The following is a 116,606-nucleotide window of genomic DNA, read 5'->3' as shown; positions in this document are numbered from 1 at the left end:
CACAGCCACTGTAAGCACAGATATCTCTATTCAGTTCTACAGTGAAACATCAGATGTTCTGTTGAGGTCTGAGGTCCAGTTCTGTACTCACCAGAAATTGCTTCCTTGGCCTCTGGTCCCAGAATGTAACAGGACCACATGCAGCACCACTCTTTTCTCTGTCTGAAAGGTGGGATGGGTACATTCCAGGTCAGCTATTTCTGCTTACCCTTGTAGAACAAAGCTGTTACCACAGTGGGTGAGCTGAAAGGAGGAAAGTTTCTTCTCCTTACAGCTCATTTTGATTGAGTGGATGGAATTAAGTATAAAAACTGAGGCATGCAAATACCCATACAGTTCCTGTGCAGCAAGCAGTTACCTCAGTGTGGGCAAGATGGCTTAGATGGTTCTGTGCCAACACCAGGCCCACCACTCCTCTCTCCCTCCTTCCTGATGAACCATTTCTCTGGAATGGGTAATTACAAATTATGGTATGAAAGGTTTAGAAATTTTAAGTTTATATGCAGTTTTATAATATAAGCTTGTGGATGTTTTAAGAGCTGTTTGGGTTTCTTCATGAAAGAACAATTCCACTGCACACACAGCAACATTTCCAGGATCTGAAAGCAAATCTGAAAGCCAGAAAATCTATGTACTTTCCATCTGCACTATTTTTAATCTATTACCCTTAATTCCTATCCAAGCCCTTTATGAGTGCCCAGAAAAAAAACATTTTCCAGTGTAATCAGTGGGGCTTAAAATCCCTGGAAAGCTGCTCATAGGTGAAAAGCCAACTTTTTTCGTTCTTTCTTTTTTTGCTGGCATACATTTTTTCTGCATTAGTTTGTCGTTGAAGGTTAACTTCTTCCTATATACATATTTAATAAGGAAAGGAATAAAGAAGTGGTATGTAAAGGTACAAACCTACAGATCTTTGTGCATTTTCCACAGGCGTAGGAAATAGGACTTCATAACCAACACTGATTACAGCACCACGTCTGCAGTTCACCTTCTGTTTTAATTACTGAACTTTATTGCAATTCTATAAGTGCTTCTTTACATAAATCACACACAAGGCCCCGGTTTTGGTACTCCATAAAAACAAGTGACAGGTTGCACAAAATGGTTATTACAGACACACACAGTCATCTTAAAGCCAGTGCAGTATAGAACAGTACTAAAACCATACCTGTTTGGAAGATTAAATATATATACATTTATTTAAAGCCAAAATCATGGAAGTGGGATACATCAGCGATTAAATATAAGAGTATATCGTCTATAGCAGCTTCGTAAAATAATCAACTACTCTCTAGTTAACTAGCAGCAACGTTGTCTAATGACCGTTAGACAGTTTGTTTCAATCAGTAGATGTTTTGTTCCACTATCCATGCAGACTGTAGATGTCTCTGATCATCACATTAGCAAGAACAAAATGGTTTCTACTTGAAGCTTTACTGACATTTGTAAGAGAAATTACAATACTGCAACTTCACCAGAAAGTCACGTGTTAACTGTTACCTTCATATTCCAGAGAACAAAATAGGCTGCACACTTCATTAACATTTTTTTCCTCCAATGCAGACCGTAAGTGGATGGAAATTCCCAGGAGGTCTGTCTAATCCTGGTGAAGATATTGGTAAGTTCAACAATAACGGGCCGGAATCAATGGAACTACAAAGACGTTAACATTGAAATACATAATGACCCAACATCGCTCCTGTGACTACTCACTTCTTTGTAATCAAGGCTAATGGATTAAGTGACACAATCCTGTGACATGAACCTTAATAGGGTAAGATCATAATTAAGGGCAGGGAAGCTTTCCAACATCTGCACTTTTTACGAGTTCTCTTAAATAAGTACTTGAAGCCAGAGCTTTTGTAGGTTCGTTGGGTATGTTGCCGTAAGAGTAAGAAGCACAGAGGAATTAAATAATCAGCAAACAGCAAAAAGTAAAACTGAAATAGCAAATCCTCAGCTCACACTGCAATCCAGAGCAGGGAGCTTGGTGACATACTGAGCAAAAATCTAAAGTTTCCAGCTTTCAATATTTATGTGCAAAACAGCAATAAATACACTTCCTTCCTTCCATCCTCATCCATTGATTTGCTTACACTAAGAGCTCTTTGCACAGGACCAGCGTAAGTGCAGTTCCTGACACTTGGGCCCACCTACTTTGAATCAGAGACATAAGGCACTTCTGCATTAAAAACAATGCTGGTTTGAGGACAGCCATCATTACTACCCACCATAGCACAGGTGATGCTGAACACAGCTGCTGCGCTTATGATCAAAGGTGAATGAGTAAGGGTATGTACAAAGAGCTAGATAAAAGATTGTGCTTTTCTCCTTGTATTTTGCCTCTTGAAACTACAATCTATAGACTAGTTAATTCTTAAATTATACTGCAGTTATTAGGTAGGTCTTGGTTTCAAAAGGTAAACTCACTCACAGTTGTTCAGCCCCCGCATCTGTCTTCAGATAGGAATATATTCTAGTAAGTGAAGTTTGACAGAAGCACTGCCCAGAGCAATGCAGGAGCTCTACAAACAGTACTGCTATCTTAAATCTGGTTCATACCTTAGAAATCTCTCCGTATTATCTTAGCAGTGGCCCTGTAGCAATGTGTGGAAAGCTTGTATTCCAATTCATCGTTTCAACACATGGAAAAAATGGACTTGTAGTTTTCATAACTCTGGAATCACATTTCAACTGCATCACCAAACAGAGCAATGGAGATCAACATTCTTTGCTCAACACTGCAAATACGTTCAACACAATGGAATGGCTTCATGCTTTCAAAAGACCCCCAACACCGTGTTTGTTGCCCAGCCAGACACCTGTGCACTTAGAGTGAAGGAGAGGGGATCTGGGCCAAGAGATACCGGAGGAGCTTTTGTAGTGAGGGAAGAGAGTAACTGGAAAGAGAGATAGCTTCGCTAGGGCAATTCTGAGTACCAGCAGCCATCCCTCAAATAACAGGTGAGATAATGGATGGAGCCTGGATGAAGATATTAAAAAGGACCAGGAAGAAACAAATCACTCAGAGCTCCCCACCTACCTCTGCTTGACAGTAACACAACAAACACCATGATTCTGTGCATCACATTTCAGTATTATGAAAGAGATAAATTAGTAAAGCATACAATAAAAGGTTTAATTTTTACTTTTACCATCGCATATATGAAATCTTACAAAGTCGCAGTCACCCAAGAGTCCACATTTTAAACACTGTTAACAACGCTTGAAAATCCTGTGATTATCTGAAGCAACAAAGTATATGAGTGTTGCCTTTAATGAGCATAAACTGATCTGCACAGGTAATCTGAACAGCTTCATAATGGAGACTAAGCCAAGTGCACAGGTTTTTCTATTTGCGTATTTCTGAGATTCAGCCCTTACTGCTTCTAATGGTTTCGCTGTCATATTTAAAATACATACATTTAATTAAAATGGAAACAGGAAAGGGCACTCAATCTAAAAGAAAAGTTCAAAGCTTAAATGAAATCCCTGCTCTGTTTTTCTTACCATAGCCTGCCTCAGCATTCTGCCCCATCTCAGTTGTCTACTTTCTTTGACCAGTTCTGTGTAATACATTATTTGCCTAATACTAAAAATCACTTGCCCTAGGGAGTTTGCTTTGCAACCAGTGTTTTAAACTAGCGGACTGCAAGGGCCACCCTGGGCTGCGTACAGTGCAGTCTCCCTAGGAGTCAGTAATGCTAAATGAGTATCTTTCCCCATAGGCGGTTGCCTTGTAATTAATACTGCAGTGAAAGTTACAAACAGAAATGTCCTGCAGGCGCTCGGTATTAACAGGTTTCCTATCCCACAAAGGCCTCTATATATTTGATGTTAACTTTATGCAGAACGCTCCACTGCCAAGATAGAAGACAAGTGTCAAAACTACAACCTGTACTATGGAAAGTTTCTTTCATCTCTTTGTAGTGTATGCAAAAGAATGGTAATTCGCAAACAGGTTTTGCACTTTGAAAAGCTTGCTAAGCAGAAGAGAAGATGCTTTTTGTTAGAAATGTTCTGTGATCAAAAGGTTTAAAGAGTGCTCAGCTATTCTTGTGTGTATTGAAAGAATCGCTCTCTTTGCCTAGGAGACACGGCAGTTCGAGAGGTTTTTGAAGAGACTGGCATCAAGTCAGAGTTCAAGTCCATCCTAAGCATAAGACAGCAACACAAACACCCCGGAGCCTTTGGGAAGTCAGACATGTACGTCATCTGTCGCCTGCAGCCCTCCTCCTTCACCATCAACTTCTGCCAGCAGGAGTGCTTGCGGTGTGAGTGGATGGACCTCGATGAGCTTGCCAGGACAAAACATGCTACTCCCATCACGAGCAATGTAGCTAAGCTGTTACTTTATGGATACCAGGAAGGGTTTGATAAAATTGACATAACCATGAGAGAGTTTCCAGCTGTTTACACAGGCCTCTTCTACAAACTATACCACAGGGAGCTGCCTGAATCCTACAGAAACATTACATGATAGCAACAGATTTCACATTATTATATTCATAATTTACTATTTTTATTGTAGGAGTTACTTAGACCATATTAAAATTATTCACGGACTTCTTATTTGGGGGAAGAAAAAAAAAATATCAGTATTTATCCTCTAATAAGCTACAGATATATAAATTATTTTAAATGGCAAGTTTTCCTGTTAGCGTGCATCAGATTAAGTTTCCCTTTACTCTGTAAAGTGAATATAAAGTAAATAAAATAGCTCTATAGAAAACTCTAGCAGGAAATAGAAGCGTTATTGATCCTGAAAATAGATTCTCTATGTAATTTTAGCTCCACACACACAGGCACAATAGGTTTACAGAGCACTATGAAGACAGGAAGAAACATTCATGTTTTAATCTTTCTGCAAAAAGTAGCTGATATCAGCAAATAACTGCTTCTATTCTTACTAGTTTGGTGAGGAGTAGGAAACTGCCTCTTAAAGTGTAGTGTGGCATGTGTTCAGAACCCGCCATGCAAATCAGCTTTTAGCAGACATTGGAAGGAAAAGGATAGCTTTCTGTCCAGGTCCAGTTTTTGGTCCAGGCTTGTACTGTCCAGTTCTTTTCAGTGCCACGTACCAATCAGAGTACTTCCGTGACCGGTAAGTGTTATAGTTATTAGATTCCAAGCGCTCAAAAAAGAAACATTCTTCTGTTGCACATTTCTATAAAAGAAAAAGAAAGGGATTATTGGTACTTCACATTGATACCACAACCCATCGGTTGGTCTGATTTCACGGGACTAACTTCTCATGACAGTAACTCAGCAGTACATTCAGTTTTAAGAAATCTGTATGAAATGTTTCACACTTAAAGAAAAATACAATTGCTGTTAACGTATTGTTTAAAACACTTATAAAAATTATTTTTACCTATGATTCATTAATTGTCTTTAATAAAGACAAGGCAGATTCTATTATGTTTTTGCTATGTAATTCTTTCTTCCTGCCTGCAGTTTAGTCAGGTGTAAGAAGAGCCGTGTTGACTGACAGATCCCAGCTCCCAGGTTGAACACATTCATATTCACTCTATTTTCCTACACTCGCAAGAGAGAAGATGCTCAGCTGCATTGAGCCCCTCAAAAGGTTGAACCTGCTTTAAACCAACAGTGTGACGGAGCTCCTTCCGCACATCTCTGCACTTGGTGGAAACCAACACTCCCCAAGGGCAACAACACTGAAGAGAATGTATCTTAATTTTCCCATGGTACCATTCATATCAGTGAGACCATTTAAGAAAAGTTCTTGCAATAGATGATACCCAATTCACAAGTTTCCTTGGATGCCTTTTATCCCCCAGTGGAGATAAAACCTGGCTAATGTAACTGTCTGGTACTTACAGCTCTTGACAGTCAAAAGAAAGTAGGCAAGTTTATTCTCTGTTTAACTGCAGTTGTCCTCATACCATATTCACATGAAGAAAAATAAAGAGATCATCCCTGTCAATCAATGATCTTGTTCCAATAGCACAAACATGCCAAATTTGCCTGCAGAACCTACACTTCAAGCAAGAAAAATACCCTCAATTAAAAGAGATGGATGAAGTTCACCGCTGCAATTAACTTACTGGGAGAGGGAGAGCATGGTTATACACAGTTACCCTGAAAAGGAGTTTGGGATGGCTGGGAGAAGAAAGAAACATGCAAAAACTTGGAGAGAAAACAGGAGATGTGAGGAAATTTCCTGTATGAGCAAGCAATTCTCAGCTACAGTCTTCTGGTAATATTCATGAATAGATGAAGAATCCAAACTAAGCTATTCCAGACTAAAAAAGTTGAGCTTGAAAGAACCAGACTTCACAGAGAACAGACAGAAATGCACACAAGAGGAGTTCACTCCTTACACATGCCCAGTTTCTGCAGCTACAAGCAATTAAGGCATTCAAATGCAGTCTATAATAAAGCAATCCATCTCCAAACATATGTCTTCAAGTATTGGCAATGAAAAATATAGCTCCTCCACTTCAACCATTTTCAGATAGGACTTTTGGCTTCTAAGGGAAAGAACTTGGAAGAAGAATACCCATCGTTAATTTCTCATTTTTATAAATGACAAATGTTTTTATATTTAAAACTGCATTAACCAAATGAATTTTCATGAGATTTACATTTTAAATAATCATTCTGAAGAATGTTATATTGTAATGCCTTTCAGCACAGCAGTGGGAGAACAGATGCATTAACCATCTCAGGCCCCAGTGATTTGAGTCTGAAATGGATTACAGGCAGCCTTAAGAGGACACAAAGACAACGCAAGAAAGAGCAGCATTTGGGAACAGCACAAAACTTGCAGCCCAATGTAGGTAAGTGCAGTACAGCTGCCCAAAGTGGAAACTGAAGCCTTGTGCTGGGCTGAGCCTCAGCTGCTACCAGCATGGGAAACCACAGTGAACCAAAGTGGGCACCAACAGTCTGGATACAAGTGAAAGGCAGCTTGGCACAAAGGCAACACAATCACAATTCAAATAAGCACATTCCTCCTATTAGGCTTCCTCATATTTTTCAGGTTTACGAAGAAAAATAGATTAATACTCCCCAGACAAACACATATTTATGCAGCTTGTGGATGTTATAAAAAATAATCACAGACTGGGAATAAAGCAACAAAAAATAAGATAATCTATTTCTTAAGTTGATTACTTGATTAAGATTACTTCGGTGCCACGTGGTTTGCTCTGGGCACCGAAATCCTCATTTTTGCACATAGCTTACCTGGCAAATATTCTCGTGCCACAATTCTGATCCCTGACACTAAAGGGAAAAACATCCCCTCGGTCTGGCAGATCCTGCCTGATCACAGCTAAACCACATCATCGTGACTCTACTGACAATTAATTTGTTGTGAAACAGGAAAATCAGTCAAAAATTTAGTTCTCCCTTTCACAGGAAATTTTGAGACGTTTCTTCATAAAATGAAATAACCAGAAACATTTGATGCCATAAAGTGAAACCACTTTAGTGTCATTAAATGAAACTAGAAAGACAAAATAAAGCACAGTAGCCATATCAGATGTGAAACATTTTGATTTTGCCATTAAAAATCTGACGGAGTTCTGAAAAAATATTCCTGAAAAGACATTCTTGGTTAAAAGAGCAATTTCCAAGGAAGGCATTAGATCAGCTGTATCCATCTCCAGCCATCTCCTCCACTGACCAGACCAGTAAGCATCACCACACTCCCACAACAACAGGATCTGTTGGCAAACAGAGGGCACACAGCAGCTTAATGGAAAGCCACATCTAGATTTCAAGACAGGAATGCAACCCACCATGCAAAGCACCCCTATAAGAAGGAAGATGCTGGCTAAGCAAGAAATCACCTAGCAAAACTCAAACTAGGCACAAAGACACAAAGAACCCAACTGGAAGAAAGGCAGGGCTGAATGATGGCTTTCAAACAGATTTGTGACGCTGATGGTATATTTATTCAACATTACAAATAGACACTTGACACTGGAAAGTAACGAGAAAGAATAAAGAAGACCGACATTAAAAAGCATTTACATAAGACCAGCACACCTAGCCGATGTCACAAGGGGTTACAAGGCCTTAAAATGTTTCACACATTAAAAATCTGGCTCGCTCAACAAAGCAAGAGGCAAGCACCGATAGAAGTGCCTGCAATTACAAAAGAGCCAAACATATCCATAGATAAACTATGTAAAGTGATGCTCAACTTAGTGTGCATCTGTGCAATACCAAAGAGATCCTTAATGGTGGTATCTCAAAAAACCAGGTCCTGAAAGATGGGCATGCTGCTAGCTGTTGAATCACTTGGCAACGTACCGATGCCTGTGAACAAAACTGAACAGGGAAGGAACTTGGGCTTAGGCTGGTTTACTGGTGACTAAGAAGGTGATCAGACAAGGAAAAAATACAAAAAACAAAAATAGAGGAAATAGCCTGCAGTTTCACCACAGAAATTTGTGAAGGCCTCGTAATGTTGAGGGGTTTAATGTTCTTCCTGGGAACAAATCTATCTTTCAAATGCTGTCGTAATTGGAAAGTATGCTACTCAAAACTAGCAGTGGAAAAGCACAGAATACCGGAATAGAGAATCAAACAGCTGCTTAGAAATTAAAGCTCGACTGTATTTTTAAAGGAATACCCAAAGATCTCAGCAGATACAAATTCACGTGCACTGATGAGATCACTTCAGCACAAACATTTCCAGAACGCGCTCTTACAAAGCTGCTCAAACAACCCTCCCCAAACTGAAAAAGAAATGCTGGCAGTTACGCACAGTTCCACAGCCATGTTTGCAGGCAGAAAAGAGCAGAGGCGCAACTGGCCACTAGCTCACAGAAATCCTCATGGAAAACAGGGCTTGTGCTTCAGAGAGCAATCGCAGAACTGCAGAAATGGTCATTAGATGTGAAACATGGGCTGGATGAAGAACAAAACCTACTTAGAGCAAAGAGTTTTCTCCTATGAATAGCAAACCTGAAGGGTTGCAGGGAGCAACGTTTGCAGCAGACGCGATTCAAGTAACAGCTGTTTCCAAAACCACCGTGCATAGCTGCAACAGAGGCTCATCCTACAAAGAAGGACACAATCAAGAGCCACTGTGCAACAGGAGGCTGGAAATCCCAAATACAAACACAGCCAACTGCTCGTCATTTTACAACTGATGCCAAATGTTTACTTTGACCATTCCCTGCTGCTTAGGCTAAGGAGGGCAATTTGAACAGGAAGCAGAACACCAGCACGCCAGTACCACAGGAAATTCCCAATTATCCTTAATACAAGAATAGCACAGCGGACTACTATTCACATTTTCTTCAACTGATCTGTCAAAACATCCAAATAAATAACACTGTAACTTGAAACGGGTTATTTAACTATATTCCCAGGCATAAACAAAACCTGTTTGGAGAAGCAAGAGATGGCGCGCTGCGTGGCTGAGACACACACACAAAGCTGTTGAAATGTTCTGTTTGCCTTTGGACTGATTTCACTTCAGCAGGGACTGCACCGACAAGTGACTTCTATAGCACTTCTTCTGGGCCTTTCACTAGCTGCCATTCAGCTGGGGTTAGGAATTCACTTTATCATTAACATCTGCTCCCAGTGGTGTTAGCTGGGATACAGAATCCAAATATGACTATTTTTAAGACACCAAAAGCATCAGAGCTATTACAAAACTGAAACTCCAGTGGGATGCTCCATGGCGGTATTTCACTGGACATAACCTTTAAAGATCATCTGAATTCAAAGTTATGGACAAGAGACTAGTTTTTTTTCTTGCATAGGCTGCTCAGAGAGCTACGGAGGTTCCACCTCTGGAGGTGCTCAAGACCAGGCTGAATGGGGCCCTGGGCAGCCTGAGCTGGTGGGGGGCAACCAGCCCACAGCAGGGGGTTGGGACTGAGTGGACTTTGAGGCCCCGTGCAACCCAACCCATTCTGTGATCCTACAGTTTACAGCCTCTATTTAAGATTTAGGCCTTGGAGATTCTGCTAAACAGACTGGCTGCAAAACACAATTAAAAATCAATATGATAGCAATAAAAAAATAATAGAGTTTAAATATAAATTAGTGCTAATAAACTAGTTTTAATAAACTTTTATTTTTTAATTCTATCATAACATTGGAAAAAAATGTTTTTCTTGCCAACTCACCAGCTTGGAATTGTATGTACTAAGAAAACCTTGATTCCCTACGAAAAGGAGAATGAGAAAGCAATACACACAGGCTACTGCCAAAAACATCAAAGTTTTGTACAAGCTGGCTTTACCTTCTACTTTAAAAGGGTCTTTACCATCACTTATGTGAAAGGAAGCTTGAGAGGAAAAAATTACTCTGGAGGAAAAAAAGGGAGAACGTTTATTCTTTGTTTGTTCACATCGTTTCCTTCCCCACACATTCAGTCTGACTTCTCCCCCTTAGACAGTGCCAGTCCAGTTAAATTCTTCAGCATGCACTGCTGCTTGTATGTAAGCACAGAAATCTCTCTTAATTGACACAAGTTTTTCTGAGCTAATTTCTCCCCGATACATCGCACAGACTGAAAAGAGAACCTAGCAATAAGATACAGAGAGATGCATTAAGAAATGCTGCTTACCAGTGCCAGCAATCTGCCATCCTCCTTCATAGCCAGAAAGCGGTTTGCACTTACACCTTTGATTGATACCACTCCTCTTTCTTCTGCTTGAAGCTGCAGTTTGACTGTGAACAACAGGACAAAGTTATTATGAAAATGGCAACAATAAGGTACGTTATTCTCCTATACACATTTTACATGGAAGCAATTCAAAACAATATGAAGTATACAACTCCTGAAGCGATACTTCATGGCCCTGTCAGCTGCTTACAGATGGGAACTTGTTAATGTTCTTAGAGAGCTCTCTCTTAATGCTTATAGAACAGCAGCAGAGAGACTGTATGGTTAGGCTGCCAATGCTTGAAGGTGTGAGTATTGTTCTCTGGTTAAGGCTCAGGACTATGCAGCACTGTGCCTCTATGGGAGCTGCTAAACACCCCACAGGTTCACAGCACTGATGCACTTACGATGTGACCTCCAGCAATAAGCAAACAGGAAGAATGGCAAAAGTAGGCGACTGTAGCAAAGACACGAGAGATGGTGCTGTACAAATTAGGAACACGAAAGTGGATGCAATCCATTGAAAGAAACAATACCAAAGAACACCAGCAACCCTCTAAACAGTCATGATTTCTTGAAAGCCTGTAGGAACACAGGCACAGCATTTGCCTACTGATGACGAAACAGAACTAAGTCTGAACTGAGTTTTCTGGTACAAGTGAAACCCAGCAGTTCAGATTAACACAGAAACATTTTCCTCTTTACCTGCAGCTTGCCTCAAGATGTGAAGATAAGCATTTTTCTTTCCTTTTTCTTTCACAGTTCCTCACATCACCGCATTCAGAACGACAATTCGAGCCTTAAGTGGTTAAAATTACTGACGGTGGCCCAGGAAGTTTGCATATACACTGCATTTCTATCCAACTCCAACAAGAGTACCTGCGACACGCTAACTTACAGCCCAGAGCTCTCAGCCATTAGTACATAGGACTGAGAATCTTCTCAATGTCTCGGGTTATTGAGGTTCGAAAGAAATCTTAACACTGTGTTGGAACTTCCCTTCTGGAGAACTAGCAGAAGGTGAAACAGCAACATGCACGTTGTCCTAAGCCTCACCAGAGGTACTTTTCAATCCCAACCATTTCAAAACATCTCCCTCTGAAGATTCAACTCTGACTATTTAAAATGTCATTTGGAAAAGGTCCACACAGGTACAACAATCACTCTGGACTGCTCACAGCTCCACATGTGGTGCTCTCTCCCTCTCCCCTTGCCTTCAAAAAAAACCTAAGCCTTTCCTCGTGGCTCTGCTCCATGGAGGTCTCACCTGAGCAATACAGTTTTATCTGATCTCTGCTAAAAAACGAACACAACCATCTCAGTAACAGTTCCCCAAATCCCTACTTGCCCTCTGTTCTGGACGGCCACTCCTGCCAGACAAAACTGGACCTGCAAAGCCCCTTGGCGCACAGAAGCAATCCCAGATTTTCCTGTGCAGTGCTGTGCTTTCGCTCACAGGGATATTTAAGAGAACAGTATTTCCATGGCAGAAAGCAAGAGCATTGCAACACAGCCATCCACAAAATAAGGAAAGCAGAGGAATAGCTTCTGCCCTTCCTGAGGTACTTGGAGAAAGAACACTTCTGCCAAAGAATTGCAGCAGCTAAAGAAAGAACAACCAGTGTGTTGCAGGCTGCTATGGGTTACGTGCCCATCAGGTGTTAGAGTGAAGGACGTGACTCATCTGGTGCAAGATTTATTGGCGTTTCCAAAAACCAACTGGACTGAAACTCTGTTTTCATCCCAGAAATTACTTTGGGAATTAGAGGGGGAAAAAAAGAAAGAAAAAAACAACAAAACCCAAAACATTTTGCATTAGAAAATGCAATAGAGAGAGATCTAACTGTGACAAAGCCCAGAAAGAGGAAAGACAGCTACACTTGGAAGTACCCAGCAATGGACTTGCATCAGTTGGGGTTTGCTGCTGAGAACCAGCACCCCCAACTCATGTCTTATATTGTAGGACAGCTATTGCAGCTTGGTGCGGTGAGTCTGACAGGCAATTCCTTTACGCAAGCCTCATGCGCCCCTCTGCTCTCATTAAGTGTTATCGGCTCTTCTATTTAAAAATATATTAGAACTATAAAGCTTGACCCTCTAGCCCACAGAATAAATGTCTGAAGCAACAGTGAGGTTTGCAGTGGAAGCATCTCCCAGGATTCTGAGGGTGGCTCATTCGACCTTTTGTTTTGGGGAGAAGATTTTGGAGTCCAAATGGAAAATCTCTTGTTTTACTTCTGCTTTTCTGAAGGAAAGGACTCAAAACATTCTAATAGTGAGAATGCCAGGAACATGAAACCTTTGGGAAAGCTGTCACAAACTCTTCTTCAAGCATTCCATCGGATTTTATACATGTACCTGCAGACACTGGGTTTACAATGACTCCTCTAATTTTCATACAGATGTGAAGCCAAATTAATACAAATCCTACACTATAAAGAATAAGTGGGTTGTTATGGATTATGTGCCTGTTGCCATTTCACACAAATAAAAACAAACATCAATAACCAAGACCTTTCCAATCACTAATAGCCCAAGACTTCCAAAGAACAGAGAATGCTCAGCTTTGATAAAAAGACAGCCAAAACGCTGAATTTCACCCCAGAATCCAGTACCCAAAACACAGCCCTCCCTGCATTAGGCCAACATTGATCTGAGAGCAGCTTCGAGCAGGCTCCATGTAACACCCCGCCTTTGGGAGAAGCTGGAGAGCAGGGAAGTGCTCTGTACAGGGACTGGGGTGAAAGGGACTTGTGAGGTGTGCCCAAACACACTTAATAAGGAACAGCTGTGTCAACCATCTGAAAATCAAGGTGATGGGGTTTAGCTGAACAGAACTTCATGTCGATCCATATCTTTTGTGGCCCTTCAGTCACCAACAGGAACTGCTGAAACATGAGCCATCGTTTTAGATGCATTCGTAACATTTGTTTGTAGTGTACTTGAACCTCAAAACCATGAAAACCTTTGGACATGACGGTGGATAATCATGAGACGTGACAGTATTCGCCCCACGCCTTAAAACCGCTTTCACCAGCTGTTTCCCCTTGACAAAACGTAGGTCATTTAGTCAAGAAGTTTGTAACCCAAGGAAGAAGCACAGAACACCATCTAACAGCTAATTGTGAACCCAGGGGCCAAAAGGGTGTGTTTTCCCAGTTATTTCCGCAGTCCTTTGGGAGGGCTCCTCCAGCACAACACAATGTACGTACACGCTCCGCTATTCGCGTTCACTGCACACCCTTTAGTTTGTGGTGAATGCCACAAACGAGGTTTGGTGGCAACAAAGGACTCGGCACACTGAGCAAATGTCTTTGGCTGAGTCACCGCAAGGTTATAAAATACACAGCACTCCCATCCCAGTTGTAACCTACATGACCTTTATTACAAAGAAATATTCACTACTGCTAATATGACTTCCTTTTGCATTTCTCCCTAATAAAGTGAAACATGATCACCTTCCATTTGTCTACCGAGTCAGAAGAAATGAAGTGAAAGATGGAGAAATTTCTTCTCATACCACAATAGAAACTGTCAGGAAGAGGGATAAAGTGGTATCTTCATGTAGATATAAAAAGGGATTATAAGAGATGAATGGAAGAAAGATAAAGTTAAGACAGTGAACTATAATTAGGAGATTAATTTGAGGCCATCTTCTGCAGCAGCCTTCTCATACTTAAAGACAGGATTACAGAAGTATCCTAAAATAAAGCCCTCCTTGTTCCTGTGCTTTGCATGATCACAAAACTTGTACCTGGACAAAGGAATTGGTTCACAAACCACAAAATATGGCTGCAACACCATGGCCCGTTATACTACAGCGATGACTTCCCAGCAGGAAAGAGTGCTGGCCCAGGAGCTGCAGCACTAGATATAGAAAGGTGACATTCTCAAACACAATTAAATTAATAATAAATATTTACTGCCCTTGGGACAGAATGTATCCAACAAATTTTTATACCAGAAAGTTGCTATGATTTTGTTGAGTTTCCTTTGTTGTTGTTTTTAATAATAAATACATGCTTTTGTTTATTTGTTTAGGGGAAAAAACACAACACAAAATACCCGGCTCAAGAGCAAGAAGCACTGAAAGTGTTCCAGGCAGAGGGAAAAGAAACATGATATAAAAAGGCACATGACAGTAATAAAAATATATATATATTATTATTAAAATTTACAAATCTGTTTGTCATCTTCTTGAACTGCAAAGTGCTTTCAAAGAGGACTACATCCAAATTCTTTCCTCAGCTGCTAATTGAGAGCAGCACATCCAACCTCCAGAGTGTGGGAATTCTACATCTTATTGGCAGCTAAGCTGAGAGAGCTCAGGTCCACATGCTGATGCACACAGCACTGACTGCAGCACCGTGCTCCTGCCCTGCAGTCAGCAGAGCCCTGCAGGCACTCACGGCACCGCTGGCCTGTTGCACAACAGTCTGCAGCTACACCACTGACATGACCATCCCTCTTACACAGGATACACGGCTAGGGCAGATCTACAGGTCAAACTAGCCAGCGTGTTTGAGAAAGAATGATAAATGGGCATTTATTTCACCATTAGGAAAGGCTCGTCTAAGAATGAAAGCTGAAAAGTGATATTCAATAGCACTGTGGCTGGCAAGGTTTCCATCAGATCTGTAACCAACTGCATCTTTCCCACGCTTTCCTTGAGAGCTTGGAGAAGCATTTCCAACTCAGTTTTGCGTACTCCAGTAGAGGAAAGAATTTTACGGCCAAGTAGCACAATGCAGACAGAGCAGACGCCTGCAAACGTGGAGGACGCAGAAACTCTGTATGTTTTCCAGAAGGTCTTCTGTTGACATGAATGCCAGAACTGAAGAGTTACATGCACAGAGAAAACTCCAAGGTCCTCTAACAGCTCTCCTAATCCAGCAAAGGCTTCATACGGGCCCAGACCAAAAAACGCTACGCTGACTTAAATCATCCCAAATGGTTTTATCGTTCTGCATCATAGAGGGTTCAGCCAAAAACCTCCTAGAAAATGGGCTTATTTAGAAGATCTTGGCAAAATCTAGAAATCTAATGTTTTAGAATGGGAGAGCTAAAGGTTTTGCCTGGGGCAGCAGCTGTGCGCGAGGGCACGCACTGCAATTGCACTCACTCACTGCAGCCATGCCAGAGTATCACAAAGGAGGAGGGAAAGCAAGGATCAGAGTGGGGAAAAAAGGTGGCAAAAACACATGAAGAAAAAAAAAAGGAGGGACTTAAAGAGCAAGCTGCAATGGAGAAGGAGCAGAGTATGCTATACCCGAAATCACTGTGCTGCAGTTCAGGGAAGTGGGATTTGAGATGTATAAGCCATGTGGAGAAGCATCTTTTTCCTACTCCTGCACAAGGAAGTGGGAAACTTACTTACTACGTCTGAAATCCTGAAGTATGTATATGCTGTGAGCTCTCGATTTTGGGTACTCTTGCACAGCAAAGGAAGGAGGGATAAAGGCTTAAACTACACTTGCACTATCGCTGACTTAGTGAAAATCACTACAAGCGGATCTCAGTACAGACACAGCCACGCTCTCATGGGATTCAGGTCAGGTGAGCCCCTGCCTACCCCAGCTCAGGGCCCGTCACCCTACGGAGAAAAGCCCACCACCCAATCTCATTGCAGTCAGCCACCCAAGCTAAACCTAAGCTCGCAAGGGCTCACCAACGTGCCCTGCAGCCATACCCGTTGCTGCTGTAAGGCAGACCACTGTCCCCACGCCATGCACATGTGTTTCAGCTCCGCAGTGTTTTCTTTCTGCACTGAAATGTTGCTTCCAGTGCTGAAGCAGGTGATCCAGATGTCTGCTGCCAGTGCACACAGCTCTGCATTTTCATGCTTCTCTCACTCTCTCTCTCACACACACACTCTTAAGACAGTGGCTCTTTTCATGACTGCTGTAACACCCTCATTAAATCCCTGCAGGAATGTGATGAGAAATACATTTTACCATGAGGAATCCCGGCCTCCAAGCACTGACCAATTCCAAGAGATTATATGCATGTTGTGAACATCTCAACAGCAAATGCAGAATGCTCGGACACAGCAAAAAACAGAGCAGCTTACAGTCCCTGGAAAAAGAGAAGGAACTTGATACTGCTTCAGGCCGTTTGCACTAATACACAGCTGCTTTATTGGAACTGGAAAGGTCATCAGCCACGCACCTTGGTTTACAAGAAGGGAGAGTTTCTGTACCCCTGAAAGCCCCAGGCTGCACGTCCCTGGATCAATGACTGTGTTACTGCAGTCTCTGCTACGGAAAAGAGAAATCCAAGCCAAAGGCTCAGGGCCCATCTCCAACATATTTGCAGAGGCCCTGTAAGGAAAACCCTTCCACAAGGCCCCCGAATGACACTGCTGCAGAGCTGCTGCGCCAGCTCCACGTTGGTCATCCTCTGCAGTTCCATGCCTGCAGAAAATAGCAGGGCAGCAACACTCCACAGCCTTGCTGCTACGGAGGCAGAACAAATCAGAAATGTGAAGTTCAGGAAAAAAATAATAATAATTAAAAAAAAATAAAATAAAATAAAAAAGGAGGGAAATAACAGTTGCTGTTTTGCTAAACATAACACCCTCCAAGTTCCCACTCCTGCACGCTGTGTAGCTGGAGCTGACAATTCCTTCATGCTTGGGGCAACTCCTATTCCCAGCCAGGTGTCCAGCAGGACACAGTTGGCTCCACTTGTTCCACACACCGAACGTCCCAGACCTGGGTGCTGGCTCAGAGACAGACGTGCACGCACACACGCACACTAACACCTCCACTATGGCATTTCCAGAGAACTGCCCTGTGCGTCAGGGATCCAGACCCCATTGAGCCAGCAATGCCTACCAAACCAGATCTCTAGCAATCAGAAACACCCTGGGCTGTGTTTCTCCCACATGTTGCACATTTATGCCCTCTGCTAACTGACAGACTTTGCACCCAAGGTACCTCCAGTCCTGAGACTGCAAACGGGAAACACCACTTTGCTTGCTTTCTGCACGTCCATTGAAAACAACAGTGCCATCAGCAGAACTGCTAAAGTACACGCTGCCCAAACCCCAGGACAAAAAGCAGCAAGCAGGCCCCAGCAGAAGAGGTGGTCATTTCATAAACAAAAACCACTGAACAGCAGCAACAACAACAAAAATAATGAAGCAAAGTGCCACACTAAGAAACAGTGAGTCACGCACCCATACAAAGGCACATTTCTTTGCTTTTGCATGACAGCATTCTAAGTGTGTCTTTTTCCTTTTTGCCAGCCAGAGGCATAAAACCGCTTGCAGACAGACCTAAGGTCTTTAAAATGTAAACATCCACAACTAAAATACACACTTCTGGAATACAAACACTTTGAAAAGTTCCTGCTGCACTTAAAACGCAGCACGAAGCACTGAGCAGAGTAACAAGAAGTACCAGCTGACGAAGCCAGCCTCACCGCCACTCACTGGCTTCAGGGGCTTTAGTCAAAGTACAAGAAACACTGGATGTAATAAATACATTTCCCTATTTAGCTTCTCCTTCTGTTATAAATTATATCTTAACTCCAGTTCCTACAAACATCCAACTCCACCTAATGAACACCTATCAACTCAGCAGTCCTCCTCAGGAAACATCCATTGCTGACTGCAGAGCATCCTCAGATGCTCCCCATACGCTGGATGGCACAGAAGTCATTTGAGAATAACATAACGCACACTGTTCTCTAGCTACAGCCAGGCTCTGCCCTCCTTGCCTCTGTACCCGCATGTAAGATGCACACAGCAGCAGTTCTCCACTGCACTTCTCCAATGCAAGCAGTTTGCACAGACTGCACCGGCAAACTTCAGTGAGTGCTTTGAAAGTTAAAAGCACAGCAGCTTCCGTGTTCTCTGACAACACACAGCCGGGGTACTTCATGCTGCTGAGTCAAGTTACAGAGCGATTGCTCGGCATTACATGAGGAAATGAAGTGTCAGACACTGCAAATACACCTTCCTATACAACATTCCTAAATCCCTGCTTGCACGCAGCCCCCTGATCACTGCAGGGGAACCAACTGCATCGCTTTGTCAGGAGGTAAGAACCAGGCAGGAAAATTCACCAGTTTTACAAAGGATCTTAATTCATTACTGAGTACCAGAGACAAAGCCCAGCCTCTAAGTGCCAGTAGCTTCACCCAACAACTTGATCTACAACAGTACTTGAGGGCTTCATTAACAAAACCATATGCACATACACACATGGATTCTCAGACGTGCCGTGCACGATCTGCTTTACTGAGAGTAAAGTAATCCTTCACATTTCTTCCAACTGCTTTCACATATTATTCACAACAGTAAGCAGTAAAAAATAACCGCTTCCTGTTCTTCGGCTTTAAAACAAAGCTGCTGCAGCAATCCAACCATAACATAATGCCACTGCCTGATAGCAGAAGGCACATTTGGAACTTGCAGAATTTAGGCTCTTTACATTTATTGCACGTTCCCTGGTATCTTTACAGCTATGCAGTTTCTCGCATGCAGCAAAATGAACACGCACAAAAGCAGGAACAACCTGAGACAAGGCAAAGAGCACTCCTCTAAAGACAAAGAAGGTAGAACATGTTACATTGAAAAGGTATTTTTCAGCACAGTAACTACAGGAGAGTATGGTGCTGTAGGAATGTTGGAGCACTTGGAGAACAGTCAGATAAAAGGACAGGCCAGCACCACAGCGGTGTGAGATTGCCAGCCCACAGGATGGCTGTGGAGTCTGCAGGTGAAAAGGAACAGCTGGAGAGCCTGAAATACAGTGGTAAAGGGGAACTGTGGCATGCAGGGTGCTAGGAGGACATGGAAGGAGGAAGAAATAACAAAGTGCTGCTGAGTAGAACTGACTGCTCGGGATCTTGCCAAAAGGTGAGACAGTGACCATGGCAGCTTTGCACTTCTCAAATTTTCAGTACCAACGAGACGACAGCTGATCAGAATCAGTTACCAGGTCTTTAATAAATATCGATGCAAAGGCAATTTAAAGCAGCCAGAATCCGTACGCACACACACAGCATTTCACTGGTGCCAGTTTACTGCAAGGACAACGCAAGGTCAACATTAAGCCCGGAGACTTACTTCATCTTCCGTCTAATTTATCCCCTTCCATCAGGCCACGTATCCACCCTGCACTGACATTTAAATAACGCACCCACAGGGGAGCAGCGCAGGCTGTGTGCATTAAGGCCAACGAAGGACAGCAGCTGTCAATCACTGCCAACTCAAAACAACAGCCAACTGGAATCATCACTAACAGCCCGACTTTGCTTGAATGCAGCCTTGGTCCCAAATAGGCTGACTGTGAGGAGGCAGACGGCACACACCATAGGGCTCAGCCTACGCTGGGGAGCCAATAACCGGGGTCTGCAGGGCCACATGGAAAGGGATCAGGCCATCATCATTTCTCTGTCTTCCAACTGCATTTTCTTCTTGGCTCAGACCTTAATACATATTACAAACAATACTGACCCATGTTATTAGAGTTTAATCACTGAAATGCAGTCTTGCTTACTCTTCCATTTCAAGTAATAACACCTTACAATTGCTTGCACTAACTCGAACACAGATGGTTAAATGCTCTGGAAGAAATTTCTTCTTGAAGCTGAAAAGCAAACAAAATTTGGACCGCAGTAAATTAAAACTGGAAATGCAGGACAGTTTTGTATTTTTCTGCAGCTTTTAAGAATCCTGCATTTCCAAAGACACGAGCACTGTGGGCCTTTCTCCCTCAGTTTTCCTGTATAAGCTACATTAGTATCAGTAAAACATCTGTAAAACCATCAAGTGAATCTTTCACATCTGCATACTCAAGAGACAAGGCCAGATGGACATTTAGCTGTTCATCTCAGTTACTTCACCAAAGCTAGAGAAATCTAATGAGCAAAATCCCTCTACTACTTCCCCTTCACCAGAAGCTGCTCTGCCCAACAAGTCTGTGCAGCAGGATACCCTAAAAGACCAGCAAACAGAGATGCCAGCCCTTCTCCATAAATACTCCACATAGCCTGCATTCACTGCTTTTCCACGCTAAAATACACATTCCTGTCTATTTCCATCTCTCTTGCCATAGGTATCAACAGCACTCAGGGAAGTATTGCACAAAACTACTCTCCGGGTGCAATCATCTGCTTCCAGAGTCAGAGCCAGTCTTCCCCAGAGCTGCTGGACCATGCTAACACTCACTGTAATATAGTACTAAAATTACTATTCTAAGCTGTAATAAACTATAGGTGACAACTGCATGGACTGCATCAGAAGTGTTCCACGGTAGTTTGTGTAAGATGACCTACCCCCAGCTACATAGATACCATCTCAGTTATTTATCCTCTCCAAACCATCCATCAACCAGGATACTGTACCTTGTCCTGCACTGTAACAGGTGAGATGGTTCAGGTCATGGCAAAAGATGGGTTGTGACATCAAACCACCAGCAGCTGGTGAAACAGGAATGTTCCTCCCTAGCCCACACTCCTGGCTGCACACTACCATCACCTCTCACACCAGCTCTGGCACTTTCTGTGACGTCTTGGGGAACTGATTCAATGCAATAAATCAAACAGAAACTATCGCAGAGGAAGGGAGTGAGAGAACAAACACATTTCTGCCAATTCAGCAAAAGAAACTATCTGGCCCTTTGGTGAACTCGGGGCTAGAAGTAATTCCAACTACAGCACAGCTGAAACTGGGTGGGGGGAAAGAGTAGAAGAGACCACCCCTTTTAGAAGCAGAGACTTGTTAGGTCAGCTGAAGCATCTAGCCAAAGGATTTTGGTCAGTCAGCACAGCAGGTGATGTTCAAATACAACACTGAAGAAGTATAAATAAATAAATGAAAGAAATGAAGGGCAAATTTGTGTAGACCCAATAGACTTGAATACTTATTCCCCAATGTCTAGAAACACCAAAAAATGATACTGCCTGCCAAAAATAACACCAGTGCTGGTCCCACCAGGAACAACAGTTGTTTCCCCAGAAGAGGGATACCAAGCACAAGCTGAGCTGCTGTGCCACCTAATTCCAGAGTCTGATGGATTTTGCCAGTACGCTTCAAAGTTGTAAGGATATCCTTTATCAGGACAAGACAATCACAATCACAGAAATACACCACCTGCAGAATAACAACAGAACAACTAATAAAACACATGGGTGCAGAAATGTTTCCAGATGGACACTGAGCAGGCTGGGGATCAGACTGGGTCACCTTGAGAGAAGGAATACCGTATACAATATTTCAGAGCCATGAGCATCAGTATTTCGCAGTGTACACATTCCAGTTGGAATCCTAGTGACTACTGTTTTATGAGATCCACTGAAGTCTCATCACAACCGGCAAGCTACAAGCTCCACAGTACGAGATCATTACTTGACATCATAACTACAAATGACTACAGAGTCTACCTCCCAGTTTGCCCTTTCTCCTTTGAATCACTCAAGAAATGTGGTTTCAAGCTTTAAAAGTCAAATATGAGTGATAATCTATATACAGGATCACTCAACCAGAAGTGTACCGTGGTAGTTTGTGTAAGACGACCTCCACCCAACTTTGTAGACATCATCTCATTTACACTCTCGGACAAGCATATCAGTGTCCAGTCAAATTCTGACCCTACCCTGAGGAAACAAAACAAATACATAAGATAATAATCCTGAAATGGCATCAGCACTCCAGACAGTCACCCTTTAAATATTTTTATGGAGAAGCCAGGAGGCAGAAGAAGCAGATGGGAACTCTGGTTTACCCATATATTACCACAAAATGCATTTTTGAAAGTGACAAATAATGAGAGCTGCTTCAATCTGAAATGCATGGTCTCGAAAGGATATTACTGAAGTTATTTGTTTTGAAACAGAATTTAAATGTAACCTCATTTCAGACTTTTGGGCTTCAAAAGTCATGCCATAAGCCTTTCAAATATCACTTAGTAAGGATACCCAATTCAGAGATCATGTGCAAGTATCCTTTTTCAGGAATAGGAACGAGCATTCTCAGGAAATCTTTTGTTTCTTTTTGAATTGAATTATACTAAGGTTACCCAGTCCATACTGGTTCTAGTAGGTAACTACACTAAGTATAAAGCCGCTGACAGTCAAAAAGCTCCACTGTTTCCAGGGTCACGCATCAGTAGCATAAGTGATCACCTCCCTCGTACTTTGAAACAAGAGATGATGGCCAGTGATCTGAGAAAGAATGTTAAAAAATTGTGATAATTAGAATATGAACTCAGTCTTCTTTTGGATAAACCATAAGTTATGGATGAAGGCATTGCTTCAGTTCTAACTGCTTAAACAAACGAGGAAACAACAGAAAATATTTTTCTAGGGAATAAAAAGGAAGAAAAAAGAGAACAAATTTTAGCTCAGGGAAAAGAAGCCCAGCAAATAAACTCTCTTTTTACGAGTTTCACTTTAACACATTAACAACTTTAAAAGCACAGAAGCCACTGGATAATTACACTTTTAAACTGTTTGCCATGTGTAATAAACTGAGGGAGATGAGTAGCTTACAGAAAAAAGATGTCCATGAAAAGATTAGGATTTAATTAATTAGTCTCTTGAGCTGGATTTTAAAAGATAACTAAATAGAATTCATGCCCAAACCTGCAGGTCCCTGTCGTTCAGAAAATACAGCAGGTGTGCGTATTCTGTGGACACTGAGAAAGAGATGAGGGTATTATTCTGGGCTTTCCCTGTGACTGCTAATTCAACTGCCCAAGCCAGAGCTTCACCCCCACACCTGACCACTCAGCAGTCTGTGCCCTTCGCACTGCTCTTGCTCTTGTTACGGAATGGAAGATAAACTTGAACATCTTCTTAAATCTTTTGCAATATACGCCAAGCACGTATTAAGGGGGGAGGGGAAAGTGGGGAGAAAGGGGGGAATAAAGGAGAGAAATAGAGGAAAAAACCCACAGCGTTTAATTTAATTAACTGCAATTTAGGTTATTTGTCTATCCAAAGAAATTGTATATATAAAAAAACAAACAAACACACATTACTAAAAAGTTTAAAAGCATTTTAAACTTATCTCTACCACAAGATAAACTTTTTCTCATGACCAGCTGCAGTTTCCAAGCATTTATTAGGAGCTGCCAGATCTGATTTGCTTGATGAGCGATTCTGGAATACGTGGCTCCATTTTATCAAGCTGAAAAATATCCAGAAGTCTTCATCACATCTTCACCAAACATTAGACTTGTGTAGCTGAAGGGTTTTACTGAAAGACTTAATCTACCTACCTAAGGGGATTTCACAAGAATCCGCATTTCTGTGACTATCTCCATGATTTGGCCATATGCAGCCAAAATACTAAATATTATCTGTATTTGCCGTTCAGCTCTGTTGGACATGAGTTGGGCTTCCTTTTTTTTGCTGTGAAAATGAATATTTAAGTACCATATAAGCACTCCCGATCTGTAAAGCCCATTAAAACAGTGATGGGCTAAATCCTGCCCTCTAGTGTACCTGCAGATGGCTGTGCTCTGATAACCTTCCACTCCTCAACCAGCCTCATCCACACCACGCAGAAAGCAGATGGGAGATGGGACAATTCACATCTCGCATTTGCCTCCCTCCACCTTCAGGGAGCCCCCCTTGCTCAGTCACACAGCTCTGGGGCAGGTAAGATGCACTAAAATCAGAGTATGAAGATTAGCATGCACGATAACAGAACAGAGAATAGCCATCTCTTAGCAGCACGCTTGTCCCAGTGTGCCCAGTTAACATAAGCAGTCTGCCTCTCACTTGATTACTTTACCTCATGGGACCATACAGGAAACATGGTAGTACTTTTGTGACAAAGTAAGCCAAGGACATAAAAGAGGCACATTCTCAGCATTTGGGTTTTTTTGTTGTTTGTTTTTGTCTTTTTGTATGTGGGCTACGGTACTCCATTCCTTAAATCGAGCTGCGTATGGGAAGAATTTCTGTAATGATCGTGTTGCAAAGAATCAGCATTTGACAAAACAGTCAAGGTCTGCGCAGTAGATCAAAGGTAATGCCAAATGTGCCCGTTTCCAGAGAGACTTCAGTAGAAGCAATAAATTCTGACATTCTGTGCCAGATTTCCTCTAAACAAATAGATAAATAAATAATCAATCTCTCACTTACTGCTAGGATTTGGAACAGGATGCCCTGTTAACAGTTCTGGCCACATCAGTGGGAGACCGAAATGGGAGAGGAGATGATCTGAGTCCTAAATAACTTACACACCCAGTTACATAAAACTAAGCATCGGGTACTGAACTGTTACACTGAAACGCTTCTTGATGTTCACCGAAACCTTTGTTTCTGACAATCACATCTAGCTGTCTTCCATTACCACGAGATTTTTACCTTCTTGACAAACCTGGTCAGCTCTAAAGTCAGAATACACTTAAACACACTCCTTTAAAAACTTCTAGAGTGTAATCGTTGAGTTTCATTTGCATCATGTGTAATATCTAAGAAGTGCTTATGGAAGGAACTTTCTTAAGAAGAAATGTTCCTGGACCAGCATTACCCTACTTTACATTTCCTTCAGATACTTCTGGAAAGGCAGCCAGTTACTGAGCAAAAAGAAGGTATTTCAGACATCTGCGGGGTTGATGGAGCTCACACTATTGACTCCCTTCCGAGTGCCAGACTGGAGCCTCATCACTTCATTAACAAGCGGACAAAAACAGCTCTGGATCCCCTCAGATGCCTTGTTTTATGCTCATGATGAAATAAGGCAGCTTAAAAAATTATGGAAATATACAAATGCCAACCATTCCTCAGTGAGGGAAGCTGAAGGGAAAACAGCTATGCTATTGGATATTCTCTAAAACGTATGGATACACGTTCCTTTTCCATTCCCCTTGCTTTTCTCTTTCACCAGCACTGTAGTCTCTTTGAGACAAACACCTCCCGAGAGCTTCTGAAAGCCCTTCCAAAAAAGACTGGGTTCTTGGTACTTTTCCCACAACATAAACCAAAAGTTGTTGATCAACAACAAGACGTGGTTTTTTGTTTTGCTTTGAGCAACAAAACTCTAAGAAAGCCTCTTCTGTTGTTTGTCTGAAATGTACCTCATGGAGGGGGAAAAAAACAAACCTCAACAGCAATCCCTAGGGTGTGTCCAAAGGGGCACTTTGCTGATGTCAATGCACGCACGCATTATGTGGCAATATCGGCCATTTCAGATGTATTGTCCAGCTTTTTCGCTACATGAATCATAAGGGTCCGCTCCTCCAGCACACAGGGCATGAACTTCCATTCCTTCATTTCACTGACGACACAATTATGAATAAACCATAGTGAATGGGATGAGTGTGAAACAATCAAAACGCCTGACACCGAGACATAAACCAGACTGTATACTTCTAACAAGCTGTCATTAGTACTCAAGGCAGAACAGAGGAGGCAAAAGAAGGACACAGATAATGGAAATGTGTTCATAGCATAAGCATTAGACTTTGGTCCGAAACATAGAGAGAGAGGCATTCACCTTCTAAAATACAAACTTCCTTCAAAAGTGAAAATGAGGATGTGCTAATCAGATGCTATTCTGTATAATCAGAATTGGAAGATAATCCCGAGTTGGAAGGGACCCATGAGGATCATCAGGTCCAACTCCTGGTTCCACACAGGACCAACCAAAAAAAACTGATTCATAAGAATAGCAGCTCCCACAGCAACCTCTCCTAATTGTCCTATAGTTAGTTTTCTAACCCAAATTCTCTGCAGTCATTATATTTGTTTTTTCATAACTATCTTACAAAACCTTTTATTTAATCCATTAAAAACCGTCAGTGCTTGAGGTGTGCATTTTCTTCGTTAATTTTTGAAGTCTTTTCACACAGTCCAGGATTTATGGCACTTCTTTGCCAGCCGTCACGCCAACGTGACCTGCCAGGCATACCACAGGATTTCAGAGGGACTTCCCTCGAGCAGCACTCACCAGGTCAGAGTTTAACACTGCGCATAGCTGCGCTGACTGACGTATTTACAATGAAGATGGCAGAGATGTGACCCACGTAATGTCTCAGCAAAACGCCTCGCTGACGCTTTGAGCGCTGACTTCTCCCTTTTCTCTGCTTCTGAGAACTGAGTGCTTCCAGGAAAAAGAAAAAAAGAAGAAAAAAAAAAAAAAAAAGGAGCTGTCTGATATCAAGGAGAGGAGGAGGGAGTGAGACTCAGAGCGAGTGCACAGCCTGACACCAGGGGAAGAGGGAGCAGCCTACAGAGGGTGGGCTCACCCCATATCTGCCCTCATCCCAGCCCATCAGCTGTACCTAGAAAGGAAAACAGCCTTCCAAGGGAAGGGTACAGAATGGAATCGGTACAGCAGTATCAATGCTGGAAAGATTTTCACCTGTAATTCACCAGTAGGAAAGCAGCATTCATCAGTTCTACTATCAGTAAGGCATAACAGGAAAAGAAAGCACATATTAGAAAGAGACAAGAACGCAGAACTAGAATTACTGTGGCAGAACATTAAGTAATAAAAAAAGAAGGGACAGCAAAGGCAAGCCCTACCATGAACAAGAAGGGCAGCATTCAGGGCAGCCCAGCCCAGCGAGCACAGAGCAGCATACAGGCTCACAGCTCTTTTCAGCACACAAAGCTGAAGTGCTGTATGAGGTGAGGACCAAAGAGCAGCATCCAAGACCTGGCTTCAGTATCCAATACATCCGAGTTGTCATCTCCCTCCGTGTCACATTTCCAGTAAATCCCCAGAGCTACTTCTAGGCATAAGATGACCTGTTTTATGAACCAATTATACTTATTTCCTGTAAGAATTTCCACATTTCCCAAACACAAAAGGCTAAAGAAAGCTGAATGTATTACTGTACTCGTTCCAGCACAGACCTGATGCAAACCTCTGGCTGGTAGGTGGTAAACCAGCACCACACTTTAGGCACAGACCTTTGAGAAGTCCAGGCCCAATGATTGACCCTGTTGTTCTGGCAGCAAATGTATTTTGTTACTACTCATGCAAACATTGAGTACATTTCCCTTTAAAACAGCATCTTCACTCCATCTGATGCCGAACGTTTCTACCAAAGGATCATGAAGTTGCACACCCTCAGAGTGAAATCCAACCTGGCAACACTGTTATCTGTGAACACTCTGTTGCAGTGCTTCTTTGGAATTCTAAGAGGAGGTTTTTCTGCAGAGGGTGAACATCCTAAACTGGAACAGAGCAAGAAGACTGAGAACTTTTTGTCACTTCTGCGTGCCCACACACCACTCTGGTCTCTATCATAGTATCATCATAGTATCATAGTATCGTGCGAGTTGGAAGGGACCTTAGAGATCATCGAGTCCAACTCCCAGGTTTCGAGCCCCCTATCACTAACACCATGGTCCCACCTGTGCAACTGTCACACAGAGGGCAGCTTGGAGCCAGGCAAAGGATCACAGTAACACATTTCACCTGTTTGCTGCTCTGCAGGTGGGGCACTGCCTGCTCAGGGTGCTCAGACCGTCAATCTGACAGCTAACCAGCAAATCCTTGTACCTGCTGCAAAGGAAACAGGCATTTCACAGACCTGATACCACATAAACAGGACCTGAGGGCTGACATGGAGCACTGGCCTTCGGAGCAGCCCCAGCACTGCCAGCAGCCTGCCCTGCTCGTTCAGGGTCTCCTCGGGACATGGCACAGGGGACAGGCAGCTGCTGAGGAACCACAGGATGCAGCTGCACCTTGTGTGCCCATATCACATTCAATCATGAATCACACTGTTCGTGGTTTTCAACCAGTGATACACTCTGATCAATATAAGCCCTGTTTATTTTAACGTTTACAGCTCTGTTCCTTACTACTCTAATAAGAGAATAAGAATACCTTTATTTGTGAGAACGTGCACCAGAAAAACACCAGCTTCCTGCTACCTATGGACAGCTGGCCCCCAAAGCCAGGAGCTAAGTGCCACTGCACCCACTTGAGGGCCACGCAAACTAGTTTTGACACTTCTGGGCGCGTAGGCAAACCGCGTGCACCTGGCGAGCCCTGGGGCACAGCGGGACGAAGGCGGGGAGGCTGGGAACAGCCGACCCGGGACACGGCAGCGGTGTCCGTGCAGCTCCGGGCACCGACCGACGCGCGGCACGGTCAGGGACCGGCCGGGTCACTCACTGTGCGGATCGCTCTTCTCGCGGACGCCGTCCACCCTGCCGTCGGGGTTGATGCGCAGGAAGAAGCCGCCGTTCTTGCAGTAGAGCCGCTTGGGGTCCTTGAAGTGCCCGGGAGGAAAGGCGCCGCCGCCCCCGTCGTCGGGCAGCGCCGGCAGCGTGGTGATGCTCCCCGCCGCCCCCGCCGCCATGCGCCGGGCCCCGGCGGCTCCCCGCCGTCCCGGGCCCCCGCCGGCCGCCGTCGCCAGCCCCGTGCGGGCTCGCCCCCTGCCGCGGCCGTCCAGCCTCGCCTCGGCCTGGCCCCCGCTCGGTTCCCGGCCCCTCGCGGCGCGGCCCGGGAGCTGCGCAACGCCGCTGCCGGCCGCCGGGATGGAGGCAGGAGGGCGGCGGGTAGAACGCGGCAGCTGCGGGCTCCCCGCGGCACCGGGCTGCCCCCGCCCCCGCCCGCCCCGCTCCACTCCGCGCCCGGGGGCCGGCCCGGGGGCGGGAGCCGCTGGCTGCCGGGGCACCGGGCGGGGGCACGGGGGTGGCGGAGCCGCTTCGGCAGTAGCGGGATGATGGGGCGAGGGAGAGAGGGCGGGCTGCGGGTCGGGCGGCGTTTCCCTTGGCTTTTAAGGGAGAATTAAATGGGAGAGAGTTGCGCGGCCGCTGTATTAAACTGCTTAAGAGCGAGATAATAAAACTTGCATGGCGCTGTTCGAATCCGCACGGTGACCACTATTTCACCACTGAGACAAACTCGCTCCGCTCCATTCAGTGGCAAACTGAGCACCTGTTACCTCCAAAAGCAACACAAGAAAGCCGGAGGGGCCCTCTGGCAGCCCCACCGCTGTATCTAACCCCAATATGCACGTCCTTTACCGTCCCACACCTCCCAGTTCGGGGGGCAGACACCTCTGCACGCACCTGCTCGGCACAGAGGCCGTTTCTGCAACGGCCAGCAGCAGCGCACCCACACCTGTGCCCGGGGAAGCTGGGAGAGCTTTCCTGGTTCCAAGGCAGCACAGCAGCCCTGGTCCTATCCCAACCCATACAGCAGCACTGGTCTTTGAGTTCTGCAGAGCCAACATACTGCAGCCCACACTCGGACATGAACACAAAAGCAATACACATTGTCCAGCCTACACTATTTATGATACTATTTAGCTAGCCGAGAGTAGTTTTGCTGATGGTCAGTGCTCCCCCAGCTCTCGCAAGCCGTAAGCTGCACAGCCACTTCTGATGCTCTGATTCTGATTTCTCTGAAATCTGAATGCTATCACAGAACCCAAGAGTTTTACAGCCTCAGCCAATGGCAGAGGTGCTCCTGGTTTCCCCTTGCTATTCTTTTGCAGCAGAAGCTGCATTCAAGACTGTTAATTTTTTTTGTCAACACAATGTAGACTCTTCCGATGTCCTCTCTTTTCTCACAAAGGGGAAGTATTCACACAGGTGAAGGGAAAGTGGGAAAAAGTATCATTCTTAAACTTACAAGAAGCTTTAACAAAATATACAACACAACCACTTTTCCAAAGAGTGAACATTCATGGATGTGCTTACCCATGGCTGATACTCTCTCATCAGGCTGTACACGCTCCCACAGCACTCCACCATCAGCGCTGAGGGATGGCACAGGTTGGGCAGGAGGGAACTCTCAGCTGGCTGGAAGCCTGGATGCATGTTTTACAAGAGAGAGCCCTGATATATTCCAGATGCATCTGTAAAGAAGAATGGTAGAGACCAACTCAGCAGTGCTAGGATGGCTTACCATTAATCAGCTCAAATCCCCTGCCAAGTGATCCTTTTAACAACTTGTGCAGCTCTAAGTGACTACCACTACAATGTATGGGGCTTAAGAGCTCTTGAGAAGCTTGGTACTGGGACTTAATGCTGTGTGACCTCAAAATAGACAACAGAGCTAAATGGAAAGTCATGTTCTCTCAGGTATTTGTGCTCACCTCAAGATCTGTCCCACTACTCTTTCTCTTTTTAATATAAATATTGTTTCATTTCTTATCTTCAAATAGAGAACGGGCCAGGTTTTACTTTCTCCACACTGTTTTCTCCTGCGCTCCAACCTCGTACTATGGTCATTAATATTCCTCTTAACATTGACTAAAACAATTTTGGCAGAGGTATTTTCCTTTCTTGTGGCCTTGACCACATTATCCCCACCACCACCCTTCCTTGGCTCAGATCTGGTGCACAATTACACCCGTACAGCAATTTCCCCTCCACCCAAGCCATTAATTATCCCTGTTTTCAACCCCCTTTACTCACATTCTCATGGCTGGCTTAAAACATAGCCCACGTTAGAATGCCTTGAACCCTACCTTCCTTCTACTTAAAAAGCAAATCTTAAAGCCCTACCCTCTACCTGTTCCACTTATCTAAATTGTCTACCGTTTTTGTGCTTGTCTTGCATTGTTTAGTACACAGCTAGATTTTTAACTGCATACCTCTTAGAGAGAAAAACCTGCTTTGTCCAGCACTGCTCTCATAAACGTGGGTCATAGTGAATGTGAGGTGCCCTTAACGCACATCCAAACATGGCTTTTATTCCGTATTATAATGCTTGAATTTTCAGGAGACTCTCAGTGGCATCGCTCTCAGAACACCTAAAACCAAAACAAACAACAAAACAAAAGAAATTAAATGATATATTTAGCCTGGTCACTAGAAAGGAAAAACAAAAACGAAAACTTGAAAAATGCAAGGCTAATTTTTGACAAAATCCCCACCTGCTTTATTCTTCTATTTTTTAATTCTGAATCCAATGGGCAAGACTGAGGTCTACGCCTTTGCCAGACTTCCCAGCAGATACTACCACAAATCCTGCTGTACCACAACCCCAAGAAATTTCAGCCCCCTTTCTACACCCTTCAGTCTGCTGGGACTGTGTCTGCACGTTGTGTTGGTCACACAGATCAAAAGGCTGCAGATGACTTTTGAGAAGTGTGTTAAATTAACCTGAGAAAGATCTGATTGACCATAAAATTAAACCAAACAACAAAAAAGCTCTCACTTTTATAAGGAAAATTAAAACTACTGGAAAGTAACGGGACACGTGGACACCTCAGCTCAACTACCTTTCCACCATTTAGACATACCAGCACTTGGCTTGCATCAGCAGAGCAGCAGGAAATGCCTCCAAGTATTAGAGATCTATTACTGCTTAACTTTAAATATGCTTCTTTCCTTCAACATCTGAATATGAGTTTAAGAATTCAGTAGGAATTTATCCCCCATAACGCTCAATTCCTTCCACATCCACAGCTGATATTTCTACTGTGAGTCTAAATGTACATTCTCAGGAGCTTATCCAAATGCTTCATCTGCTTTGTATGACGGAAGCACGCAACTGCAGATCCCCTTCTAACAGACTGAATTTGTCTTCTAGGTGTTCGTTGCAATAAAATGCAGCCTCACTTTTTGCTCTCATACTATTTTTAAGCGCAGTTTATTTCAAAAAGTTCCTGTATTTTAAGTATTAATTTGTATTATTAATTGCCTGAGAAAGTCCTCTTGCACAGATATATTTTTTCCATGCAACTTAAGCTCAGCTTTTCACTTACGTTTCTGATGACTTTATGACACTATTCAGTAATATCTGTTCTTAAACAGAGGCTTATTTTTTCCTTCTTCATCTTTTTTTCCCTCCCTGGTACAAATGAATTCATATCTCCTCCCTGATAGAAACCTCTTACGGTCTCCGTTCCATTTCAGAAGAATACTTTTGTCCTGTAAAGCACAAGGGGACACTTGCTATGCCTTTCTAAAAGGAAATTTTCCAAATATACACTTAGTTCAAATACAACCACATATGGCCAAAGCTTTGTTTTGGGTTGTCTTTACAGACAGTTGGTGTTGGAAATATAGCAGGCCAAGATGGCTGAAGATAAGAGGACTAACAAACCGATGAGGCTTAAATTGGAAGTAAATCAAGTTTGTTGTGGTTCAGAATGATTGCACTTGGAAAAAGAACTAGACTGTCTAGAAGCAGTGATAGCTGTTGCAGATGTAAGAATAAAGTAGCAACCTCAAGCAAGAAATAATGTTCTAGAACGAAATATTATGGAGGTTAGAGTTCAGAATCAGCAAAATTACTATTCTCCCTCTAGTGTATATGCAATGCACCTAGGATCTCTGTACCCATGTTACATATAGTAATACAAATAAGTCAGCAAAATTATTCCAGAAAGAAAAAGTGAGTAAAATCAATAAATCAATTTAAAGTCAAGATTGAGAATATGCAAGGAAAAAAAAAAGTATAATTTTTAAAAGCACTCTGAAATTGAACTTGGTTAACACAAAGAATATGAGTTCACATTGGATTTCAAGGAAACTCACATTCATTAAGGTAAGAAACTCCTTAGTAGGGGCAATCCTAAATGCACTTTTTTCTCACAGCACTACATTACAACCTTATATCATTGTTTAGACATTCATCGCTGCTGATCTCATGTCACTGGAAAGTCAGGGACTGGAAGGTCTCTGGTCCAACTGTACTTCCTATCTCCACTATAGCGGTGGCTGAGCTGCCCCAGCACCAGCTCTAAATCAAGGCAGTTTAATGTTAATTTGGTAGCTCTGCCATTTGTCCCAAAGCAGCTGTCTCTGCTTATTTCACAGACATGTTAGTTTCATTCTATCACTACAACACAGAATAGTTCTTTTTGCACTGAAGTGCCTGGAGGCACACAAGAGATTATAAGGAGATCTCCCCGCACAGCAAGGGGAAAATCAGCACTTGTTAGGCAGGCACAGAAATACAGCCACCATCTGCATTATTTTCTTTGGTTTAGGCATTTAAGAAGCCCATCTGAACAGAACACACAAACATTTAAGAAGCATACCTTCATACAAACACAGAATAGTTGAATTTGGAAAGGACCTCTGCAGATCCTCTGGTCCAACCACCCTGCTCAATCAAGGCCACTTGTAGATACAAGTTGCAACAATTCTACTTGCAACAGTTCTAAATATTTTCAGTGTAAAGACTTTCACAACTGAAACTACTCTGGGAAAACACACCAACCTCAGAGCGTTACACAGCCTAACAAGCCATCAGGAAATAGTAGAGGATCTACAGTTGATTCTGTTTCCCCTTGTAACTTATTCTCTTGTCTCACAAGATTCCTAAGATTCAAAACTTCCATATGGGCTAATTCTGCGGCAAGTCAATTCATGCAAAGGACTGCATATATAAAAATATAGCTGTAGGTAGGGCACATGCTCTTCCTGTTCGCTAGAATTTTGTAGTAGAAGGTCAGACTGACTTCAGGAGGAATAGAGAAGAAGGACTATTCCCAAGGAACAGGAGTTACTGCATTATGCAGCTTTTGTCATTTTGCGTTTAAGAGCGAGGAGAGATGAGATCAGTGAGATGTTACAAAATAAACAGTGTTATTCTACTATATCATGGATTTATTTTCTACCACTTGCTCAACTGAAACCTTGTTCTGCGTTACCTCTGTAGAACACATTAGCTGGCAGGTTGAAAACATCTAGAACAAAGAAAACAAAACCCCAAATCTCTCTCTTGGTAACAATCTGTATTCACTGATAGTATTCCAGGAGGCATGTCACAACAACTCTCCAGTTTGTTTTCTCTTTGTTTCAGGGCTGTTTCCATGGATCCCCAAACCTAGGCCCCTCTGCAGGGCTTCCAGAGCACAACGCCACACAGCAGCAGGTCACAGATCAAGCATCACATGCAGAACACAAACAGAATTCCAGTAGTATAGTCAACACGTTAAATCTATTGCAAATATAGTTCAGGATAATAGCACACCAGTATTTGGGGAAAGACAGACAAACCCTGGAACACTATTAGAAGTGCAAAGATATCAGGCAGTCTCATTCTGCATTAGCTTTTAGTTCTAGCGAGGGAGAAATATCCCAAACAAGTTTGAGAAACCACTCAATGCTGGGATGGATGTGATTATTACTATTCCACCACACCCCAATTCACCCATCCACACAATGGCTATCTTAGGTGAGAAGCTTTTTGGAACTCTTCCTTTCATCAGCTATACAATCATTCCTCATGCCTGTAAGTTTAACATTATCATATATGAACCTACACCTCTCCCAGTATCTGAAGTCACAAGTACTGTAAGTGCAACTTAAGCCAACTGGCTCTTGTGAAACCTTGTTTGTTTCTTGGAGAGAAGCTCAGAGCATTTCTTTGTGGCTGTTTAAAACACTGTAATCTTCTGTCCACAGGCCAAAACAGAATTTGTTTCCTGCCAAAAATAAATGACTTTCCTAATACTGTTCAGGCTATTACCTCAAACCTGGCTCACAATAGTTAACTTCCAGCCATCTGGGAGGTTAAATTGCTCCGTGATGTGTCCATTTCTTTGCAGAGGCAATATGAATTACATGAGAATCATATTTAGCCCATGTTCATTTCTCCCTGATGCCTGAATTAGCCCTCTTGTTACACTAATCAAACGCAACACTCGATGGAAATATTGTGAAAATGTGGCCATCTTTGAGAACAAACCGAACAGCAAAAAGAGCCTCTATGTTGCACATACGTCCTATCCTAGTGATATTAAATTGATGTGAAAATGGACTGTGCTTCTTCACCTCTAACAGAGCTTCCATGTAAAGATGTTGCTGTTTAGAGACAAGAAAGCAGACCATCTGCAAAGTGACAGAAGAAGAACCTGCTATACATTACTAGTTTTATGTTGTTTTGCTATGAAGAAGCTGCATTTCCTGACCAAAGAACCACCAGCGAATGATGAAGAGGAATTTTACTCCAACTTTACTGTGGCTGGCCAGCTACCAACCTTGTCTTGTTCAAATGCCAACTGTGTCATTCTGGTCATTTCACAGTTAAGATGGTATTTGGGAAAATTCTTCAGGTCCCTGTAACACCTCAAAAATACGCAAGAAAAGATAGCCTTGCCTTAAAAAGAAAGCTGAAGGTGCAAACTCCAAGCAAGAGAGACAGAAAGGTGAAAAGTAGGAGTCACAGGTGACATTACCATTCTAAATCTTTTCTGTGACGCCTGGTCTGTTAGTGTTTTAATCTGCCTTAACCTACAACTCACACTCTACTGACACCCAAAGTTAGTTATCAGCTTATAATGCAGAGGTAGCTGGGCTCACTAGCTTTGCCACAGGCCACAGTTATGTGACATCAAAAGTAAAGGGTCTTCTCCCACTGTACTGAGCAACAGTAGTAGGGGTCAACATATGCATGCCAGCAGTGTATTTCACAGTCTTACAACAGCAGCCAAATGGAAAAGCTCTGTAATCCTCTGGAGACCCAGGAATAAAAACTAGGAAGACACTGAAATAGGCACAGACTTGTCTTCCTTTCTTTTCTCTGATCCACCCTCCACCTCCAGCCTGTCTCATCTCCTCATCCTTTGTCCCCACCCTGTTCCTTTCCCATCCTCTGCTTTCAGTCGCAGGTTTCTAGCCTGTTTCTAAATCTTTCCTCAGCAGCTCATGCCAAGCTCTGTCTTCTGGGCTACTTTTCCTTTGCATCTCACTGTGGCTCCTAGCCATCTGCTCCATAGCAAGGTTTCCTTTCCCAATTTCTTCTTAATTCCCACTCCTGTTCTTGAAGTTCAAAGCCTGTGTTCTCATTCTCCAGCCAATCCTTGTAATTCTGTAGCCAGAGTTTTTCCCCTCCTTTATCTTAACAATGTTCCTCCTCCTGATAGTTCCCAACTCCCTATATTTCACTCTCCCTGCAAGTTGGAAGCCCCCAGTCCCATCTGATTGGGCATCACTATCACCTGCCTAGGTAGTACACTTATTGTTTACAACAGTTTTTACAGCTATAAAATAGGGCTAACGTTACTGATCTAACTCAGAAGGTAGCACGGACAGTTCACAGCAGGCTCTGGTGGGAGCCCTGCTCCTCAGGCCACCCTGCTGCACTTCTCTCTCAGCTCAAACCAGCCCTGGGGACCAAACACCACTCCAAACCATGTCACTTTGGGTCCCGCTGTCCTCAGAATGTGAAAGTAGGGTTCAGAGAAAAAAGGAGGCTGGTTGGCCACCTTCCTTTCAGCTATTTCCCAGCCCTTCAATACAGAAGTTCTAATTGAAGCCATTCTGAAGCATCTGGACCAGTTTAAGAATTACATATTTAAAAAAAGTCAGTCACAAGGCTTCCTCTCACAAGGCTTCCTCTAAGACTCTGAAACAAGGAGAAGCTTTCAAATGTGCATGAACCCCAGTCCGACAAAAGAGGTAGCAAAACTGACATCATTTTAAAGCACATACACCTCTTACTTCTAAACCCTTCCTTTTTCAAGAAGATACTCCTGCATAGAATTCTCAGCAACTGCAGCCAGTGTTGATGATTCCTTTAATTGTGTTATACATTTTTCATGTCAGTTTCTCCTAATATGAAGTTTGGCTTCTCTTTTACTAATTTCTTATCCATTGTTGCATTTCATACTGTTGATGTTGGAATACAAACAAACAGGACACTCACCTCCGAGGTATTAGTCTCTTCTTATGACATCAGTGTGTAGGCTGTGTAAAAATCAAGGCATCTGTTAGTCACTCGCACCATCTGTGTGGGCCTGTAGAAAGGAAGATGTAATCTCTCATACGGTTTTATACAAAACAGCAACAATCCATATTCAGCTGTGCAGATTAAATGGATCCCTGGAGGAGCTTCAGCCTGCCAGAGCGTGTGCTTGTGGGTGTCAGTTGTTGGGGGTCAACTCTTCAAAACACAGTGATGAAAAACTTCTTGTTTGTCCAGAAAATAAATTTGAGGGTGGTGGCGGTCAGTCACAGACTACAGTTTGTTAGCCAAACCATGCTGGCATTAAGTAGCACTTAAAAATTTCAGGGCCAAAATCCTTTCTCAGTTCTACTGACGTAAGAAAATTTGTTCTGGGATGATCTGAATACAAGAGAGGAGAAAGTGATGATATCATTCCTTTTAGGTTTTGTCTTCCTGGGCCTATCTGAAGCTACCACCATGCAGTTCCTCACAGCAGGGAAGGCAGAGTCTACTGTGCAAAGGGAAAGTTAGCAGGTCTACGTAAGTCTCACTGAATAGCAAGCAGAGGGAAGACAAGAAATGCACAGGACATACCCCCAGGCTACCTCACCTGTTTGTCTGGAATTTAAGATGACATTCTTTTTTGACTCACACACTTCAAATAGCACCTCTGGAAGCCTATAAGGCATTATTAGTCACTGAACAACGCTTCTCCTTTCTTCTTTATATATTGCAAGCTACTTTTATGGACATTTTTTCTTTTATAACATAAAAAACTTTGATATTTATTTTCAGATTAAGAATATAGTTTATTAGTACACAAACTTGTTTCTCTGTTAGTGTTTTTATATTAGTGGCCTGTTCCAAGACACTTGACAATCTCTGCTTTGTGTCTTTGTCATCACCCTGCATGTTCAAGTACAGCTTGAACATACACACACACACACACACACACACACACACATATATATATATATTTGGTCTTGTCAGGTCACAATTCAGAAACTTTAGATCAAGATTCTCCAAAATCCCATACTTCTTCCCACCACTTCAGCTGCTTTCTTTCCAGAGAACAGCACTGTAAGATAGAATTGTACAAGTGCTTCAAAACATCCTGAAGATTTCTTCTGCAAGGAGTTTTGCAGGGGAACAGTCCCAAAGTCAGGGATGTTACAAGAACCATCTCCACAGTCCCGGTAAACTCACCAGGGACACAGATGAACATAAATAGTCTTTCCAGCTGTGGCTGCAGAATGCAGAACACAACAGAGAAGCAGAGAACCATGATCTTTAAGAAACAAAAGATTCTGCAATTTCCAGACAAGAGGAATGCAGTTTGTCTTCTTACCCCAAGAGTCACCAGTAAGGCAGGAGTCAGGTTTCTACAGTGTTAGAGACAGTAAAAAAAACACAAGAGGAACCTGCTGAATACAGCCCAAGAGCATTTTGTTACTAAAGCCAGAAAAGAACCCTTTTTTTGTGTGCTTTATTTTGTTTTTTTCTGTAGGCACTAAAGTCAACCTCATTTCTTATTTTGCTGCATCTAACAGCAGATGCCCTTGTTACCTGGTTTCTAGAATAGTCCTCCCAGCTCCATGAAGGCAAACAGATGAGACAGTTAAAAGAAACATAAAAAAAAACCTCTCAGGAGCTAAATACAGCAGAGAGGGAAAACATATATGGGAAGAAGTGGAATATAAGGAATATATAAGGAATGTGTTGCTGCCAATGAGCCTATAGCCACTAAAAGGCTCAATATAACGTCAGATTCATCATTTTTTAATCAGAAAATTAAGTTAGGTTACAGAGGTTAGTCTAATAAAATCTGTGATCACATTAAACTAACAGTTCAACTGGTATTTTGAACTAATTTGATTCCGTGTTTAAAGCCATGGGTAAACTGGATCTATTCAGGAGCACTATTTGAAGCCTTTTTTCAGTCTTACAAGACAGCTATAATTAAATTCACTACATTGGAGTGGTTAGTTTGATGACAAAACTCTTTAAGCAAAATCTTATCTGTTATTCTTTCTTAAACTTTTATGTTCAACACCCTGAGCATTACTTTCAAAGCTGCTTTCCTTTTTGCTCGGTTTTTTAACATTCCATTCCTAGACAACAACTTCCATGGTCCTCAAGTTAAGCATCTAAAACTAGAGCGCTGAGACACACCACAGTCCAGGTCCTTTTAAAGATCTACTCACTCTTTCAGTTCTTCTGAACTCTACCAATTCATCATGGAAGCAACTGGTTTTAAGACATTTCTGTCAGTTCTTACCAGTTCTTAGACCTGACCCTATCCATCACATATGTGTAACAGCTTGGTCCTAGGACAGCAAAGAGAACTGGATAATTGATCTCTAAGGTCCCTTCCAACTCGCACGATACTATGATACTGTGATACTATGATACTGTGATAATTATAGGAAAGAAGCACTGATGAAATTATTTCCATATAAGAAAGCAATTGAACTTAGCAGATAGATGTAATTTTTCAGAAGAATAAAAAAAGAGGCCCCTAAAATGTCACAAAGTTGTGAGAAAGTGCTCCATTGCTGCCACATGTCCAAATCACGATGTCCTTGTAAAGGTATAGGTACAAAAGCTGTATTATTGTGCCACATGTGAGGTGGTGACAAAGATTAGTAGTTTTGATTGGTAAAATTAATAAAGCAGGCTACCATCATTCATATATGCATCCAGCAAAATAGATCAGTCTTTTTAGGTCAACTTTATGTAAGGCTTATATATATACACACATATATCATGATGTTTGGATTAGTAACATGTGGGATAATTAGAAACACAATTGTATTACCACTCAGAGACAAGGCTTTTTTTCCAGTATGGTTACACACAAGAAAGGCAAATCATGCATTGAGATGAAAAGACTGGAACAAACTGTATGCAATTAACTTAGCTGACTATATGGAATTGGTCAGAGTTCAAATGAGTATAAACAAAGAAACTACATTTGCTTACCTCATGTCTGAATTTGATCTATTGGCTTGAGCATATAAAAAGCAATAGTACTGGGAGCAATTTGGCTGTAATCCCTGCTCCACTGTAGTTAACTTGACTGCTGTTGATTTGAAGTCTGCAGAAGATCAAGCTAGGAACAGTCAAGAATTTCCTCACTTTTAAAAGCATTATCTCCAATTAGAGATCTAATTCATGAGAAGAGAAAAATATCCACTCTTTATAGACACTGTACCTGTTATTGGCCCTTCTGCAGATACAGCCACCTTTAGCATGGGAGAAGTAGCATGCTATGGGTTAAAGATGTAGCCATAACAACTTTCCTTCAATCTCCCTTTGATGCATTATTACCTTGCTAATTATCAGTTCCCAAGGGTTAGGGAAAGAAGACATTTTTTATTCCAGGGATTATGGCTAAAGCTCACAGAAAGCATAAACAAGCAAAAGCCTTTTGGTACACCCAATTTCCTCCCTCAGACAGACAGGCATCATTCTTTCAGATGAGACATAACCCATCAATCCACAAAACAAAACAAAATCTAAAAGGCAACAACAATTAGTTCACTGCAAATGTTAGCCAATTTATGTAATATCCTTTTACTCAGCATTTTGTATTCACTTCAGGGTGAAAAATCTCAAACTGTCACTAGGGAATTTAAAGTAGGGGAAGTCAGTTGGACTCATAGTCCTTCTCCAGTCATGGCTACTGTTGGCTGCTTGATAGTCTACATTACATCAGGGTTACTTCACTACCAGCAAATAAGGAGGCAGCAATGCAATCAGTGTTAACATGCTTTAATTGTTATTAACAGCAGCTGTCATTTTAAGTTGACTAAGCACAAAAGCTCTGTGCTTCTGCTGTTGACATTATTCCATGAGGTACACAGAAGAGTCAACCCCAGAACCCAGTTTGCCCACAGCATCATTTTACACATGGCAAAGGGCCAGAAAGCTCAGACTGAATAATAACAGTACTATGACTTGCTGCTTTAATGCACCTAGGAAATAAAGGAAGAGCTGAGTGTATGGAGATGATCACGGTGAACATAAATAATACCACTTCTTCCCCAGAGAGCATTTTAGTAAAGAAATACGTTGATGGTACACTTGCATCACCTCAAAACAGGACTAAGAACACTGAACAAGCCTGTTCAGTGAAGAAATAGAACCTTTGTACCTACAACATGACGCTCTTCTACTACATATATATAGTAGAATATATATATTTAAATACTTTTTTCAGAGCTCAATTCCTCGGTTCCTTCCAGGAAAGCCAGCAGCAGCCAGCTATTATGAATGCTGCACCTTTTTTTAAATACGACTAAAAGTGGAAGAAAATAGAAGAAATTTCAGTTAACTGGCTTAAAACTGGAAACAAAATATGATATAAACAAAGCTTATAAGGAACACCAGACATCAGAATTCTGAAATTAAATCATATTTTTCATGGCATTAAAATAAGAAAAAGACTGAAGTTCCAAAATAAAACACAGACATTCACAATGTAATACTTGTTACTTCTACAATGATGTCATAAGAGAAAACGTATGCAGCAAGCACAAAAACTCAAATTACTATGTATCCTTCTACAGAAATCATTTACCGCAGACACCCTTATTGATTTAGAACATCCATAGAAAGTTCAATTCATTAGTCCTCCTTTAAAAGCCATTGGTTTATGCTCCTATTTGAGGCCCCTAATTCAGTTTTCCTTACTCAAAAGTTCTTAGTAATTTACTATATGTTCAAGATTATATATACAGTGGACATTTTAAAAAATCCCTTAGAAAGTTCCAAAACTGTTTTAATGTTTGGATGTTCATAAAGGATCTGGCCTACAGGAAGAAAGTTTATTGCCGATAGTATTATCATAGTCATCTGCAATTATAATGAGTATCTATGGTTTTGATGAAGGAGAAACATAGCATATGGCTCTAACCTAAAAAAGAGTGGGTAATACTTCTCTCTAAAAGCCAGAGGTGTGTGTAGAAAATAAAATTAAGAAAATACAAATCTGGTTTCCCATAGAAGAAAATGTTCTGCAATAACCTTACACATAATGTCAGCATCCGTTTCATTTATTTACAAGATTTGAGATCTTTTCATGGCTTTTCTTTTTCAGTAACTAAAGTTTCCATCTGTTGCTCTTGCTCCTCGTGGAAATACAGCAGTAAATGATCATAAAAATTGTTATGAAAAGCAGTATATACCATTTTTCAGAACAGAAGGCATATTTCTATATGTCATAACCATAGAATATAATGACATGCCATCATGCAGTGTCTCTAAAAATACTGAGAACTCCAGAACTGCAGTAAATTCCCCTGAATTCTGCAAAAGTCTCCTTTGACTGAAATATGGAGCCAATAAGGAGCCAATGCCTGGGGAAATGGACCCTCCAAGAACTAGCAGACACCACAGACCTTCAAGTACATAGTGGAATGGCTGCTGATTTCTAAAATTGAAGTTAATGTGTTCCTCTGCCACAAATAAGTGGAGGTCTGGTGGATTTCTGTTTTGCTTTCGACTCAGAATTTGTTTTATTTAGGGATGTTTAATTTATAATTGTATCATGATGGCTGAATGCTCAGTTGTGTTATGGCCCCCTGCCCAGAGAACCTAATTGTTGCAACTACTAATTTTTCCATGTTTCACAGATGGTTTGTATTTGCGTTTTGCTTTGTTTCCCCTCCACACACCCCCACCCCCATTCCTTCAAATATTAACTGTAAGATTTAAAAATGAAAACAGAAGTTTTAGGCTTTAAGGGGTTACTTACCTCCACAGTTTATTGTGGAACTGAGCTGCTTCAGATTAATAAAATTCATTAAATACAGTTCTAAATATTAGCAGCTTGTAAGGTCTTCAGAATTAGACCAGACATAACAAATATCAGGTGTTGTAATTGCAGTGTCTGCAAACCTTCTCATAAGAAATAGCCATTTAATGTTAGCCTGCTATAGCGCAGAGGAAATTTTCTGCCTCAAAGGTACCTGTAAGGCAATAAGTAGAATTATCCTCTAAATTTCAGAGACCCGCTTCAAGGAATGGGGTGTGGGCTTGCTGGTTAACAACAGATAGACTGCTGGAAAACTAGAAAGACAGGAACAGTGATCTTCTCCCTGAATAGGAAGAGCTAGCAAACATCCTTCCCCAGAGTAGTTCTTTCTGAGATTGCCCAGTCTCAAGGCAGTTCTCTGTATGGTATCCTGACATTCCCACAGACAATCCATTGGCTTGAAAAAAAGCCCCAAAAATCCAATGGTTCCCACAGGTGTCCCAAGTACCACCAGTAGTCACCAGCAGTCCACCTCTGGCAATAATATATATATATATATATAATTATGCTAATGTAAGACAAAAATACACACATTAAAAAACAAACAAACAAAAAAAACCAAACACCCAAGCAACATTAAAAAAAAAGAACAAAAACATAACGATCTATATCCTGAATTGTACGTTACTTCACATAAAAAATGGAGTTAATGTGTATGTGTTAAGTGAATCTTCTTCTATAAGACTGATTAAAAATTGCAAGTAGCCCAAGTTCTTCACAGAAGCAAATACTGAGATCTTGATCTGAAATATCTCACATTTGAGCATGTTCTGGGATTTGGCCTGAAGTCCTTCATTTTCCTGCCGATCTCAAGTATGAATCACAGTGGAGTTCATTTTCTGATCTCTTGCAGACATTCTCACAAGACTTTGTTATAAGCAGAATATAAAGGGGATTTTATGAAAATTACTTAGAAGAATTTCTGGAATCAGCACGTCCAAACAGATTTAAGAGGCTAAATGAGATCACGAGGCCATCATCTTTATGTGAGCCCCTTCTTTCCACACACATTTTGGAAGCCTGGGAAGAATTTTCTCTTGCCTAGATTTTGAATACAGAAAACCACTCCTGTGGAGACAACCTTTGCTGTAGAAGATATGCTTTGTTTGACTGTCTTGTCATTAAGGAACATGATATTATTATCTAATAAAAGACGGTGACACTGTAAGGCAATCCAAGAATAAATCCTATACCACTTGTGATTCCTTCACAGTAAGTTAAATTTTAGCAGGACTTTTGCTATTGTTCTCAATGGACTGTGACAAGAAACTCCATGATTCCAAGCCAAATAAAAATGAGTAAATAAGTGCCTTGGAGCCACAAAGAATCCTTCTTAGGCTGCTGGCAACAGCACAGCTTACAAAATTAGCCTCTGTTTGTGACGTTCAAACACATGGGTGTCACCCAGGTGGAACAGATGACACATTAAACAACAGTCAGTCTCTGACTCTCTCATTGACCCCCCAAAAAATGACAAGGCCAGGTTGGATGGAGCCCTGGTCAGCCTGGTCTAGTGGGTGGTAGCCCTGTCCATGGCAAGGGATTGGAGCTGGATGACCTTCAAGGTCCCCTCCAACCTAAGCCGCTCTATGATTCTATATTTACGGAAGAAATTACTATCATTTGCTATGCAGATTATGCAAGTCATCCTACATCCATTTAGAGATGAGCAGAGAACAGACTGTGATACAGGGGTTTTAACTGCAATCATTTACCCAGTGGGGATTATGGAAAGGTAAACTGGTGGCAAAGCTCCCACACAAAATAAAGTAATTCTGATCTGTCTGAAAAGCAGATGTCTTGTTGCATAGACGAGAGGAGGTAAGATTCTAACAGGTGCCATTAAAAACAATAAAAACAACATAAATCACAATGAAGACATGAAGTGTGGTGAAAGAAAAGAAACAGGCCACAGTTACATCAGAAGCTCTACTGTACTTTAAGAAAAGAAATCAACAAACCAATGCACATGGGCTTAAGGGAAGTAGATTTAGAATGGCTACATGCTTGTGGGAGGGTGCTCCTGTTTTACAGAGGGTCCCACAGTTCTGAGATGGACATACAGCATGAGATTATCAGGCCATATTTCCAATTACTAATGGAACAGCACAGAATACTTTGCTGAATGAAGTCTCCTACTGGGTCAGACCCTGGCCTTTAAGGCTGTTCTGGGGAATTAAGCCATCCCAGTATGTTGACAGCTTGGCTCCTGGGGATGAAAAATCACACACACAAACTGATCCCAACACTGACGGTATTAGGAGACAATCTGCTGTACAGTACATACAAGTCTTAAAGGATATGTGGAATTATAAACAAGGCTGAATCAGCTCAGTTAGAACCAGATTTAAACCCAATGAAATTCCTGAGATGTCAAGCCAGGTAACTTCAAGTCTATTTTTTCCCCTCAAGAAATTTGCTTCTTGTTTTCTTTTGTTTTTAAGATAAAAGTATTCGGTAAAGCAGGTAGGTTTCCATCTATTCAGGATCCTTGCTGAAAGCAATGGGTTTGTAAACAAGGGAAGCAAAACATGGTATGAATTCATCGTAGAGGAAGCATAATTAAGAACACGTTATTTTTACAGCCCACAGTAAAAACCTTCAACAGCTAGAAACATTTGCTGTTTTCCAAAGCTTGAGTATTTCAAAAAGACTGTTTTCCATCCAGTATCACAAGAAGGAAGTAACCGAAACCAAAATAATGTCTCACGGATTTTATTTTACGTATGAATCAACTAGTCTAAAAAAAATACTACCTTCTTTAACTGGAAGCATGGGAGAGTTCAAGGATACAGTATGTATTTTTAAAGAAAAGCCTAATACACATGTTTGGAAAGGAAAGGGACAAGACTTAGCTCCTGGCAGTATTTGCAGACATCCACAGACATTTTGAATAGAGGTATTCTTCTGGGGGCTTTCACCTTGTCTGAAGGTTTTGTACTTATTCCAGGTCTTACGCTGTTTATTACATTTTTAAAAGTCAAGTTATTCTTTCCTACTGCACTGCAAACTAGAACATGACTCCTGCTAATTCTGGGGACTCGAGCAAACAGAGAAAAGGAGCCAGACGCAGATGAAAGCATAATTCTAAAAAAGTAATTTATGTTTTCATTTGGAAAGGAATAAAAAAGAAAGAACAAAAACAGACAGAAGGGGGTAAGGATCTTCCTCAAACTTGAAGCAAAAGAGTCAACTAAAGCCAGTTAATTTTCTTCTTGCAATACTAAAAGCGTTGCCATCTGAAATGCCTGACCCAGCACCGCATCACATCAGCGGCACAGAAACATGCAAAGGGCAGCTATCTATGTTTTTGTCACACCACAATTAAAAAACAGAGATCCAACTCTGAAGATCCATACTAAAGCCATAAATAAAGAGATCTTATGTAAAGTAAGTGATCACGGATTATAGGGAATTCTTCCAAGGAGATATTGGGAAAAATAAAATAAAATCAGTGAAACTTGGGAAAAAAAAAACCCAACCCCAAAAGGACCAAATAACCCACAAACACTGCAGTCTCAGTTCATTTCCATATGATTTAAAAAGACGACATTCATTCCACCCTGCCAGTATGCCAATTTGTATGTAGAGGAATCATTTGCTCAGCCGAGTTTGCACTGTATGTTATATGACTACTGGTAGCTCTCCTTGGCACTCAGTAACCACAGTGGTTTAATCTTCACGCTATATCCCAAAAAAGAGCTACTGTGTTCCTTGTCGGGGTTTATTACTACCCTCCAACAATTATTTTGTCCTAGATATAAAACTTACAGAAACCAAATATGTGTGAATTCTGCATGGCCAAACAGCGCAGTTGGCTTTTAGACAAATTCCATCAGCTTTATCAGGATTGAAAAGTCATCAACAAAATATCTTTCAAAGTGAAAAAGACAATCTTCAATGGCATTTAAACTTCATTAATTACTGTATCAATTCTGGCTTATATTCATTATCCAGGGCCTCATTCTGTTAGGCAGTATATGAGAAGAACTAAGTTTCTTCTCTACAGAAGTCTGCAGTCTTAGGGATAAGAGCTGAACACAACTGCCTCCAAAGCTGATCTCTCTAAGTGACCCTGCAGTAGATGTGCTTTCACCACTAAGGATGCTGAGCTCTTACTCCGCATTAAATTCTTCAGTGGAAAGAATGGTTTGACCTACTGCATCTCTGAAGCTTTTTTTCCCCTCCAAGTCATCATTAAGTATTCAATTTCTATTGCTATTAGAGCTTACTAGAGGTTCATCACAGAAAGAGTTCGTGCAGCCCCTGATTTTACACTTCTTTCCAATAACAATCAAAAAGTTGCCCTTTTCCAGCATTCACAGGAATGGAAAAAGAAAATCATTATTTTAAATTATCTGTTTCTTAGGGGCTGAGCATTCCCAAAGCAACAGAAACTTTACCGATGTTCTTGATGAAAGAGGGATTGGTTCCCGTATTACTTTACAACCAAAGCATTATTCCCCTTTCCCCTTCAGCCTCCTGAGAATAACAGCAGCACAAGAACAGCTCATCACACAAGCACATCAGCAAAAGCATCTGTTAATTCTCATACAAGAAGTGAATTGGTGGTACAGGCTCATAGCAACAAATAAAACAGAAAGAAAACAGATTAACTGGCCTTTCAAAGGAAAATCCAATTAATAACAAGTCCTATTTTATATTGTTAACTGAGGTAGATGGGCATGAACATTTGAAAGAATAGAACGTTACACACAGCTACTTATGCACTTATGCTCGCCATGACTTGCCTCTCTTCTAGTCAAGAATGTGTGTGTCTACATTAATTTCCACTTAGGATGTAAGTAAATTAATCCACCTAGTTGTAGGGGAAGATAATAAAATCCTTCCTTACTTATTGCCCCCATACACCAAACAAGTGGCTTACAGTAAGTTACTTGGAGCATGTCTCCTGGCCTTGAAGCTCCTTTTTCACTGGTCTTAGGAATGGTTATGAGAATAAAGTGGAAAGCAGAAGGTCCTCTTAAAACTCTGTTTGAAAACAGCCCCTGGAATCCATCACTGGAGCTGAAATTTAAGAAGGATTCTTGTATTAGCCACAGGAACTTCATGTATACTAATTAGTGATCTGATACTTGGCAATTCTGTGGAGTTTATTTATACCAAAGCTTTGAAATGTCAAATACTTTCATAAAGGCTAGAATAATTGCCTTAACCAGGATCAATTTTTTTAATTAACTGCCTAGTATTTTAGATAAACAGAGATAAATTTGGTATCCAGTCAAATTCTCTTACAGTCATCTGAATCTGAGTTTCCTGGCTTCTGGCAACCATCAACTTACCACCACAGTTAAATGGCTCCAGAAAATAAGTATCCTCAAGCAGGTTGAATAACGTTCCTGGAATGGCTTTTTAAACAGTGCTTACATGAACTAAGAGATAAAGGACAGCAAGAAGGGGAGTACTGACTACCCCTGAACACTGACCACCCCTAGAGCAAGGTGTACTTGAGAAACTGCAGTGATACATGAGAAGCAGTTTTCCAGTTAACTAAATCTCTCTAGTAAACGTACTTACATTGGTACAAGAGAACTAGTCTCATTTTTCTTACAGTCGGAAATCAGTGACATTATACAGATATGGAGTTATTCAGTAAAATAATATTTGCATGGTATACGTGTATCATACATATATCTTCTACAGCTCTTCTGGAGTTATTTTAGCTCTCCAGTACTAACAAAATAGATGTTTTGTTTTAAAGTTTAAACAGTGATAGCAGTGACTCAGATTATACCTTGGAAATAAATCAGTTCAGACAACTGTTATGTGTTATTTTTAGTCATCTCTCCAAATCCACAACATTGGTGAAATATTTGGTCTCACAGCACAGCAGACAAAAGCTGCTAGTAACTCAACTCCAGCCTACTGATTTGAACTGAAATTGGTCACTACTTCTAAACAAAAACTTCACGGTATCTTTTTTAGTCTTGCAATGATGAAAAAAATAATCCTATTGTTTGGACTGAGTCTCAAAGAAAAGAATTCCTTTCCATCCAAACAGATTTTTACTCTTGTTTCGAATCTCTGTGAGGCAGGAAAACCAAGTGTAGGCTTTCCCTACTTGCTTCCCCTCCTTCCCACATGCTCTTTCACCATCTGTGTATGATCACGGGGCAGCCTTTCCCTTCCAACCTGCTGAAAAGCATGCCTGAATTCCTCCCAAACATGTCTTCTGTCCTTGTGTCCCCTGAAACAGCTATAAAGTAACCCTAGAGACTTGGAAATCTATGCCTTAGCAATGTTTCTTACCTGACTCTACTTGGAAGCCCTCTTTTTACAGTATATTACATTTAGTAAGCAGGATAGAGCCACCATGTAATCTTGTAGCAGACATTTTAAAATTCAGATGTATATTTATCAACAATTTGTGTATATTTCCCACTCTGAAGGATGCTATGCTTATTATGCAGACATCAGAAAGCTAGCAGTCCAGTTTCCTTTTAACTAAGCATTTAAAAGAATCATCCTCCCAAAAAGTGTAGCTGTGAGTACAGTAGCCTTAAACTCACTGATGCAATGTCTCCATACAGCAGAACAACTTCATGGTCTAGCTACATGCCTCTATTGAAAACAACATCCCAGGTACCTTTCCCATTATAGAAGAGATCGTGGCCACCAGTGAAAACCTATCAGCAGTTTTCTCATGTCTCCAGTGGAGTGAGCTGGCTCACTGTAGCTACAGTTGCATGACGTCTATTCCAAGTCCCACTTGTTGAGTGACACAGAAACTTGTGGCTTCCAGGGACTGTGCTGGTTAACATTTGGCTGGATTAAACATACTACAAAGCCACTCCCCAAGGGCCTCCCTTAGTGGAGGGAGAAATTGGAGAACTACTTTTTCCCATTCATTCTGGGAAGACCCTCTTTCCTGAACTGCCACTGTGGCTCCCTGAACTGTGTGTGACAGGGAGGACACTGTCACTTCCTCCAGCTACAAACTACCACAGCTACATCTGCCCAGAGGTCTGCACATCTGCTCCCCACTTCAGCAACTGCTCTGAAGACTGCTGCCTCTGTTCTGCAGGATTTCAGCCTGTTGATCAAAGCACTGACAAGTTCACTAATCACATTCCTACATGGCCATGCCAAGCCACCAAGCTATTACATAACATCCTCTCAACTGCTCAGGATGTTCCTCATCACATCCTCTGGGAGCTCAGTGCCTTGAGCTCAAATGTGTTAAAGTAAGGAGATGGTGAGCAATGTGGTCAACACTTGGCTCATGAAGATCACACACCAGTTAGTGAGGCTGCAGGAAGCTTCACTGTGACTGGTGTTCACGCTGGCAATGTCTTCGAACAGCAAAAACTTGAAACTCCCTTCTAAGAAAAATTAGCTTCTAAGAGGCTACCAAAGTACTCAACATTGTAGACACTTGACCTTAAAGTTCACTGACATTCCTCTGCTAAATCTTGAAATGCACCCTGAATACCCGGGGAGGGAGTACTTACAGAAGTGCAGTTGTGCCTCAGGCATTGTTTCCTCTGATGACACACTACCACCATCCCTGAGCTATCAGCAAGTATTTGCCAGAGATTCCCAGTCCTGTGCTCTCAAGGCTTACTGTAATGCACATAACATAGTTCCAGCTCTGCTTGGCACTGTGCAATGCACAGCCCAGCATTTGCATAGCTTGCACACACAGCCACAGATGCTAATTCCTACTTTCAAAATGGAAACAGGAGCAGAAATAACAAGGCTTTCAGGAACATAATGCAACAAACAGAATCACACCACTACCAACACTGTGGATGTTTACAAATTCTAAAGAAATGGGCATTACTAATGGAATAAACAGACAGAAAGCCAAAATAGATAGAATAGTGTTCTTTCATTCCTCCACCGTTTAGAATCAAAGCCAGTCTTTAGTTTGTCCATGCCTCAGCTTTTCTCCCTCTCCCTACTACAGCACAGAAATCACTGCTGCAGACATTGGTTCCTGGAGCAATGTAATCTGCAAAGAGAAAGCCCACTTGGAGGGCAGATGCAGTCACACCAGATTAACACACTGTCTGGAAAGAAAATGCTCTGCTCCTGCATCGTTGCAATAACTAGCTGGTTAATGCAGCAACCATGGCAGCAAGTGACAGAATTAAGTCTGAGATTTTTTACATTCTAAATTTGTGTCATACCAACTGCTCTAACTATACTTGTATGGAACTGAGCTCTGACGGCTTCTGGACTCTCTCCATTTAAAGCATCCAAAGCAGCACAGTGGCAGAACCAGGCACCCAACAAGGACAGAGCTCCAGCAGAGTCATGGGCTGCCTACTTCTTGAGACAATCCCTGCTCTAAAACCTCTTCTGTCTTTCGGTATCCCCAGCACATCAAATGTAGAAGCTTAGCTCTTCCATCACACCATACTCCATACAAACAACCTTTGTACATGGCCGAGGAACATCTGCCAAGGGAAAAGCTGAAATTGCCAGCAGCAGTTGCTGGCATAATTCCCCACACTAGGTCCAGTCATGACAGACACATGCGTGGGACCAATTGCATGTTGCAGCAGCAAGATTTTAGAGATTTGCTGCTGAGGAATCCACACATATATCAGAATTCATGCTGCAGAAGGAGGACGCCTTGAAGACAGCACACCTTTATCTTCAGCGCAAATCAAAGAGACAAATCTAAGCAATACACTATAAAGCGAATTTTTTAAACTTCCCATTTTGTTGGCCTGTAGAAAAGCAACTGTTAAATAATCAAGATATTACGTATGAGAGCTTTTCAGAAAACCTCTGCTTTGCAGAACTTAAATACACCATTAAGTACTTTTAAATAGTCTGATTGGAAAAATGACATCATTGGATTTTCTCCACACTTGGTGCGTCAGCTCACAGTGCCTTACAGCCTTATAAATAGACACTTGGACCACTTCAACACAATTCATGTATAAAATTTTTCCATAATCCACTTAACTCTATTATACAAGTGAAGTGCAATTGGATCTTTTCTTGGAAACAGGGATTATGCAACACTAATACAGGAGGCTCAAGAAAAACAGTAAAGCCAAACATGAGCTACAAACATCTGCAAAGAAGCAGAGTTTGTCTCTATTTATACATTGGGTTTCCCTTTCTTTTTTCCCCTGGTATCTTCTAGCTCCTTTAACCTTTTGATCTCTCATAGAATGGCCTGGGTTGAAAAGGACCACAATGATCATTCAGTTTCAACCCCCTGCTATGTGCAGGGTTGCCAACCACCAGAACAGGCTGCCCAGAGCCACATCCAGCCTGGCCTTGAATGCTCCAGGGATGGGGCATCCACAACCTCCTTGGGCAACTTGTTCTAGTGCGTCACCACCCTCTGAGTAAAGACCTTCCTCCTAATATCTAACCCAAATCCCCCTTGTGTCAGTTTAAAACCATTCCCCCTTGTCCTATCACTATCCACCCTCGAAAACAGCCATGTTTATACACTCCCTTCAAGAACTGGAAGATTACAATGAGGTCTCCCCAGAGCCTTCTCTTCCCCAAGCTAAACAATCCCAGTTCCCTCCAACTTTCTTCATAGGAGCCCTCAGATCATCTTAGTGGCCCTTCTCTGGGCCCGTTCCAAGAGTTCCTCGTCTTTCTTGTGCTGGTTTTCAAACTGGTTTCTCTGATGCCTTAAGACGTGTGACCTAGCACTTACAAGGGCTGACTGACTAATAATTAAAATATAATTGCAGTATGATCACAACTTTAAAATAGATCTGTTTGGTGCTAAGAACTTTTCCTTCTAACTTGTATATTATTGATGAGATTTTACCAAAACCCACTGATCAACCCAACTCCATCAGAACTGGAGGTACTGGGGCACTACCAAAGACCGCAGGGATTCGACACAGCTGATGGCTCCTCTCTAAAATGTCTTCTGTGGTGAAGACATATGACAATGAAATTAAGCCCAAAGGAATCAGGATCCAGAAAACATACTCTTTACCCCATCCCAATTCTTAGATTTCACCACCATCTGTCACCACAACACAGAATGGGTAAGTGCTTAAGCCAAGTAATGCTAGCCATCAGCATTTGAATGAGAATCAACTCCCAAAGTGAATTCCTAATTCTCTTCAAATGGCATTTCCTGTTCACTCTACATTCTGTTTTCACCAGACACATCACTATGTCAAAACACCAAATTCAGAAAGAATACCCTCTTACAAACATATATTACAAACCTCTTTCTTGCAATGAAGTGCCACTTCTGAACTGTTCTGTTTTCAGTTTTTAAGTGCTGAGACACAGTACCATGGCTGTGCCTCAACCATGCAGGTAAGATTCATTTTCAGTTTTTAGCAAACAGCTGATATAATTACACTTTTCTTCTTCACAAGGCTACCTGAAAGAACCTAAAAGTATAAAAATCCAACTTGCTATAGAAACAGAACTGTGTAGAGCTATAACCACTCTGTAATACAAAAAGGGAGGGTTCCACCTGAAATTATACAGAAACCTGAGAAATTTCAAAGGGGATATATTTCAGAAATAGAAAACATATTGCCCATATAGTTATGCAAGAACACAATCAAGCAATACAGTCTTTTAGTTTGAGACGTAACAGACGTAAGTTATTGTGAGCTTAACTTGGAATGCACAGAAAATAAGAATATGATATTGAAAATCATGGATTATGATTATGAATTACAATCTTAAGTATCTCTTAGGTCTAACACAGATAAGTGAGCCAATGTAATGTAAGAAAGCCCCTTCTTTAGAAGATATGAAGTACTTTACTGTATATGAATGCAAATACCTCATACAGACAGCACGTGTTCAGAATATAAGTTCATACAAGGAATCTAACGTTTCTCCAACTTGACTTCACAGTGCTCCTCTTTACAATGAAAAAAAGAATTGCACATCTGCTCTGCTAAATAAGGCTAAAAAAGTCAGCTGGACTGGATTAGCTTATCCATATAGACAATAGTGTTCGTTAGGAACACATGGCTGGGGTTAGAGATTAGCCCACAAGTGATTTTTTGTTTTATTTAACTCCAGTTTCTACAAATGGGAAATGAGATCTACCTTGTTACAGTTTCACATGGAGATTCCTGCAATTATACCCTCGAGTCCTAATCACATCTAAGTGTTTGCTTTTGGAAGAAATGTAGATCGTACCTGCACTCCTGCCACCTGTCGACTCCTGGACTCATTAAAAAAAGAAAAAAAGCAAGTTTACAAGCACTACAAAAACATAAACTCACTTGATGAATTTAATAGCTGACTCCTTCTGGGACCTACGATAATTTCAGCATCTGTTTGAAGCACTAGCAGCACCAAGTCCAGAGCTCTCCGCCATGCCTCCATCTTGGCTGTAACATTATCATAAACCTTTACACCCTCTTCACTGTCAATGAAAGGAATAGAACAACCTCTGAACATACCACCTCTTCTGAACTCTTTCAGTACAAATGCTGAGGGAGAGCCACATTTAGCTGCTTTTTGGAGGTGATGATCAATTAAGGTATGAGCTTCAAACTCAGATGCTGCTTTTGCAGTGTTACACATGACCACGGAAAGATACTGGTTCCAGCCAGCGGCTAGTGCTTGAAGCACAACTGCTTTATACTCTGATGAAGATGCTGCCAGCTGAGGACTATGAAACTCCTTCACTGCATTTTTATCTGCTAGCTTTACAGACCGCTCTGCAAGCATCTGACTGTGGCTAAGACATAAGAACTCAACCGCACCACCGCCAAGGAAAACCTTCCCATCCTTTAAAGCATGATGAAGTCGATACACAAAAGTCCAAAATTGGTCTTCAATGAGCTGCATCTTTGAAGCTACAGTGGTGGTGAGCACAGCTGTGAGCAGAGGAATTCCTTGCACGCTTATCCTGACCGGCACAAGCTGACCCAGCTCCATTGCACGCTCATCACAGCCCTTCCACAGCTCCACCTTTACCCCACTCCCCAGGTAAGAAGCATTCAGCTGAGTGAGGTACGTAATGGACTGGGCACCGGTTACCTCCCCAAAGGCACTCAACACATTCTGAGTCACAGAACTAATTATCAATATATTGTTTGTGATGCATCTTTCCATTAATTTTTCACACACATTTCCTTTGACCAAAACCAAGTTTACTTCCAAACTTATTAGAATATCTAACATATTGCTTAGCCATGAGTCTCCTGATCCACCTTCCTGTAGGCTAGGATACTCCAATATGGTCTTTACATTCCGTGGTTTAGTGAAACCTAAATGACGATAGTGTTCAGTTAGGTCACCATCCATTAGCAGAATCCAAAGGGATTTGTCCTGAAAGTATTTGATAACTGTGGCTTGTTCTGGTGACACTGGAGTGATAAAACCTGGGCAAACACAAGAGTAACTTTCAGGTAGACCTGGTAAACAGCACGTTGTAATTTCCGCAACGCTGAACTGGGAAGAGCCACTACATTCTGCTCTCTCATGCTGATACGCAACAATGCTTTGAAGCAGTTTCACACTAGGCTGATTTCCATGGCTCAGAGCCATTGCCAGGTGTCCTAAACCGTAACATTCACAAGTATATGCTGACTGTCCTGAGAGGCATACCTGAGAATCACCTGGGTGACTAGAAACATGGCTTTTTGTTACAGTGCTGAAGTACCTGCTGTGAGTTAATTTTTGTTTACAGCTGGATGCAGAGATACCACTTCCAGAAATCACAGGTGTACTTTTGTCATCCAATGACCTGACAAGAGAAGCTACTGAACCTAAACTGGCCAAAGGCCAAACCAGGCCCTTATTAAAATTACAATCAGCTTCCTGAGGGAAACAAGAATTCCTTGGAACAAGTTCTTCTGATGCAGAAATATCTTTCTGAAAACATAGAAAAATCTGAGGATTTAGAGAACTGTCGTATGGAATTTGGGAACTTTTACTTTCAGAAGTGCCTGGCCTAACGCTGCTAGAACACAGCTCTTTGTTTACATCATGTAATGATATTTGAAGACACTGGACTTTCTCACAGCAATAGTCCAACCCCTCAGACATCACAGATACTATTGCTGAAACAGGAACGTTCTGCTGGAGGCATTCCAGTATGGTGTTGCTCCATGCACCAACGAGAAACAACAGGGTACTCATCCCAGTTCTAAATTCCTTGTTTTGGGCCTGAATGGTTTCATTAAGAAGCTGTCCAGCAGCACTTGTTAAATCCAGATTTTCCATCAGTCTAACAGCAGAACAAATCAACGTGCTTTCATTGGTGCTTTCATCCACAACAAATTTACAGGATTTCATTGGTCCCAATAACGTTCGTCCAGCCCACGCCAAGGATGAGAGCTGCTGGAGTCCAATATGTCTTCTTGAATTCACAGCCCTGAAAGCCATAGCCAGTGTGCAGCATCTGGGAACAGAATACAAACTTATTGTCTCACCCTCATTGCACTCCAGAGAACAGATCACAAAAAATACTAAATTAACAGTTTTGTAGAATAGAATCATAGAATCACAAGATTGGAAAGGACCTACAAGATAACCTAGTCCAACCGTCCTCCTATTACCATTGCTACCACAAATCACTAAACCATATCTCTTATCTCCTCATCCAGATGCTTCTTGAACACCACCAGGGATGGTGACTCCACCACCTCCCTGGGTTTTGTTTCACACTGAACAGAGCCCTTCAATGAAGCATTCTACAAATATCCCTTACCTTGGGCATTTGTTATGAGACAGCAATGCAGAGACTTGCTGAAAGGATTCACTGCTAAAATATCATGGATTTATTTATTTATTATGTGATGGGTAGTAAAATGCTGCTGATTCCAGTGGTTTCTTAAAGATGAAGCAGTACAGATCTAACAGAACTTTCAGTTCTGTTGTGACCTGCTATCTGGAATTAGAGCAAAAAAATTCCTAGGGTTGAATAGACAATTGCACACAACATCATTGGCCTGGTACATACTACTAGTTACGCCATTGAATTTAACCTTCAAATATGGAAAAGCATAAAACTTGTTTTATTCCAAATTCTGTTCATTTCATTTAACATACATCGATAGTCCATTTAAGTCTTTCAAGCTTTGGTTGACTACTCAGTTTTAACATGCCAAAAATAAATTTCCTCTCCCTTTAAATCCTTTCCATACCGCAGCCCTGTGGCAGACCACATGGATTAAGCTAAAGCTCCTTTATTATTATTTTTTTTTTAATGAAAAAATTATATACACCAAGACTTAAGAAGTCATAACTCATACACCTTTTCTGTTCAGCTTCAAATAATATTTCATCTCCCTGAAGGCCTCTTTGCAGAGTTATTCCAAAATCAAAACCTTTTTCGCTACTATACACAGTGAAAGTCCATCCAAACACAGCTGAAATGAAAACAAAGAGGGAATTTAAAATGTAGCGTTGGCCATCAGAAATAAGTTTTATATGACAATAGTGCTCATGTTGTACTCTGGGCCAAACTGACAACAGAACTTCAATTGCTAGATACGTCGTGAAGTATCAAAACAAACATTAACCAAGAAATGACACTGTTCTGTAGTTACCTGTAGTCCTTACTTTCGGCTTTAAAACTGCACTGGGAGTACACTAATGAAAATATCCAGTCAAATTCCTTAAGGCTTTTTGCTGGAAATTTTTCTTGGCAGTCTCTTGTGACAGCAGAGCAGGCATGCTATGCAATCACATTGGTACTTCCAGTAAAAACATTTATTTTAAGCCTCTACTTTTCTTCCCCCTAAAGTGAAACCTTAGCTTATATCACAGCTAGATTGTTTCGAAACAATGCCAAAATTAAGTAACGATCATTAGATCATAGAAATTGGTATGAAACATCTGATATGAAACAGGCAGAAGTTGGAACACAGGAAGTTCCATACTAACAGTAGCACTAAGTTTGTTACTATCAGAAAAATGGAGCACTAAAACAGGCTGACCAGAAAGGTCACCCAGGCTCCTTTGGACATATTCAGGACCCAAATGGATACTTTCCAATGTGACTGGCTGTAGACAGCCTGCTTAGCCGGAGGTTGGACTCGCTAATCTCTAGAGGTCCCGACCAACCCCTACAAATCTCTGAGTCTGTGAGAACTGCACCAGATTACAAGATGGATTGTGTAGCACTTAGCGAAGCACCTTCTATCAAAGCAACACACTTCCACTGAATCTCAAGGCAGCCAACAGAAGTTACTTAGCTAAAATTTACACTGAAGTTTTAGTTGAAAAACGTGCCTCTCACTTTCACCTTATATTCATGCTAAATAGCTTTATCCTGGGCACCAGCCTGCTCTCCTGCAGATACAGAAACCTGAACTGAATGGACCCAAGGACTTGGCTGCAGGGATCAGTGTCAAGTACACCTTCAGCTTCACTTCTCCCCCAGCCTGCCTCTTACCTCTTTTTCCATCCAGCCTGAGGTGGAAAAGCTGAAACAGCGACACGTTTGGGTCTCCAGCTCAGCAGAGGGGAGGAGTGATCCTGCAGAACCGCTCAACAAACGCGACCAGCGGTAAGGAAAGCCACGGCCGGCACACCAGGCCTGCTCTCCGCTACCGTCCGTGGCAACAGGCCGAAAGCAAAGGGCCGAGAAACCGGTTTGGCTCGGGGCCGCTTCTCACGTTTGCACGCCGCGGTTTTAGGAGTCGCTAGCACAGAGCCAGGGGAGTAAAAGAGAGGGACCCCACGCTCACTAATTAGCTTTGCACGCGTGTTAGCGGCTCGCTCACCGGATGAAGGCGCCGGTTCCTCAGCGCTTTGCCACGGCCTTCTCCTTCCCCCGCCGCCCGCCCCTCTGAAGCCCAACGGCGACGAGGCGGGCCGAGCCGCGCGCTCATAACAGCTCCGTTGCCATGACAGCGGCCCCGCCGCCGTTGGGCCGCGAGCTCGGCGCTCTCGTGACGTCACGAGCCCGCCGAGCTTCCATTGGTCCCGACGAATGAGGCAGGCGGGCCTCCGGCACGTCCAGCTCGCTGATTGGTCGGCTCGCGGTCGTTGCGTGCGGCGGTGGGGAGCTCGTCTCGGCGTCCCGTGAGATCCCGGCGCGGTCGCAAGCAGATGGTGAGTGCTTTCCCGTTCCCCACGGCGCGCTGGCTCTGCACGGCACCCGCCGCTCCGCCTCAAGGAGCCTGCAGGCTGCGGGGGATGGCCAGGCCTCAGCGCCCCCACTTGCAGAGCGTGGCGGGCCCGCAGCATCCTGCCGCTCGGAGCCGCGCCACGGGGACAGACTGGTTTGCCGTCCGACCAGAGAAGAACCAAACGCCTTTGCTCCAACAGAGCCGATGCTTTCAGACCTCCCATTTCATTACCGAATTTGAGGACCGCCTAAATTTGTCTCCTTCCAGTCAAGACTCGTATAACCAGTTGATTTGGAGGCTGCCTGCCTGCTTTCTCTAGTATTCCTTCTCTAACTGGCAGTCTTTCTGCTTAAAGCTCTACGCGGCAAGCACAGATACTTCTTCCCTCAGAGCAAAGTCTTCACCTCGGTTTCTTTCTGTAATAATCCACTAAAATGCATAGAGAGACCCAGTTGCAGTCTGCTGGGCTCAGCAAAGAACGTCTCTCACTTTGGCTACACCTTTACTGTTATTTCTGATTTAATTCTATTTGTGTTCTGATTGAGCTATTCCTCATCTTTTCTCTCCTTCTCTTTCCAAAGGCGTCCAGCTATAGAAAACCTGGCTTAACTACAGCCCAGCGAAAGAAAAGCGGCTTGAAACCTGAACTTACAGAAGAGCAAAAGCAGGAGATCAGAGAAGCTTTTGATTTGTTTGATACTGATGGATCTGGAAGCATTGATATCAAAGAGCTCAAGGTTTTCAAACCTCTTTCTTTCTTGGATGGAACTATCATGGGTCACAAAATTGCAGCTGCTTTTTCTGTTTGTCCAGGCCTAACGTGCTCTGTTTTGAAATGGCTTAGGTTTATGAACAGCAGGAATGACGTGCTGCCATGACTGAATTCTTTTCTTTTAGGATGAATATCAGAATACAAAATCTTTTCTTCAGCCTGGAGGTAAACACACAAACCTTGCACATACTCAGGAAAGATGCTACCATTTTTTTCATACATATAACCCACAGATTATCTGTTCTTTCATTTAAAAAAGAACTAAACAGAGATGTGAATTGCGCTTTAGTTGGCAGTTCAGGCAGTGTCTGTGTGTGCATGCACACAGCGGTACAAGGGGAAGTTTATTTTCTGTTATGTTTTCCCTTTCAGTGCCTGACTTTTTTTTCCTCCCCAAGCCTGAACATTTTATCTTAATAACATTGATTCCTCACATAGAAGCACATTAATGTGTGCTTCTGCATTACATTAAAAGTACAGGGTTGTCCAAACTGTGGCTTAATTCAGGATTTATTTGGCTATACTTGATTAAGGCAACTGTGTCATCTGAACACACTTTATACATGTAAACACATAGTTCTTAAAACGGACTGAACTGGTGTAGCATCAACCACCTCATGCTACGTTTTACTTTTTGATAATTAATACCAAAATATGGATACTTTACAATAGAAAGCGGTCCCCTCTGAAAGACAAAGTGGAATATTTTGAGTTACCCCATCACAAGGCATTAGTCAGAGAACACACTTCAAGTAGATGTTTTTAGTGACTTAACACTTTCCAATAGAAAGATGCATACCATGAAAATTGCTGGTATTTTCCACCAGATCGTGCAGAAGGAATCAATGTTAAGAGATCAAACCCTCCTCAAGCTGTGTGTTGCTGAAACTTCAGTTACTAAATGAAACATGCTGTAATCATTTGGCACACCAGGGCCAGCAAATTAATAGTCTTTTTTTTTTTCCAGTAGTGAAGTAAATGTTCTATGCTGGTAGAATAGCAGAGCTCGAGTTTAAACAACACTGAGCATTTATACAACCCTCTAAACAGCAACACCCACTTTTATAGTAATACTCTGTGCTCTGTAAGATTCAAAGTTTGCTTTTCTTTCCCTTAGTCCAGCAGTAACTGTTTGATGATTTGCTGAGGCAGAGATTGATGGAGTGCTGTCAGTTGCCCCCACTCCCCAACACGTAACCAAAAGTGCCAAGAGTTATCCACCTGACTCTCTTATCTGTGCCCTGGGTTGTCTAAGTTAACAGTATGCAATTTGGAAGACGTCAAAGTTAAAAGGCATTCTGCCCACTGTTTCAGATGAATCGATATCACATCCCTGATTGCTCCCATCCCCTTTCTCCCTAAGTCTCATTTTGAGAATCCAGTCCTTTTAGGAACTATGCTGAAAATTAATGTGTAGATCAGAAAAGTTGATTAGAACTTTTTCCTAACTCAGACACAAAAAGTTTCTCAGGTTCAGAAATACATCTATGTTCCACGTGGAACACATGACTTTTACAAACATCAAACCTACACTATTACTAATACGAAAGATAAAACACACAGGCATGAGCTATCAGGATGTCTTCTTTGCAGCGACTTGTTATTACAGCTTTAAAAGAGGAAAATTATGCAGCTGCTGCCTTTAGAATTCTGGTGGCCTCCTAACACGATTGCTTTTTGGCACAGGTTGCGATGCGTGCTTTAGGATTTGAGCCAAAGAAAGAAGAAATCAAGAAAATGATAGCAGATATTGACAAGGAAGGAAGTGGCACCATTGACTTTGAAGACTTTTTGGCTATGATGACACAAAAAATGGTAGGAGTTCTTCAAAATACATCTATATACAAGGATATATCAGTAGCAGGTGTTTTGTTTGTAAAATATGTTTGACATATTTTACTTTCCTTCTAGAGTGAAAAGGATTCAAAGGAAGAAATCTTGAAAGCTTTCAGATTATTTGATGATGACGGGACAGGAAAGATTTCATTCAAAAACTTGAAAAGGGTTGCCAAGGAGCTGGGAGAAAATTTAACAGATGAAGAGCTTCAGGTAAATTTTGATTTGCCAGAGCTTTCCCAGCAGGAATGAACCAGTCCTTGGAGATCCTAAGGACAGGGTGGGAAATTCACGCAATACAGAAAGAGCTGAGAGGTTAGAAATGTGCAGAATAATAAAAAACATGGTCCTGTTTTCTTACTTCTTACTTCTGATTTGTTGGTTTTTTTTTAATGAATGGAAGGTCGTATGTTTAGAGTTGAGCCCAGTGCCTGATCAGACATACTCTGTGTTTTGTAGGAAATGATTGATGAAGCTGATCGAGATGGAGATGGAGAAGTAAGTGAGCAAGAATTTTTGAGAATCATGAAGAAAACAAGCTTATATTAGGATTTGTTGCCTTACAGCTGTTCCAAAAGACGACAGGAAAAAGACTTAAAAATGGGTTTGTGTCTCCTGCATATTATTATGCTGTGTAAGGAAAGTCTGAAAGGGCAGACTTTCGTCTCATTCTTCTTTTTCACCAAAGTGAGTTGCTGGGAGGGGGCTGCGGTACCCAACAAGCTGTTCAAGTGAGATACTGCAGAAATTAAGATAATATGGCAGAACTGAAAAGGAAGGATGAACTGAGATGGCAAGGGAGGGTCCTTTTCCCCTCCAGCCCACAAATGAAGGTTTCACTAATTGCCATTTTGGATAAAGAATGCTGTGTCTTAAGTTCAAACAACCTGAAAACATTTCACTTGGGTTGTGAAGAGTACTGCTGTTTCTGGGAGAAGCCAATTCTCACCTTCCCAGGGCTACATAATAAAGAGACCATCTCATAACATCTTAAAGAACCAAAGTACAAGTACGGTATTTTTATTCCTTCTAAGGCTTTTAGGGGATCTTTGTTTCCTTTTGTTTATTTCCATTAAAGACTCAAAAATCAATGTATACTTATTTCTGTATTTAACACCCTATTCTCTTAGCAAGTTATTTTGGACCTAGTGGGAAACAAATGTATATAACTAGTTTTTGGTTCTTCATTCCGAGCAGCATGCCATCAGTAAAGCACTTCTTTAACTATTCCATGATCCGATATCTGAACACTGTTCTACTTGAGTCTTACCTGCTTGGATTATCAAAGTTTATTGTATGGCCAGTCAACATCTTGTGCCATTGCCCCTACTCCAGAGACTTTGCAGAATTGTTATTATGACATGATTGTAATTGCACAAGGGAATCACAGTTCTAGGGCACAGTAGAGTAAGTTCTCTCTAGCTATTTAGGGTCAAGTAGCAGAGAGGAGTTACATCTGAAGTGGAAAAAGTAGCTCACTTTGGACATCTGTGGATATATTTAGATCCATGCAATCCAAATTCATTTCAGATATCACAGCCTTTTTTATTCATATCAAATACTTTTTTGAATATTTTTTGTACATAATACTACCAATCCAGAATTTACTGGAGAGCCACACATCCATCCTATTGTGACATAGAAGCAACACATAGCCTGAAATCTGATTATTTGCTTCTGCAAGGGGGATTTATCCTTGTGTCATGATACAAAGTTCAGCCTGGGGAAACTGCATACCCTAATCCACATCTCTCTGTTTAGCTCCTTATTACAGCTGCCTCAGCTGTGATGAGCTGTAAGGGCCCACCAGGGGGAGAGTTACTTTCAGAAGCCAAAAGGGGAAGTGTTTATTGACACTTCTCCTTAGCGTGGCGTGCAAATACGGAGCTGGCACACAGTCCTCTGAGTTTCGTACTCTGAACTGCTCTCTGAATAGGCCCTCTCTAACCTACACAGTAGGCTTAAATCTGCTCATGGCCATAACAACCTCAGAGAACTGTAAAGTCCACTACTTAGATGTTCAGTGGCAGTAGATGTACGCTACAGTACTGCAAGCATTTTAAAACGTGTGTTAACTTTGTATAGTGCGAAATAAAACTGTTTTGTGAGTTAATGACATGGTGTGTTTAATGACTTATGCTGACAAAACTACATTTGCAAAAATAATTTTGAAGCGTTAAAACCAGCTCACCAAGTATGCTTTTGCTTTATCTTTTCTTTTAGAGAGAGAAATTCCTAGTGCAAGTCTTCCACTCCTCTGCTATGCTGATTAAAAGTTTCTAGTACTAATCACTTAGAAAGGGAAATTTCAAGTTCTAGTTGATGGTGGGGAATCCCAGAGCTGATTAGATTGACTGTACTTTTAATACTGCCACAGGAAGAGATTGATGACTGCTGTTTACCTATGATGCATGTCACATCTTCCTGTTCTAATCCTGTTACTTCACTTCTGAAGGTAGGAAAAAGACACACAGTCATACTTACTGATGAGGAAATTTCATTTCTGGCTTGCACATTAATTTCTTAAGTCTGGAATGTTGGACCATATCTGAATTAGCACAGAACTTGCAAGCGTTAACGTAACAGAACAAGTGTCTCATGCTACTTTAGCCTGCATTATAGCGAGAGATATCTTGCCTTCTCTTCAGCCACAGACACCACGTATGATGACTATCAGCAACCTTGGCAGCAGCCCACAGCAGTGCTGTGGTTCTGTGCAAATTGTTTTCATAGAATCATTGTCACTGTGAGTCCTTCCACACCTTAAAGACTTTCTTGTTTACATTTGTACAGCTGGTGGAGGAAAATGAGCCTGACCGAAGCCAACGCTGAGCTCAGTTAGGTTTTTGTGGGGAACGAGTGCTGAGCTGCCCATTTATCCTTTTACTGGGCTGGCAACATTCAGCTCAGTGAATTGAGAACATACTCTGCAGATGTTTTTCCCGGACTCTACTCTAGTGGCTTATCCTAAATAAAACAGTTTTGCTAGATAAGAGAGATTACTTGCACCCCTTCCTCCTCTTCACTCTATACTCAAAAATACACTAACTTGAGAACTGGGGCACTTCTTGGAGACCTAGATTCAATTCCTTAGCACTAAGGCACTGAAATGGAGGCAAAGCAATGATTCAGGTTTCCTTGCAGGAAGGGACTCATCTAGAGAGCACCCAAATCCAAGAGGAATCATCAGTGCATGTGCATAGAGACCAGCACCTGATGCAGAGCAGACAGCTTCATTCCTGAGCCAGAAGCAGAGCTGTGAGCTCCGTTCTATGCATCCCTTTACCTACTCATGCTGAGAGGGAGGCAGGGTTCTTACCTTAATTTGCAATTCCACTTGGACAGCTGCAGTTCAGATGCTTCAACACGTATTTCCAGCTGGAACCCACCTCCTCAACACCAGCAAAGCTGGATATTCAGTTTGAGTTTCAGTTGGAAACTGGACAAAAAGGAAAAGTGGAACTGTAATTTGTGTTTGGCAAGCACCTAAGTATCAAAGTGTTGCTAGGGGATAATAGCTGCTTGGGAAATAATGTTACAAATTACATCCAATGAAAAATGCTTTTATATGAAAATGCCCTGGGGTTTTAATAGATAGCAAGCAGTTCAAAATAAAATAATTATAATAATTTAAAGAAAGAATGTTACAAGTTAAAGTCCAAAATATGCCAATTGGATGGCAATTTTAGACTAATCCTCACACTGCCGTCTTCCCTGTGCAACCTGAAGTTGTTATCTCTCGGTCCCACAGTCCTGCCAGTCACACAGTAAAGGGAATCTTCAGTTGGCTTTAGAGAAGTAAAAAAAAATGTTCCTAAGGTGCTCTAAGACACAAGTTCTCTTTCCAAGCTTAGCTACATATGCTAACAGAAACCAGCCATAGCTGATGCATTTACAGCACTCAGACACAGAGAGTAAATAAGGAGGTTGGGTGCTCCCCAGACATCCTTTAATATACGGGAATAGTAGACACAACATTTGTGCCTCCTGCCCAGCCTGCAGACTGAGATGGTCATTAGCATTCCCATGAGAGTAACTCTGCAGAGATTATTTCCTTTTGCATTACATCCGTAAATAGCACACTTGTGAGTGACCAGTCAAAAACTAACACATGCTATGCTCAGTCCCAGAGGGTCTGGGTGCACACTTGGCTGAGTGACTCCAGCAAACAGAAGACAACAATCCCCCCTTTACTTCAGCTCAAAGTGACTGTGAAGGGCCTCACTGAGCAGGCATGGAGTTCTGATTTCAGTGGGCATTCCACACACTGCTCAACTACAAGATGTGCACTCCTCCATCTCTACATTAAGATGTCTGAGTCTTTTCAGTTCTCTCTAAGGCAGTAAAAAAATGGGTAGATCTAAGAGTCTGACAGCCTCGCTAGAGGGCATCCAGTTACTAATGTGCAGGCAATGCTAATTTCTCTGTGGCTTTTAATGATACTCAAAAGTAGGCTAACAAATAACAGCTGGAGCTTGAAATACACAGTTGGATACCTTTTTTTTTTTTTTGCTTGTTTCTTTTTTAAAGAACACAGCACTTTTCATGGAACTCCAGCACAAAATATTCTAATTAATTAGCTGATTGTTCAAAGCTAAGCCCCCAAACCACACTTTCTCCAACTCCCACTCAGTAGCTCTAGGCATGCTCTCAGGGGAGCAGAGAGCTGAGTTTGCCTTTCACAGACCTCCTGAGCCTCTCCAACCACTACTCTCATTTTCTCTCTTTAGGCTCATTTTCTCTCTTTAGAAATACTGCTATCAAGTGGAACCACTTAAAGCAGACAGAGCCACATTGTTGTAGCTCCACTGTGGGATGCTGGTAGCCCTCTCTTGGAACATCGGGAAACTGGAATCTCAGTCTTGCTTTGAGAGAAGAGGAACAAGGAGTTGAGAATTAGACTTTGCTCTGAGGTAAGCACATTGACCTTACGGAGACAGTTTACACTGGGAGGGATGCCTTATTCCAACAGCCTTTTGGTGTTGGAAAATGATCCAAGAAATAATTTTGCAGGAAATGGCCTGTCCAAAGCACACAAGCAAGGCAGATGGACAGCTGCCTACCAGGTTGATGTTGGCTCAGCTCATCAAGGGCTTTACAGCTTGTGCATTTCTACTGCTGGAAAAAGATAGGGCCCATGAGGAAAAGATGTAGAGATACAGTTGGTGCAAGACAAAGGACTTGGGAAGTTTGACACTCCAAAACATGATCTGTATGTGACCAATTGCTCAAGATTCTGGGCATAACCATAACAGTTTCATGTGCATTTAATCTTCCAATGTTTGATGCGTGTGCATGGAAGTGCATGCTGTATGCACACATGCAAATCTCACAGTCTGCTACTATGCAAAGTTCACAAGTACAAATGCAAGCATACATTTAGCAGCATCATTTGGAAAGAGGGTGGACTTGCTGTAATATTTTAGTTCCACATAGAATAGAGTGCATCCGCCATACAGAAGTGTAGCCCTTACTTCCCTGGAGCAAAAACCCTGTGGGATATGCCCAAGGAAAAAGGCAAGACAAGGCTGGGATGGATAACGCCACTCCAGTGCCACAGCTCAGGGCCATGAGGCACACACACTTCATCAAGCCTTTCACAGAATCACAGAATCGTAGGGGTTGGAAGGGACCTCGAAATATCAAGTCCAACCCCCCTGCCAAAGCAGGTTCCCTACACCAGGTCACACAGGTGGGCATCCAGGCGGGTCTTGAATATCTCCAGAGATGGAGACTCCACAACCCCCCTGGGCAGCCTATTCCAGTTCTCTGTCACCCTCACCATAAAGAAGTTCTTGCGCACATTCATGCAGAACTTCCTATGCTCCAGTTTCTGGCCATTTCCCCTTGTCCTGTCTCTCTTTTCAGCAGAAGAGAGTCTGGCTCACCACCTCAGATATTTATAGACCTGGATCAGGTCCCCTCTCAGTCTTCTTTTCTCAAGAAGAAACAGACCCAGTTAACTCAGCCTTTCTTCATAGGGTGATGCTCCAGGCCCTTCACCATCTTTGTGGCCCTCTGCTGGACTCTTTCCAAGAGAACCCTGTCTTTTTTGTACTGGGGAGCCCAGAACTGGACACAGTACTCCAGATGAGGCCTTACCAGGGCAGAGTAGAGGGGGAGGATTGCTTCTCTCAACATTCTGGAAACGCTCTTTTTAATGCGCCCCAGAAGTTTTGAGAGGCTAGGTTTGGTAGCCATGGCAAGCTAGTCCCCACAGTGCAGGGTTCAAAAGCAATGTCTGCCCCATCGCGTGAGTACATCAGCATACAGGGCTTCTTGACAGAAAAAGAAACGCCACACAAGCCTGCTGTAGGTACATGGACTTGCCACCTGTCAGCTGCCGGACCCAGTGTGGGAAGCCCCCATTCCAGCTTTGATGTCTGCAGTCTCAGGGAGCTGCCCCTTCTTCTCAAGGATATTTTGTTCCTTTCAAAAGTTTGATGCACCCTAGTTGGTGACAGAAAATTCACTGCAAAGAGCACAACCGTCCTCCCCTTCCCCCAGCATGAAATAAATAAAAAACCAGGTTCCATGGAAAACAAATGAAATTGTTAACCTAGACAGTTTCTCACATTATTTTAAAGCACACTACCCAGAAAGGTAGCAGCATGTACAAATGCACACTATTGTGAAGGTTCTTTGGTGCTTTCCTAGTACAGTTTCTTTTTTTACCTGCCTCTGCTCGATTTCCTTAACACAGAAAATAGATTTCTTGCCTGTTCTGTCAGACCTACAATAAAAATAACGAAAGATCTAAACATCAAGGAAAAACCTGACCATAAACACTGCAAGTATGATTTGAAATACAAGGAAGCATCTTACTAGGAACAAGCTACATCTGTATGAAACTCTAAAGTCCTACCAGATCAACGAAACACACATTTTTAAATGCTGTTTAAAAATAAAAGTTAAGCTGATGTGTGTCCTCCTTAATAGCTTATGGCAAGAACAGCTAAAGATGAAATCCCCAGAAGTGGGGTTTCCACACCTTTTGAATGTTTGCTGCTAATCAGCTTGTATGATGCAGTCAATTATGTGAGGTCAAAGATGATGATGGCTGCAGGGTGGTTCAGTTTTGAAAGTGAGGTTGATAAAATAATGGGAGACTGAGGTAGAGATAAGGTCCAAAAAGACAGGGCACACAGAGCCACACTACCTCCCAAACCCAACATCTAACTATCTTTTTACTTGTTTTTTCAGATTCCTGACAAGGTCCCTTCTACACATTTGAGCAGGAAGGACTGGTAGTGCCATCTTCAAATCCTTGTCACTTATTTCCAAAGCTGTTAATTACTCACTGCTTGATAGGCTAATCATTTACAAAGAGAAACAGAAACCAGCTTCGCACGCAACTCTTCCAAATAAACTCAGATAAGAAGGAGCAGACTTCTGCTTTTGTAAATAACATTACAATTGCGAAAATAAGTGCAATTGTTTTCTGTAAGCAGAAAAATCCTGTAGCTGAGAATAGAATTTGGTAAGCACATCCCTCATCGGGCAACTTTTCGGCTTTCTCCTTTGTATCAGGGTCTGATAAAGTATGTAACAAAATGGCTGACTGTCCCAAGCATTACTTCTGTTCATCCTGCAAAACAAATATATGTTCCCTGTGGAGTCCAGATAAAACAAGTCAGCACATGCTTGGGGTCCTCGTGCAGAAAGCTGTTTATGGTATTAAAGAGAGCAGCATTACAAATCCAAGAGCAAATGAATTGAAAAATACTATCAAAACTGCTAGAACTGTTCCCAGAAATGAAATGACTTTCAGAAGAGGAGTGGGAAGAAGCACATAATCTTGTTCTTCCTAGCACCAAAACAAAATGTAATAGAGGTATTAGAAAGGATATTATTTATTGAGAGGGGATTTTTGTGCAAATATTCAGAATCCTCCTTGCTATCAAACGTCATGCAATACTATGACCAAGTCAAGATCTACAATGCTTCAATCCCGACCACCTCCTGCTACAGGCTCAGCATCATCTATTCCCGTTGCCTTCCGGAAGACTGAGCGGTGCTTAGCACTTCTGCAAAACCAGGCCCTACACAATGAAAGCTTTTGGTACGGGCTTCCTATTTCCTGCAGTGGATTTGTGTAGGTGGCTTTGTTACCAGAAATCCATACTCCTACACAGCAACTTCTGACTGTGTTTCTGCAGAAATGACTATCATGAAAGGAATGAAATATTTTAAAAATAATTATCACGTCTCTGTTTCTCCAAACCAATTAGGGTATCTCCTGCTGGCGAGATTCATTTATCCACCTCCTGGGTTGCAAAATTAAGAGCAGGGTGGAAAACAACAGGATTAAGACTTGCAGAGGCACCGAGGCTTGGACCGCCACATGCATGAGGAGGTGAGAGCCCGTCTGGACTGCCCCATCTCCACGGCCAGCAGCTGAGTCACTGCCCGGCCTGCGGAGCTTCTCACTGCTACATTTCGCAGCCAGGAAAATCCCACATCCTCCCAGTGGGTGTAGGAAATGCAACCACAGCCTATGGATGTGCCAGCACCAAAAACAAAGGGAGACTGTGGCGTAGGCAGCGTCCATTGACTTGAGGCCAGCATCTCAGCACCTTGATGATAGGAGCCCAGCTCCTGTGGCACAAGGTCACGGGTGCAGGAGCTGCCCACTGGTTTCCTAGCCTTGATGCTGGCAAGATGTGACCAACACTAAGCCTCCCCACCAGGATCTGCTGTGGCCCCTGGATAAACACCTCTCCTGTCCCACCCCATCCCTGCCTGGAGAAGCTGTGGATACCTCAGTCCTGGAGGCATTCAAGGCCAGGCTGGATGGGGCACTGAGCAACCTGACCTAGTGATTGCCAGTTCTCCCCATAGCAGGGAGTTGAAACTGGGTGGGCTTTAAGGTCCCTTCCAACAAAAGGCATTCTGTGGTTGAGTTTCTCCACTCTTTAGCGAGGCGCAGGTTGCACCTACCCCTTGCTCATGCCCCCTGCAGCCTCTCAGCACCAGCTTTTGCTTCCACATGTAGGGACTTATCGCAATCAAGCCTTGCCACACTGCTGCAGCCAGCATAACCCTGGTCAACTCCAGTGGAGGTCACCAGAAACGCTTCTCCTGTCTGCCACTCTTCCCTACTGCTCACAGGGAATGGTGGGGAGGCAGAATGAAGAGGCGGGTGCAATTAGCCAAGCAGATTTTCATCTATGGATTTGCCAGTACCAACTGAATGCTGCCAAATGCTGCTTCAGGCAAGGGCTCCACAAGCCTGCTTCTGGGAAAGCAGCTGGAGGTGTTGCTCACAGATCTGTATTCCTTCTGTGCATTCCCCACAGCACTTCCCCAGCTCACATTGAGGGAGCTGTTTCTCAAAGCAGACTGCAAGCATCCTGGGTCAGCCAGAGCCTGCTCCTCCAGCCTAAGGCTAAGTTTAGCTTTCAGTTAAGAAAATACACAGGCAGGCTGACAGGGGTTTGCCTGGCTGTCTGGGCAGGTGTTCCAGACAACAGCTTCTTTGAGAAGCTGCCCCTGTACAGCTGACAAGAAGAGAACTGCCATCCCTGAATGCATGCTCACACATGCAGGTGGGAGCAGAGCGGGCACCAGAGGCTGCCTCAGGAACATACCCAAACAACCTCTGTCAGTCCTCCGCAGTACGAGCCTTCCACAAAGCCCTCAATGGCTTGAGAGCAGCTTAGAACCAGCACCAGCTCCCAGCCACCTCCGCCACACAAACACAACTCCTGGCTGGCACCACTCGCCACACCTCCTCAGCAGCCTCCCATCCCTCAAAGTGCTGCCCTGTGTCTCTAGCACTGCCTCCCTGCTCTGTTTAACTACTTGTGCTTTCACCAGGAAGGTTAGGAAGGGAGCACTGTGTAGTAAAAAAAGAGGAAAACATTTCTGGCATCCATGCTCTGTCATATTTGTTCCATGCTCATACTGCATGAAATGGGAAAGCAAGGACAAGGGAAAATGGTTACACCCTGAAGAGAAAAAATAGACCAGCCTTTCCTAGTCGTATCTCAGCACACATCCACTGCATGGACCACATGCTGCCTAGTCTCCCATCAGGTGAGCTGAAAGGTGCATGCATATTTTTGGAATTAGCTCCCTTCTACAAGCTGGAGTTAGAAAGAACCGATATAAATGAGCAAGATGTGAGATGCTGCCTCACTGTCCATAAGTTCAGAAGTTTATAATGGCTTTTGAACACTAGACGAAAAAGTAAAGCTTTAAACTACAAAATAAGCTGTTTTTTAAAAAGCAAAGCACTGATTGAAACCAAATCTATACATTTAATGGAAAACGGACTCTAGGACAGTATCTTTTGTGGCATAGTTGCCACCCTGAAACTTTCATAGTTCAGAAGGTGGCATAAGTATTTGATGAAAATGAAATTGTTTGACACTTATTTCAGCAGTTTCTGGTGAGAAATACGCTTGTCCAAGGCACTTGTTAAAAAAAATTACACCAACTTCAGTAGATTTCACTTGATAACACCCACCGAGTTCCTAGTAATTACCACTATTTATTATTTGCATATTTAGGGACTATGCAAGAAGAACAGTAACAGCCCCATGGCCTAGAAAGCCTTCAGCCACAGCAGAAGACAAATCAAGTGAAAATGAACAGTACAGAATACATAAGGCAGCACTGGTTTGAAATCCAAGGAATGTGAACATCCTCCCAATATTCCTTTCCTAGAACATGGACATTTCCCAAAGGCATAAGAACACTGAAATTAGGATGCTTTGGAAATATGTGTGTGTGTGTGTGTGTGTATGAAGTACTCCTAAACATACAGTAAGAAAGCAGTAGGTCCTAGGAGAGCAGATCAGCAAGAGGCAGATGAGAAAATACTGTGAGCAGGAGGTACCAGCAAGGCTGATTTCATCACAGCCAGCCTGTGGCAAACAGATATCTGTCTTGCATTTAACATGATAGAGCAGAAGGGTCCACAGAAATTATTTAAGCAGTGGGTAGGCTTAGAAAATTAGCACAGAATGACCATGTGAAATCCAAAAAGAATCCAAAAAGAAGATAAGACAAGAGGAAAAGCTCAGTTTTGTGAATAAAGCCTGCACATTATTGAATAAACACATCCAGATTTGAACACTAGATACAGAGCAGCTCCTGTCAAAGATGACACCCAGGTTGCAAGCATAATTGAGAAACAAAAGAAACAAGATGCTAAGGGTTTAATACTTGATGATCCAGTACAGCCAGTGCTCACATTTCTGCAGGTGCCTAATCCGTGCCATGGATTAGCTGAGCTGCAAATGCAGAGACACTGGAGAAGGCTCTGAGCACCACCAGCAGATTCAGGCACACGTGATGCAAATGAAGCTGCACAGCCCTCTATGCTTGCAGGTCCAAAACCTGTTTGTGTGCTTTTTGGTAGGCCAGTTCCTAAATCACCAGTTTGCTGATTCATCACTGCCATGTCAAATCATTTGGGTTTTTTTACCTGAGGCTGCTCAGAATGAGGGTTCCAGGAGCATGTGCCACCACGTTTTTTGCCCACTTTAGTCAAGGCTCCTACACGTGAATCATTCACAAACCAGTACTGCCTTCAGGAAAAAAAACATTCATCACCAGTTTTCCCCACCAGAGACCTCTTGCCAGGGAAGGAATTGCCAACCATTCCTTTCAGTTGGTCAGCCTTTGTGTTCACAGTGACTGGTGTTTCTTGGCTATGCTGCACATTGTCATTGCATACTCTTTAGCTGCATGACAAGACCAAAATGCCGAATGGAAGCTACCAAATAATACACCTTCCACATCTTCTCAGAGATCTGATAAGACAGATCCAAACACACATGAGCAAAAAGCACAGGGAAACAGCTCTCTGGTTTTCTGAAACTAACAGAAGATTTCAGGGGCTGGCTTTGGATCCAGCAAGCTGAGGAGTTGTTTTCAGTACTCTTCATTTATCTAGTGAGCTTCTTCAAGGGCATATTTCCTGCTTTATTAGTTTATAAGAAGCTGAGAAGCCATACATAATAACTTCACAATCATATGTTAAACAAAAGGAACACACAGTGCACTTTTGGTCAACAGCGTTTAAGACTGAGCAGAAAACTACACTCTCATCTCTTGGCTTAGGCTCTCAATGCACATTTGTGCAGTAAATTTATTCCAGTTGTCAGGCTTTCCATTTGACCTTTTAAACAGTGGCATGCAGCCCTTTTGCAGCCCCACATCTCTGTTGTCAGTGACTCGGCATCTCATCAGATACCCCACAAAGCCTGCAAGCACACAGGATTATGTGGTTTTCAGCAACAATTTTCCATCAGTTCTTTTACTTCCTTGTAATTTAAATCAGTCTCTTATTAACAAGCAAGAGATGGAAGCCTTTGATAATGTCTTCCTCAGCAGACCAGATGGGAGATGTTAATTAGAATCATAGAATCATTAAGGTTGGAAAAGACCTCCTAATATCATCCAGTGTAACCACCTACCCACCTCCACCACACACACTGATCCTGTCTCTCGGTGCCACATCTCCACGTTTCTTGAACACCTCCAGGGATGGTGACCCCACCACCTCCCTGGGCAGCCCATGCCACTGCATCACCACTTCTCCTGAGAAGAAATCTTTCCTGATTATTCAAGCCAAAATTCACCTGGTGCAACTTGAGGCCACTTCCTCTTCTCATCCTATCACCATTACCTGGGAGAAGAGGCCAACCCCTAACCCCTATCTAAATACCACCCTCCCTTTCAGGTGGTTCTACAGAGAAAATTACACAGATGAAAATCATGGTGCTTAAAAAATGAGGCATACCACACCACTTTATGATGGCATGAAAAATTAAAGTTATTCTCAATGCTTTCCCCCCTCCCCTATAAACCTCTGATGTTTAGTGGCTGATTAAATAATAATTTGCAGACTTGTTGGTGAATGGTTGATAAAATGGTATCATATTGCAGCACTTGTGGTCAAACATAGTTTCCATGGCATAACTGAGATTGCAATGAGTAGAAACAGGAACCTGTTGGAACTATGCAGCCTGCACCACTTGCATAATTCAGTCATTGGTAGCTTCTTTATTTTATGGGACAGCAGAAGCTCACACAAGGGATTGTTTTTGACAGAACCTGACCTACTCTAACAAAGGGCTAAGTAAGTTGTCCAGAAATGCTTCTATACAAAGAAAACCCTAGGAGACTCCTTCAAGCACCTTCTTTTCATCGTCCCTAGCTCCTAAGTCCAAGATTTTCTCAGGCACAAGACAAGAGGAGACAGAAGAAAACAAGTCAGTTGTGCGACACCAATACAGGAAAATACTGTTTTTAGAGAAGGCTGTGGAAGCGTATCTCACTGTACTGCCTACTGCTCTGCTGCAAGCAAGGTTCTTCTACATCAGGCAGTTCTAAAAGGAAAATCCAGGTACAGAGCAGAACAGTATCAACATGACCAGAGGTCATCAAGCTCTCATGGAACTACCAGGAAAGAACAGTATGCTCACAAAGACAAGCTCTTGTAGTTAAGAGCAGCAATAACTATTTTTGCTTAGTTAATTAAGTTCCTTCTGGAGTACCATTGTTGGCGTTCAAATACAACCTCACAGATTTTTCCACATAATTCTTGCTACAGACAGAAAAGTTACTCAGTTTATTAACCTAGTTCTTCACATTATTTTGTACCACATCAATCAAGCATAAGCTCCCATATTAAAAAAAATATTGCTTTTTTAATTTTTTTAATGCAATGTGCTCATCTAAAACTCATTGCTCCTCACAAGCATGACAATGCTTTGTTGCAAACAGATGAAAAACAATGCAGGACTGCTTCCAACTTTCACTCACCACATGAAGCTGAGTGAGAAAACATAGGCAACACAACTAAGAAAATCAGCAAACATTCTGATGCTGAGGGCATTCAGTATTTCATACCAGCACCTAGCATAAAGCACTGCTTACTGGCAGCTGCTACTGCTCACCTCTGCATCAGGACTCCAGGCAATCTACGTTGGGAATCCAGAAAATGCACAATTTCTGCCCCTGCATTGGAAAAAAATCTTGCTCTTTTCAGCTTGAGATCACTACATATAGTTTGTGAGGTGAACCCCCACACAGGCAAAAGGAATTCTGCAGCTGCCTTTATAGAGGAAGTCAGTGACTATTTAGGGCAGAATTAATTGCTGGGATGAGGGACAGGTGGGAAAGGAGTGAGAGAACACAGCCTGTTTTCAGCTTTGGTAAACTAGGGGGAAGCTGAAAGACCAACAGATCTTCTATTCATGGGCTGAAAAGTTCTGTTTCATGCATATGCACAAACCAAAAGTGATGGTTACACAGATGAAAAGAAAAATCCCCTCCTCACTCTTTGGAGGGAGTCTGACTCATGATTTTCAGAGTTTTGGGGACTTTTAAAGGCTTTTCTCACAGTAGAAGCCACAGCCACAGCACTGAATAAGCAAGGGTGGGTGGGAAGGTCTCACACCAGCAATAAAACAAGCAGAAAGGAGCTGTGAAGCCGTCAGGGCATTTCTTAATTTTTAACACTGGATTCTGAAATGTGCACGAGCTTTTACCGGGCTGTCTTTTGGGGCGAGGGAGAACTTATTTGATGACTAAATTTCTAACATTTAAAGAAAAAGAGAAGTTTACATTCTCTGCTCAGAAGCCATGCAGATGCCTGCTCTTTGTGACCAGGGCTGGGATACAAATAGCCCCACAGCATTGGCTTCTGTCACTTGAGCTGATGCCTTTCCAGGGAGTGTGGAGGTTTTCCTCCCCTGTGTGGACCTGCCTCAGCAGGCATGGATGCACTGGCTCTACTTTGCCATGCCACAACCCTCCCCTTCACTTCTGTTCCCTTCTCTCTTCCACCTATTACTTGCCATATTTTAATTCTCCTCTGGTCTCACCACTGCAGTCTGGCCAGCTCCACCTCCCGTCCAGCCTCTCTTCCATAAGCCAAAATATCTGCTTCCGGATCTCTCTCTACTGCTGCTTTTCATGCTAAGGAAATTAAGGAAAAGATTATTAAGAGGATGTTGGGAGAAACTCAGTTCTGAACTCACAGCCAGCTCCCCCTGATGAGGTAGAGCTGGTTGACATGCTGCCTTCAGCATCCACAGTGGAAGTTGCTTTGGGCAGTCTCACTGATGACCTCTAGAAGGATCCTACCAGCAAAATGCTCGGTGTTTGTCACCTGGCTGTGCTTGAGGAAGGAATTTCTGTGGCACTAGCATAGGTGATGCCTCCCCTCTCCTTCAGGCAGGCATAGCAACCTTATTCCAGCTGTTAGAAATATTAGAGGTCTTTATATTACTCTTCTTTACATGATATGATATCAGACTAAATGAGTCCTCTGCTGTACATCTTTTAGGAATTTCAAAGCCCAGTTCTGCACATTTGAATTTAAAGGGACCAAGCACAGTTTGTTTCAGCAGTAGAACATCTGGTCTTTAGCTGGAGACTTTTGAGTCCATACCTTGTTGTACTGGTATTTTTCATTTCCATTTCTTTTTGTTTCCTATTATGTTGCTGTATCATTTCAGTGTCACATCATGTATTAATTTTAGCAAACTTTGCCTAGAAAAAACAACTGCCTCTGGTTTCTGTAAAACTTCACTCCAGTAGCATGTTCGCTCATGACCTATGTTTGTTTTTCATTTTCAGTAATCATTAAAAGCTACACTCCTACCCTAATGAATGCATTGATCTTTTCCAACTTAGTTACTTTGGCAAAGGTTGAGTATGGTTGATCAGATACGTGGTAAACAAACGCTACTGTCAGTCTCAGTTCAATTCTGAGTAAGAGAAGCCCCCACAAGCCAACAGAAGCACTAATGATGTACAGGCGGGACCAGTGGTTTGGCTGATTTATTTTTTTATTTTAGGAAGCCTCTCTGCTGACCCGTTTGCTTCATACGCCAAAGAAATGCAGCACTGCAGAAGGAGCTCTTCTCTTCAAACCATTGGCACACACAGATGGTTTAATCTGTTGTGTGTGTTTTTTTTCTCCCTCATGCAGCCTTCATTTCTGTACCAACATTTGCATTTTTATGGATGAGTAATTGAGAGGAAGGATGCACACTAAGAAGGTAAGACTACAGAACAGTGTCTGTTTAGCTTTGGGAAGACTCTAGCCCTTGCTTAAGCTCGTATTCCTGCTATGCATTTCTATGGGTGCAATCTGAATCAACTGAAAAGCAAATATTTCTTAACAGTGTGTAGGTTGGTGTGTTCTGGATTAAGAGCGATAGGTCCCCAAGTAGTTCATTCACTGTTATTCTCCCTCGTGTAGATTACCAACAGAGAGGAAGAAGATCATGCACTGATAATTACTTCTTTCAAATATTTCACTTCTAGTGCGTAGAGGCAGATTTTTCCCAGTATGGAAATTCTTCTGTATTTCTGATAGGAAAAATAATTCACTGTATCTTTTAAAACTTTCTTTTCCTAACATAACTTTGTCCTGATTAAATATTAGGCAGTGCTTTGCCTCTCACATGCCCTTTCAGCAAAGCATTTGCTCATTTATTATTCAATCGGAAAAGGATAATACTTGGGAAATGGCAAGATTGTATCTAAAGATACAAATTCAAATCAAGGATCCCTTCCATAGTCAACCCTGACCGATCCTCCAGCTCACAGACTGGGGCCTGTCCAGTTTTAGAGCATGTAATTTTAATATTACTCCTTCCAGTAAGAGCTGTATCTTCTGTTTCTTCAGCTTTAGCTTACCTCTGATAAAAGAATAATTCTTAATGGCAGTTGGCTAACTAAGTGAAATCCTTCAGGCAGGTTCTAGTTTTCCTACAAGAAAGCCTCCAGAATTAAGGTCTTTGGGGTGATGCATTTGTATCAGTGATACAACAGATTCTTGTACAGTATTGTAATGTGACGCGATTTCTGGTTAATACAAATATGCAGGCTGTGCAACATGAACTAGTAGAACTGTGCAGCCAAAACCCGTCTGCTGTCTGTAGCTGCCCACACAATGCCCCTGGCTGTGCTAAGTACCCAGGACCTGTGTGCTGCTCCCCAACGTTGAGCATGAGCCCTACTCCAAGCCTCTGCACCCTGCTGCAGCTGACATGGGGAAATCTGCTTTGGCTTTTCTGAGTGAACTGAGAATATAACCAGAGGGCTGATTCATGAAAAGTCTATAGGTGAGCTCAATCCACACTCCTCAGATACGGCCTGCAGCAGTCACGAGAAATGATGTGGTGTGTCGCAGATACCCTGCTCCGCTGCCCTGCTGCATACCTGTGTGCCCTGGGCCAGTCATACTGTGAGTGGAAACGTCCTGAATCATCTCCAGATGCTTCTGCAGCCTGCCCATTGGCACCGTGCAATTCTGCTGGGCTTAGGAAAAGAAAAAGCAAAAGGCCACCCCGCATGTGCCCAAATATTTTTGCATGGCGGAGTACTCCAAAAAGGGCAACATTTTCCATTTCTAAAAACAAGAATTCTGCTTGTCTCTTTCTAGGTCACTCGTAGCATCACACAGATAACAGATCTTAGCAAAATGTCATCAAAGATAAAGCTCGGGGTTTTCAGAACAGTGCATCTGAAGGCATGCACTTTATTTAGGTGTCTGCATGGAGAGACAATTTTTATAGGCACTTTCCAAGACTTTCTGTTGAGAGCATTGGCTCACATAATACCATCATTAGTGGGGATTCAGCAGCTAAGCAGGTGGGTCTGTGTGTTGCAACAGAGAAAGGAAAACTGCAGTAGTCCATTTAAGCACTGATCTTAAAATAGGATGGAGCAGCGGCCACGCCATTGTCTGTACCACCAGCTTTGCTGTTTTCTGACTGACTGTGACTGCTGAGGGCTGAGTCACCTAATTGATAGCTGCCAGTGCAACAGAGCCAGCTTGCAGGCTTGAAACAACAGCTCAGATTTTATCCCAAAGCAAGCCTCTTTGCTTTCTGTTCCACTTAGACTGAAATTTGGATATAGCTGAACAGCTGGCAAGCAGGGAGGCCTAAACATTCACGTACAAGGGAAGATTCTGCAAGATGTTAGGCTGATAGGGACAGCATCTGGATAGGGAGCCAGCGTCTGGATAGGGAGCTAGGAGATATGGTTTATGGGCTTTCTGTAGGTATGGTAAAGGGAGGACGGTTGGACTAGATGATCTTATAGGTTCTTTCCAACCTTGTGATTCTATGATTCTATGACCACTGGTTGCACCATAGCTTCTGGAGTTTGATGCCAGAATGTTGCCTTCCTATCAGCTCCTCCATGGTTCAAAAGCCTTTACTTGGGGAAAATAGAATAGTCCCTATTCTCATGAACCAGTCACTGAAATAGTGATCTTTGGCTAAAATACATATGTATATATATCACTAAGCCATAATCAAAATATTGTTTTCTTTTAAATGCCAATTTAACTTCAAGGTGCTTCGGTCCATCTCTGACCACATGCAGACGGCAGCTGTGCTGCATCTTGACATGAGGAAGGAAAATACATAGGCTTGTTTCCACTCCTCTCTGTTCTTACCTGACTGGATCAAAGTTAAACGACCGCAGACAGAAGGAAAAATAATCGCTGAACAGAAGTGGAAATGTGAAATACGTCAAGTGATATTCTTTTCTTTTTTCAGTCGTCAGAGGTGCTTGGGGGTTGCGTGTGGCCAATAAGAAAAGAATAGACAGGCAGTCTGCAGAATGGGAGATTTCTGACGGTGAAGTCCTGCTGAGGTTTTTTTTGGAACAGTTACATACAAGACACCAAAGGAATGGCTCAGAACTACTATCCCCACCTACAGTGTTTCTTTCCCTTTTCATTTACGGTAACAATGTTCAGGCAACAGTTTGGTTTTTTCAGTTCCCACTTACTATTCATTGTGAAACTTGGTAAGGTGGGCCATGTTTCAATGTTCCTCCACAACTGTACGGATTAACACATTTTTCTTCAATGGCTTTTTGCTACTTATAAACCTACCCGACCATTTGGACCATTCCTTGGGACAAATGGTTGGCATCAGTCCGTCCTAAAACTTCTGCCATTTCTCTCAGTTTCATTAATGTTTATAGAAAGCATATACAAATGTTTTCTGATTCCTTGTTCAGATGCCTAAATACCGAGTATCAAAACTAATTGAAGATATCCTCATCATTGGTAGAGCAGACGACTTAGTGATAGGCACGATTTGGAGCAAAGAGCAGATTTGTAAGAACAAATACTGAAGTAAAACTTCATGTAATGAGAGCAACAACTGCATGGCAAACCACAAAGATCACTTTTCCAATTGAAATATTCCAAACTTTTTAATGGTATTAATAAGCCCCAAAGCAAAGCTGCTATGCTAAGCCAGATTGTATGCTCAAAACCAAAGGGATTCATTTGGTTATGCCACAGAACAAGGGATCTCTCAAAATTGCACTGTGTTGCTGTTCCTTTTACTCAGTAACTGTAAAAATGTTTATGTCTTGTATTCATAGAAAAGTAAATTTAAATTGGCTTCACATTCATAACATTTAGTAGCTCTATATGTAGATGTGGCACTGAGGGACGTGGGTTAGCGGGCAATATTGGTGGTAGGTGGATGGCTGGACTGAATGATCCTAGAGGTCTTTTCCATCCTTAGTGATTCTATGATTCTATAGAATGCAGCTGAGAACTGCATGGAATACCTGAGTCCTAGTCTATTTAGCAAAACTTGGCCTTCTATGATAGCAAGTAAAAACCCCTCTTACTGCCATTTCCAGCTCTGAAAATAATACCTAAGCTATTGGCAAAGTTTCCAGGAAAAAAATAAAATAAAAAAAAACATTTGCAGTAGTTGGATATCATATTTAAGGTAATCTTGAATGCAAATTTTTGATGCCTGGCAAGTTTTTCAATATCTGGGAATTATCTGCTGCTTGACAACTCTCTGGTGCCTAAATGCTCTTTGGTAGACAAGTTTGTCTATGACCAGAGTTCTTTCTTTTGTGTCACAAATGGTATCTACCACTTTCACTGCCTTGCACTAAACCTGGTTGATAGGTGCATCAGAATTAAATCTAACTAAGTGTATGAACTGTGAAAATTTGGTTAGGAGGCAGTTTGATTGTTTGGCAACCCTTGCAAAGTCTGTCTGGGGAAGCTGCCAATGCCTTGCTTCATGTGCACACAGCAGACCTCTTTGTACATCATCGCTGCCATTGTGTCTTTGACAGCTGAGAAAATGTGCCCTGTTAGCAGTGGTACTTCCATCCATACCATAATGATTCTACTTCATATTACCACCTCCCACCAGCTTCATGAGAATTAATCAAAAGTCATTCACGAAAAGCTTTTGCTATACAGCAGTTTATGATTTCTCCTCCACATAGCCCACAACAAAGATTCAAAGAGCCGGACCGTTTGACCTCATGTGCCCTTTTCCCTCCAACTCACAGCACTCTCATCAGCACTACTGAAATCATCACATGTTATTCATGGCAAGTCTTTACATCGCTAACTTTTGCCACCCTCTCCATCATACCTCTTCCTGGAGTGATCCAGTGCCACATGGACCTGCAGAGCTGGGGGCTGGCAGGGAGCATGCTGTGGGGCTGCCACAGGGCTCTAGTGGAGCATGGGCCACTTCTCAGCAGCTATACTTGGTTAATTCTCAATATTTTTTGGAATAATTTTGAAGAAAACCTGTTAGGGAAATGCAAAATAAAGAGCCGCACTTAAAACTTCTGTTTAAATCCCATGCAATTGGTTGTGAGCTCCAAGAACTTCCCTTCCCCTCTCTGAGCAGACCCCCAGCCTCCAAAATGGCCACTGGGTCTCTGTGCAGCTAATGCTCACAGCTAAGCTTCCACCACAGAGGTCTTTTGGGGCCCTCCTCTTGGAGACAGTGTGAGAAAATAACAGTTGACAGAACGCTGATGTGAACAGTGTATGTTTTCACACAGATTTCCAAGTGCTGTCTTTAATTGTGCCGTATCTTTATTGCATTACTTGTCATAACTTATTATGCCTTTACTTACATTTTCCAAAACACTCTATGGTTTTAAATACAGTGTATGCTCTACTTTCTTGATGATATAAGCAAAACCAGACTTTTAATTTACCAACAAAATAAAGTCATCTTCCTGAATGAATCAATAAAGCCACCAGGCCATTTTCAAGTAAAGCGATACCACATTGCCAGAATGACAAGTACAGCATTGCCTCACAGACAGTAAACAAGAACTGAACTGGAGAAACTTCATCCAGACTTTCTACAGTGAATCATCTCTTTTTTTTTCTTCTTCTAACTGGAGGTTGAAGAAGGGTTGATTCGTTCAATTCTGAATTGGTTTTCTGTTTCACTGCAGCTCTGTTTTCTGCAATGTCTTTTGAGCAATCTTGGAAGTGCAGCATAGTAGCCCACTTACTATAAAATCAGCATCAGTAGAAGAGAAAACCAAGTGTGGGGGAAGGAAGAAAGATTTTCCCTCTGAGGTTTAGCAATAAATGGAGAATCAGGGAGGCAGAGTTGAATGAAAAAGCCCTTCTCAAAGCAAAGAAAATTTGTCTTTTTATTTAAAACAATATTCCGAAGGCAGAGAGCACAAACAGTCAGTATTAGGTGAAAAATCACAGAATTACAGAATCACTGAACAGTTTGGGCTGGAGGGGACCAAAGATCATCAAGCTCCAACCCCCACCATGGTCTGATTGCCACCCACTGGATCAGACTGCCCAAGACTCCAGGCAACTTGCCCTTGAAAAACAGCAACGTGAGCTTTGAAACAGCGAGGCACCTGGAAGCTGTTCCTCAGCCAGCAGAAAAGTGACTTCTTCAGGAGGGCCGGTGAGGCAGCAACGCCAGTTTTGTTGCAGCAAGTGATGGTGACGCTGCAGATGTACCGGGGCAGCCAGAGCTGGGGCGAGGGGAAGGAAGCGGTGGAGGAGGATGCACCGATACCACTGATGCAGCACCTAACACTGCAGGAGCACCACATGCCAACATGCTCACAGGGCTGGAGTGAGCATAGGCTGAAAGCTAAAACAACAAGGAATCAGAGGGATAAGCCAGGTTTGGGAGAGGATCTCTTGCACAGATGGGGAAGCCTGGCTTAGAGATTACTAGCAAGGAAGCTGAAATAAAGCCATCATCTCTCTTACCCAGACAGCCAGCATGACCGCAGAGCTATCGCTAGTTGTGACTAATGACTAAAGCTGAGAACCTGCAGGTCTTGTGTCTTGCAGCAGGAGGTACACACTAGGCTCTGAAGTCACTTATTTATGTATCTCTCACCTATAAATTTAGGAGAAAAGTGTTGCCTGCGCATCTAACTTGTGGAGCCCTGGCTAAACTGACTGACTTGGTAAAATCACTCCATGAACACCGTTTGTAGGTAGGGATTCAGGTAAGTTCAGAGGCCCAGCGTGCCCAGCCAGGAGCTGCCTGGGGGAAGGGCATGGAGGGGCTGGAAAGTAACCATATCTTCACCTTTTTGAACAGAAGTTTTAGGTGACCTGTTCAATAAGGTGTTCTATACCAATCACAGAGCTCTGGATGTTGCTCTTACTTTACCTGATGAGGTTCAGCATGGACAAGACCATCTTTGATGCATCTTTGATGCTCCATCCTTGGAGGTGTTCAAGGCCAGGTTGGCTGGGGCCCTGGGCAACCTGATCTAGTAAATGTGGAAGTTTGGTGGCCCTGCCAGGCAGGGAGGTTGGAACTTCATGATCCCTGAGGTCCCTTCCGACCGGGGTCATTCTGTGATTCTGTGATCTCTGCAATCATAGACATATCTAAGCCATATGGCTCCTCAGCAAACAGCCACCTCACATTACCTAGAGGACGTTTACTACTTGGAGGATGGGGGGAAGCTGCCAGAGTGCCCCAGTGCTGCCAGTGTAATGGTGAAATAGCAAAAAAGCAAGCAGGATAAAACTCTTTCACACACAATCAAGAACAGAAAGATAGGGAAGGATGGGAGTGAGAAAAAAAAAAAAAAAAAAAAAAAAAACAACAAAAAAAAACGGGGGGGGGGAGAGAAGAGCAGGGGAACATTTTAAAAAGAGATCAAGGTATCTCTTCCTCCTGTCAGAACAGTCTCCTTGAGTGTAACCTTTCTTTCCCTGTTGTCATTTATAATCTGAAACAGCTCATGCCTGTGTGCCTTGCAGGCCTTGTGGAGCAGGGCTATGGGAGAGGTGCATGACAGCCTTCCTTTCATCTGTTAGCACCAGCCCACTGTTGTACATTCCTGCATCTCCTGTATGGCTACAAACCCTGCTTCTCACTTTAGATTGCCTGGTCTTGCCATTTACTGTGAATAAAATACACAATAAAGTAATAAAAACATATCAAGTATGGATGCAGGGAAGAGGAAGTAATAGCTCAAGGTTCCTCCAGCCCTGCCCTAAGACACATCCCAAATATTTCCAGTGATGTATCCTTTTCCTAAACAGGCACAGCAACAAAGAAGACTTTGTGTGGGACTTAGTATTTCCCCTTTTCAACCCACACATGAGCAACAACCTTAAAAAGAGGAGGAGTTGGTAGAGTGGCTATGATGTCATTCAGTTAGTTGTGCTCCTCATCAAACCTGTCAATCTACAACCTCCTGATGAGGTTGTCTGGCAAACCATAAATATGTACCTCATTCAGGCAAAAATCCAACAGTGGTTGTAGAATTGTAGAATATTCTAAGCTGGGATGGACCCACAAGGATCAGTGAGTCCAGCTCTTGGACTCACAAAGGACTACCCAAAAATCAAATCATACCTGAGATCCCTGGTCAGCTCTCCAACTAGGTACCCTAGGGTTATTTAACCAGTGGTGGATCTGGGCTGCTCTTCTCACGCTGTTGTGATGTCTACACTACTACAAGCCAGATGTTGGGAACCTGGTACAAGGTCATTTCCATTCTGGCAGGGAAGCCAGATCAGGTCAGTTTCACCCATCCTTTGCAGTACAGTACTGCCCAGAGGATTGCTGTACTCAGATACTTCAAATCCTGCTTCTTCCACTGTGCTGTACACGTAAAGTTCAGCTAACCCCTTCGTCAGCCAGGCTTCTGAAAAGGAAGCTGAGGGCAGCTCTTCTCCTTTCCTACATTCTAGAGGAAGTGCACTTCATCTGGGTCTAGTCCTCATTCACAGAAAAGATTGCCCGTTTTAATAGTAATGATGGAGCTCTTCTGTAAATTTTTCCACTCCAATCTCTCAGAATAAAAAAGAAGTCACTTCTCCTCTGTGAGCTCAGGGAAGAAAAGTCTGGCACTAAGGTTCAGCCTGTGTAACTGAATGGCCCCATAAGGTGCTAGGGCATAAACCACCAATCAGTATAAATAGTTTGCACAAGACTTACCTTCTACTTGTACTCCACTGTTTTTAAACCTCCCACTGCTCATTTATTCCCCTCTGTGAGATCTATTAGGATTACTTATTGATCTGCTCAGCATTACACAGTGTATGGAGTAAAATAACTCAGGTGAACAATGATATTTATGCTGTTGCTATTCTCCATACTGAGTCACATCAAATGAAACATCTGAAGTCCATAGTGTTGTTAGCTCTTTTTGCCTTGTTAGCTCTCCCAGCTGCTCTCACGCACAGCCACACAGCATATAAGCAAGAGTACCATTACAGAGGAGCAAAGCACTATTTAGATCATTGGCACTTGAAGGGAAGAGGTTATTTGCTTTCCTTCTAGATAATGGTCTATCAAAATATAAACCGCTCCACCCTGGTTTCAAAACACCAACACACTAAGGTGGGGTAAACCAAGTGCATTCTCTTCCTGCCTTTTTTAAATAAATATTTTTATTCATCTTCAAGCAACAGCACTTAAGCAAAGCCAAAAAACACAACACTGTCTAGGAGACTCACCTCAAAGACAATCTTTCTTGCCATCCACATACCAACATCATCTATGTTTGAAAAAAGCACGTTCCTAATACCTGTGCATAATGCAGAACCATCAAGTTACAGGACAAAGAATGCAACTATCGGGCTGGTCATAGTGCTGCGATGCCTGTCTGCCTCTCCTTTGCAGAGATACTGAAGCGCCTCTCAGGGCTTACCTGGAGAGGAGCAGACTGGAGTGCACCAAGGGCTTGCGCAGTGCCAGGCATGGTGAGGTCCCTGTAGGGAAAGCTCTGCTACGCTCCTGTGTGTAGGCAGCACTTGTGCTGAAGATCTCAGGCTGGAGGGCAACTTCACTGAGCACCAATGCTATTTCTGAAATGCAACTCCACATGCTCATTAAGAAGCAGGAAAAGGGAGAAAAAAAAATGGCACTTCAAAAAACTGTTTCATTTTAAACACTCAAAATCTACTTAGGTTTCTAAAGTATGTAAAAAGTAGAAGGCTGACTGCCATACAAAGGAGATTTGAGAAGAAAACTCAGCTACTTGTGCAAGTTACATTCGAGAATGGTCACCTCCCGATGACTTATCTTGGTTCTTGAATGTACATGGACCAAATCTTTCCCCTAAACACACACATCTCCTTAAATCTCAGCCTTTGCAGGAAAGGACTGGTTTATCTTTTGTAAAAAAGAGTACATGGGTTTTAAATTGAAAGACTTCAGGGCATTTCAATAATTAGAAGTAAGAGATAACACAACATTTTGTGTTTTAAGTTAGTTCCTACTGTATCCCCTTGATAAAATGAAGGCTATACGCCCTCACAATTTTCCATTTACCCGGAATTCTACCAGTTTAATCAAAGTGAAACATAAGGTACTGTTATGGTCCTTGTACCTTCAGATTTCCTTACTGATAACCCACATACTATCCGTTAACCCATTGCATCATTCAGAAGAATAAACAACTTGGGCTCATTATACAGGAAGCTGAACAGAAAGGAAATAGAAAATATTAGCTTTCAAATATTTTGGCCTTTGCACAGTTCAGACTGACATATTTTTACAGATCAAGGCAATTCTTCAGAACAACCTGCTGACTTTAGTCAAGAGAGAGAAAAAAAAAAAAAAGCATTTCCTATCTTTGGTTTTTCCAGTTTGAACCTTTTTCAAGTAAACTATTTTGTTGCACCATTTCCATCCCTAACGGATGGATCTGGTGGTTGATAAAGGCTGCAAAAGTCAAGACTTTATCTGTATTCTTTTGTAACAAGATATTGAAAGTCATTCAGGGTATATCAACATGAGTATGCATTTTTCTAAGCATCCCCCTTCTGGTTTAGTAATATTACCACATGTATGTCAGCTTGTCCTCTTTTCCTATGCTCCATGCACTTGGGATATTGCTTTAACACCACTGAGATGACTGTGAAAGCATTGTATCAGCTTACACAGATGAAATAAATTGAATGTGAGTTGACTTTGTATGAATTAGGAAAGCAAGCTGGCATCATAATGTCAAAGGGCAAATGTTTTCACCCGTAGCTTCTTTCTTTTGTGTCTTTAAGGTTTGGGGTGCTTTCACCTCCTATATCTAAAGGCAGCTTTTGGTGGGTGGGGCTGTCCATGTGCCTCAGCTGACATGGAGTCTGGGCCACAGGGAACAGTGGCAGCCAAAGGATGGAGGCTGGCAGGACAGTCCTCGGTGCTCCTCTGAGTATCAGCTGTCATGGAGAAGAGGACAGAGAGATGTTCCATTCTTTGTAATATCGTATTCAGCAATCAAATCCACAGTGTTTTGTCTTCCAGGGTTGCCACTGCTTAGAGACTGGCTGACTCCTCCGTGCAGGAATCACTGATTTGTAGGGAGTGAAATAGATCTCAAGTCCAACTACTTGCTAGAACAGATTCCCTACAGTATGATTCCAGATGTCCAGGCAGGTTTTGAGTATCTCCAGAGAAGGAGACTCCACAGCCTCTCTGGGCAGCCTGTTCCAGTGCTCTGTCACCTCCACAGTAAAGAATTCCTTTCTCGTGCTCATACGGAATTTCCTATGTTCTAGTTGTTGCCCCTTGTCCTCTTGCTGGGCACCACAACAAAGAGCCTGGCCCATTGACTCCTGCCCATCAGATACTTACAAGCATTGCTAAGATCCCCTCTCAGCTTCTTCTCCAGGCTGAACAGATCCAGGTTACTCAGCCTTTCCTCATAAAGGAGATGCTCCAGGCTTCTCATCATCTTTATGGCCCTCCACTGGGCACTCTCTAGGATAGTTCTTGTCCTTCTTGAACCAAGGAGCCCAGAACTGGGCACAATACTCCAGATGTGACTTCACCAGGGCAGAGGGGGAAAAAAGTAAACCTTCCTCAGACCTGTTGGCCAGGGAAGAGGTGAAGTTGCCTTTACTTCCTTTTTTACCCCCTCTTTCATTCACTTACTAAGTGTTGTGTTCATATGTGAGTTCTTTGCTTTTGCTCCTTCTGCATCCAGCTGCTGATGTAATTGCACCAACATGGGATGCTGTGTCTACTATAAGTGACTAAAAGTGCCCTCAGCCCTTCCTTCTATCTTCCACACTAGTGTCCTGTATGAAGTAAGTTTTGTAAGTGATTGCAGTACAGCATATATTTACTACATCTATTTTCCATTATAGAAAGTACATACTACTACTGCTACTATATAAGTAATGTCTTTCTGAGGGATCAGACCTTATCCAAGCAGCAAAATACTCCTCCCTGAAACAAGCAGAGAACCACCAAAAGGAGCCAACTCCTCTGTAACTGGGAGAACTTATTTTTCCTTCTCTGTTTTATAATTCTCTGTGGGATAAGGTGGCCTTATCCACTTAAAATTGAATTAGGTAATACAACTCCAAATACAGCGTCTTTACCACTATACCACAATAGCTTGTTATTGAAGGTAATGCCAGCACCCAGATTGATGACTGAGATGGTGTAAGACTTATACATAATAACTGTAAGAATAAATAAATAAAGAAATGTAACCAATAGATTTATACTGAAATTCTTCCTGGTGTTAACCCACCAGGATATCAGTACAGATAGAAGATTAATTCTGGGGGCATTTGGTGGATGTAGGAGAATTCCTTGATGTACAGCAGAAACGCAACACTGCCTGGGTGTGTAGGCAGGCTGAGCACTGTTCTGTGCCACACACAGCCTAGACCCTGCTGGGTAGAAGTCCTCTGTATGCATTCTCTCATGCTTGTGTTCACTAACACATCTGACTTTGACCAGCAGAGTTTCTCTGGGATCTCAGTGGACCTCGCTTTCCCCAAAGGCAAAATCCAGTATGTGCTAGGTACTTTTTCTCTCTGCTTTCTTTCTGTAAAGTATTAACATAATAAAGCATTGTATATCCTCTCACCTTTCCTGATAAAAGCTTTCCTTAGCTCTAGGATATTTGGTGCTCTGGTCTGATGCTCAGGGGAAGCATTGGTGCCTGCTATCAAACTAGCGACACAGAGGTTAACAAAATACTGCTCACCATAACACTTGGACATCAGATACCTGCTTTTAAGTTGCTGCTGCTGTTGTAGGCATTAGCATACTGCAACTTCATTGCAACCATGATCTAAGTCTGCTAGACAGGGAAGTGAGAGAGAGCAAGAAAATGAAGCAGGAGCTGAACTCATGTAAGATCTCATCTTCTTTCTGTCCCTAAACAAAAGCATCTACATAATTATCTTCTTGGGACATTAACTGTATTTATACTGCTGGCACTATTCACAAGTCCACTAGAGAGCAGCTATGCCTCACATTTACTGAGTGGGATTTTTTTTGTTTTGTTTTGGTTTGGTTTTCTTGTATTAGTTTCTCTGACATTTATTGCACTTAACACAAATGACTAATCAGACCTGAAAAGCTTTCCCAGTACTAGACCGAAGAACAATACAGGGGTGGACTCGTACTCTGACTCAAACCAGTGCAATCACTTTCTTGCCTCTGATCTAGACTTGTTCATACCAAATTGCATTATCATTCTTACAGAAATCCAGTACCTGAGGGGGGGCCTGCAGGAAAGGAATAAGAGCAGGTAGTGACAGGATGAGGGGAAATGAGGGAAAACTTGAAGAGCTGGTTTAGACTAGATATTGGGAAGAAATTCTTCACTGTGACGGCGGTGAGACACTGGAACAGGCTGCCCAGTCAGGCTGTGGATGCCTCCTCCCTGGAAGAGAGCCAGGCCAGGCTGGATGGGGCTTTGAGCAACCTGGTCTAGAGGGAGGTGTCCCTGCCTATAAGCAGGGGGTTGGAACTCGATGATCTTAAAAGTCCCTTCCAACCCAAACCATTCTGTGATTTGACAAAATCTTCATTTATATTCTGGTTTGGGACATTTCACTTAAACTGAAGAAATGCAGAGCTGGTTCAGAGGCTTTTCCTCAAGAGAGTAACCCACATCACGATCTCCACTGATCTGCAGTTACTGAGGTGACATATCAAAAGAAACTCACCTCAGGATTAATATTCTGCATCAGACTATGAAGAACAAGTTCTTTCTGAGCTCATAAAAACTATTACAAAGAAAACAAAACCGCAGACTGAAATATTATAAACAGAAAATTGAAATGCTCGTGTGAAAGTGTCAGCATGAAATATTTTGATATTTCACGTCATTTCTACAGAAATTGGATAAAATCAATACAATCAAGTTGGAACGAATGAAGAGGTAAGAGGAAAAATGTGTTTAGTTTGATTCTTAGGCACTGAACTACATCTAGCAATAGAAGAGACAACAAGGCAAGGCAGAGAACGAGTAGGGAGAGCTTCTAAGGCATTTGACTATAATAGAAGGTAAAACGGTTCAATCTTTGCTCAGTGTAAGGATGATTCAAGTGAACTGAATGCTGGTTTTTATCTCAGGAAAACAGCACAGCTAACACAGAAATGTGGAGGGCAGAGGCAGGAGGAGAACAGGAGGAAAGCTACAGGGTCTATTGCTTTTTCCAACAGGCAGCATTTTTTATGGCACCTTCCAAAATGCTCATCTTTAATCTCCTGCTGCAGATCCGCCACAACAGCAATCTGACAGAACGTCAGCCTCCTTTGATCTCCCCATTCTGTTTTGGAAATTGCATATTCATCTCCTCTGTACCTTCAGGCCGTTTCTGACAAAAGCATTCTAACAAAAGCAAACAGTTTTCCAGTTCTCATCTTTAGTGTTTCCATTTCCCTCCGCATTGTCACCCTTTGTGTAGCAACATCAAATACAATTACTTTGTAGACTGTATAGTCCAATCAGCATCTTCTTACTGTATGGTGCACGGCACAGACACACAACTACAGAAGATCAAGGCAATGAGGCTAAAAGAACTGCTGTCTGTGCACTGTTTGACCAGTCCAAAAGGCAACTAAAATACAAGGTTCCTACTGATTTCAGCTCTAAACATTTTGCTTGTGGTTGTGCTACAAGCACAAACACAGTTGCCAGAAATGGCTCTGCTGATGGCAATAGTGGGTGAAGTTCTGGGCTGAAGGTGAAGGCTGGGTAGGTCACATCCACCCTACCAGAGTATGACACATTTTTGTCTGGGTCAGTGTGTAAATTCAGTCCCTGAGAGGCAAACACAAACCTAGTGAATGGCTGATACTGGAAAGAAAGTCCTTTTGAGCCGGGCCCTCCACACTGGGAGATTAAGCCAGTTGAATGGGAGATGTAAGCTGCTACTTTTGCTCCACACTGCCACAGCATTAACATGAGAGGACAGGAGTGCCTGGTGCTGGTGTCCAATAATTGTGCTTCACTGCCCATCCTTGGCCAGCAACAGGCAGGTCGGTGGAAGGAAGGCAGTCCCAGAAAGACAAGTAGAAATGTAGTGGCTTAGAACTACTTTAAAATGTTGCCAACCAGGCATCAAGAACTGTAGTTACAGAGCAAAGGACAAAAAAAGAGGAGCAGATAGTTTTTCATTGGGTTCGGTAGCAGTGCAGTTGTGTAACCCCTGTGATAACCAGCAGAAGACATGGACTGAAAATTCTGATATACAAAGAGGAAAACAGAATCTTAAGATATTGCTTACAGGTAAATTTTGGATGCTCAGAAAGACAGTATTTCCTTGGTTATCTACATTTTCCATGCTTGCAATGATTATGGAGAAAAAAAGGTTATTTGCATCCATTGATTTCAAATAGCACCTGCAGCAGATCCTCATTTTTCTCTCAGCTTCCCACAAGTTGGTTCAGGGAAACAGCATGGTACGCTCAGAGAATCTGGGGTCACATGATAAGTCTGCAACAAGCACATAAGTAGCAGGCAATAAAAATGACATTGTCCAGAAAATTAACTTAAGGTAGCGATTTTGCCATTTTCTTATATACTTACTTGCAGCTACAGTTGTAATGATTATCAGCTCAAGTTTCTGGAAAGAAAACACATGCAGAACAAGACATTTTCATTTTCCAGTGCATTGCAATAGAGTAACACTTCTTTTTCTCCTTTTTGAGAAGAAACAAGTCTCCTATCAGAACCAATAGAGTAGTAGGAAGGAACTAAAACCTATGGTTTTCTATTGATGTTTTGATACAGAAATGAAATTACTGAAAATTATTAACATGAAACTTGACAGTCCTCCCTCGACAGTAGGTGATGACACTTTCAATCTTTGCTCACAAAGAAGTATTATGTAACCTTTGACTAAAGCTTCCTGACAGAGTTTTGTACTCCCACTGAGTAGTTGCTTTTCACCTTGGGTCATTCATTTACACTGGAAGTTGGAACCAGACGATCTTACAGGTGCCTTCCAACCAAGCCATTCTATAATCCTATGACCCTGTATTTTAGCACAAAACTTTGTTTCCTAACTCAAATGCTTTATTTCTTCCCCCGTCTATTCTATTCAAAGGTCTCTGATTATTTTAAGTATGTTTCCCTAGATTCGCATACTATGTTTAACCACAGAGAGTGGCACAAATGCTCCAGCTAATTTACTTCTCAGAGGCAATACGTCCTGTTGGTATTAACTGCAGTTCTGCTGCTTGTGACAGAAAGGAATGTGATTTGCAACTATTAGTGGTTCAGCTATCTATTATTGCAACAGCTCATCTTTCTGGGGATTTACATGATGGTAGGCACTCACCAGAGCAGAAGGCAGAAGTGTAAGTGAGGAAGTAAGAGTCCATGGTGGATCCTAGTTCCAGTTCGGCAATGCAGATGTGGAAGTATTTCTTCTCAAGTTACACAGCTTGGACAAGCCAAGAAATTTATTTTCACCTCCCTCCAGTTCCAGTTACGCATACCTGCTGTGATGCCCTTTGCACCAACATCAGCACATTTCACTTGTCAAGGAACTGCATTATTTCACTGAACTTAGCAGAAAACATAAGAAAAGGAAAGAAAAAAAGCATTAACTGATTGAGTGATGACTTACACTGTTTTGTTTGTTTGATGTGATTTCAATTGTTTAAGATGCAGATAAGCCTTGCATTTTCCTTGCATGTAACCTTACCAGTTTGACACACACACACCAAGAATCACACAGAATGGCCCAGGTTGGAATGGACCTCAAGGATCATGAATCTCCAACCCCCCGCCACAGGCAGGGCCACTAACCTCCCTATTTAATACTAGACCAGGCTGCCCAGGGCCCCATCCAGCCTGGCCTTGAACACCTCCATGGATGGGACATCCACAGCCTCTCTGGGCAACCTGTTCCAGCAAATCAGTGCTCTCATAGTAAAGAACTTCCCCCTTACATTCAACCTAAATCTTCCTGCCCTCAACTTAAAACCATTTCCCCTTGTCCTGCTGTTATCTACCCTTTCAAAGAGCTGACTCCCCTCCTGTTTATAGGCTCCCTTTAGGTACTCGAAGACTGCAATGAGGTCACCCTGGTTTATTTTAATCTACCATACTTCACTGTGTCGCTTTTGTTTTTATATCCTATCCTCACCTGGGAGATTTTTATTTCATAACACCTTCTCACAGTTCATTTCTCTGTTTGTTTCACTACCTGAGAAATACTTTATCCTCAACTGCAACTCCAAGTATTTAATTTTAATTTCCTTCTTAGAACTTAATCAAAATCAAGAATATTTTTAGTACTCTCCCTTTTAAGGTCAAAACGGGTTCATGGTACATCTTCAAACATTTCCATTATTGTTTCCACTGAATGCAGGGAAAATATAATGTTGACTTCATTAAAAAAAAAAGAATAAAATCACACCAGAGATAATTTTCATAAATCAGATGTACAGATTTCACCGCTCAGAAACAAGGATGTCAGATGTGTCCAGCTTGTGCAACCTCCTACACGGAACCACAAGGTTTCAATGATAAGTTACTGAAACCACAGCATTCAGCTTTTTGTCCAAGACTACCAAACGGGTGCTGCCGCTTCAGTGCGATGACTGATCACACAATAGTTTTTCCAGGCTTTGCTAAAGGTGCTGACCTGTGAAAAAAAATGAAACTCATTATGCAAAGCAACTGTGTCGTTTAGCTTTTAAAATGTGCACAAGTGCACATATAAAAGATGTATCTGTGGATGCGGGGACACTCATCCACGTCCATTATATGCATCTGGTGGTAGATGAAGGCAGACCAAACGATTTCTGAATAAACTGACCAAATAAAGCTTGTTTGTTGTTGTTCCAGAGATACTGCATTCAAGTGTTATCTTTAAGTACAGTATTGGGCAGCCACCTCCAAGCATTCCCTAACCTGCTGCGAGCAATGAAACACTACATTGACTGAAGTATAAAGTCATAACAAAGTGCATTACACTCAAAGAGTGTGAGAAATGGAATAACTAATATTCCTATTTAAGACAATTATATATTGGTATAGTTGCAAACACATCAGAGATGTTATTGATATAACTGCCTGGAAAAACAAAACAAAACAAAACAAACAAACAAGCCTCAACAAAACAGTGACATAATACCTGCAAGTTTTAAATGTAGACCAGACTGCTGAGTCAAGACTCTCCTAAATTCTCTTCCTTAAAATGATTCTGTCAGAAACTATACTTCAGCCACGGCGAAAAGGCTTAATTCTATTTGTACTTGCAACCAATTAGTATTCCTGGAATACTGCTGCTCAGTGATACCCAGTGGCCCCCACAGCCCTGTGTGCTAGGAGATACTGTTGCGTAGGCGATCCATGGTTTTGATCTGCAGCAGAGCCAGTAGAAGAGGAGTTTCTGACTTCTAGCAATGCATTGCTGGTTGTAAACCTGCCAGTTGTGCTATGGAGAAAGCGGAGCTGGTAGTAACATAATTCTAATTAAAACAAAGTAAAACGAACAAGCAAACTCTCAAGGTGTTTGCTAGAAGGATTTTGAACTTGGATTGTTTCAGTGATACCAGCAGCTGTTACAGAGGCTCCTGAAAGACCAATACACTGTGATGCAGAGCCACAAGAGAATGGTGGTGACATGGAGTAGGAAGTTCTTTAAACAGCCTCGCTGCTGAAGAAGACACTTGTGTTACTACAATCTGAGGTTTGCAGGGCTGGCTCCTTTGGTTACACAGCATGACAACAGAGCCTCTTCTCTGCTGCAGGAGCTGAAGCACAAGCACCTGATGGCTGGTACAGTGGTTTGCAGCACTCAGTGTAGTAATGCACAATAGAAGCTGAGGAGCTGGTCTGCAAGCAGATACGCGGAGTCACTTCAAGGGGAGGCAGACCACATCCTCCTGTGTATTCTCATGCTGTTCCTCTGTATTCACCATTTCACACTGTGCCACAGAAGTGGCCCAGCATGGTATGGCATGACACAATTCCTTGACCTGGGAAACAAAAGCAATGGCAGGAGAACAATGTTGATGAGTTTACTAATCTTTAAACCAGAAGTATCATAAATAATTCTAATAAAAACTGTATGCACACACAGACACTTAGACTTTTATGATCAGCAGTACAATCTAAAGACTGCAATATTTTGGTACTACAAAAGAACCAGAAAGAGAAACTATTTAGAAATAAAAGTCGTATTCAGTTATCTGCTTCTACCAAGACATGACAAAAAGTAAAACATAAAAAGCAAAAAACTGTATTTGACTTTAAAGATAAATTGATGTAGAAGGTATTTGTAAGGAAGGCAAAATCAGTACAGATTTGCTGGAGAGAAGAGAGGCCACAGTCCATCACTATCTGCGTCCCATTGTTTGCTCTAGACCAAGCAGTAAGGAAACAACTTTACTGCTGGAGAGATCCCACAGCAGCACAGCAGCCTCATCGAACCCAGAGAATGACTTCCAAAATCCATAACACACCTCTCATTTTGATGTTGAAATACAGACTGAATGTCAACACTGACATCACAGGAAGGCCCAAAAGCCAGTGGAGTAGTTTTTGTATGTCGTACACAGCCAGAAACTGCAACAGATTTGCCCATTTTGAGCCTGTAATGGTTTGTTTTTCACTCTATTGTAAAATAGAAGTAAATCTCTTTCAACTTCTGTTCCCTCGCTTCATAAGCATTAATAAATTGTTAACAAAGGCTGACTTTTTCTTTGTGCTGTTCTGCTTTCTCTGTTCCCTGTCCAGTATCTGCATGCATCTCATTCGACTTTTCTTTCTGAACATTTTGAATGGACGGGACATTTATGTTTGGGTTTCAGTACCACCACATCACAGTTTGTCACGCCTCAGGCCATACTGTCCCTTAATGGAATTATTCCAAAACATGTTACATATAGAAAACCCTCCTGTGGTAGAAAGATGGCACACTCATTTGCCATGTTTCCTAAGATCTGAAGAGCCACAGTGAAATGCCACCATGCATCTGCTGCAGGAGACTTCAATGCTGCAATACAGAAAAGGAACACTGACTTTTCTTGCTTATAGCCCTCAACTCCCTGTACACCTGTGTCTTTCAGCTGAAGAACTACTTTCTGTCCTCAAATTGCTATCTTGATATCCTAACAGCTGTTGCCTTGTCTTCTGAAGGTGGCTGTTCTTTAGTAGTGGGGAAAATGTGCTGTAAATAAAAACGAAGACGCCCAATAGAAGCTGGAACACAGTACAAGCACAGCAAAAGCTCTGAGCTCTTATCATCACCAAGATTGAACTGATAACAACTTATGCAGGAGCGCACAGCTGAGGCGTGAAAGAGACTGGATGACGTGGATGCCTGCAATGGCAGAAGACTAGACTCAGGGACCCAGCTTCTTTCACCCTACATGCAGAGAAAGGAGCTACCTAGGAGGTGGGTGGCTGCTCCAAAATTAAAGGAAATAACACTTGAAGTGACATGGCCTCAAAGGACAGTTCTTCTGAGTATCTTGTGCTGAGCAAAGCTGGTCCAGCCTTGTCTCAGGCTCTCGGTGTCTCAATGCAGGTATTTCTCAATACACTTTGTTATTATTTGTTGATAAGAAATACATCAACCACACTTCACGAGTAACAAACATAAGTGGGTTGACCAAGGAGCAAGATGTGCCTGGTATTTAACAAATATACAATTATTGTTAATGTTAAATTGTTCTGCTTTGCAGTCATTGTCACTCCTTCCAAAAAAAAAAAAAAAAGAAAGAAAGAAAGAAAAGAAAAGGGAAAAAAAAAGGAACACTAAGACAGTAATGCCCAGAACAAAGCAAATGAGACAGTATGGGAACATTTGCAAACGGCTTTGCATTACTCATGCATCTTTACTTGCTGAAACTGTTTCCAAAGCTTAGACAAAAACATGAACAGGGCTGCACTAGATTCAGAAAGTCTCTGCCTGTTCTTGAAAGCAGGTTCTATTTTCCATCCTTGCCTCTTTCATTCTTACATCGCCTTTTTCTGTTGTGTGGTGGCACAGCATCTCAGCCCTAACTGCAATCAAGAACCAGAAGTTATAGTGTAGCTGATGTTCGCTACTCAACACATAAAATAATGATATTTAAACCTGGTAATAGTCAGAGGCTGAACACAGGCATACCCACAGCACCTAGGTACCAGTTCAGTCCCTACTATGAACCACAGATACGGGGCTTCTTTGACACTCATGGAAGTTCTCTGCAAACAGAAGAAATCTGTGTGGTGATTTCTCTGTACTATATACCAGGTTATATTTATCTCTTCTCAACCTCTGGATTTGAAAAAATGTGTGGGACAGATATGTTGCCTTGCCAGCTCCAGAGCTGTGAGCTAGTTCTGCTCCAGGTATCCATCACTTTGTACTAGTTAAAAGACACAAGTACTGGGGCTTGTGGAGTCACATATGTGGAAGACATTCTACATGTTTGGGGAATATCTTGCTTGCGACTTTGGTCTGGTTGGGCAGTTATAGTGATGGAATCTTTACCATATCATAAAGAGTAAAAGGAGGATGATTCTGCTTTTTCAGTATCCAGAAGCAAGAAAGATGGAGTACAAAGGAGTTACTTTAATTTGACTCACCAATAATGAACTTGTAAGATTCTACTTCATAACTCAGCCAGATGAGCACTTGTGCTCTTTTCCTTGCTTCCCAGCAACTGGAAGTTGTCACAAATACTCTGCTCAGTGTAATTACCCTTACATGATAATAATAAGAATCCTCTGTATTAAAAGCTCTTACATGACATCCCTTTTATTTTCAGTTCATTATCTAAGGACAAAAATACACAGTCTCCTGGCACAGTAGCTCCCTTTGTTCTTCCAATTCCTTATCTACTGCACGAGATCTATTTATTTGCCAATGTTAGACTTCAATGTGGATTAGAAATTGTCTGTAACATAACGCTGTGGAAGATCATTATGGAGAATCTCAATAATTTTATTGTACTGTATGCAGTCTATTTATTTTTCAGTGTCTTTTCACCACATTGAGAGTTGTATTTATCCTGATTTTCATAGTAAATACAACTTATGGCTAAGAAGAGTTTTTTTCTTCCTGCTTTTGGTAGCTCATTTTCATCTTTTCTAAGCAAAGTTAAAAGGCAGAAGAATTACACAAAGTTAACAAGAACAAAATAACATTCAGAGAGAGTTGTCAGAAATATTTTATAAACTACATTCCTTAGATCTGTTTTACAGAGGTCCTCTTCATTTTCCAGTTTGCTTTCCGACACTCTCCCCGTGATGCAGATGGCATCTATGTGGAATGTCACATACACAAGCTACAAAAATTCTTTGAAAGCAGCTCCGTGCATTACAGGCTTCTCCTTTTTTTCTTTTTTTTTTTTGAGGGGGGCTGAGCCATAGCAATGACTAAGCTATGGGAAAAGCCTCCATTCAGCTACACTGTAAAGGAAAATGTGGGTGGGGAAACTGGGCTTTCAGGGTCGAAGTCATTCAGTACTTGGGTGTTGAGTGGCAATGTCGCAAAAAGGAAAGAGGAGGACTCGGCTTAATGGGACAGGGATGGGAGGTTTTTCAGATTTCCACTCTGCTGCCATTCCTCCATGGCCAGGCAGGCGACAGTGTGAGAGTGAGTATCATTATTTGACTCAGCATGTTCCTAAGCCACAAAAGAGAAGTGACGTATATAAAAACCATGTTGCTCACTCTTATCTGATGAGAGGGATATCAAGGAGTTTTCTCCACTGCCTAGACACAAAGGAAGTTCTTTGTCCTTACATTTCACTTTCTCTGTCAGTGTGCCTTTCTTCAATTTTTATGCTCTTAGAACCTCTAACACAAAACAGAAGACTGTACAGCTTTAGAGAAATGATATGCAATCACTTGTTATCACATTACCAAATAACTGCTAAGCTTCCCATTCTAAATGCTCCATCAACTTCATAACTGATTTATGATATCATAGATATAACCTAGGAATATTTTGGATAGAGTCGTCTCATTAATATACCGCCAATAAACCCACGAATTATCCTGCTGGACCGGTAAAGAGATGAGGTCTGCCATATTTCTGTGATGCTTCTGGGTATTAAGTGACAATGCTTCACTAAATGCCTGCTGCCCGAGTGCTCTCCTGTTGTACAGGCATTCTTTCACACAGAAGGTTTCACTGTAAAACACACAGGGATTTTAACCACCTCCTACCATTTGCATTAATGTCTCCTCTGATACTACAAACTGCCTTTTACAGTGCATTCGTATAAAAAGGGTTTTTAGGACTACATGCAGCATGCGCAGCTTGCCAGCTATGAGCAGGGTTCTCCCTTACTTTGCAATGTCATTAAATATTCCTAAACGTGAAGGGAGAATCAGAGTCTGACAAAACAGCTTCTTTGTTTAAAATATGAAGCTTGCATTGACACAACCTCCTTTAAACAAGGAGAGAATTTTAGAACAGTTCTCACCATGTCGAAGCTTGGTTCCGGGAATTTAATGCTGCCTTTGTCTGCCATTGTAATTACTTCCCTTCCCAAAGTGACTTATCTCAGGACCATCCATGCACAATTATCTCACTGTTTTTCAGACAATGTCTAGAAACTGCAGTAATTTAAACTCTGATCACTGCATTAGAGCCTTAATTATCACTACTTTAGGAAAAGAAAAAACAACAAAAGATGACAGTTGAAATGGTTGTTAGCTACACAGGTATGGTTCTTCTATACAGCTGTGGGACTTGGTCAAGTGTGAGAGTACAGTCCCGGGAATCTGAAAATGACTCCCAGAGACACAGTAATATCCAGAACGCAGCCGTGCATTACTCCTGTTCAACAAATTACCAAGAACTAACAGAAATGTAATTTCAGTCAGTAATAAGTCAAGCACTTCCAGATGGTTCAATAAAATATTATTGATACTGTACAATGAGATGTTGGGTCCTCATCCAGAATATTATCTACCATTCCAATAGAGATGTCTGCCAATCAAATAGAGGTGTGCAGAGCAGAATGGATGGGACGATTAGAGGACAGGTACACTTCAAGGCATCAGTTTGCTTAGTCTGGCGTCACAAGGGGTCGGACTGCTCTCTCTAAGCTAAGCAAATGAGGAAACATTGGTCAGAGGAGAAAATGATCTAAGGTGAATGACAGCATCAGTGTAAGAACAGAAGAGACTAAGCTAACAATCAGTGCCTCCAGGCTGGAAGTAAGAATATCTCTGCTAAGCACAGAGACTTTAAGAACCAACTATGGAGGTAAACACAACTGTTAAATAATTGTGACATATTGTCATGGCAGGGGGTAGGAGCTGATGCCTCTGTGTTGCCTGTTCAAGCCCGGAGTTCCTAAAAATACACCGACAGCACTAATTGAAGTTCTTGAGTGGTCCTGAAGTTGTCTGGTGAATGCAGTGGCATTTTTGCATGAGTAACTGCCAGCCATCTAATAAGCTAACAGAGTCATCCTCACATCCAAATGGAAACCTTCTAACCTATCAACCAAATAAAGCTACCTAAAATAAAAGCCAGCAGACCTACCGTGTTCACCTATAGAAGCTGAGATCAAAGAAACTTCTCAAAAAAATTCGATTTTGAAATGCTAACAAAAAAGGCAGAAACAAATACATCACCAGTCTGCACCTTAACTATGAACATTTCCAATGGCATTATCAAAAACTGGATTGAGAACACAACGTATGTTCCTCTAAATTACTAGTCAATAGCCTAGAGAGAAGATGAAGATTCAGGTTAAAGAGGAGCAGACTTTAAGAATCAGCTTGAATGATAAGGAATTTGTATACAGAAAACAAACACATCAGTTTAAATGGTGAGAGATTTTGAGATGGACAGAAATCAGTCATCCCATCTGACTGTCTGATTGACCCCCCAGACAGATAAACACAGAAGCATTCTGTAGAGCGCCAGCTATTACACAGACTGGCCTTCCAAGCAAAGACAACACCAAACTGAAGTCCAAATTCCTTCTACTTTGCAGAGCATCCTCAAAGCTGTCTAAAATCTTCAAACTTCAAGAGGCCCAGATTTAAGACACTTAGCTACCTTTTCATTTATCACAGTGAAGAAGCGCAATTTTATTTGCCCTCTACCAGTTCTCCACAGCAACTTTTTAATGGTCATACAACAGTGTTGATAATCATTATCAATGTATGACAGTACATAACGGTCATTTAAAGACATTTTACCTCCTTGTGATGAAGTATTAGGAGCAGTGGTGTTGAAAAGATTCCTAGAGGTGACAGCTCGGAAGTCCCCTTTGCTCACACAGGGCTGTTCTGTGTGCTCAGAGCAAGTGAGTGAGAGCAGTGAAAACACATCTTGGGCTGGAGGAAACTGATAATGAGTAAACAAGTAGACAAACAAACAAACAAAATGAGTATATTTGGGAATGTCTACAAATGCCACAGCACTCATTTAGCAAGAAGGAAACTGAGATATCCCCCATAAGATAACATTCCTTACTGACATCTGTTGGAAAAGCTCCTACCATTAATGTGTCTTTCAAGTAACAATCTCAAATCTGCTTCCTCAGAAGTAGCATGCATACTTCATTGCAGCAGGCAACAATTTTGAAGGAAATCACAGGAATTTGACTTATTTCTTAATTCAGATCATTCTGCTGTTTTTATTCTCCATTTAATTTTGTTAAGTGCATTTTTAATCTATTTCACACCACATGAAGACATTTCTTCATTCTCAAGAGAATTCTCTGGTCTCAGAGAACCTCCATTGAAGGAGTTGCATAGAGAAGCAAAGCTCCAGCCTAACTGCAATAAAATAAGGCTTTCGTTATGGGGTATGCTCTGCACTAGTCTTCATTTGGGAGTAAAACATTTGGAACTGGGTTGCTTCATCTAGGAGAAAGTTTTCAGCCTATTGGACTGTAAGTGCACTTTAACATGTTTAGCTGCCATATCCACTCAGTCACAGCCTCAATGTGATAACATTCTGAGGGACTGACAGCAACTTAGTCCCTGGTCCTCCAGTATCGTGCCCATCTGGGCAATGGGTGTGGGATGGGAATCCACTTCTCCTGTAGCAATGGATCTCCATGAGCTCAGACCCCTGCAAACACACTTTCAGTCCCCAGTGGACATGTTCACCAGCACACTGTTAAAATATGTGAAATCAGTTTGAAGTAAAAAGTAGACTTCAGCTGGCTTAAATGTGAAAATGACCTTCTACTCACAGCAGTTGCAGAAACCATGCATGAGTGTAAAGGTAGCAGTTCACAGACATCAGCTAGGACAAGCAACATATCCTCTGGAGCTATAAAGAAAAGTAGGATAAATTAGCGTTCTGAAAGTCCTGTCATATTTCATCAGCATGATATGAATGAATTTCAATTGAATTGAAGAGATTTGTTGCTGCAAGAAGCAGGAGAAAAAAAAAAAAAAAAAAAAAGCAGAATCTTTGTTTACCTGGGCCTGTGGTTTCTAAGCATCTACTTTTTACTACGTTCATTGTTTGACTCAAAGCGAAAATGGGAATTCACCCTTTTCTCTTTTTTTCCTGTCCAATGTGCAGATGGGGCATATTTTAATTCACTCCATCAATCCCTGCCCCCTACGCACAAACTCACCTAGCCAATGGAAAAGAAAAAAGGGTTACTCATTAATCCATTCTTCAAAGCTTTCCAAACTGAAATGGGTGGGTTTTACATATGCATCAAAGACCAATATATAGGTAGGTGCGTGGCATACCTGAGCACAGCTCAAACTGAAGTGTTCATCTTGGATAGCACAACTTTGCTCCTGGCACAACAAAGCTCATCAGTATGGAGAGGATGATTGTTTTCTGTACGCTCTTCTTCTGTTCCAGTATGGTGCTGACTGCAGCTCCACCAAAAGCAACAAAATACAAACAGCTTGCAAAGACAATTGACCAACTAAAAGATGTAGTGAAAGATAAGGTAAGCAAAGCATTTGTCCTAATTCTGAAATTATTTTCAAGTATTATGTATTGAGTACATCTTTTGAGGGCATCAATCAAATGCTAAACTTTTCTAACTTACATTTCTTCTATTGTAGGATGTCGAATTGCTGCACACACCAGAAAACCCTGTGGTGAGACTGCTTTAACATTTCTAACTATATCATATGTATTTTGTATTGGTTATTTCCACTGACAAATGCTAGATGCCTTCCTTTTCACATTTCTGTCCTAGAACTCTTAGTACAAGCTGGTTTGAAAATGCTTTGATAAAAGTTCCTTATTCCTGGATTTTTCATGCCAGAAGCCTTTATATGACGCAGTCTTAGCTACTGGGTTAGTGATAGGTTAAGTTGTGCATTCTAGCACATCCACAGACTCAAATTTGTAGGTATTCTCTTCACTCAGTGCCATGAGTACAAAACTTAAGTGACTACCAACACTCCTGGGGATGCAGTTTTTGGGTGAGGAAGTGCCTGCAGGTACTGTGAGCTCCAAGTGCATTGGCAACACTGCTGAACAGAGCCTGAATGGATCCCCTTTCCCTCACACTGGAGATAAATGTCAAGAGTGGTACTGTAAGGCTATATTACATAGCACCTCCTTTCATGCAGTCACACTGGTTTCTGCCAGACTTCTTGTGAGCAAAGCTTGTGTTACCACACAGACGAGGAGACAAAGCTGCATTCTGCAAGTATTATCTTTACATTATGATTTGTTAGAATAAGCACAGCAGGTCCCTGCAAATCTCTTTTTATACCAATATTTATTTATACATTTAAAAAAATGATGATGCTATGTGTTATTCAAAGTCAGGAACTTCTCGTATGTATTAAGTTATGCCAGAGTCACAGAAAGTGTGTGCACATCTACACACTGGCAGGATGTGAGATTTATAGCACAATGAAATGCTACAAATAACAGCACGTCTTAAAAGTTTAGAAACGTGCTTGTGTTCTGCATTCTTTTGATAATCCCCAACATGCAGTGAAGACTTGTTATTGTTAAGTTGTTATCAGTTATCTTAAATTTACCCATCGTGTTTGTGGGTGTGGACACCTATTTCAGAATGTAAGAAATTTTAAGCAACGTGCAAAAGCAATCATCGTGCATATTTAAAACAAAAAAACCCACTTGCAGAGTATAAAGGTGTTTTACTCAGCACTGTAAACTTTTTTTTGCAAACTGCAAGAAGAAAGGAAAAGAACTCACCTCTTTTCACAAAGCTGTTAGCCTCCGCCTAAGATTTACGGTTGGGTGCATTTTTGACTTGCCATAGACATAGAGGAGCATGACCAAAACAGATACGTTCCATTCCGTCTCATTGCTAGAAACAACTGCAGCGCAGAAAGTAATGCAGCCAACATAACTGTTGGGTTTTTTTTCATTAGCACTCTTTCTAACTCGTACTGTCAAACTGAAAAGAGCCAGATGGTTCACCGTCATTTTACTGCAGAGTTTACTGCTACCTCAGAAACAAGCAAATACAGCCAGTGACTAATCACTTCATCAGGTTGTTGCTTTTTTTTTTTTTTCTCTTGAAAAACACCATCACCTCAGGAAGGAAGACAACAGTTCATTTACAGCACAGGGCTTTACGGGCTGACTCTGGGGAGGTCCTGGGTACCTCTGTCAAAAAGTATAGGAGATAAAGAATTTAGGTATTTAGAAGGTTCCAAGATCGATGCTGGTTTGTCCACCGATAAAAAGCTAACAGTAATTATTAAGAGTAATTGTGAAAAGTAATTATTACCAGCAATCACACCGGTAAGGTTTTCATTCTTTGGGGTGAAATTTACATTTATTGAATTACTGAAATATATATATGTTATACATTCTATTATTATACTCTATATATTATACATCCTACCAGTACCTAAAGGGAAACTATAAGAAAGGAGACAGACTCATCAGCAGGGGCTGCTGAGATAGGACATGGGGAAATGACTTCATACAAAAAGAGGGGAGATTCAGATTGTTATAAGGAAGAAGTTTTTTATACTAAGGGTAGTGAAGCACTGGCACAGGTTGCCCAGAGGTGGTGAAGATACTCACGGTCAGGCTGGACAGGGCTCTGAGCACCTGATGTAGATGTAGGTATCCCTGTTCACTGCAAGGGAGCTCAACTAGATGGCATTTAAAGTTCCTTTCCAACTCAACAATTCTATGATTCTATATAAATTACAGCATGCTAATGTTGCAGTTAAACCTTAATGCACGAAAACGGGTTTAATAAAAAGTATTTCAGATAACTGCACTTTGAATATCATAGTATTACTTACATGATGACCTGCTTATGGTGGATTTGAATTAGGCTTGGAATATGTAGGAAGACAACTACTTTTATTACATCAAATATTTGCTTGTTCAGGAAGTAAAGGATTTTCAGGGCAATCTGTAAAGTTAGAGTCAGGTGCAGAATGTCTGCCCCTGGCACAGCTATTTTTCACATTTGCCTAGTGCCCCTCCGACTTTACCAGCAATGCACACTTTTTTAATGCCTCTTCATCAAAATGCCGAACCCATCACAACATACCAAAAATGCAATCCTTGTGGCCCTCTGACTGTCGGCCTGCCTACAGCTAACTGTTAACTCAGCAAAACAGAAAAAAGAAAAAGCAGCATGTATGAGACGTGCTAGTTTCTCAGCTCATCACGGATGAGGCACAAAACGTTTTCAGTTTCAGCTGGAAAATCGATCTCTTGAAAAAAAAGAGTGCTTTTTTTTTTTTTTTCCAGTAAGCAAGTCTGGTTACGGTAAAATGCTTGAAACAAACACAAAAGTGTGGTTTTTAATGAAAATAAAATGCTGTATCTAACCAACATAAGATGATGCTATTAACGTTTGCTATAGACAACATACACCAAGGTTGCCTTATCTGTGCAAAAGCAGCACGCTGCAGCGGCATCTAATAAATCAGACAAGATTCAGCTTTGGTGGCTGTTGGTATGCAAAATAAAGGTGACGTCTTTGGAGCCATTCTAATATGCATCATCAGCATTTCTAAGTGTGTGTTTCTTTGGAAAATGGAAAACACGTTAGAAATGGGCTACAGTAAACACTGCTTTTCTTTTTCTGTTGACAATAGGCTGGCTTTGGTGGTATTTTCCACAGCTGTATGCCTAGTGAGGAAAACAGCTACACACAGGAAAGGAGATTCTGGAGAGTTTGTAGCCTGCTAGCATAATAAAAAATGAATGTGCAGCCACGCCATGAAAGAGAAAAGGCAGGCTGCTGTCATAATTAATATCCAAAGGGAGACTTTTGGCATGTATTTGAGGAGGACATACTTAAGCAATTGTCAAAGAATGGGAAAATGAAAGGATTCTTTGCACATCTAAAACTGTATGTAACAAAAGGTACTGTTGGATCTTCTCAATGTGCATCTTGGATTCTTAATTTTGCATAAAAATCACAACACCCGTGCTGTGATGTTCCTTTTAAAATGACTTCTTCTTTTCCTGCCCTAGGATGGATGCCTGCACACAGCTGTAACATGCTTCCAGAATGGCATACTGAAATTACAGCCAAAAAACAGCCGTGTAAATGCTACATTCACCAAAACTGTGAAGATCTTGAGAAGACCCATTTTCCCAAGCTCTGAAGAGGTAAGATTTCCTGCCATTACTCACAGTCTTGCTCATTGCTCCTTATTTTCTGCAAGAGAACCACCTCTAACAGTAGAACTTTTAGAGCTTGTTAGAAAACCAGATCAATCTTTCATTACTTTGGAAATAAAAAACATCATTTTTTCTGCACTTCCAAGAGACATACACTCTGATCCTATCAGTCAATTGCATGTATGCGCTTTAATGATTACAACTATGTATGTGACGTACAGGGCAAAAGAACAGGGAATACTGCAAAAATTGTAAATGAAAGGTGTAGCAACTATTTTCAATCCCTTTCTGAACTAGCCCGTGTCTTGGTTTTACTATTCATAAAAGGCTTTGATTACAATCAGCTAGATTTTTTCAGTAAGAAGTCTTCAGGTATTATTTACAGTTACAATGACCTCCTAAAAAGTGGCACGCTCTGCTTTATCTTTCAGCATTGTGAGTCTTCATGTGAATCTTATGAGAGAAAAAAACCCCAGGAGTTTCTGAACAGCTTTTCAAAACTGATGCAAAAGGTAATCGATCAGATTTGGATCTTCCTGTCTGGTTTTGGACATTTTGTACATAAGCACCGATAGCTGTATTTTCTGTTCTTCCTAACAATGCATTTTTTTCACAGTTATTCAAGAACTGTGGACACACCAGAGCTGAAGGCTGCTGAAAGTCAACTATTTAAAACAGACACTATGTTCCTTAAGACAATGTGAAAAATGTAAATATTTCTCATTGCTACTTTGCTGTGCTGTGTGTGTGGTAAGTGAAAGCTTCTCCCCAGAATATTACGCAGGCTTATTTGGATGGCTAAGCATAAGAATGATGCGGATTTGAAAGTAATCCTAGTCTCATCTCACAGTGAAATTCAAACAGTAATTTCATAAAGCAAGACTCACTTATGGGGCTTTACTATCACCTTATGCTGAACTAGAAATGCATGAGATGGCTGCTGGTCTATTTTCGCATTCATCTCAAATGAATCTCATACATAAGTGTCTGAAACTTTGTAAAGAAATCAGACAAAAAATTATCAGTATGTTTGAAGACTCAAGTTCCTACTTGGACTGATCTCCTTATCTACAACAATAATACCACACACACAGTTTTATTTATAAGTTTTTAGATTGTGTCTTAGCTCACTAGGAAAAAGATATCCTGCATGTAACTATCACAGAACTAGTGGAGATACATTTACAGAACATACCGTATGGTATGAATCAGACATGCTTCCACGTTGAAGTTAATGGCGCATTTGCCCCTGGTTTCAGTGGGGAAAGCGTTAACTCAAATGCTTGAAGTGGAGATGTAGAATTCACTGGGGAAAAAAAAGCTTCTCTCAGGAGGCAGAATTCCACCTCGACTCCTTCAAGCTAACGTGGCAAATTCATGGTTGATACGACGAGCCACTGCAAGAGATCCAGCAAATATAGTAACATGATTATTCAGAGTGAAGCATCTCAAAATATTTTACTCTTATATCCAAGTACCATAACACTATTTCTTCTGCTCACTCTTGATTCAGAACGGTTTAAATAGCATATTTTTTCTATCAAATCTGTCAAGTTCCTGTTATGTGGAAACTTCACTGTACAGCTTCTGCACCTCGTGCATTTCTGTGAAACTTTGTCCAGAGACAGCACTGGCTTTTTATGTTTTATTTTTAAGAAAAGTAAGTATCACATCACTTAGAACTAGTTTTTTAGCAACTTAATTATGTACAATACTCTGCTTGCCATGACTCTGGACCTTGATTCTTCTGTCTGTGAAGCAGCTATTAATTTACTCTCCAAAGAGAGATTAACCCCACAAAACACTGCTCTTGGAAGGGAGCGTAAAGACTTCCAGTAAAAATTAACCTTCCACCCAACTTTACTTAGTAGAAATGCAGTGTAATAAAGGAAACTGGAAAGCTATACCGATTGTTACAATGGAAAATGATAAGCTCAGTTACCTCCAGAAACGGTGAGAGGTATTATTAAAAACATTTCCTTTCTTACATTTGTCGGCCTGTGGGAAAACTAACAGGAAAAGCTTTTTTGCCTCCACAATTTTACTGTCCTCAAATGTGAACTTCTTCAAAACACAGATATGTTAAGAGGAGGAAGGCAGATCCTCAGGGCAACAGTGAACAAAGTTTCCACAGCGAGTTCTTTTGCTTTCCATCTCCTCATTTCTGGCTGATGTTAATTTTGCTTCAGATTGTCTTTATTTTTTGCTTTTCTTTGTTGCAAAAACTGTTTTCCCTCTGAGTAATGTTCCACTATATCTCAGTGTTTCTGCATTACTGGATTAACATTCTAAAAATGAACTGCCTCTTGTATGTATGGGGAAAGAGCTTCGTTTTTGTACAAAATATAAGGTAGGCATTTTTTTTTTCTGATTCATGAATCTCTTTTCCATTAATTTTGTACATGCATTCAAATCAGTGTTTTACAAAACCCTGTTATAATCACTGCTGCAGAGGCGGAATGTGATTAGCTTGCTTTAAGAGAACACCGTACATTAAATACTTACTATTTATCATTATAAATCTCTGAGAAGCAGCTCTTAACATGAGAAGGATCTCTAGAGAGGAAAAAAAAATGCCATCTCCTTACCAGAATATCATAAGCTAACTGGTTATTCCTGCCAACACTGAAACAGATTGTTGTTGGTTTTTTGTTTGTTTGTTTGTTTTTGTACACAAGGCAGCATGTAACAAACTAAGTAATGTAGCTATTGCTGTTTAGTGACTTGTCCCACTGTTTTTCATTTACGGACCATATCACAGCAAGTGCAGTGGCTGAAGGTTGGTTGGTAGGTTTTCTGAATCTCAATATACTCATTTGTAAAGTAAGACCATTTCTTATATCTGCAGAATAACTTTAATCAAAATACTGAAGTTGTGATTAAAACAAAACAAAACAAAACCCACAAATAAACAGCGAGAAGCTGTAACAAATTTAACTTAGAGGGTTAATTGTCCCTAAATCCTGAAGAAAACTGTATTGACTGGATAATCCAGTTCAGACATATGGGAAAAATTAATCACAACATCATCACAGTTGCTCTTAGTAAATGCCACCCTTCTGGGCAGTGCCAGCACAGCCACTCTGGAACTCTCTGTACATTTAAAATGCACTTAAGACTCACGCAATGCTGACGCCTCGTATTAAGTCTTTGATTTGTGACAACTATGAAAGATTGACCGTATTATTCAAGGATGTACTATTTTAACCCCAAATGAAGAACAAGAAAGCAGCGAAGGGCAGATCAGTCTTCAGGACGACATCACCTTGTTCTTCAACACTATTCTCAGGAGAATATTGTGAAGATGGCTCAACTCGTGATGTTGGGAGGACTAGTAACCACAATTCCAGACGTGAAACAATCCTGATGTATTTTTGTTTATAAGGTGAACTCTCTTTGTACGGACTGCATTGTTAGGAGAAGAATGCTTCTTTAGCTGAGTACATAGAGTAAGCCATAAAAGCTCATTACCTCCCAGGGAGGTTTAACAATGTATTTATGATTTTGGTCATAAGTGCCCATTGTGGGCACTTCAATATGTGTCTTAGCACGGTATATACAATTCTGTATAATATATACTTTTCTTGAGAAGTTTCTTTATTATTATACCAATTGTCTCATTTAATTTAATTATTTATTGTATTTTGTGAATTGAATGTTTATACTGAGGACTTCACGGTTTGATTTATTTATACACCTATGATATTAAATAATTTTGGTTAATACAGTTTTCACTTGTTCATTTCCTAAAAAGCCTCCAGCCATTTCAACCCTTACTGTGGTTCGTAAGACTCCTCACGTGAACAGTGTTCAACACACAGCAGTCCACATATGCCATATAGCTTAAATGTATTGACTACCATCAAGTTCAGACTGCACACTTACTGCTGACAGAACCCTTTCAGGCTGCTCTCTGGCCTCTTGCCCCCTGGTCTGTGTAGACATCCAGGGTTGCCCTGTCCCCAGGTGCAGAATCCTGCACTAATTCTTTTTAAACTTCCTAAGGTTGGTGATTGACTGAGATCTTGTGATAACATCAGCCAGCTCTTTGAGTACCTTAGGTTGAATCCCACTGGGCATTCAGCTGAAGCAGAAAATCCTGCACAAGTTCAGAGTTGGCTAGGAGTTCGTCACTCCCACAGTGAGTCTTAGAGCCCTAAAAAACGCATTAAATACCTCTGCTTTATCTACATTCCTATTTGTGAGGTGATCTATCTCATCAAGTTACGGTCCAGTTGTAATCTCTGGTCCTCCTTTTCCTGTTAGCACACTTCAAACATTAATTTGCTTTTAAAGTCTAGGGAAATTGAAAAATATAGAAGTAATGTCTCCTATTTATTCTCACGGAAACTACAGCAGATACAGAGAGCACAATAGCACTACTTGATAGAGCAAATTCTCAGCTACAAAACACTGTTTTTCAACATAGCTATTGACTTTGTCTTTTTTTGCCCACGATGAACAAGAACCTGTGTGCCACACTCATAAAAATCTTCATGACTGTCAGGAATGTGGCACATTTTTCATGTCACTGTCACCACTGCTGAAACGTACTACTCACAGCCTCACTGTGCTCACATCCACAGGCCAGACTTCATCAACACGCAGCAAGAATCAATGGATGTCAATTTGTGCAAATTTTTTTCACATTTCCACAGCTTTGCTTCACACGTACTTCCATGTCAGACATCATTCTGTCAGGCTGCCCCTCTGCTGCCATCTGGCACATGACAACAAAATGTAAGAGAATATTGGTAGGAAGGTTCAACCTCTACTGCATTACCGCCACCATCTGCCTCTGACGTCAGTGGCTAACATCACAAAATAGGAGGCATTATTTTCAGAGCAGCCCTCATGAATATAGATTAAAGATGTTAGTCTGATTCCAGAAGTATTATTAGTAGCTGATGAAATAGCGTCTCTGCTGTGTTCAGTCTATAGTACATAAATAAAAACCTTGACACCGCCCTGCGACAAGCAAACAGACCCTCAAGTCCTATGATCAGACTACTTTATCTTCCTAAGAATCTTGCTCATCTGTGGTCTCTTAACTCAAATTATAGTGCTTTAGTCATAATACGACCTGAAACAGATTTCTCAGTTTTAACATAAGGCTTTAGGCTTCCAATATGTTTAGAACTATTTGCTAGAGCAGAGGATACACTTTATGCATTACATGGGCATCTGCAGAGCCTCTAGAACCAGAGGACTGTGCCTACACTAGGATAACTCAACTACTTAGCCCCACTGAGAAATTTAGGCACCATCTTGTCTGTATCAACCCAGACATCTGGGCTTAGATGCTGCTGCATAGGCGTACCACAAATTTCTCGGATGTAGAGCATCTCAAAAATGTTAGTTTGTTCTGTATAGATATGCTGTGCTCTTTCTCTCAGTTGTTCACATCTTCATGGATGTATTTTCCCACCAGCTGTGGGTTGTACATTGCTCTTGCTTTTCACTTTTACTGATGTTTATGTGTTGTAAAAGATGCAAAGCTGAAAGCGAACATTTCCTACTCAAACATCCTTCTCCAAGTTAGTGACCTGAATTGCTGTACTGCCACCTGTTGATAACTGTAACGAAGTTCAAAACAGTGCCGCATAAATAGATGAGCTGAATCATCCTCATGACAATACGTTTTGCTATACACTGCAAATAATACTTATTTTCTTCTCATTTAATTTTCCATTTTCCTGAGGAAGAATTCCCAGTATCCTTTTCTTGTTCAACTTCATTACCACTGTAAGACCATGAAGCACATGCTTTAAAAACCCAGAGTGAAGGCAAACAAAAAAATTACTCCAAAAACAATTTCTATTTTCCAGACTTCAGAGATGTTAAAAAACACCAAATATGAGGCACTGTCCAACTCGCACAGGACAATCTGTTTATTTCCTATGGAAGTTTTGTTTCTGAAACTTGCATGTTTCTGGCGAATCTGTTGTGTAATTCTTGATCAACTAGCAGTGACAACTTACTTACATAGGATGAAAGGCTTACAAGGGTAGGTAAGAATTCTGAAGGAATGGAAGGATGAATACTGATGGTAAAGGAATATGGAGTCACTCAGAAAACTGAAAGATGAAGCTCGACACAAATCACTTGAAACCACACATAATACTGCCAACATACCATTGTTTTGTGGCTAGGCTAAGGTCTATATTCTTTTGGATAAGAGCATTTTCAATGGATTTACCACATTTTAGCTTGCGCACACACACTTCACACTTCTTTTTCCAATGAAATTGAATTAAATCAAGTCTGGCTCAAAGATAAACAGTTGGTGTTTGTCCTGACATTGGCTGGTGTACTCAAGAAGTAAAGAATTCAGCAGTGAAGCTGATATGACTGCAGCTACTTGTAGTGCAGTTGGTCCTTGGGTAGTAACATTCCCAGGTATGTCAGAGACAATAACCTACAACGAATATCTTCAAAACTTTTTGTGGAGCAAAGCTGATTACAGCAAATATTAATATGCTGTAGAAGGAAAATACAGATTAAGTTCTCAAAACTCACTGCTGGTACCAATTTGCCAACAGATTAACAGTCAACTAAGACAGTTTACAACAGCTCCCTCTCCTTATCATCTGTACACCAAGTTTAAAACTGTCCTCATAATCAGGAATAGTTAGCAGTGGATACGCCTGCTGTTCTTATCACTGTCATTAAAAGGAAGTAAGATTGCTGTTTCTGTATGTATATAATTGCTAAATATTCATCACACTCTGCCTTTAGGCAATGTGACATCCTTACGTCCAGCAGTCACACGGAATCACAGAACGACCTGGGTTGGAAGGAACCTCAAGGATCATGAAGCTCCAGCCCCCCTGCCTGGCAGGGCCACCAAACTTCCACATTTACTAGATCAGGTACCTGTGTTTCTTCATTCACAAGAGAGATGCCAGGTGTACAATGCCTGAAAACCTGTTTCACCAACAACCAATTTGGGAACACCGTTTCAGGAAAGGCTGCCATCACTTTAACCAATCCCTCGTGCTCACCGCCCGCAGAAGCAACTCAGTAACACTGCAAATCTCCACTAATTCCAGTGGGTGGCACTAGAAAACTGTCAGCAACAAAGTGGTTGAGTTTGGTGAAGACCGGCAGCACTGTAGGGATAAAAGCTTCCAGATGCTGACAATTTGTTTTGGACTGCTAAAAGCTTCCACAATTCAGTCAAACAACGAGAAACACAGTAAAGCACTACTCAGGGTATCTTATGCTGCATCACAGCACTTCCAGACACCAGAAGTTATATTCTGATTACATGACGTATACCAGTGAAGGACAGATTGAAGAAAGTAGATATCAAAAGTAAGCATGGGCTTCAAATCACAAGGGGAATAACACAGACATTTTAAATGATCTTACTACAAAGACACATTTTTCTCTTAATATTTTTCATGTTCTCAGTGTTAAGTTATAAGACTGCAGAAAAACTCACATTGCTGTGGCTTGGTCTGTGCAAAGATACGCTCTTCCCAGCACAGACTTGCATGTTCCTTCTGGGCTGGAGCTTGTTTAACAGTTCCATCTGTTCGGTGTGGGACTCTCTCCACATAGCACAGAAGATGACCACATGTTTCTTGTGACACCTAGCACTCACTATACACGGCAGTACCTCATGTCACTTTTTCAGCATTAACTACTAATGCCAACAAAAGGTGTGCAGTGGCAGCTGGAGATGACAGGCAGGGCATTGCTCCTAACCAAAGATTTCTGCCATCCAGCAGGAGATGGCCCTGCTATGGTGCCAATGACTTCTCTTCAGCTGTTAGTCTGGTGAACTGGGGACCAGGACTTTTGGGTAGTGATAGAGACAGACACGACATCGGTGCTAACTTTCCCTTCAGAGAGAAAATATGGGTAATTAATCAGCTTTGACACACTCTAATGCTGCTTAGACACCTTAAACACCTTGTGACTGCAGTGCATGACCCTGGTCAGCTTCCAGAAGACAAGTTTTGGACTTCTGTTGATCAGGACTGCACTAAAGCTCTGCTAAGGTCTCAAATGTCCTTCTAGAGAAGGGACATGCAATGAACAATTTGCACAAAACCCTTGTTTCTTTCATGTTTCTGCAGAGTCCTTGTCTCCACAGGACTTTCCAAGTCCTGCAGAGACCCTTACCCCTGACACAATGTCCTGCAAAATGTACAGTGATGCCTATTCGTTATTGCCTCTAGCTTGCCATGCAATGACTGTCCTTTCAAACTTATCACTGCATAGAGTTGCTACCCTTCAGAGAGAGACTTTTGTTTCTTTTAGAAATCCAAGTGACTAGAGCAGACAAAATATGCATACAGATCATAGAATCACAGAATCACAAGGTTGGAAAGATCCTACAAGATCACCTCATCCAACCATCCTTCCATTACCGTTGCTACCACAAGTCACTAAACCATCTCTCGTAGGGACCTCTGGAGGTCATCTACTCCAACCTCCTGCTAAAGCAGGTTCCCTACAGTAGGTTACACAGGAAAGCGTTCAGGTGGCTTTTGAATACATCCAGGGAAGGAGATTCTACAGCCTCTCTGGGCAGCCTGTTCCAGTGCTCCAACAACCTCACAACAAAGAAGACAGTGAATGAAAAAGCAAGAATGAAGGTGTTTGATACTATGACGAGCTGAACAGAGGTCAGTTACGACAAGGAGCGAAGCACAGAATAATTTATGAGTTTAGCACATCAAATCTAGCATTTCATCAATTCGGGTGGAAATGACTTTTAATGTAAGTAAACAGACCAGTGTAAAGACCAGATCACAGCACAAGAGGGCATCAGGCAACTGAAAACAGACCTCCCTGTCTCAGTTTTTTAAAGAAATAAATCTCTCTAATCCCTAAATGCAGGGAATTAATGTTCAGAAGGATTTACTGGAACCACCAACAGTGCTCTCATTCCTGAGAAATAATTAACGATCAAAAGTTATAAAGTTGGCTTTTTCAATACAAAATAAGATAATTT

At 41.8% G+C, this 116,606-nt stretch overlaps 5 protein-coding genes and 1 long non-coding RNA gene across 8 annotated transcripts; 3 read left to right on the top strand and 3 right to left on the bottom strand.

The window, feature by feature from the left end:
• Positions 1 to 1,557: 1,557 nt before the first annotated feature.
• On the top strand, positions 1,558 to 4,480 carry NUDT6 (nudix hydrolase 6). The gene is made up of 2 exons (XM_072336456.1): positions 1,558 to 1,618; positions 4,092 to 4,480. The coding sequence occupies exons 1-2, from the start codon at positions 1,558 to 1,560 to the stop codon at positions 4,478 to 4,480; spliced, it is 450 nt and encodes a 149-aa protein (XP_072192557.1).
• A 500-nt stretch (positions 4,481 to 4,980) lies between these two features.
• Positions 4,981 to 29,216, bottom strand: FGF2 (fibroblast growth factor 2). The gene is made up of 3 exons (XM_072336457.1): positions 28,701 to 29,216; positions 10,565 to 10,668; positions 4,981 to 5,167 (listed from the first exon to the last, which is right to left on the bottom strand). The coding sequence occupies exons 1-3, from the start codon at positions 28,885 to 28,887 to the stop codon at positions 4,982 to 4,984; spliced, it is 477 nt and encodes a 158-aa protein (XP_072192558.1). The 5' UTR covers positions 28,888 to 29,216; the 3' UTR covers position 4,981.
• Positions 29,217 to 30,260: 1,044 nt separating this feature from the next.
• Positions 30,261 to 58,781, bottom strand: BBS12 (Bardet-Biedl syndrome 12). 3 transcript variants are annotated; one of them, XR_011903539.1, is made up of 5 exons: positions 58,322 to 58,781; positions 53,744 to 56,323; positions 37,146 to 37,236; positions 31,135 to 31,293; positions 30,261 to 30,393 (listed from the first exon to the last, which is right to left on the bottom strand). XR_011903539.1 is itself a non-coding variant. In XM_072336453.1 (3 exons), exons 2-3 carry the CDS (start codon positions 56,305 to 56,307, stop codon positions 47,969 to 47,971), a joined length of 2,157 nt encoding a protein of 718 aa, XP_072192554.1. In that variant the 5' UTR covers positions 56,308 to 56,323; positions 58,322 to 58,781; the 3' UTR covers positions 47,841 to 47,968. The 3 variants fall into 3 exon arrangements, 1 of the variants encoding a protein (XP_072192554.1); XR_011903540.1 differs by lacking the exons at positions 30,261 to 30,393; positions 31,135 to 31,293; positions 37,146 to 37,236 and adding an exon at positions 47,841 to 48,012; XM_072336453.1 differs by lacking the exons at positions 30,261 to 30,393; positions 31,135 to 31,293; positions 37,146 to 37,236 and adding an exon at positions 47,841 to 48,012 and having other exon boundaries at positions 54,195 to 56,323.
• Positions 58,782 to 58,879: 98 nt separating this feature from the next.
• On the top strand, positions 58,880 to 63,723 carry LOC140252114 (uncharacterized). Its single transcript, XM_072336455.1, has 5 exons — positions 58,880 to 58,983; positions 59,582 to 59,737; positions 61,459 to 61,587; positions 61,684 to 61,821; positions 62,068 to 63,723. The coding sequence occupies exons 1-5, from the start codon at positions 58,981 to 58,983 to the stop codon at positions 62,155 to 62,157; spliced, it is 516 nt and encodes a 171-aa protein (XP_072192556.1). The 5' UTR covers positions 58,880 to 58,980; the 3' UTR covers positions 62,158 to 63,723.
• Positions 63,724 to 92,685: 28,962 nt separating this feature from the next.
• LOC140250882 (uncharacterized) lies at positions 92,686 to 94,894 on the bottom strand. Its single transcript, XR_011903317.1, has 3 exons — positions 94,523 to 94,894; positions 93,437 to 93,665; positions 92,686 to 92,719 (listed from the first exon to the last, which is right to left on the bottom strand). It is a non-coding gene; the product is annotated as an uncharacterized lncRNA (long non-coding RNA).
• Positions 94,895 to 103,862: 8,968 nt separating this feature from the next.
• On the top strand, positions 103,863 to 108,925 carry IL21 (interleukin 21). The gene is made up of 5 exons (XM_072335791.1): positions 103,863 to 103,997; positions 104,116 to 104,151; positions 107,489 to 107,626; positions 108,070 to 108,150; positions 108,773 to 108,925. The coding sequence occupies exons 1-5, from the start codon at positions 103,863 to 103,865 to the stop codon at positions 108,923 to 108,925; spliced, it is 543 nt and encodes a 180-aa protein (XP_072191892.1).
• Positions 108,926 to 116,606: the final 7,681 nt, after the last annotated feature.

This window comes from Excalfactoria chinensis, chromosome 4, assembly GCF_039878825.1.
Source record: "Excalfactoria chinensis isolate bCotChi1 chromosome 4, bCotChi1.hap2, whole genome shotgun sequence".
In the NCBI taxonomy this organism is placed as follows: domain Eukaryota; kingdom Metazoa; phylum Chordata; class Aves; order Galliformes; family Phasianidae; genus Excalfactoria; species Excalfactoria chinensis.
The sequence above is the reverse complement of the archived record's forward strand: the minus strand, read 5'-3'. Positions and strand labels throughout refer to the sequence as shown.

What these genes read in the sequence shown, in the direction of transcription:
- BBS12 (XM_072336453.1), bottom strand. Translation starts at nt 56,307, where the DNA reads ATGGCTTTCAGGGCTGTGAATTCAAGAAGACATATTGGACTCCAGCAG. An exon ending in TCAGCTATTAAATTCATCAA is followed by an intron (nt 48,013 to 54,194) that starts GTGAGTTTATGT and finishes CTTAAATTTCAG; the next exon opens with CTCCAGTGATGGATTCCAGG.
- FGF2 (XM_072336457.1), bottom strand. Translation starts at nt 28,887, where the DNA reads ATGGCGGCGGGGGCGGCGGGGAGCATCACCACGCTGCCGGCGCTGCCC. An exon ending in CGAGAAGAGCGATCCGCACA is followed by an intron (nt 10,669 to 28,700) that starts GTGAGTGACCCG and finishes TGTTGTTCACAG; the next exon opens with TCAAACTGCAGCTTCAAGCA. An exon ending in ATGGCAGATTGCTGGCACTG is followed by an intron (nt 5,168 to 10,564) that starts GTAAGCAGCATT and finishes TTTCTTTTATAG; the next exon opens with AAATGTGCAACAGAAGAATG.
- LOC140252114 (XM_072336455.1), top strand. An exon ending in TTGATATCAAAGAGCTCAAG is followed by an intron (nt 59,738 to 61,458) that starts GTTTTCAAACCT and finishes TTTTTGGCACAG; the next exon opens with GTTGCGATGCGTGCTTTAGG. An exon ending in TAACAGATGAAGAGCTTCAG is followed by an intron (nt 61,822 to 62,067) that starts GTAAATTTTGAT and finishes TGTGTTTTGTAG; the next exon opens with GAAATGATTGATGAAGCTGA.
- NUDT6 (XM_072336456.1), top strand. Translation starts at nt 1,558, where the DNA reads ATGCAGACCGTAAGTGGATGGAAATTCCCAGGAGGTCTGTCTAATCCT. An exon ending in TAATCCTGGTGAAGATATTG is followed by an intron (nt 1,619 to 4,091) that starts GTAAGTTCAACA and finishes CTCTTTGCCTAG; the next exon opens with GAGACACGGCAGTTCGAGAG.
- IL21 (XM_072335791.1), top strand. Translation starts at nt 103,863, where the DNA reads ATGGAGAGGATGATTGTTTTCTGTACGCTCTTCTTCTGTTCCAGTATG. An exon ending in ACACACCAGAAAACCCTGTG is followed by an intron (nt 104,152 to 107,488) that starts GTGAGACTGCTT and finishes TTCCTGCCCTAG; the next exon opens with GATGGATGCCTGCACACAGC. An exon ending in TTTCAAAACTGATGCAAAAG is followed by an intron (nt 108,151 to 108,772) that starts GTAATCGATCAG and finishes TTAGCTCACTAG; the next exon opens with GAAAAAGATATCCTGCATGT.